General features: G+C 42.9%; 1 protein-coding gene and 1 long non-coding RNA gene across 11 annotated transcripts; one reads left to right on the top strand and one right to left on the bottom strand.

Moving 5' to 3' along the window:
- The first annotated feature begins 17,071 nt into the window (after positions 1-17,071).
- On the top strand, positions 17,072-19,774 carry LOC138802864 (uncharacterized). The gene is made up of 2 exons (XR_011364821.1): positions 17,072-17,277; positions 19,530-19,774. It is a non-coding gene; the product is annotated as an uncharacterized lncRNA (long non-coding RNA).
- Positions 19,775-35,699: 15,925 nt separating this feature from the next.
- Positions 35,700-137,541, bottom strand: KIAA1210 (KIAA1210 ortholog). Of its 10 annotated transcripts, none has more exons than XM_069942887.1 (15): positions 137,370-137,541; positions 85,613-85,664; positions 77,733-77,771; positions 72,473-72,549; positions 63,886-64,054; positions 60,224-60,347; positions 59,758-59,916; positions 58,485-58,550; positions 52,007-52,219; positions 50,460-50,519; positions 44,480-44,570; positions 42,168-43,622; positions 39,524-39,624; positions 38,260-38,347; positions 35,700-37,417 (listed from the first exon to the last, which is right to left on the bottom strand). In XM_069942887.1, the coding sequence occupies exons 2-15, from the start codon at positions 85,654-85,656 to the stop codon at positions 37,275-37,277; spliced, it is 2,829 nt and encodes a 942-aa protein (XP_069798988.1). In that variant the 5' UTR covers positions 85,657-85,664; positions 137,370-137,541; the 3' UTR covers positions 35,700-37,274. The 10 variants fall into 10 exon arrangements, with proteins under 10 accessions (XP_069798988.1, XP_069798986.1, XP_069798985.1 ...); XM_069942885.1 differs by lacking the exon at positions 137,370-137,541 and adding an exon at positions 96,703-96,899; XM_069942884.1 differs by lacking the exon at positions 137,370-137,541 and adding an exon at positions 96,710-96,899.
- Between the last annotated feature and the right edge of the window lie 6,638 nt (positions 137,542-144,179).

The raw sequence follows: 144,179 nt of genomic DNA, 5'->3' as shown, positions 1-144,179 counted from the left end.
ATTGATGTGCAGGGGGGCTTTTACTACTATATTGGGGTACAAATGGGGACCTAACTATTCTACGGGGACACAAAGATGACCCGAATCCTACATACGGACACAGAGGGACCTAACTACTATATGTGGGCTCAGGAGGGCCTAACTACTATATGGGGCACAAAGGAGGCCTAATACTAAAGAAGCTGAAGTAAGGAATCTAATATGTTTCTCTGGCAGATTCTTCGAAGAACTCATGACCCTGTCCATGTGGAAAGAAAAAAAGAAGAGTAAACAACTGCAATCAGGGAAGCCGCCCCCTGCAGTCATTGGATATAAATGCACTTGCATTATACGGTTTGTGGAACCTGTGTAGAAGTAGTATCTTCCACTATACGATCATTGTATAGGGGACATTTGTCTTAGTATGGTATACGATTTTTTTCGGTAACAGTGGTGGTAATGGCAGAGGTCATGGTGTGATGGCACTCTATCCCCATATTTGCAGCATGGCGGCGTTTGCTGTCAGCTGCTCTTATCCATGTCTCCCACAGTTCCTCACTCCCTTCTGGTTACATAGCACAGGAGCTGGCCTGTTAGAGTTGTGGATAAGAGCATCTTATACGTATTTTTTTGCGGTTTTTGTGTGTGAGGAGAGACAAAGGCCAATTAAATAATCAGTGGAACGTTCTATATGCCCCATAAAGAACCATTTGGAAGTACTTCCAGAAAAGAGCAATGGCCTAGTAGTTTCCATGACCCAAAACATCAAGGCATCACTATACAAGAGGTTGGTGTAACCCTGTGGCAGAGTACCACATTGTAGCTTCCCAAAGGCCAATAACAGGACTATTGGATCAGACAAGAGCTGTCAGTTATCTTGACAACTTAACAATATGTTGCATATGGCCCTCTAAGGCCAACTAGAAGATAACTTTCTGTGAAAAAAAAAACATCATCTGTACTGCTTCTCTTCAAGAGATTGTAACCATTAATGTTTGTATACCATTTAAAGGGACAGAACCTCTAAGGCTGCATCCATGTTTTCTAGGACTTCCTATGGCTGCATCCAACTTCTTCAACCACCAGTAATCAAATGCAGAGAGCAGAAATCTCATTCTACATAACAACCAGAGCAACGTAAATGTTACATTACTTCTCCCTTTATATAGTTAAAGGAGAAGTCCATCGAAAATTTTTATTAAAGTATTGTATTTCCCCCCAAAAGTTATACAAATCACCAATATACAATTATTACGGGAAATGTTTATAAAGTACTTTTTCCCCTGCACTTACTACTGCATCAAGGCTTCACTTCCTGGATAACATGGTGATGTCACGACCCAACTCCCAAAGCTGTGCAGGCTGTGGCTGCTGGAGAGGATGATGGCAGCCACAGCCTGCACAGCTCTGGGAGTTGGGTCGTGACATCACCAATTTATCCAGAAAGCGAAGCCTTGATGCAGTAGTAAGCGCAGGGAAAAAAGCACTTTATGTGCATTTCCCGTAATAAGTGTATACTGGTGATTTGTATAACTTTTAGGAGGCAATGCAATACTTTAATAAAAACTTTCGCCAGACTTCTCCTTTAAACCCTAGCTATAGTAGATAGAGCCCTCCGACTCTAATTTGTCACCCAGCTACGATGAACAAATATATCACTTGACATTTCCTTGTACTAAACATTTTTCTATAATAGGAAGTAGGTCACAGATGTTTCAGGAAGGCAACTAGAGAGAATGATTCATAATTAGGTTACACAACTAGTGAGTCACATTTATACTTTTACTTCACACAAAGAAATATCAGTTCTGTAACATAAAACAGAACTTTATAGATACACAAGTTTATTGTTATGTAAGGCATATGTCTATCCCTGGGCTGCACTGACTCACTAAAATATTAGAGAATTCTTCGGTTAGCTCATGTTTTGGCCTCCTCAGAACAGGCTTCATAGTCCAGAGAAAGACAATCCAGCCTTAAAGAGGTTGTTCAGGCAAAATTAACATGTCCCCTATCCCAAAACGGAAATCGCACCCCTGCCGATTTCCGTATTGGGCCCCCGGCTTTTTTGTTATGAATACAGCCTCGGGTACGGCACGTGACCCGCTGCTCTATTCACTTTATGGAGCGCCTTAATGAGCCGAGTAAGCCAGAAAGTGCTTACTCTGCTCTTTTCCTTGGCTCTATTCATTCCAGTGGAGCCATTGGAAAGAGTAGAGTAAACCGTAAAGTGCTCACTCGGCTCTTTAAATGCCGTACCCACAACTGTACTCATAACAATCAGTGGGGGGTATGGTGGTCGGAAACACCCCCCCTCTGTCTTTTACTTGTCACTTATCCTGTGGATAGGGGACAAGTTAATTTTTCCTAGACAACCTCTTTCAGGGTGGGTTCACACATACCAGATCGCAACAGACTTTAGACTGCGAGTTCCAAGCGAAATCCGCTGTCATTCCCGGTACTGTAATTTTATAGAGGTTTACATTTTCATCCGCTGCTAGTATGTAAATCCCCATCCTCCTCAACCTGCCGCGGCCTGGTAAATACTTTACCCATCCGCACTTCACCCTGCTTCTGTGGCTCCCTGACGTCAAGGAGCTGAGTGGGACGCCAAGGAGCCGAGAGCCACAGAAGCAAGCAGGAGTGCGGACCGGTAAAGTATTCGCTGAGCCGTGGCGGGTTAAGGGGGATGAGGCATTACATACACGAGTATGTAAACCAATACAAAATGACAGTATTGCGAATAACCATGGATTTCGCTGGCAAACTCGCAGCGTGAAATCTGCTGCGATCCGGTACTTGTGAACCCACCCTTAGGCCCCGTTCCCACTGAGCAAAACTAGCGGAATTCCGCCACGGACAATTCCATGTTCATTCTTCAGCGCGGACAGGGCAGGAGCTCGCACCTCCCATAGACGCCCATTATGAGCGGGAGGCTAACGGCATTCCGCGGCGGACAATTCCGCTAGTTTTGCTCAGTGGGAACGGGGCCTTAAGCTTAAAGCAGGTCACTTGCCACTAAGATCTCTATCATTGTTAAGTACAAACCTACATTCCAATATGACAAATGAGAATGGTAACAATTTACAACCAAATAGAAGAACAAATAAGACAAATGAAAATGTGAACAACACCAGGTAACAGTGATTGTGTACTTACATAAGGACCAATTTAACTTGATACCTTTCTGCCAAGTATCTGGGAAATGACCCTGTCCCAGAGCCCAAGCTACAATGATGCCAGTTATGTAATGACTGATATACTTAGCTGGCATCAGTTTGGCCCTGGCTTCTTGCCTCAAATACAGTCAGCTGCCAAACCAAACATCACTCTGGAGAGGCATAAAGAGTTCACAGTGGCTGCCATATAGTGTACCTCCCCAGTATCAGTCTATTAGCAGGATGCAAGAAGCTACAAGCAGCTGGTATATATCTCATCATAATGTCTATGGTAACGTTGCCTGCACCCACAAAGGAGGAGATCCTGCTCTTAATCTCTATGCACAGCCTAAAAAGCAGCAGCCGCAGCAGCATGGGAGGCATGATAAAGCTGTAGTCAGCAGCCTTAGCTGTGTATAAAACCCAAGGGTTTTATACACAGATCTCTTAGGGTCCTATTACACGGAGTGATTTTTAACAATTAATGACTAACGATTAACAATCGCAAACAAGATTGTTTATCGCTAACCTGAAATCATTCACTATATTAGACAGAACGATTGTCGTTAGTTACGATTGTTACTACGATCGTTATTGCGATTGTTACTATGATCGTTTACTCCTTCTGATCCCAGCAAAACAATGAACAATGTGCAATTCCACCGAACGATTAGTGAAAAAATTCGGAATTTGAGCCAACAAATGTGGAATTACAGTGAACGATTAGCAACGATTAACAATAATTTTAGGTTCAGATCTAAATCAACGATCAACGACATACGAACGATTTTTCGATCATTGCGTGCAATTACACAGAACTATTATCGTTTAAGTTTAAATGATATACGATTTTTTGCCCCATGTATTAGGGCTCTTACTCACAGTGCTGTCTCTTAGCTGTGTCTGTCTGTCTACCTGTGTCCCCAGGAACTCCCCTCCCATCTCTTGTTATTGGTGATGGCGGGTGTGTCAGGACTTCCACGAGGCTATGTAAAATCAGGGGTGTTCTAGTTATTTTGCCCAACCCCTGTACCTCTGTACTGTTGCTGGAATAAAATAGCATATACGTATCAAAATTACCAACTTACTGTAAGCAAATATTACCACCATACTAAGACTGAATGAAGTGACCATATAGTGGTCAGATAATACACAGGCAATATGCATGTCCTGGCTATTCAGGAGGCAGAAGTGTATCATAAAGAGAGAAAGATCCTGTTTAGCAGCTAAAAATACAATATTGGCGGCCTACTATCATCTAAACTATATATATTACAAGTCTTTACTGAAGGCCCAACTGCTTCATTCTTCCGGCGTACGGGGGAATCTGCCTGACCATAGAATGGAGTCTATGGCACAGACGGAGATGTGCACTTAAAGGGTTATTCCAACCAAAAGCTATATTTAATTATCGCCCCACAAAAGTTATACAAATGCTCAACAGACACTAAGCACAGCTTCTTCATCTATAGTGCTTTTTTCCTGCACTTACTGCTACCAGAAGTCTTGTGGTCCTTGCTAAAACAATGTGGTCACGTCACTCTGCCTATGTGGGAGTACCATCTTGGGGCCGTGACGTGTTCTGTGTAATGTTATCTCTGTAGGGCTGGGCCTGAACCTTGACGTGTGTAGTAGCTCCCTGTCCACTTCCCCTGTCACTGCAATATTGGCCTCCAGCGCAGAGACTGGGGAAAGGGACGTCACGTAACAGCCCCGCTCTCTTATGCCCGACAGACATGGAAGCACCTTGGTGGCCACCTGGAGCATGGCCCACCCAACTCCTATAGGCACTTTGCTATTCTATTCTCTGGCATGAGCAGAGGGAGGATAAGTCACCGGGACTATGATTATTCACGTAACATCATCCTGGTGCTCTCGCCCCGGAGGTGCGGGCTGTGTGGTGGCTACTGTGTGTGGTACTGCACACATGATGACAGAGCTCCGGTGAGAGCAGAGCCGAGGACAAGTCACCGGGAGGATGCAACAGAACATGGGAATCACTGCACTGTACAGGACAAAGAAGGGCCCCACCATGATGCCAGTCCTGCACACACCAAGGCTCTGCTGCACCTACAAAGGAGCCACTACTGATTCCTCAATGGGCGAGTACTTTTTATTTTTCAGGCGAGTGGGTGGAATTCTTTTTTAATTATTATTATTAGAATAGTGTGTGTATTTTCTGAAGCCATTTCCCGCCAATCGTGTTCAAAGAACATAACTAATCTGCGGGACTGGTAAGTACCTGCTTCAGTGACTAAAACCCCCCAAAAAGTCTGCCACAAAATAATACGTTTGCAATTCAAATATTAAATATCAACCAAAGAAAAAATTGCAGAACTAATACGTGAATAAAACATATTTCTTTATTTAAATCAATAATAAATTACATAATCACCATGAGATACACAGAAGTACAAAACTGGAGAGGGGAATAGTTGTCAGTTGGGTATATGTGACTAAGGACAAATAACAAGTAAACAGTATATATAGCTGAGCCTTACACGGGGTGTTCCCCTTTACACTGTTTACTTGTTATTTGTCCTTAGTCACATATACCCCACTGACATCTATTCCCCTCTTCAGTTTTGTACTTCTGTGTATCTCATGGTGATAATTATGTAATTTATTATTGATTTAAATAAAGAAATATGTTTTATTCACGTATTAGTTCTGCAATTTTTTCTTTGGTTGATGCTTCAGTGACTAGTGTACAAATTATTTACTATTGCAGTCTGTTTATATTTAGGACAGTAAAAAATGCATGCTTTTTTTTCAATGCAAAGCCTAATGCAACTAAAAAATGGTGCTGTTTGCTTCCTCCTCTGTTTAATGTTCATGTCGTATGAGACCGGCCGTTCCGTGACCACGGTCGGGTCACGGAACGGCCGGTCTCTGGCCGGATAATCTCGCCCGCATCAGAACTTCCCATGGCACACAGTGAAACAAGCGGCCGGAGCCGCTCGCTTCACTGTGTGAACTGACAGGGCTTTCTGCGGCGGGAATTGACTGAATTCCGGCCGCAGAAAACTGACATGTCAGTTATTTGCGGCCCGTATGGGATCCCGGCCGGAGCGTATACGATGTGTATATGCTCCGGCCGAGATTCCCATAAAGAAACAGGCATTGTTCCACTGCGTCAAAAGTACGGCCGTTGTTGCCATCGGCAACAACGGCCGTACTTTTACGTAGTGTGAATCGGCAACAACGGCCGTACTTTTACGTAGTGTGAACATAGCCTAATAGTGTATTATAGTGTCACAGGTCAAGCAACCAGCCGATTGGCTATATTAGCTGTCTGTCTCTGCAATCTGATACTGATGACCTTTTTTAGAATAAGTCATCTTATTAATAAGTCAGACCTGCTGACTGTCCAATGTGTATGGGGATCCTCCTTCTCTCTCCAGATGATGTCAGAGGGGGCTCAGGTATTTTTGATCTACCAGACCCTTTTGTTCTCTAACATAAGCCCCTATCAGTGCTGCTGCTAGCTGTCTTCCACTCCTCTCTCCACTAACTACACCAGGATTTGCTCTGTACTAAATGCTCATATGTGTATGGGAGACTGGGAGAGAGAGTCAAGAGCTGAAAGAACTTAAGGCTGACAGCTTCTGTACTGTAGGTGCCTGGCCACCTTTAGGGGACATTTACATGTCAGCAATAAACAGCTTAAATAGTCATGCTACTGTACTGACACGCAGTGTCAGTACAGTAATTTGAAGATTGCAAGCATTTCTGAGTTCATCATTATGAATTATGATGCCGGGTGTTATCTGGTCTGGTCCACAGTATACAGTCCATGCACACACCATATATTGCAGATGTATGAAAGGCCCCTAGAGCTGATCAGCATCAGTGTGAGCTTAAGGGGCCTATTTAGACTATCGCTCCGTGGAATAGAGACAACGATCAGCCGATGATCGTGTCATCGGCTGATCGTTTATTTAGGTTCAAACTAGGGCTGGGCGATATGGGCCAAAATTAATATCGCGGTTAACCGCACATGTAGCCGCGGTAACGATAACTGAACGATAATTTTGACACGCCCTTTTTTGCAAACCACACCCACTTGCTATGAAAAACTGGCAATATCAAAAAAGTAAAAAAGAACTCACTGAGCATGACTATACGGGGGGGGGGGGTGTATGACTATACAGAAGGGGCAGATAGGGGTGTATGACTATACGGGGGGGGGTGTATGACTATACAGGGGGGGCAGATAGGGGTTTATGACTATACGGGGGGGGGGCAGATTAGTGTTGCACGATGCACCGAAATATCGATACTACTATCGATATTCCGGGCCGAAAAACAGTTCGATACCAGGATTTCCTGGTATCGAAACTTTATGTTAAACTGCGCTATTATGCAGTTTAACATAAAGTATAGCGCAGAGAACACGGCCGGCAGCTATATGAGCGCCGGCCGTGTTCTCTGTGTGCCGCCCCCTGCTCCCACCTGTCACCTCCTCAGCGCGCACCCTCTTTCCCCGTCTGCGCCAAATTCAAATAGCCGACACATAGCTATTGCTAGTGCCGGCTATGTAACTATATAGATGCCGCTGTCACACTGACAGCGGCATTACCCCCCTCCTGAGCCTGCTCCATATACAGCGGGGGTCGGCTACTGTGTGTAGCAGACCCCGGCTGCTAATGACTGCGGGCAGAGCAGGGTCACGGGCTGGAGAGGGAGAGCGGTGTCCGGGAGAGGAGAAGGCTGGAGCAGGGGTCGGCAGGAGATGCAGCCACTACATCTGCACCGGACTATGAGGTGGTGGGGGCGGCAGAAGTGTGAGGAGGCGGGAGGCCGGGGCCGGCAGGAGACTCCGGAGCAGACACAATGTGGGGGGTTTACAGTCGGCCTGACTCTGACTGGGAGGGGGGCTGTAACCTGCAGATCACAGACAAATCCAGGTCATCGGTAAGCATGCCCTGACACCAGGAATAGTAAGACTACAGCCCCCATCATCCCCCCTGCTGGCTGGTGTGTGTTATATGGCTACAACCCCCATCATCCCCCCTGCTGGCTGGTGTCTGTTATATGGCTACAACCCCCATCATCCCCCCTGCTGGCTGGTGTGTGTTATATGGCTACAGCCCCCATCATCCCCCCTGCTGGCTGGTGTGTGTTATATGGCTACAACCCCCATCATCCCCCCTGCTGGCTGGTGTGTGTTATATGGCTACAGCCCCCATCATCTCCCCTGCTGGCTGGTGTGTGTTATATGGCTACAACCCCCATCATCCCCCCTGCTGGCTGGTGTGTGTTAAATGGCTACAACCCCCATCATCCCCCCTGCTGGCTGGTGTGTGTTATATGGCTACAACCCCCATCATCCCCCCTGCTGGCTGGTGTCTGTTATATGGCTACAACCCCCATCATCCCCCCTGCTGGCTGGTGTGTGTTATATGGCTACAGCCCCCATCAGCCCCCCTGCTGGCTGGTGTGTGTTATATGGCTACAGCCCCCATCATCCCCCCTGCTGGCTGGTGTGTGTTATATGGCTACAGCCCCCATCATCCCCCCTGCTGGCTGGTGTGTGTTATATGGCTACAGCCCCCATCATCCCCCCTTCTGGCTGGTGTGTTATATGGCTACAACCCCCATCATCCCCCCTGCTGGCTGGTGTCTGTTATATGGCTACAACCCCCATCACCCTCTGATTGTTAAAGTGTTACATGACTACAACCCCCATCCTCCCCGATAGCAGTTGTGTGTTACATGACTACAACCCCCATCCTCCCACCTGATAGCAGTTGTGTGTTACATGACTACAATCCCCATCCCTGGCAGCTGAAGTGTTATTGTCCATACTACCTGTCACTTTCCTGATCACGCACGGTAAACCGAGCAAGTGCAGAAACCACCCAGTTCAGTACCCCATAAAAAGATGGTACTAAATAAAACTACAGATCACAGCGCAAAAAATGCCCCTCACCCCCCCAGCCAGACAGGCGGAGAGATAAAAAAAGTGAGTCAGAGTTGGGCAAGTTTTTATTTATTTTAAATAATGGGGACTTTATTTTTAAAGTAATAAAATTAGGGAACATAAATTGGTTCGTACTGACCTGAACCTGGAGGAGGGGGGGGGGGGGGTCAGTTCTATTCTTATGTTTTTTTTCCTTAAATATAATTTTTTAAGTATCGAATTGGTATCGAGCATTGAAAAAAAAAAGTTGGTATCGGTATCGAACTCAAAATTCTGGTATCGTGACATCACTAGGGCAGATAGGGGTGTATGACTGTACGGGGGGATAGGGGTGTATGACTATACAGGGGGGGGCAGATAGGGGTTTATGACTATAGGGGGGGGGGGGTAGATAGGGGTGTATGACTATACAAGGGGGACGGATAGGGGTGTATGACTATACGGGAGGAATAGGGGTGTATGACTATACAGGGGGGCAGATAGGGGTTTATGACTATACGGGGGGGCGGACAGGGGTGTATGACTATACGGGGGAGGATAGGGGTGTATGACTATACGGGGGGGCGATAGGGGTGTATGACTATACAGGGGGGGGGCAGATAGGGGTGTATGACTATACAGGGGGGATAGGGGTGTATGACTATACAGGGGGGGACAGGGGTGTATGACTATACAGGGGGGACGGATAGGGGTGTATGACTATACGGGAGGGATAGGGGTGTATGACTATACGGGGGGGCGGACAGGGGTGTATGACTATACGGGGGGGGGGATAGGGGTGTATGACTATACGGGGGGGCAGATAGGGGTGTATGACTATACGGGGGGGATAGGGGTGTATGACTATACGGGGGGGCAGATAGGGGTTTATGACTATACAGGGGGGACGGATAGGGGTGTATGACTATACGGGGGGGATAGGGGTGTATGACTATACAGGGGGGGGCAGATAGGGGTTTATGACTATACGGGGGGCGGAAAGGGGTGTATGACTATACGGGGGGGATAGGGGTGTATGACTATACAGGGGGGGTATAGGGGTGTATGACTATACAGGGGGGATAGGGGTGTATGACTATACGGGGGGGCGGACAGGGGTGTATGACTATACGGAGGGGGGGCGGATAGGGGTGTATGACTATACGGGGGGGGGCGGACAGGGGTGTATGACTATACGGGGGGGGGCGGACAGGGGTGTATGACTATACGGGGGGCGGACAGGGGTGTATGACTATACGGGGGGCGGATAGGGGTGTATTACTATGCAGGGAGGTGCATGCTGGGACCTGTAGTTCCCTCAGTAACAGTACAGGGCTGTAACATAGGAGGAATGAATGGGCTGCAGCAGGCAGGATGCCACACACAGCAAACTTATCCTGCCTGCTGCAGCCCATTCATTCCTCCTATGTTACAGCCCTGTACTGTTACTTAGGGAAGTACAGGACAGTTGCCCCCAAATGCTGCTCCTCCAGCTCTGACACTCCGGCGTCCCTGCACACAGGAAAACATGTGCAGTGTTCGCCAACCGGGTGTTTGTGGGGGAGCCTCGGACGGGAGAAGGGGGGGGGCCCCTCGGACTGGACGGGATGGGGCCGGTGGGGTGGGGGGCCTCAGACGGGACCGGACCGGTTGGGGGCATCGGACAGAAGAGGTGAGGAGCCGCAGACGGGACCGGACCGGTGGGGGGGCATCGGACAGGTGAGGTGAGGAGCTGCAGACGGGACCGGACAGGTGGAGGGCGGGCGCTTGGACGGGACTTGCGCGGGGCGGGGCATTCTTACACTGCTACTTCTCCACCACCTCCCGCTCTGATATTAGCACCCCACACAGGACATTAGCGCTCTTACAGGATGGGCACAGGGAGGGGGCACTGACAGGGAGATAGAAAAACAAAAATACCGCAGATACCGTCCTGGCTAAGTTGAGGTCGGTTAACCTACGCCAGTGACGGTATCGGTATTTTTGCGGTATTCCCGGTCCTGCGCACAGCAGCGTCAGTGCGTCCGGTTTGAGCTGACAGACCGCTGAGCCAATCACTGGCCAGGACTGCCGTGGCCAGTGATTGGCTGAGCGGTCTGTCAGCTCAGACAGGCCGCACCGAAGTTGCTGCTGCGCGCGGGACCGGGAGGAAGAAGGAGCTCAGGAGAAGACCTGCAACATGCTTAGGTAAAGTATGGTGACTAAACAAGGGCTGCAAGGACATCGGTAACGATGTTCCTGCAGCCCTCGCTAAACGATTATCGGGCCGTGCAATAGGCCCAGTAAACTAGCGCCGATCTAGCATAATTGATCGGGCCCCCATCGGCCCGTGGAATAGGACCCTAAGGGTAGTTTACACAGAGAGATTTATCTGACAGATCTTTAAAGCCAAAGCCAGGGACAGACTATAAACAGAGAACAGGTCAAAGGAAAGACTCATATTTCTCTTCTTTTCAAATCCATTCCTGGCTTTGGCTTCAATATCTCTGTGTAAACACACCATAAAAAAGCAAATGAAGAGAGCAGTGGGCTGAATGTGGAATATGTGGGCCCACTTTTCACTGACCCCAAGTGTAGTAATGCCACAACTGCATCATTTGTCACAAATATAAGATTTATTTACAATGTCGTACATAGGTAAAGTTCCTACATGTTATCAGAAACATAAAGGATGGCATCAATAAGATCCCCAGTCTTCCTCAGAGCTTTAACAGCCACATTCCTCTCCACCGATAACTGGTTCATCAACACCTCAATGTCTCTGGCATCCAAACCAGATTCATCTTCAGCTTCTTCCCCAAACGCCTGAAAAACTGCTCCATTGTTAATAAAAGAGGACATGTTGTCCTTCGTCACTATCTTTCCTCTACAGACCAATCTTATCCTTTCTGGGGGAATCCTTAAATGGTCACACAAGAACAAGAAGGCTTCTTCCCCACTTTGACTTTTCGGTATCTTGAGTTCAGATCTTCCATATCTGTTTTTTAATTTTATTGAATAGCATTCTGACTGTTCTAGGTCATTGTGAGGATCAGCTCCTTCCATTGATACAGTGGAGGTTACAGTCAAGCCAGTGGTTTTCTTGGCATTCCTTGGGGCTGTGTGCAGATATAAAAGAATAGTGATGGGAGAAAACAGTCAGGGAAACATCACACTGGACATTCAGCAAGAAACATTTTATACACTCATTTCTCATCATCTTTATGTTGCACTTGGACTGTGGAGCACATCATAATGATGTCTGTAGCTATAATATAAGGTTATGTACACTCAGTATTTTGGACCTTATTTAGGCTATGTTCACACAACGTAAGTGTCATGTTAATCACAGCCGTTGCTGTCGATTTGCAACAACAGCCATGATTAATGACACTTACTTTGTGCTGCCCTCTATGGAATCCCGGCCGGAGTGTATACACATAGTATACACTCCGTCCGGGATGGCAAGCGGCGCCGCAAAAAACTGACATGTCAGTTTTCTGTGGCCGCTATTTATTGAATAGCGGCCGCAGAGAGCCTGTCAGTTCACACAATGGAGTGTCCGGCTCCGTCCGCACGCTCCATTATGAGCAGCAGGGAATTCGGATGCGGGCGCATGCTGAGGCTGACGAATTCAGCAGCACGGAAGATCATCCAGACGGTACTGCAGAACTGGCCGGGATGATCTTCTCTAACAAAGCACCGGCCATTCAGTGACCCGGCCGAGTCACAGAACGGCCGGTGTCTTACGCCATGTGAACATGGCCTTAGTCTGTATTTTTACCAAAACCAGGAATGGGTGCAAAACACAGAAAATGGCACAAGTGTTTCCATCAGAGTTTTTCTCTATGTCGGTTTTTACTGCTGAAGTTGGTAAAAATACTGTGTACACATGGCCCAAAACTCGTATGCCCCCACATATAATGCTTTGTGAAAAAATATTGTTTAAGGGTGACATCCTGCTGCGAGTATGTCGGGAGATCGCCCTATTAACCCCCCGCCGGCCAGAGCATATAATTACCTGCTACCCGAACCGGCTTGCTTTGGGGGTTCCCAGCTAGACGTCCCTCTCAGCCAATCAGTGTGCTGCCCCGCCGCGAGTATGTCTGCCCATAGCCATTACAGGGCAGGGATCCACAGCGGATCTAGCTGCGAATTCGCAGAGAGAAATCCATTGTGTGTGTTTGTACCCTTAATGATATATCCAGTTTATATAAATTGCAACAGCAGAGAAATTACAATCAAGAATATGTGAACTCTGTAATGCAGGGGTGGGAAACATAAAACCTGCAGATGATCTATTGTAACCTGTGGCCAGCTCAAATCAGGCCTGAACGTTAGGGTGCATGCACAATACGGAATTCCCGTGTATTACCCGTCGGCGGATTCCGTCGCTCGTACCCACACGCGGCTGTGCGCATCTCCCCCTGGGTCATAGACACTATTCTATGCACGGGCGGATTCCGCCGTAAGAATTGACACGTCAGTTCTTTCGGTTTAAATGCGGAATCCGCGCCGCGCGCGGCTACGAGTGACAGTATCCGCCGTGGGTCAAACGCGGGAATTCCGTAGTGTGCATGCACCCTTACACAGCACATATGGTATTCTAGGCCCAATAGTTTGAGTCTACCCACCCCATTATCATGACATCTGCACGGCCAGTTAACAGTATGGTATACTGTGTCCTAGTAATAAAATCAGGAATAGATCACAACTCCAACAATGCTGTATGATATTTTATTGCTGAGACTAAAAGTTACATAAGTGATGGGTGTTGGCTGTATATTAAGAGACTTCAGTCTCAGACACAGGTCTTCTGAGGACCTATTCCTATGACTCACAGCACAGGTCATCACACTTAACACCAATGCAAGTTTCACAGTGCAAACACCACGTGAGCAAAGTCTTAGTGTACCTAGTGTACAGTGGTGTGAGGTAGGATGGTTAGTACCAGGAGAACAGCTGAGTTACTAGGTAGCAACTGTACAAAGCCCTGCAAGCTAATTTGGGCTCATGCACAGAGCTCACTGGAGGTCATGTAACCTGACCACCCCGTGTGGATCTGCGTCTCTCCCACATCTAACATGAAGAACACTTGAAAGTTAGACTTTACAGGTACTCTTTAAAGGGAAAATATAATCAGGTTAGATGTTTCTTACATTCATCCTCTGCACCTTTTTAATGTACTTTGTAGGTGAATCCATATGCTAATGAGGTGGTTTGGTGCACTGGGGGGGGGGGGGGAGATATCACCCCCAGTACACATATTCATTAGAAGGGGCAGAGCGCCGGATGAATATTCATTAGAAGGGGAAGAGCGCCGGATGAATATTCATTAGAAGGGGAAGAGCACCGGATGAATATTCATTAGAAGGGGAAGAGCAGCGGATGAATATTAATTAGAAGGGGCAGAATGCAGGATGAATATTCATTAGAAGGGGAAGAGCACCGAATGAATATTAATTAGAAGGGGCAGAACGCAGGATGAATATTTATTAGAAGGGGAAAAGCACCGGATGAATATTCATTAGAAGGGGAAGAGCGCTGGATGAATATTTATTAGAAGGGGAAAAGCGACGGATAAATATTCATTAGAAGGGACAGAACGCAGGATGAATATTTATTAGAAGGGGAAAAGCGCCGGATTAATATTTATTAGAAGGGGAAGAGCGGCGGATGAATATTCATTAGAAGGGAAAGAGCAGCGGATGAATATTAATTAGAAGGGGCAGAATGCAGGATGAATATTCATTAGAAGGGGAAGAGCACCGAATGAATATTAATTAGAAGGGGCAGAACGCAGGATGAATATTTATTAGAAGGGGAAGAGCGGCGGATGAATATTCATTAGAAGGGAAAGAGCAGCGGATGAATATTAATTAGAAGGGGCAGAATGCAGGATGAATATTCATTAGAAGGGGAAGAGCACCGAATGAATATTAATTAGAAGGGGCAGAACGCAGGATGAATATTTATTAGAAGGGGAAGAGCACCGAATGAATATTAATTAGAAGGAGAAAAAAAAACAAAAAAAACTTTGGGAGCGGTAAAGTCTTCCGTGTGAACTAGTCCTTAGAAATAGTGAACTTACCTTTTAACTTTAACTTTAGGTGAAAACCTAAAAAGATTAGTGGAAGAGGGCAAAAAAATGGGAGCCCTCACAAAAGAAGAACAAGAGTATATATTGGTAAAAAATCTGTCTGTTCCTTATTTTTATTTTCTTCCAAAGCTGCAGAAAGACCAGAAATGTCCCCCGGGAAGACCCATTATTGCGGGGGTCGAATCCCTCAGCAGTCACTTGGGTGAGTACATTGATAGATTGCTACAAAAATATGTAATTACTTTGCCTTCATATTTAAAGGACTCAGGACATCTTTTATCCCAACTGGAAAATGTGAATTGGAAGGAAGGAGACCTGCTTGTTACATTAGATGTAGCATCGTTATATTCAAATATACCACACGATAAAGGAATTGCAGCAGTAAGCCAGGTTTTGAAAGAAGATATTTTAATGCCAGATAATCAGAAACAATTTATTTTAAATGGTTTAAAAGTTCATTTTAGAAAATAATTATTTTGTTTTTGAAAACGAATTTTTTATTCAACACCTCGGGACCGCAATGGGCGCGAAATGCGCGCCAGTTTTCGCGAATCTATATATGGGAGCGTTCAGAACAGGAATTTGTATACAACAGTAATTTTATGAAATATATTAATTTTTATGGAAGATTTATAGATTATCTTTTAATATTTTGGAACGGTACTAAAGATGAATTGATGGATTTTATGAGTTTTTTAAATAATAATCAATGGGGCCTGAGGTTCACAGAAAATTGTAGCTATACTGAAATTTCATTTTTGGATCTGAATATCTATATTAAGGATGGTAAAATTAATACAAAAACATATTTTAAACCTATTGACGCGAACGAATATTTACACTATCACAGTGAACATAAAAAAGGACTGGAAAACTAATATTCCGTTCGGTCAAATGTTAAGGATAAAGCTGAACTGCACAGAAAAGGAAGTATTTGAAGAACAAACCAAAGTACTGGAAGAAAGATTTAAACAAAAAAACTATCCCAAAAAAATTATTGAAGGAGCAAAGAAAAGAGCAGAGGGTTTGGATAGAAAGCTACAGGTAATGAATACAGGAAGGGAAAAGGAGGAAAAAGAAGGTGAAAGAGAGAAAAAAGAAGTCTCATTTATTACTAAGTTCACAAGTAACCATAGAAGTATTGAAAAAATTCTGAAAAAAAAACTGGAAAATTCTACTTAGAGATCCATTTTTATCAGAAGCAGTGACCCAGGGCCCACGTATGATTTTTAGAAGATCTCAAACTTTAGGACAACTGATAGCTCCATCTTATCCCAATTTAAAACCCAAAAAATCTAAAAATGGGAGTTTTTTAAAAAATTCAGGGATCTACAAATGTGGAAAAATAGTGTGTAAAACCTGTCCGAATATTGCTAACAAAACAAAAATGCTAAAAAGTAAGGTGTCAGGAGAGGAAATAGCAATTTCACAGTTCTTATCATGTAGCAGTGACTTTGTTATATACGTACTGGAGTGCCCTTGTGGCCTACAGTACGTAGGTAGGACGTGTCAGACTCTGAGGAAGCGAGTAAATACACACAGATTTAACATAGTACACAAATTTGCCAAGCATAGTGTATCACGGCATTTTGCTCAGTTCCACAATGCCGACGCCAGCCTGCTAAAAGTGTATCCAGTAGAAAGAATAGAAAACCAGTTACATAGATTTGCAAAGTTATGCAAACGAGAGTTATTGGATTTTTAGGCTTAACACACTAACACCAAATGGTCTAAATGAAATGTTGGAAAGAGTGTAACCACATTGATAAGAATAAAGATTTTTATTGTTTTTATGTATTTATACTTTTTTAACAATGTGGGTTTTTTTTGTTTTTGTTTTGTAAAATGGTTCCAGTATGAGGTCATGAGAGGAAGGAGCAAAGGGAGGGCTTTTTAAGCTTGCATGTGTGTTTGTTGAACATTGTCCTTGAGAAAGAGATTTGATATCTCGATACGCGTTGGGCTATGAATAAAACCTAGTAAAGTGTATACAGAACCCTAATTTACTTGAGAAATCGATACAGGAATCCCAGTGTTTCTCTCCAGATGCTGAAAGGCAGCTACAAGAAACAAAGACTGATCTAGATGCCTGCTGAGATCTTTCTGAAGGGGAACCTGGAGGTGGAGGGGAGGGTTCCAAAACTCCCCTCCTCAGCGTGAGTAACATCTGTGCTCCCTTTTTAACGACACATATTTATGATTTTATCAGATGTAAAGTTCGCTCTCCTATTTTTTTATATTTTTTTGTTTGGTATTAATTAGAAGGGGAAGAGCGGCGGATGAATATTCATTAGAAGGGAAATAGCGGCGGATGAATATTAATTAGAAGGGGCAGAATGCAGGATTAATATTCATTAGAAGGGGGAAGAGCACCGAATGAATATTAATTAGAGGGGGCAGAGCGCCGGATGAATATTTATTAGAGGGGGAAGAGCACCGAATGAATATTAATTAGAGGGGGCAGAGCGCCGGATGAATATTTATTAGAGGGGGAAGAGCACCGAATGAATATTAATTAGAAGGGGCAGAACGCAGGATGAATATTTATTAGAGGGGGAAGAGCGCCGGATGAATATTTATTAGAGGGGGAAGAGCACCGAATGAATATTAATTAGAAGGGGCAGAACGCAGGATGAATATTTATTAGAAGGGGCAGAACGCAGGATGAATATTTATTAGAAGGGGCAGAACGCAGGATGAATATTTATTAGAAGGGGCAGAATGCAGGATGAATATTTATTAGAAGGGTGGGGCGGAAAAACTGCATCATTAGCATGTGTATTAAATTACTAAGTACATGGAAAAAGCACCAAGGATGAATGTAAGGGTCCATTTACACTGAAAGATTATTTGACAGATTATCTGCCAAAGATTTGAAGCCAAAGCCAGAAACAGACCATAAGCAGAGATCAGGTCATAAAGGAAAAAAATGAGATTTCTCCTCTTTTCAAATCCATTCCTGGCTTTGGCTTCAAATCTTTGGCAGATAATATGTCTATGTAAATGAACCCAAAGAAACTTCATCCTCAGTGTGCCTGTGTGCTATAGGGACATATCAGCAGATTAGATGCTTCCAACCTGCTGATAGTTTCCATTTAAGGGTATATTCACACGGGCGGGCTCGCAGCGAGATTCTCGCTGCGAGCCCGGCAGGTCCTGTCAGTTCCCATAAACTACATACTTGCTGCGGTCTAAACGACCGCAGCGAGTATGTAATTATACCGCCCTTAACCCCTTCTGCTCCCGCCGGCTCCCCCGCTGTAAGCAGCATACATTACCTGTCCTTGCTGCACGGGTCCGGCGTCCTGCTCTACCGTCCAGCCAATTAGTGTGTTGCCCAGCCGCAGCCACTGATTGGCCGGGCGGGAGAGCAGGACGCCGGACCCGTGTAGCAAGGACAGGTAATGTATGCTTACAGCGGGGGAGCCGGGCGGGAGTAAAAGGGGTTAAGCGCGGTATAATTACATACTCGCTGCGGTCGTTTAGACCGCAGCAAGTATGTAGTGTATGGGAACTGACAGGACCTGCCGGGCTCGCAGCGAGAATCTCGCTGCGAGCCCGCCCGTGTGAATATACCCTAAGACTGTGTTCACAGTAAGCTGCAAACAGTGTTCACAGTAAGCTGCTAACTGTACATCTATTTTTGTGGTGGGTTACCGCAAATGGTTGCACAGTTACGCCTGTGGATGAAATGGGTAAAGAAGTCAGGCCCCCGCCGCAACTATCGGACTGGAGTTGTGTTCCGATTCCAATGGTTAACTCTTTAGATGCTGCAGTCCACAGCATCTATAGGGGGAACAGAGGGACAAATCTCCCTCTGCTCAGCATTGGGACTCTGTAAAACGATATCAGAATCCCGATAGTAGCTATCCCACAGCTATATAGAGCAGGGGTAGGGAACCTTGGCTCTCCAGCTGTTGCAAAACTACAACTCTCATAATGTCTGGACAGCCAAGGTCCACGCATGATGGGAGTTGTAGCTTTGCAACAGCTGGAGAGCCAAGGTTCCCTACCCCTGACATAGAGGGAGACAGGTCAGATTTAAAAAATAGGCTCTGGTTTGGACGGATCCTAAATGGGTTAACATTGCATTTGCATTTTTTTTGGTTGGTAACCTGGTCTATCAATAATGAGATCACCAAAACAAAAAAGTGCATGTTATAAACACAACAATATGCAGTGTGAACACAGCCTATAGCTGCTTCTATAACCAGGTGGTATCACATTAGGTTTCATTCATTGCACAGCTGTCATAGGTTGCTGTCATTTCTCCCAGCACATTACTGACTATTGTATGGACTACTTGTATTCAGACCCAGACCACCAACAATCACCTCATGACATCATATAATGTACAGTATATACAAGAAAGGTATTAGATTTCCTCTATCTCCCTAACAACATGCAGGAATGTCGCAGTAATAACCAACCAGCAGTGATCTCCCTCGTCTCCAGCCTCTTCCTGCTCCAGGTCACAGCTCCTACCCAGCCACCGTCTCTACAGCAACCGCATACAGGAAGCTCCCGCACTTTCATCACTCTCTACTCCTCAGTTTTGTAGGTGATATAAGAAGCGTGTAAATTTGTAGTGTTTTTTGTTTTCTCTTTAATTCCTATTATTCTTAATTATTAAATAGAATTAATCACAAATAATGACGAATCTGCTGCACTCATTTCACAGACGTGTTATAGAAATTTTGCTGAGGGTTTAGAGACATCTAGTGGTTGGTATAGCTCATTACATGAAAATAAGTCACTGCACACTACAGCATTACTTTGTGGTGGTACGGGTTTGAGTATGGGGTGCAGAGACTCTGACCTGGCAGAGAGAAAAAATAAATCCTATGGGATTTATATCTATGGAAAAAGTCAAAACCATATTCACTATCATTTAGGTAGGTGAAATAGACTCCTGCTCCTTGCTGCTACAGATGCAACACTTTTAATAAGAGGCATGTGACTCTTGGGGCTTTATAACAAGGGGCTGATTATCAGCTGAACAGGCTGGTATGTAATAGGGCTAGCAATCAGCCAATGAACAAGCAAGCTTTTCACTGGTCAAAAATCTTATTGGCAGCAGATCTCCTCCCCTCCTCCAGGCTGTGCTGTTATGCTTTGTGGTGATTCTGTCCATAAGATGGCTGAGCATAGAGGAGCATGTGACCATGCCCCGCCCTCTGTGTCCTTCATAGATATCAGGGGCAGGCTGCCCATCTGGCAATCCGGGCAAATGCCAGATTGGCCATTCTGCTAAGTGGGCCAGTCCATGAACGCTTTACAGCTGGCTTTTTCCTAGCACAGCAGCCTTCCTGCACTTAACCCCTTAACGACCGCGGACGTATATTTACGCCCTGCGGTCGGTAAGGGAGTTCAGAGCGGGGCCGCGCTCTCATCTGCCGCGCTCTGTAGCCGATCCGATCGCCGTGCCCACTAATCAAGTAATCAGATGTAGCTGTCAAAGTTACTTGCTGCAGCCAATCCCTGGTGTCTAGTGGCGGAGATCGCCCCCCGCCCCCGGGACTTATTTTTTTTCTGGTTTTCCAGTGTATTTTATGAAAAGATTCAGCCTGTCATTGCAAAAAATAACGGCTCATGTGGGTTTCTAGGTGGAAAAATGCAAGTGCTATGGCCTTTTAAGCACAACGAGAAAAAAAAGAAAACGCTAAAAATCGAAATTGGCCCGGTCCATAATAAATCACAGGTTAAAGAAAGCTGTATAGTTCAGACAGCACGGTGCAGAAGAGTCGTCGGCCATCAGATTGGAGTACTGTAGCCAGCCAGCCCCATACCCTTCCTCTACAAGTTCCAATCTCCTCATGGTTGCTACAGGTCTGACTTTGGAGGAAAAGAAGACTCCTTATCAGCAATGGTCCAGGCAGGGGTGACAATCAGGAGTAATTTTGTTCAAAACACAAGTGCTTAAAGGGAATCTGGCAACACCTGGAGCCAGAAAGGGGAGGAGGAAGGAGTGGTGAGGGCCAGAGTGCGGCATAAGCACCTCACCACAACTCCTCTTTGACACTTCATTACAGTGGATGATATGAAATTGTGCAGCAGCCCCTCCCCTGAGATCTACGGCAATGGTACCCTTCTCATTAGTATGCTGTCACTGAACGCACATTGTGAGCACCACGTGCTGACAGATTCCCTTTAATGCAAGGGAGGCTTAACAAAGGGGTGAAGCTTAGCAGGAATGCAGACAGAGCTTATCAGTGGACAGAAATCTTAGATGCAGGGGTCCTGCCATCTTCTGTTTGCTTTTTACAAGGTTCAGCAGTCAACAACAACAAAAACAGATGAGAATAGCAGTGTGTGTGATGTGTCCTGCTGACTGATATGTGTAGTGAGAGTGATAGATGTATTGTTGATAGTAAATGTCCATTGTATTTTAAATACTTTTATATTTATAAAATACCATCCCTTTCTTCGGGGTTCCTTGCTTAGTCTGGGCTCTCCCCATTGACCTGTCTGGCACGAGTGACCCTGCAAGGAGTATTACTCCCGCCAGCTTAGCTCATTGGGTCACCAAGGCACTCAAGCTCCCTCACCGGGTCAAGGTGAAGGCACCATGAGGGAGGCCCTTCACCCTAACCCGATTACCCACCTGAACCCTTAAATTACCTTTTCTTCACTAAACCTACCTAGAACTCCATGAAGCTGTAAGCCCCAGCCCTTCCTGGTGGCCTTCCCAGCCCCCTAACACGGACCCTCCCAACACCCTTCCAGCCCTGGCCACCCCAGCTCCCTAACCGCCCCCCCCAATGGTGCCTCCACGATGACTACATATTTCCACTGAATGCCAAAAAGTGGCATAGCAGCAGCACCACCATGTCTGCCCACTATTGGGCAGAATCATATCCCCATAGTTAGAACTTTCTCTGTTCTATTCCCATAAATCACCTGACCCTACCTACAAATGTAGTGGTCACCCAGATAGGGGCAGCCAGCCCACTTCTTGGTGACTCCCCCTGGCTAATACCTGGTATGTATCCGCATTAAATCAAATTAAATATTTATTTAGGCCCAATAAATCAAATTAAATATTTATTTAGGCCCAATGGTTCCTTTTTTTCCCACTGACAGAGTTGTATGGGGGCTTATTGGTTGTGGCAGCTAACCAGTAAAATGACTGTCAACAGAGTGATCTTCAATGTTGGTAATTACTAACTGGTTAGAAGCCAACACCTGACTAGTATGACTCAGGTCTAGCTTCTGAGGCTGAGTTATACTGCCGCACTAAACCTATGCTGCCTCAACCCAACTCATAAAGGAGTTGACCACTTTATAGTAAAATTGTTCAGTATACTCTATTAGTAAGTGCACTCACTGATAATAGCTCCCAGTGTGCCTTGTAGTGCTGACATCAAAAGCCCTTCTACCGTACTGTGCCATCCTGTATGCTAAACTGCAATCCTGTCCACAAAACGGCGACGCTGCGCTCTCAGTTTTCTCCACTGAGCCTGTATATACCTGTGGAGCAGCGTAGCTAATGTCTCTTGGGCTCTGGTGCAAGAGGTCAACTTGGGCCCCCCCCCTTCCTTGACCAAGTCATGCTATTGATTATATATATATATATATATATATATATATATATATATATATATGCGCACAAAAAAATCACAGCACATTCACATTCTTCAATGTGAACTGGGGCCAGTAGCTACACCAGGATCCACTGGTGTAAACATATAAATGTCCAAAAATTAATGAATGAATGAAGAATTTAAAGAGAACCTTTCACGCCGACGTCGGGTAGAGCCCCGGATACTTACCCCATCCTGCAAGTCCTGCTCCAGAAGCCAGACCTCTAGCGGAGAAATCACCGTCTGGCGGTCTGATTGTGATATAGGAGGCCTAACTACTGTATGGAGGCACAGAGTGGTCAAACTACTGTATGGGGGCAAAGAGTAACTTATCTACTATATGGGGGCAAAGAGGGGTATAACTACTATATAGGTGACAGAGAGGGGCTATTCACTATAGGGGTGCATACATGGGGGTTGTTTTCTACTACATGAAGACACAAAGGAGACCTGTCTAGTATATTAGCACACAGAGTGGGCACTGTTCTGTTATTTTTTTGAGCAATACAGATGGGGATTTGTATAGAGGTAAGGATGGTGCTGGAATAGAGAGTCTAAAATGTTTATCTGGCAGATTCTTTAGACATAAGTAGTTTTCATGATGGCTCAGCCAGATGTAGAAGAAAAGGAAAAGAGAGAGACTCCAATCAGAGAAGACGCCCCCTGTTAAGCCCCTATTCCACTGGCCGAATGAGAGGAACAAACGAGCAGTGTCAGCGCTCGCTTTCTCCTCGTTCCCTGTTCGCTGTCACCGCTATTACACGTGGCAGCAGAAAAAGGGTGAGTGTGGGAGGGGCCGCTGGTAGCTGCGGGGGGGGGGGGGGGGCGGGTTGATCGCTAGATCGTCTGGGCAGCCCATAGAGGATAGTGGCAGTCTGCTGCTGCTGCTCCTATTCCACGGGGGCAACGGCAGCAGATCACTGCTATATCAGTTACTTGATTTTCAACATGACTGTAATGATCTTTGCCTTCTATTCCACGGGTCGATTATCAGCTGTAACGGCCGATAATCGTTCCGTAGAATAGGGCCATTAGTCACGGGATGTAAATGCACTGAATCACTTATATGGTATGCAGAGCCTGTGTACCATTGATGTCTACTCTATGGGTTATGGGCAATCACAGCTCATTAGTAGGTATCAAAGAAAATGTTACCGTTTTTTACCCAAAAGTGCAACGTTTTAGCCATCCATGTTTTTTTTCAAGCCTTTACTATATGTCAAGGATTTATCTGCTTTAAAAAAGCCTTAAAGCGACTCTGTACCCACAATGTGACCCCCCCCCCCCCTCAAACCACTTGTACCTTTGGATAGCTGCTTTTAATCCAAGATCTGTCCTGGGGTCCGTTCGGCAGGTGATGCAGCTATTGTCCTAAAAACAAAGTTTAAACTTGCAGCCCCGTGCCCAACGGCCGTGGCTTGGAGTATGTGTGCCCTAACTTTGCACCACCCCTCCGTCCCTCCTCCCCACCCTCTTTATCATTAGGAATGCCACTGGAAAATTTTCTCCTGTCTGAACAATGCACAGGTGCCTTAACAATCCAGCCCATGTGCTGTGCTAACACAGCTGAGGAATAGGAGACAATCTGCCTGGAGCATTCGTAATGATGAGGAGGGCGGGGAGGAGAGGCAGAGAGGTTGTGCCAGCCTAATGCATACACAATCTAAGCCCCAGCTGTTGGGCATGGGGCTGCCAGTTTATAAGTTGTTTTTTAGGACAATAGCTGCATCACCTTCCGAACGGACCCCAGGACGGATCTTGGATTAAAAGCAGCTATCCAAAGGTACAAGCGGTTTGGGGGGGTCGGATTGTGGGTACAGAGTTGCTTTAAAAGAAGGCTGAAATGTTGCAGTCTTGGGTGAATACACATCTGCTATGATATCTACTGCAGTTGCATTTTTTATATACATTGAGCAACTTGGGCACAAAGGTGCATAACACTTAGCACCATATTAGTGCTATTCTGGAGTCACGTCCACACACTGAGCCCCCACAGAATTATGGGGGAGATTTATCCCCATGCAGTCTACCAGATTTATTAAGAGGCACACAGCAGTTACAAAATCTACATCCAGGCTCAGACTGGCCTACAGGGGAACAGGGGAATCCCCCGGTGGGCCCTACCCCTTGGTGGGCCCCTGGCAGGAGGTGGGCCTCCCTGTCTGACTCTTTCTACCAGAGAATAAAAACAATTTCTATGCTATAGAAGCACAGACAAATATATGTAAGGTACCATGTGTCTTCTTGACCTAACAGCATCAGCAGTTTGGGACGCGAATTACAGCTGACAGAAGTCTCGTAACAAATGATAGTCAGGCAGAGGAGTGTGAGAAGATAATAAAAAACTATACTCACCAGTCCCTGTGCCCCTGGACCGCGCTCTCTCCCACAGCTGCTGGAAGTTTTTTAGTCATTTTCGACCAGGTTCTGTGTATGTCACGGCCCCAGCTCAATGTCACATACTCGCCTGATGGATTGCCTGCTCAGCCAGTCAATAACTGCAGCGGTGTCCATCCCCAGTCAGTGATTGGCTGAGCGGGCACATTAAGGAAGAGCTTTGGGGGCACAGGGATGGGTAAATATACTTTCTTTATTATGTTCCTGCACCCCCCTGCCTACCTGAGGTTTGTTAGTTTCATGGGACTTCTTTCAAGAAACTTAAGTGGCACGTTATGCTGTTCGCATAGACTGACTGAAGAGTTACTAGTAGTGAGCCAGCATCGCTGGTCACATACACCGCTCTGTGCAAAGTCGCTATAGTAATGTGAAAGGTTTGGTGCTTATTATATCTGGTGTAAGGTATGGTGGGCCCCAAGAATCAAATTCCCAGGTGGGCCCAAGGTGGTGCTCCCCCTAAAATCCATAGGATAGGGGATGTCAAGCTAGGAAAAAAAATCTTTCAAATCAACTGGTGTCACAAAGTTATATAGATTTTTAATTTATTTCTACTAAAAATCCTCAAGCCTTCCAGTACTTATCATCTGCTGAATGTCCTGCAGGAAGTGGTGTATTCTTTCCAGTCTTACACATTGCTCTCTGCTTCCACCATTGTCCATGCCAGGAACTTACTTTGGACAGTTACTTTGGCAGCAGATATAAATGTGTCAGACTGGAAAGAATAACAACTTCCTGCTGAACATACAGCAGCTAATAAGTACTGGAAGACTGGAGATTTTTTTGATAGTAAAGTAAAGTACAAATTTCTGGCACCAGTTTATTTTAAAAATTTTTTTGCTGCAGTACCCCTTTAATACTGTGGATTATTTTACTTTTAAACAACTTGACAACCCCTTTTGTACAGTCAGTGCGGTTTCTCCATTGATCAACTAATCGGGTGATCACCGATTTCCTATGACAGCCTGGGAAATGTAGTAATACTCTTTGGCTGCCCTTTCCACATACAACGAAAACAGATTGTCAGCCGTCTCATTCATGTTAACAAATCCGCCGTATATAACTGTATACCAGTGGTTTTCTAAACTGTGTATAGAAATGTCTGTGAAGCACAAGTGTCCCTCCAAAAAGTTGGGAGGTATGGAGGAAGGGCTGACTGCAAAGCATTATGGGGAAGCTTGATGTCATGTGTTTTCAGTCATCATTATCATCACAAGATTTTCCAGCAATGGAGCAGCTTATCACCCTGACAGAGACAAAACACAATCTGATTCGCCTATAGCAACCAATCACAGATCACCTTTCATATATTAACAAGCTCTTATAAAATTAAAGCTGAGCTCTGATTGGTTGCTATGGGCAGATTACACTGTCTAAATTGTGCATGGCAACCAATCACAGTTCAGCTTTTATTTTACCAGAGTAATTTGAGAAACTAAAGCTGAGCTGTGATTGGTTGCTATGGGCCACATCTAACCATATTATTTAGTGTTCTTAGTGTGGCCTAACCATAAGCTGTTTGCTTGGTCACAAGTGTGTTTAGTGGCCTCTGCAGTAAAGTGCATCACCAGTCATTAATGGGTTAATGCTTCAGATGTGTTTACCTGCAGTAACCATGGCAACCGTGCACTGTGATGACAAGCGCTTATGTCATAAAGAAGGTTCCATAAAGCAATGCACCGCGCCCTGATCAGTGCCATCTTGGATGCGCCAGAGGACCTTGAGCTTATAGACTTTACTGCCCCCTACCCTTGATGAAATTTGGAGGTTCTAGCAGGACACCTGGATCTGTGAAGGAGAAGAGATACATCCACCTAGCCATCAGTAAGGTTACAGACATTGCAGCCAGATCTCTCTTCCATCCAGTTTAATATATTTATAGTATGGTATTACCCTCTAAGCCCAGGGGAGGGGCATCTCTCCAGCCATGGCTCCCACGAGGTTTCCCCCACAGGGGGTTTTTCCTCGCCTGAGTGCTGGAGGGTGACTCTTCGTGAGTCAGGGGTCTGCCATTTTCAGTGTCATGTAATTTTAAATAAAATTGGGACCCTTTGACACCTGATTACAATGTGTTGTGTCTTTATTTCGCGTTCTTTGTTTTAACTTGGGGGAGTTGGGGGTCCATCACATATTGCAGAGTCATAAAGTTGGACATCTGCCTGCTACACAGATCTATCACCTTCGCACAATGCGCAAAAGAAGTATAGAGCGGTGGCTGGTGGAACTCCTGCTTGTATGTGCATATCCCTGGATTAAAGGAACACTCACATCTTGAAGAAAAAACATGTATCACAAGGCTTATACCTACATCTACAAGGCTTGGAAAAAGGTTTTATCAAGTGACAGGGTCACACCAATCATAGCAACACGGACACCACCATAAATATACATCATATATACATAACCCAGTGGCTTGTGTGTGTGTGGGGGCAGGATCAGGGGCAAAATCCACAGGATAGGGAATATCAAGCGGATTGGTTGGGGTCCCAGTGGTTATGAGAATGTGGGAAACCTATCCCCCTCAAATAAACAGTGGGGACAGTGCTCCATTAATTCTCTATAGGTCTTGTTTTCCCTTATCCTGTGAATAACTAGGAGAGCGGTATGTTCTCATGTACTATATGGCTGGTGTTTTTTCGTAAATATGTCATATGGCATTTTTGGGGTTAAAAAACGCAGAGACCAGATGTTAGTCAGTGGGGAAAATTGAAACACAGCACCCATAGGACATTTTTCTGCTATGGTGGGTTTTTTGGGTTTTGCCACAAACCTCTATAAGGTGGAATATTGTTGTGTCTATATGGAAGTTTTCCTCAGTTCTTCAACATAAAACCTGGAATCACATGATAAAGAATCACATGATTTGTACCGAAACAGCCCCACAGGGGATAAAATGAGAACATGGCAGAAAAAGTGCCAGAAAAAACACCAAAAAGCAGGAAGATGTGCAACAGTCTTAATCTTGGTTTACATTTGTAGTGAATTCAGTAGAATTAAATTGGTACTTTTTTTTTCGTTCTAACCAACTGGTGTATAAAGATTTGTATTTAACTTTTATAAAAAAAAAAAAAACAAACAAACAAAAAAAAAAACAGTACTTATCAGCTGCTGTATGTCCTGCAGGAAGTGGTGTATTCTCTCCAGTCTGACTAAGTGTTCTCTGCTGCTACCTCTGTTCATGACACAAACTGTCCAGAGTAGAAGAGGTTTTCTATGGGGATTTGCTACTGCTCTGGAGATTACCTGTCATGGACAGAGGTGGCAGCAGAGACTGTGCACTGTGTCAGCCTGGAAAGAACACAGCACTTCCTGCAGGACATTCAGCAGCTGATAAGTACTGAAAGACTTTTAAATAGAAGTAATTTACAAATCTATATAACTTTCAGACACCAGTTGGTTTGAGAAGAATTTTTTTTTTCCAGAGTACCTCTTTAAATTAAATAAAAAAAGTCAATTAGCTTGACAGTGGAAACTTACTAGACAGTGTAAAAATGCACCATATTAAGGTCTCATTCACACCACGTTTTTATTCTTTTTGCTCCATGACCTCCATACCTTCCCATATAGTTATGATGGCGGCCACTCCCAAAATTCATACTGAAATGCCTCCCATTCTTGCCTTTTTTTAAATCACCCCCTTTTCCTATTTTATGAATACAAATAAATAAATAAACATATTTGGTATAATCGCTTGCATATTGTCCAGAACTATTAAACAATCACATTCCTGATCATGCACAGTAAACAGCCTAAGTCAAAAAAATACGAGGGCACGGGTACAGGTAAGTATACTTTCGTTATTATGTTCTTGCCTGCCTGAGATTTGTCAGTTTAAAGGGGAACTCTGGATAAGAAAAACTTGTTTTCTATTAAAAATACATTAAAAGTTATATATATATATGTGTCTATACAATGTATTACCGTATCTGTACGGTTCTGCCACACTGGTAGCTGATAGAAATCCAGGAAGTGAAAAAAAAATGGACCCTGTGCAAATCCACATTGTCTCCTGCTCCTTCTGCTCTCCTCCCTTAGGAGACAAATCTTCCATGCCTCTGTCTCACATTGTGTGTGTTTGCTGAGATCAGGCTGATGATGCAGACAGGGGGCAGGGCGTGATGTCCCAGGAGGCTTGGCTGCATCCCCCAATCCTCTGAGTGATTCACCATCTCTGACCGGCCAGAAGCAGGTGTTGCACTGATATCTCTAATTATGCTGAAGTGTGCAGTGAAATTAGAGCTGTGTGCACACATGTTGGAGTGTCATTGCAGTACTGCAGCGTATTCACAAAAATGATGCAGTAACACATGTAAAAGATGCTAAATGGCAGAGAGGATCAGAGCCTTATTGTGGAGCTCAACTTCAAAGTTAAAAGATGCTTGATCATAATATGTGCGTGGAAATGAAAAGAAAACAAAAATTCAAAAAGTTCTTTACTTTATTCCAATATTGTTACAGGTAGAGAATACAGCATGCTGGGTGGTGTTACAGGTAGAGAATACAGTGTGCTGTGTGGTGTTACAGGTAGAGAAAACAGTGTGCTGGGTGGTGTTACAGGTAGAGAATACAGTGTGCTATGGTGTTACAGGTAGAGAATACAGTGTGCTGTGTGGTGTTACAGGTAGTAACTGTGTGCTCTGTAGTGTTACAGGTAGAGAATACAGTATGCTGTGTGATGTTACAGGTAGAGAATACAGTGTGCTGTGTGGTGTTACAGGTAGAGAATACAGCGTGCTGTGTGATGTTACAGGTAGAGAATACAGCGTGCTGTGTGGTGTTACAGGTAGAGAATACAGTGTGCTGTGTGGCGTTACAGGTAGAGAATACAGTGTTCTGTGTGATGTTACAGGTAGAGAGTACAGTGTGCTGTGTGGTGTTACAGGTAGAGAATACAGTGTGCTATGTGGTGTTACAGGTAGAGAATACAGTGTGCTGTGTGCTGTTACAGGTAGAGAATACAGTGTGCTGTGTGGTGTTACAGGTAGTAACTGTGTGCTCTGTAGTGTTACAGGTAGAGAATACAGTATGCTGTGTGGTGTTACAGGTAGAGAATACAGCGTGCTGTGTGATGTTACAGGTAGAGAATACAGCGTGCTGTGTGGTGTTACAGGTAGAGAATACAGTGTGCTGTGTGGCGTTACAGGTAGAGAATACAGTGTGCTGCGTGGTGTTACAGGTAGAGAATACAGCGTGCTGTGTGGTGTTACAGGTAGAGAATACAGTGTGCTGTGTGGCGTTACAGATAGAGAATACAGCGTGATGTGTGGTGTTACAGGTAGAGAATACAGCGTGCTGTGTGGTGTTACAGGTAGAGAATACAGTGTGCTGTGTGGCGTTACAGATAGAGAATACAGCGTGCTGTGTGGTGTTACAGGTAGAGAATACAGCGTGCTGTGTGGTGTTACAGGTAGAGAATACAGCGTGCTGTGTGGTGTTACAGGTAGAGAATACAGCGTGCTGTGTGGTGTTACAGGTAGAGAATACAGCGTGCTGTGTGGTGTTACAGGTAGAGAATACAGTGTGCTGTGTGGCGTTACAGGTAGAGAATATAGTGTGCTGTGTGGTGTTACAGGTAGAGAATACAGTGTTCTGTGTGGTGTTACAGGTAGAGAATACAGCGTGCTGTGTGGTGTTACAGGTAGAGAATACAGCGTTGTGTGGTGTTACAGGTAGAGAATACAGTGTGCTGTGTGGTGTTACAGACAGAGAATACAGTGTTCTGTGTGGTGTTACAGGTAAGGATCCAGTGTACCTAGACCCTCTAAGTACAACATCTGGAAACACTACAACCCCCAGCATTTACTGACAGTCTGCAGACCTCAGAATATGCTGTAAGTTGTAGTACATATGAAAAGACAATCCTCTAATAACCGCTGACACTGTAAAATACTTTATTAATCGACCTTTAGGGCTGATGGTTGTGACCCACAGATTGCGACCACCAGGAGCCTGTACACCAATGTTTCTCAACTCCAGTCCTGAGGTTCCCGCAACAGGTCATGTTTTGAGGATGTGTATCAGGTATCACCACAGCTACTCTTTGTATGCAATATCCTTAAATGGCCCCCTACAAGAAATATGGGGAAAAGATCTTCCAGGTAAAACCCCCCAAAAGACAAGGTGGCACTATCTCCGTCTAGAGAAAAAAAGGACCACATCTGGTGACAGCAAAAATGGGGGCGGGGGGGGGGGGGGGCACCACAGGGTTTGCTCATCTCTAGTTATTGCCATTTATTAAAGGGTTGTTTTCTCAGAAACTACAACCCCCAGCATACCCTTAGAAGATTTATAAGTTTAGGGAATTCTGAGAGTTATAGTGATGGCCAATTGCCAGTAAGGGCCATATGACTTATCAAGCCTTGTGAAGGCTCTGTGAATGTGCACCGATCATTAAGATTGGTGCTTGTTTACAGAAGGCCTTGAGCCACCTAATAGAGCCATTAGGGGCTGTATCCCCCTGTAACTGGCCTTAATAAGTCAGGCCTAGTTACAGAGGAAAACATTACAAATAAAGAAGTAAACGTCTGCTTCAAAATGCCTCCTGGAGAAATGGGTCCCCCATATATGTGATTGGTGGGGCTCCCATTAATCTAACATTTATGTGGAGTTAGTAGTAAAAACACTTTAAAATGCCAAAAAAAAATCTTTTGTTTGCTGAAATTGTTTTCTTGACCCGATTATCTTGTGGTCAAATTAAAGATGATAATATGCCCACAATCCGCTGTGTAAGTAAAAATAAATAAATATATCTTGCCACAAATGTAAAACAGCAACATTTTTCGCATAGTTGTGAATGTTATATAGATATTTTATAAAAGAGGAAATCTGGTTGAGATTAAAAAGTGCTTACAGTCAGCAAGTTCAGACCTCTCGAGTTAACAAAACTTGTTTTTTTCAGACTCGGATGCTTTGTATAGATTTGGCTTCACCTCACATGATTTCTGAAGATCACACTGTAAAGTTTCTCAATAACATTTTTTTCTTACTATCTTATTAGGAATATTAATTAAAGACTAAATACTAAAGCCCTAGGCATGACATGCACAAATAAATCACCAATTCCCTTTTCATCCTTGGGAAATTAAAAAGTGTGTAGCAACACAAAATAACAAAATGTAGCAGTTGTCTTCAGACAGGGTGAAAAGTCAATTTGGGGGTGGGCCTTTTCCAGACCCCCAAAACCTTCAGGTCCAATGAGAAAAATTTTCCAGATCCAACCCTAGTTGCTAGTCTGTGCCTTCCGGCACGGTCGCTGTATCTTGCTTTAATATAGCTTGCAAGTAAAGCAAGTACTATTAAAATTCTACTTATCGATGACAATAGGCATGACCTCATGATAGAAAACTGTAGGGCTATATAAGCAGACTTACAGCCACTTGCCTTCAATTCTACTTAAGACACACGAGTCTGTGCTGGGGGAAGCTGAGGCAGAAATGGATAGTGTTCCCCACCTGCTCTCTTTATAGGTGGGGGTGCAACATGTTTTTTGGGGGGAAGAAGGGAATGTAGCAACCCCCTCCATAAAGAGGGCAGGTGGGGAAGATTCAGTCTTGTGTGTTTGGAGAAGGAGTTATGGAAGGTGTCAATAAGGCTGCCTATATAGCCCTGCAGTGTTCTTTTATCATGTCATCCTTATTGTGATCTCTTTGTGTCTTTGACAAGTGGAAACATTATATAGCATGGAATTGCAGCCATACAATTTCAATGCAAAGCTGTATACAATTAAATAACATTTATGCAACTCCCTATCAGTGTGTGTGTGTGTGTGTGTGTGTGTGTGTGTGTGTGTGTGTGTGTGTGTTAAAACATGATAGTATTTATTTGGGCACTCTAAGGTTGTATGCTTACACAATTATGGAAGAGAAATGGGCAGCATGAATAATAAATTGGATCATTTAATAAGCACTTGTGAACAATTGATATAAACAATGTCTTTCCAATAAAGACTACAAAAATACTTTAGGACAACACATGAAAAAGAACACATTTTCAAGCTTGGTACATATATACAGACCATGCAGGAAAAGCACTTAAGCATGCATCACATTTATATACCATATACACAAGTGCAATATCCAGTAGAGATGAGCAAACTTACAGTAATAAAAAAGCCAAGAGATTTGTTATCTCTGCAATCCACTCATCAGCCGGCTGCCTATTAACTCACTGCCGCTCCTTCCCCGTTGCTGGGTGAAGCTGGATCCAGTTCTTGCAAACTAGGATCGATGATCAGATCTCATAATCCATGTGAAGCCACAGTTGCACATATTTAGATGCTTTATATCTTTAAGTCTGCAGTTCATTCCATTAGATATGCTAATAGCACAAACTGTCAGCTGGGCAGTCTCTACCACTCAGATCTCAGTGCCAGCATTCATTTTTCACTGAAAAATATAGCAATGGTCACCTCCCCTTGCCAATTCATAGACTGCCACAGGGGTGGTCACAACTACTCAGTTGTAAACAGGTCATAAACCCAAGGCTCTCCCAGTAGGAACTGAGTGGTGATGACTGGAGATGAGCGAATTTCCCGATTTCGGGTTCGTATTCGGGTTCGGCTTCTGATTCCCGCTGTCTGCAGCCTCCGTGAACAGGGTTGATACAGCCTTACGGACCGCCTGCAAAACTGGGATACAGACATTGGTATAGACTGTGTCCCAGTTTTTCAGGTGGGCCTTACACTGTATCCACCCTGTTTACGGAGGCTGCAGACAGCGGGAATCAGAAGCCGATAGTTCAGGTTCATACGAATCCGAACTTCGGCAAATTCGCTCATCTCTAGTGATGACTACCCAGATAACAGTCTAGGTATCATTAGCATATTGGGTGCTGAAGCTAACAGCACTGATAGCTAGGGAAGTGGCGGCAAGAATCTGCAAGAATGAAGAATCTGCACGTGCAAGAATCTGTGGAGTGGCAGTACCATATGGATTATGCAAGTTGACATCTTTTGTAGAGGCCACAGGTTGTCTTTACATTTAACAAGGCTGTTCAGGTCTAGAAAAATGGTCCGATTTTGAAAAAAAATCACCGCTCCTGTTTTGTGTTTAGTATTGCACCACTCACTTAACACCCATGGACAAAACTTGGCTCTTCATTTTGGGGAAAAAAAAAAAAAAAGGAAACCTTTTTCTTATCTCATACAACCCTTTATCTGTCAGGATCCATTCAAGGTGTTCTCAGAAGTCTTATTGCAAGTCCTTGCGAGTCCTCAAAACTTTGGGGGAGATTTATCAAAGGGTGTACAATTTAGACTGGTGCAAACTGGGCTGAGCAACTAATCACAGCTCTTCTATCATGTTACCAGAGCTGAAGGCTGAGCTGAGATTGGTGGCTGTGGGCAGTTTGCACCAGTCTAAATTTTACACCCTTTGCCCCTATATGTTCACAGTCTAATTGACCCTGGCTGTCAAATATTAACCTTTCCTTTAAGAAAGGATGATGATGGAAGTTTCAGCATCCAATGTAATATTACCATTATTATAATATTCTATATGTACATATCGAGAATGCTGAAGGGCAGCTAAGGCGGTAACTGCATGTACAATTTAGCCAAGTTAACAAATACAGGGACCAAGATTTATCTGCCTGAAATTGAAACCATCTGGTTTTTACCCCAAGCAACCAATCACAACACAACTAAGATATGAGTTCTGAGCTGTGATTGGTTGTTGTGGACAGAACCAGAACGTTTTAACTTCAGACAGACTAATCATAATAGAACATAATGGTCCAGATTTATCAAGGGTGCCTTCACACCTACCGGATCCACAGCGGATCTCACTTTAGCGGATTTGAAGCGAGAACCACTGCGGATCCAGTATCAATTCACCCCTATGATAGCACATATTCGCAGCGGGATTAAGATCCCGCTGTGAATATGTGCTTTAACTCCCTGGTGCCCGCAGCCCCGCCGTCGCATCCCCCCCATCTCGGCCACATCCCCCCATCAGCCCACCCCCAGCCCGCCGCCACCGAGAGCATACAGTACCTGCTCGGCGGCGCGGCTGCAGTGAGGCTGCCGGCTCCGGTCCCGCTCAGATCAGCTGAGCGGGATCGGAGCCGGGAGCCTCACTGTAGCCGCGCCGCCGAGCAGGTAATGTATGCTCGTGGCGGGCCGGACATGGGCTGATGGGGGGATGTGGCCGGGATGGGGGGTATGTGCCGCCGCCGGGGATGGGGGATGCGACGGCGGGGCTGCGGGCACCAGGGAGTTAAAGCACATATTCACAGCGGGATGTCAATCTCGCTGCGAATATGTGCTATCATAGGGGTGAATTGATACCGGATCCGCAGCGGTTCTCGCTTCGAATCCGCAGAAGTGAGATCCGCTGTGGATCTGGTAGGTGTGAAGGCACCCTAAAAGCAATTTCTGTAGATTCTGTGGAGCCACCAAAACACTAATTTTGCCTTTTAGTCATGGCACTCTGTCTGTCAGCGCACTCTGCGGGGATGATTGACAGGCGAAATAAAAACACTTTTTTCCCTGGTATACCCCAGCAGGCGCTGCTCATATGCTAGATCTGTAGAATGTAGCTGGGAGCCATATCAGTACAATCATGCTGATTGGTTCCCTTTAAATATGTAACCAGAAAACAACCTTTATTTTGTAACAGCTTTTATTCAGTTTCAACACTAAGGTGATTGAACCAATTCATAAGAAATAATTTTGTGAACAAAATTGGTTAAAAACATAGTCAAGTATCCCCTACCTAGAAGGTTTTATTTATTTTTCTGTTCCATTAATTTGACTGAAAAAAGTGACAAAATTCTGAAATATCAGTTCAAGGTATAATACAAATGCAAGGAATCATCTTCCTACATGCAAAAACTGATGCCTGACGATGAAAATAACAATTTTTCCCCCAGGACTTGCCCTTTGCTGATGCCAGCCCTGAGGTGATTTATTTAGAACACTAAGAATTTTAGACAAGATACCAAGCAGCAATGAAAAAATCTATAGATTGCCAAAGAATGACCTCAAGCGAACTTAAAGGGGTAGTCCGGAGAAGAAGAAAAAATATTTGTCAAATAGATATACGGATTTGTAAAAGTCTAGTCTGGTAGTTATCAGCTACTGTATGTCCTGCAGGAAGTGGTGTTTTCTTTCCAGTCTGACACAGTGCTCTCTGCTGCCACCTCTGTCTGTAACAGGAACGGTCCAGAGCAAGAGATGTTTTCTATAGGAATTTGCTACTGCTTTGGACAGTTCCTGTTACAGACAGAGATGGCAGCGAGAGCACTGTGTCAGACTGGAAAAAAATACACCACTTTCTGCTGGATATATAGCAGTACTAGAAGGCTTGATATTTTTAAATGGAAGTCATTTACAAATCTGTATAACTTTCTGACACCAGTTGATCTGAAAACTATTATTTTCCCCCAGGGCACACTTTAAACTTTTGACTTATCTATATAACCTATTATTAAAAATAATAATAATAATAATAATAGTAATAATAATGATTATCAAATGGAGATATCCTTTACGAAAATTATACAAAAAATGTACAACATATACTTAATGCACCAAACCATGGGTCCCCAAACTGCGGCCCTTCAGCTGTTGCAAAACCACAATTCCCATCATGACCGGACAGCTAAAGCTTTGGATTTAGCTGTCCAGGCAAGATGGGAAATGTAGTATTGTAACAGCTGGAGGGCCGCAGTTTGGAGACCCATGCACGAAACTGTCCAAAAAGTGTCCCTGAAGAGCCTTATCTAAGCCTCATTTAGACTTCTGACATTAACAATCTAGTCCAGGTGCCCAAGCCGGCATAAGCTCCATTCTAGGAGACACTACTTCTACATGTCAGCAGTGAGAATAACCATTCAGATCCTGCACAGCTCCTGATAAATGTGTTTGCACAAAGTTGTAGCCTACAATATGCCGCCCATTGTTGTTTTTATTGACAAGTTATGAAAAATATTAAATTTAGAACAAAGAAAAATCATACAATATAGAACATTTGCTAGAATGAAAATATATCTTTCTCTAAGCCCTTCTGAAGTATAAAAAAAAAAAAAAAAAAAAGATTTTTATTAAGATGCTTAAAAAATAAGAAATACTGGTCTCCTTATGTCAAGACAGAAGACATAAATACATACAGAATATGGTCTGCTCATTGGCTGATGCTTGCTCACAGTTAATAAAGACCCAGAAATTAGATGCGAGATTACTGCTGCACAATCTGGGGCATCTCGCTCCAAGCCTTGGCTTTCTTCTTGGCAAGTGAAAACCATGGTGGTTCATCTGGGTTTGGTGGTTGTGCAGAGTGGTTGCTCTTCTCAGAATCTGCCTGTGCCTCCTCTGGTGCAGCTAGAAGCAAACAAGAGTTCAGTATTTAAAGGGGTTATCCAGCACTACAAAAACATGGACACTTTTCTCCCTCTCTTGTCTCCAGGTAAGGTGTGGTTTGCAATTAAGCTCCATTCACTTCAATGGAACTGAGTCCCAAACCCCACCCCATCTGGAGACAAGAGAGGGGAAAAAGGGGCCATGTTTTTGTATCGCTGGATGACCCCTTTAAATAGATGTTTATATACTTTTATTATATTATTATTTAATTATATTATATTAATTATTAGGGAACATCAGCAGGTTAGACGAATTTGATACCTTCCTATTGCACACAGAGACGTTAGGATGAATGAATGTCTGGCCTGCTCCAATGATTATCATTAGAAGGGACGGGCCGATCGGTGGTGGATTAGCATTCTGGAGGTGGGGCTGTACTCAAAACGGCCATATCGGACAGAGCACTACATTAAAACTGCACAGGATTGGCACCAAGGACCTTTGTTTTCATCGCCCCACGTGCAATAGGGAGCTATCAGCAGGTCAGTTTTGTTCCCCTTTAAGATGTCATGTTATAACTACCCTTACAAGAAATAATAAGCATATAACATAATAATAATAATTTATCATTGTTGTTAACTTGTACCAAGGGAAAACTTTATTTTCAGCACATGATAATCTTTTGGCTGATGAACAGGCTTCTCCAGACATTGATAGAAATTAATCGGTCTGCCACTAGATAAAGTTAGACTTCCATACAATTTGTTAATAAGTTATTTACTGGCATTTGAGTCACTAAGTCCTATTGTGGTCCAGTTATATACGAAACAAGGCAATATGCGAAATTCAATGTAATACTGTACCTGGACAGCTAGCGACTGCTTGCTCACACCTATTTTCTTCTGCTTCTTGTGGATTGGCAACATTTTTTTTCTGGACACATTCCATTCCCTGTTAGGGATAACAAGTTCAGAGGGTTGCTCCTGTGCATTTTAAACTTTTGTACAACTAATAATATAAACGGCCTTAAAGGGGTATTCCACTCAACCATAACTTTTTATATGTCGCTGCCCATAGGGAGACTAACAATTCCTTCCATTGTCAAACAACTGATGTAAACAAGTCCCTGGCAGGCTTCATCTGCAACTTTGTAGCTTCTTTGTAATGTCAGGAGGGTTAATCTGAGGTCAAGATGCTGATAAAATTACTGTTATTCATCCTCAGCATTACAAATTTGTTACAAAGTTGTAGATAGAACTTATTTATATCATCCGCCTTGGAAGGGGGGGGGGGGGGAGAGAGACAGGGAAAAGTTCACACACAGATTTTTGTGTCTTCAGCAGAAAGCAGCAGCTTAGAACTGGGGGTAGGGGACTGAATAAATAATAACAAGAATGGATGGAATTGTTAGTCTCGCCATGGACAGCAAAATAAGAAATGTTTTGTATTGTACTTCTAAAGTTCCGACAGAGCACAGTACTACATTGGGTTGGGACTCTCACAACATCCTCCTCTCTACTCTAGTCTATTGTCAAGTGAAAAGTCTATTGTATATCACTGTATCAAGTAGTCCTGAAGTAAAGAAGAGTTTATTTATGGTAACAGGACTTATCGATTATTACTTATGCACTGACACAGTAGTTGCACCTTCCTTGGGTCATTTCCCCTTTCTGTGGGTGGCGGTTCCAATAGTCCGGGAGGGCCACAACTCCACTCCAGACAACCGTGATAAGCGCCCAAGGGACCCTCTCACAGCCGGGTAGGTCACCGATCACAGGGGAAAGGGTATAGCTCGCCACTCTAAAATAGAAGCAGGTGTGCCTCCATACCTATGTGCCTACCTGGCGTCACAACATTACAACATCTGGCTGAGCTATACTTCGACCAACCACCACAGTAGTGGCGTCACACAGTCCCACCTAGCAAGTGACCGGTCGAGCCTCACAGCAGTGCACCACACTAGCACCTGGCAGTGTTATCTTTGGCTGGTCTCCCTGAGATCAGTGATATGTTTCTCTTATAATAAATCATAGTGAGGCTTCGTCTTCTTTTTCTCCAGAGAAGTGCAATGCATTCTGTAAGGGATTACACCCAAATGTTTTATTCACAAACTATAGCATTCAGTACCTCTGTTTTCTCATGTTCAGTTGTGCTGCTCTGCTCTTTAGCAAGTGGATGCTCCTGAAACCCTTTCTGTTTCAGTTTTGCCATTGTAATCCATGCAGGCTCTATAAAAAAGTTATATTATTAATTTATCATTTGCATTTACCATATGGTCACTCCTTTAGACATGGCAACACTTGCTACTGTTTAATCCCTACTAATGTATGGAAGTATAGACCCATGCAATGCACCGTTACCAACACCCCAGCTAAACATGTTCTTTACTTTGGCAGCAAGGTTGGAATGATTAAACATGGGGGGGATGGTATGAAAGCTGTATAACAGTTATCTAGCATTTAATAGTGACAATTTGTTGTACAAGACCCAATTTGTGTGCGGAAATTACCAACATTTTGCATTTCTGCATTACCAATGTCACTTTTAAAAAAGTCTTTTTTATTTTGAGGCCATAGGCCAAAAATACCCTACTTGCCCAAAAGGTAAAACTTAGCTTTTATTGGTATGTTTATAAAAGAAAAAAAGAGAAGTGGTTGTGTATATACAGTGTTAGTTTAAGATAGGCATACGCTGATATATCATAATTGTTTGTTTGGCAAAGAGTGTTTGCGATTTTTTGACTTTCAGGTCCCAAGACTTCTCCCAAAAGAGAATGTGAATTCTGGAGTCTTGCAACTAGGAGGTATTGTAATGCCACAGTGACCTTGTGGTTATATTTGCTACTTGTATAATGATCCAATCGAAGGTGTATGTCTTATTCGATTAATGAATAATATGTGAGGGTTTGTGTATCTGGTATTGTAATATCGCGGGCCCGCGACAGCTTTATCGAGAAAAGATAAAACCTCTCACATATAATAGGAGTATTGGAGTATTGGCACACCCTCGATATATAGGATCAATAGCCTGCTAGTGCATCGCACAACACAATTAGTGCATATACTGTACGGTATGGATATGTTTGTTCAGAAGCAGCAACTGCCGTTATGGCATGGAACTGTTGTCTGCTATGGTATCACTGTTGTCTGCTATGGTACCGCTGCCACCTAGTTTATGGGCTGGCAATGGTATACAGACTCAGTGTAGATACCGGTACAGTAGTCACTTCGGAGGATACACTGTTGCGGGATAGTCCGGGTATATTTTGATCGCCGCTGACTGCGTGCGATCACTGCTCACAGCGACGAACTATAGGTATCGCCCATACATGGGCTGTGCAGTTTAAATTTGTGCTAGCCGCTATCAAAGGAGCAGTGGGGTCAGAGTCCGACTGGAGTTGATTGCCGCTTGATGTGTGCGATCACAATTCCCAGAGGCGGACTATTGACAGTGGACTGTGCGGTCTGAATTAGTGCTAACCGCTGTCAAAGGGATAGTGGAGTCAGAGTCCGACTGGAATTGATCGCTACCTGATGTGTGCGATCACAATTCTCAGAAGCGGACTATTGACAGTACCCTATTGCGGGTCATGTGACCTCGTATGATGCTGACCGCTCACAACGGCGGGTTGGTGAATTAGAGTCTAACTCCAAAACCCCGACTCCCTTTAGTGTCACCTCTATCTGCCTATTGTATCATCCCGATTACTTTCGGCTATAACATGATGTCTATGCAGCGTATGACTAATTAAAAATTGCCATTGCCATCTTTCTAACTAGTTTCATCGGTCATAACCGACTTTCTCAAAGTATTGGCGGACTATCCCGCAACAGTGTATCCTCCGAAGTGACTACTGTACTGGTATCTACACTGAGGCTGTATACCATTGCCAGCCCATAAATTAGGTGGCAGCGGTACCATAGCAGACAACAGTGATACCATAGCAGACAACAGTCCTATGCCATAACGGCAGTTGCTGCTTCTGAACAAATATATCCATACCGTACAGTATATGCACTAATTGTGTTGTGCAATGCACTAGCAGGCTATTGATCCTATATATCGAGGGTGTGCCAATACTCCTATTATATGTGAGAGGTTTTATCTTTTCTCGATAAAGCTGTCGCGGGCCCGCGATATTACAATACCAGATACACAAACCCTCACATATTAATCATTAATCGAATAAGACATACACCTTCGATTGGATCATTATACAAGTAGCAAATATAACCACAAGGTCACTGTGGCATTACAATACCTCCTAGTTGCAAGACTCAAGAGTCCACATTCTCTTTTGGGAGAAGTCTTGGGACCTAAAAGTCAAAAAATCGCAAACACTCTTTGCCAAACAAACAATTATGATATATCAGCGTATGCCTATCTTAAACTAACACTGTATATACACAACCACTTCTTCTTTTTTTCTTTTATAAACATACCAATAAAAGCTAAGTTTTACCTTTTGGGCAAGTAGGGTATTTTTGGCCTATGGCCTCAAAATAAAATTGTAACGAATACCTCCCTCAAGGTTGGGATCAACCACCCCACTTTTAAAAAAGTCAGCAGAATTTTTTATCATAATTTACACCAGAAATTAGCATAAGTAGTGTGAGAAATCTCCCCCAGCTCAGAGCCAGCCCTCCAGAGTCTATAGAGAGTAATCAGGTTTATGTTACCCTTTTTTCTAGTCTAGTTCAAAGGTTGCTACAGCCAACACTTTATTTGTGTAGCCACTGTAATACATACTGGAAAGAATGGTTAAAAGTACCTGAGTTTTCTTGTGGTGAAAGATCGTCTGCTCTTGGTTTTGGCTGATTTCGGTTTTCTGGAGTAGATTTTTCCTCAGCAGAAGACATTTTGGACATTTTTGCACAGTCTGTGTTCCCCTTTGTGCTTTTAGGCGTTTGTAGGTTTCTCCCTGGAGATGAGGATGACGTTTCCACAGGAGGAAAGCCTTGTCTGGAAACCTCATCTTGATGTTCTTCACTATATTTTATAGATGACGAAGTCCTCCTTAGCCTGACACCAAAATGTCCACAAGATTCCTCTTTGGTTTTTTTAACACTATCTTTTTTACTACTACTATGTACTACAGACTCTTCTGCACCATCAGCAGACTCCGATCTAATATTACCCACCACGTTCTTGATGAAGGGGCTGTCTTTGATACTAGATCCACTTGAAATGGCTCTCTGCCAAGCTGGGGCTACGGTAAACCTTACCGGCTTGTTAGATGCTTTAATGTTACTGTCAGGGTTTGGCTCTGCCGGTTTCATTTCTTTAACTATTTCTGTGGAAGTTTCACTATTTGAAAGAATGCCAGTATCATGGGCAGAGGTGGTGACTTTTGTGTAGCTGGCATCTTTAGCTCTTGCTGTTACAGCAGGAACCTTGCTATCCGGTCCAGTATCAAAATCAGGTTTCTCATCGTCACTCTCAGGACTCCGGTCATAGGTTTCTGCCTTTTGTTCTAAAGGGGAGTGCCTGTCTTTTACCTCATCACTTGCAACCAATTGATCAGACACATCTAAGATGACGGCTGTGTTTTGTATTACATCTATTGTACCTAGATGTTCATTACCACTTTCAGGAGCCTGAACCTCTTGATCATCCTCATCACCATTTATCGTAGCAGTGACTGGTTCTTCAGACAACATGCCTTTTTGTAAGGTCTCACTTGCAACTAAGTCACTTTCTGTCACATTTAATAAATCACGTTGTATATCCGAGCTGACTTTCTCATGTCCACCGTATTCTTCTTCTTTCATTTCAGTCTCTGCAGGAGATTCTGCTTCGTCCAGGTTTGGCTCGTACATTCCTAATGCACCACAAACCAGGCCTTGGCTGGTGTCTGAATTAGGATGTTCTATATGAGAAGTGTTGATTTCAGAAGACTCATGGCTATCGGTTTCCGCTGGTTTAACCATAGCTGTAATATCATTATTTTCACATGTAGGTTGTAAATCACAGATTTGAGGCAATGCAGCAATGTCCTCCATTTTTGAGTCCTCCTCAGTTGTGTCCATCTGATCTCCTATAGATAACCGACTACCATGGAAATCCACATCACTTTCACTACTCACAGCTTCATTCTGAAATGACACTATCTGGTTTTCAAGTTGAGAGGCTTCCAAAAAGAAAGGAGGATTGGTATTTTTGGATTGTGACTCTTGTTCACAAACATACAAATTTATATTTTCCTCTAGTTCCTGTACCACGACATCTAAAAGAACAAATAAAATGATTAGGCTAGTTGTTTTCTATTATGTCCTGTGGCAAAGAAGAAATCTGCAATGGTTAGAGCCCTAACAGGAAGTTTAGGGGACATACGCTCCAATTGCTGTAGCTCCTCAGTCCCCATAAAAACAATGGTTTGGCAAAAATATGATAAACATTATTTTGATTTGATAACTTTACAACCAGATAACAAGCAATGATTCCAAAGCCAAATAGCTCCAAACTGTAGATTTTTTGTTGCATCACCTGAAAAAAGTAGTTAAAAAAATGACCAAATAGTGGCAAATAAAAACTACATATCATGGCACTCAAAAACCAGCCCTCACAGCCCTCCTCCATAGGTGGAAAAATAAAGTTGTTATCAAATGTATTTACTGTAGTAAAACAAAATAAAAAAAATTAAAATGGTATCGTTGGAATCATAGTGCCCTGTAGAATAAATGTATCAACTCCATTTTACTATATGGTATATTTAAAAAATACTGTCCCCCTCCAAAAAAAAAAAAATTCTGCAACTGCAATGTTTTTTTTTTCTCTGGCTTCATTGGTTTCACAGAAGGCTTCAGCTGTCTTTTGCTTGCCGGACAACCCCTTTAACGTGTCATCAGATACGTAAAAAGATATTGATCACAAGTTATTTGTAGTGACTGACTTCATTTTCATTTCATTCTTTTCCCTACACAATACACCAAATGGTTCTCCACCTTTGTAATTTCAATATTCTACACCACTGAGATTTTTAGGGGTGATTTTCTTGGATGATGGATTATAGGATGCCATAAACAATATTTTTACTATAAAACCATATAAAAATTAAAAAAAATGATCCACATTGCAGAATACCTGCTGAGTGTTTGACTTCTTCACTTGATGCTTCATGCTCTAAAGAACTCTTTTCTGAGTCTGGTGTCTTGACTGGTTGCTGCTCTTCAATCTTTAACAAGAAAGATATATTAACATAAGCAGATTAGCGAATACAATTTAATTGATGGGCTCCTGGCCTGCACGGGCTGTCACTGGCATTCTATAAGTGATTCATGTGACAATTACAACCCCCCATTAGATTCTATTGTACTTCATTACTCCAGGGCACAAATATGGCAATAAAATTTTATGACGCTCTAATAACACATAACAAAGATGCATCTTCTCACTACCAAAAATTATAGCTCTATATCCTTGCTGAACATGGATCTTAAAGTGTCACTGTTGTTTCATTTGGGGGGAGGAGGAAGGAGGGAGATTAGTCGGCAGCAGAGAACAAAGAATTACACAGCGGGAACTGTGTGAAAGCTGCTATTCAGAGGTCAGTGCTGACCTTAGAGGAGATAGTCTGGTGATGTAGCTGTAACTTAACTCTTTGTTGACTTGTTTTTGGTGCCTCACCTCCCTTCACCCCTCTCCTTTTCATAGAGAACAATGAAGACAGGGGGGAAGAGCTTCAAATGGCTTTTTCATGATAAAAATGCATTTTTTTGGCAAATAAACCCAATTACAACGTTTTTTAAAATCGCCTGTACTAAAAAAAAATTAAACGACAGTGACACTAAGTATTTACTTCCATAGCTTCTAGACTACGCGCACTACTCTAACATCTAATCCATGCTATGAGCAGATTACACCATTTTTTTGTTTTACACAGATTGATACATCTGGTTTAAAAAGGGAGTCCAGGCAAAATGTAAAAATTCGGGAGGACAGGGGATGGTGGGAACATAACAAGCAAGTGATACTTAAACGCCCCAGTGGCCCCAGAGCACCAAAGCTTGTGGTCACCCACTGATCTCCTGTATTTTCTGGTCCTGTGATGTCATGGCCCTGTGCAGATAATCAGTGACTCCTCTGTGGGATGCTTCTGCAGTCACTGACTGAGTAGGTAGTTACTGAACAGGAGCCAGGGAGACCAACAACCACAAGTGGTGGTACTGTGGCTGTGGGGGTCACCGGGGCGGTTAAGTATAATTTGATTGCTACGTTCCCACCAATCCCAGCCCTAATTGATATTTTAAGTTTGCCTGGAGTACCCCTTCAGGGTAGCTTCACACACACCACATCGCAGCAGATTTGATCTAAATAACTGAACACAGCATCAAATCTGCACCATCAAATGTACTGCAGATCTGCTGCAGATCCTGTACATGTGAACGCACCCTCAAGTCTACATGCAGCAGACCTAGACAGAGATGTCCATTCTTACCAGCCTTATCTGCTTTAGCAATATAGTCTTTGGCTAATGCTATTTGTTCTAAACCACTTGTGCATGGTTTTGCACTATATGACTTTTTAGACAAGTTCTCTTACTAGCTAAAAATTAGAGCTGGGCGAGCTGGGCTGAGGTTTGGGTTTATATGGGCTGTCTCCACCTTCCCCACAGACCAGGAAGACAGCAGGATTCAAATGTTGATGGTTCGGGTTCGTACGAACCCGAATCTGAGCCCAACTCGCTCATCACTACTGAAAATCCTTTACTATTTACACAGCCAATCATATTGTTTATTTGATTTCAATCATTAAAGTTTATCCAGTATTAGCACACTTTTGCTGTATGGCTGCAGTCTCTGCTCTCCCCTGGTGTCCTGTGGTGGCATCTCTGTCCCACGCTGACTGCAGCCCCTCCACTTCAGAGATGGATTTGTCTCCAATGTGACAGCCCACTCAACCTATCACTAACTGAGACAGGACAGCGACACAGTCAGTGATTGGTTGAGCAGGCTGTCACACCAGAGAGATGACTCGGAAGTGGCGGGGCTGCTGCCAGTGGGCAACACCGGAGATCCCATTTTAAGACACTGGGGGGACGGCAGAGAGGTAAGCATAGGCTTTTTATTATTTTTTATATGACTGCAGCCATATAGCAAAAGTTTGCCAAAGTTGGACAACCCCTTTAAATTTAAAATTAATGTTAAGGGATCTAAGGCCCTATTTTTCATGACTTATGGGTCAGACCAATTTAAATTTACTGTGAGGAAGCATAATATCACCTCTTAACATATTACCTCTTAATGATGTAAAATAATGGTCTCTAATTCTATTGTATAATTGGAATTACTCCCCCTGAGACTATATAAAGCAGACTTTAAATGCACGGTCACTTTAAAATACTTAAGGGGAAATAAAAAAAAGGCTTGTCCTGAGCTAGAATTTATAAATTTACATAAGAAATAGTCCTATGGCAGTCTTTCAGTACTGCATTACTTACACTTCTCTAGAGCCACTCGGATAGTACAGCTTTCTACAATAAGGGTATATGCACACGTCGTAATTATAGTGGAAAACTCCATGCCGAATCCGCCGCTCATCCCCACACGCTCCTGCTTCTCTCTCTCCGCCGACTCCATAGACTCCATTCTATGGTTTGGTTGATTCCGCTGTCCACCCAAAGAATTGACATGTCATTTCTTTGGGCGGATGATGGAATCCGCCCGAAAATATAATGGAGCCTATGTGACGGGTGGAACTTCAAGTTGGAGCACGGGGGGAGCGAGCAGCAGATTCCGCATAGAGTTTTCCGCTATAATTACTCTGTGTGCATATACCCTTAGTTCTACAACTCTTGCTCCAAGATAACTGACTGTTGAGTTGCCCCTTCTATCAACATAGACCCTGGTGGGCTACAGGTTTTCTTCCTATGACACGTTTAGGGTCAATGTCATAATGTTATGTGCTCTCCACAGTTCGCCATGGGAAGACGCCATTCATGCTGGGAGATCAGGTTACTGAGGCAACCATAACGCACCCTGCATCCATGCCCATGCTATTCTAATAATAAACATTGTGCATGAAACTTGCCATGCATGTTATGGTTCTTTGACATGAGCTGCATCTCTACATGGAGCTGTGGAGAGCACATGGCATGGCTCATTCCTTACACATATTTAGGAGTCAAAATGTAGTATTTGTACTTGCAAACTTCCTTGGTAGTCTACATCTATCTATCTAATTTGATAGAATACCCATTTTCATTTATTTCAATGTGCTGAACATAATTTAAAAAGGGAATATGTCACTAGGTTTATGCCGCCTTAAATGAGAGCAGCATAGATTAGTGACAGAAATACTGAACCGATCGGTGTATTCTCTACATCATTCTGTCCCGCTGTTCTCCTAATATGCAGGAGAATAGGATTCTTTTCTCCTAATATGCAGGAGAATAGGATTCTTGCCACACCCCTCCCCCCGCCCTCAAGCTGCTGATTGACAGCTGACTCCCTATACACAGCATGGATCCATGACTGCCAATAAGCAGCTCATGGGCAGAGTTTTCTGCTTCTCCTGAATAATGAGGACTACTGGACTTATGCACATAATGGAGATGACTACTTATTGCATTGTCCATGTTATTCAGGAGAAAATCTTCCTATCAGCTGCACACAGTAATGTAAGAGATACATGATTCTGTTCAATTTCCCTGTCACAAGCTTATGCTGCTGTTTTTATTGGAGAATTCAAAATCAAGGCCATCCATGATTATGAACAGGCCAGTTTCCTGATGTAGATTACAAGCAGGAGTCTATTTTCTAGCATGAACCTTGTTACATACACACACACAGATCTGATTGGGCTGATTGGTTCCCTTTACACTGCTGCAAAAGGTATTTTACTTTCCTACCTATCTTAACAGAATATATAATGCAGTCTTTCCAAACTGTTTTAGAAATTTAATGGAATAGGAGACATATCCAGTGTGCTAATGCGCCATGTGTCTGGTTGCTGTGGCTTGGTCTACCCATACTACTAGAAAATAGTATTCTCTCTCGGTGATCAGCTTTTTGGTCCCTGCACTACCTACACCCCTCAAAAGAAGCTGAAGGAGTACCTATCATTGCAGTCACTACACAGGGAACAAAGCCAACTGCTTCCCGCTCCATTCTCACTATAGGGCGGGCACCAAACAGCTGTTTGACAGGGGAGCGGAGTGCTGGCAAATATTTTTTAAAAAGTCTATACTGTGGATGAGCCTTATTGCTCTTGCAACTGGGATCTATGTTTCTGCTAAACAGCAAACCCAATCACGTGGTCATAGAAAGGATAAATAATAAAAAGTTATGTCACTGACAGTCTATGTCCTCAGGCAGCTCTGAATCCTTCTTACTAAAATAGCTTTTTTTCAAGTCTAGACAAAAATGCTTCTAAAACTCAAGTGGGCCTTACCAGTTATGGAAACAAATGAAAGGTACACTAAGGCTAGGTTCACATCACAATTTTGCAATCTGTCTCACTGTATCCATTTTGCAAAATGTATAGAAAAGCCTCATTTTTGTGTAAGCTGCAAAATGTTAAAAAAAAAAAAAAAAATCTGGATGGTATCCAACAGCATCAGTTTTTTTCCCCATAGAACAGATACATTAAACGGACAGCAAAATCATGATGTGAACTTAGCCTAAGTAAGGCATCCAGCATAGATGGTTAGGCCCAGGAATCCCATTGGTCTGTTTTGTGAGGCCCAGGCATCTATTTTATCTTTTGGGTGAGGTTCCCAATAGGATAGGTTTGAGAAGTCTTGCTTTAGACTATAAAGCAGTCATGAGCCCTATATTTGTACTTTGAACGATATCTGGTGCATCTTTACAGGGAATCTGTCAGCTCTGTTTGCTACTAAAGGCTATGTACACACACACACACACACACACACACACACACACACTATTTTTGCTCAGTATTTTGGATACACACCCACACTGTTGAAATTGAGTCTATGGCCTCCATTTAACGTCAAATAATGGCAGCTGTTTTAAAATAACGGCAATTACTTGCCATTAAATGACAGCCATTCAATTTTTACAGTGTGTGAACATAGCCTGTGTTTTCAATCCACTCCTGGTTTTGGTTGAAAAATAATGACCAAAATACTGAGCAAAAATACTGTGTGAACATATTCAAAAGCTGCTGACACTATTGGACAGCTGTTAGTTCCATAGAAGTTTCAGTTTTCTTTTATACCCAGATAGTGGTTGCCAAATATAATAAAACTGCCTTTTAATTTATTTTAGACCAGTGTCAAGGAGGTGGGTCTAAACTGCTCAAGAGTCACAGCCTAGCAGAACTTTCAGCTTGCCCTCCCCTACTAGCTTCTCCATGACCTATTTACAATCGAGGAAAGGGCTAAGAGGTGAGGGCAAGTCAGAAAGAGTGCCAGGCTGTGGCACTTGAGCAGTTTGGCCCCTCCTCTCTGACACTTGACAGCCACCATTGGCTCCAGAAAAGGTACAACATGCTTTTAAACCTTAACAGCTATCAAATGGTGTCTGCAGCTCTTAAGAGTCCTTTTACATGGGTCACAACCGATAATCAGCCAGTGTTAATGGGCCAGGGATTAGCCAATGAATGAGAAATTGCAGCCTCTCGCATCTTGTGTGGTCAGTTAAATCATCAGCCAATCGGTTGCAAGATCAACGTCAGCGAGACTGGCGCTCATTTGCGGCACACATCGGGTCATGTGTTCTTAGCAGCAGATACAGCTGATAGGTTTACATATAAAATTCTGATCTAGGTTCACATTAAACTGTTTAAAAGCATAAAACAGAAGCTCATAGTACATTTAGCCATTTACTGTTTTTTATTGCCCCCTGAGAAAATAAAACTGACATGCATTGACAAACTTTGTACAACATTTATTTGTAACTTCAGTAAAATTTTTGCAACTAAAAATATGCATTTTAATAATTTACATAAAACTTGTGTAAAAAGACAGCACATGTGGCTGACACATTCAGAGAATACATTTTAAGTGCCATGATGAATATTTTTGCACCAAGCATCACTTCAGAAGCCCATGGAGATGCCACTATTTTGCACGCTAAAGTAGTATGTCACAGTTGTTTACCATATCATGGTTTTCTTCTCCCTTTGTCTCTTGTTCCGGCTTATTAATTTCTTCAATATCCTGGAAAAACAAGGGCATTAGTTATAACATGTCAGTTGCTGTACATCTTTTGTGCCCATCAGTAGTGTAGCTATAAGGCTTGGAGAGGTTGCAGCTGTTGCCGGCCGATAAATGGGGGGCCTAGAGCCCCCTTCACCTCTTTAAGGTTAGACTGCTAAAGTTCTGCTCCAATGCTCAGCAGTACATGGAGGTCTGTGCAGTAGCACTGACAGGAGCAGAGGTGTCAAGCAGGTTAGATTAGAGAAGTCATAAAATAGGCTGCACTGACAGGAGGAGAGGAGATAAGAACTGTGTTAAACCTTTTCTCTTAATTTGGTATCTGCCTTTGCCGTTCACCAACCAATATTGTTTTTACTAATTACAGCTATGCCCAGGGCATGATTACCCACATACGTACAAAAGTGTATAGCTTATCTCGCATAAACAAGAAGATATATGTGTACATATGTGTGTGTATTTATTGGAGACAGTAGGTCTCTAAGGGTTCACTTACACTGAAAGATTATCTGACAGATTATCTGCCAAAGATTTGAAGCCAAAGCCAGGAATGGATTTGAAAAGAGGAGAGATCACAGTCTTTCCTTTATGCCCTGATCTCTGTTTATAGTCTGTTTCTGGCTTTGGCTTCAAATCTTTGGCAGATAATCTGTCTGTGTAAACGGACCCTGAGACTATAGATGGGCAGGGGGAGGGGCAAGCCCAACGTTTACATTGGTGCCCATGAATTTTTAGCTATGCCCCTGGTGCAGGCAGCCATTGTTTAAAATAGTGTGTCCAACTTGCAGACGCCCTGTTATAGAAGAGGTGCTGCTGAGCATACTAATGACTTTTGTGGCAACTTGTCATTTGTTTATGGAAAGGCTTACTCATTCTGGGCCATGTAGTCAAATAGGCAGTCCTACTCAGTGATTGACAGCTCTCTAAACACTTACATACATTTCTGTCAATAACTGATTAGGACTGCCAGCATAATAGATCAGCTGCTCCTGCTCTATTAACATGGATCTGGTAGACTGGATTGCAGTTTTATTGCCATAGGTCCCTTTAATGACTTTATCTCAGTAACACGGTTGGTACCTTTCAAAATAACCACCACTCCTGTCTATGGGTTGGGTTTATCATTGTAGCTCAGGTACATCAAGGTGAGCGGCACTAAACAGAACCAGTGAAATGTGTGTTAGTGTTTGGGGAAGGCAGCAACCATGTTTTTCTATTCTCATACAATCCATTTAACCTGGAGAAAATTTGGAGCTCTACATGTAAAAATGAAGCTCCTACACCTGAAAAGAAAGTCTACTGAAAAGTTATGCTTTGAACTTGTACAACAGCAACCTCCATAAAATAGTGCAGACACACTACACATGGTGAAAACTGGGTGAGCACTGCTTTATGGTTTGGATGACTCTGTACATTTAGTGCGTGGACATACACATAGTTTTGCCCCTATATTGTATTAGTTGTGTCCATAAGTGATTTTGGTCTCCTACCTGTTCTGATTTAGCAACATTCATGGTTGGTGCTCTCCGATTCTTTGGCTTTATTAAAATCCTGTGCTTTGCTGCAGAGTTATCCAGACAGGTCACAGAACTTGGTGGAGATATAAAATCTGCCTGAGGGAAATCGCTGACTGGAGAGGTAAGACACAAATGGACATTGGGAGGCAATGGACTGGTAGGACGTGAAGACAGTTCAGAGGATTCCTACATAAAGAATAGAAGAATCTCCTAAATGTGTATACTCGTAATATTGGCAATAAGTAACATTTTGATATCAAGAGAATTAACTTTGTGTAAATGTAAACAATACAAGGAACATTGTATACAACAACCATAACTTTGCAGCCATATGGAGTTGCATAGGCCAGTGTCTACATAGGCATGGAAGGCTATCCGAAGGACTTGATCAGATCCTGATCTCAATATTTTGCAACCATGTGACTACATTATTTATGAGAACACAATACAAATATAGAAAACCTAAATGCCGTAACATATTTAATTCTGCAAAACTGAAATCCATGTGATTAAATGATGACTCGCTGGATAATGGAGTACTCTGATTAATCCAAAATAGCTGGCTACACTAAGGATAATACGTAGTGACATCATAAAATTGGCCAAATTAAAAATAAATTTATGTTGACAGACACTGCGGTATTAACCCAGGTGTATAACAGGATAACTCACACAGCCTACTTCAACCAAAGGAAAACACCTAACCGCTAGAAATATGTACATCCAGAAAACTAAAGGCAGGACAGAGTGTGGAGGACAGAGGGGGGGGGGGGGGGGGATACCTGTGCATCAGGGCACTGGATAATGGCAAAGATCTCGGCAACTAGGCGGCAGATTGAAAAAAGGACAGCTTCAGCTGATTCAGGGAAGCTGCGTCTATAAAAAGGTCCTATGTGAAGCTAACTATTTTAATTCAGGTGGTACATTCACTTTAAAATTTATCATTTCACAAAACTGGTTGTTTTGAAACTGTTGCCGAAAAATTCCGCTGCATGCTCCTTTAAATTTTATCGGAACATTGGGCAACCTTTAAATTTTATCGGAACATTGGGCAAACTAATATATTTAGACGTCTACACTGGCACTTTCTAGGTTTTCAACTGGACATATTTGACAGCAGTGCTGTTCTTGTCATCAAAAATACCGGAGAGCCAAAAATACTGCAAACTTCAGAAACCCCAGTTAAGCTAGGTTCACACTGTGTATAGGTTAAAAAGTAAAATTAAGGATGGTAAAAACAGATGCTGCTACAAAAAAATGAATTGAAACAGAACAATTTAGTTTTTTTTTCTTTACATGGTAGATTACGGAAACAAATCAGAAAAAGGCGGTGTGACATAGCCTAAATGGGGTCTGCCGGTATTATTTAGGACCTGAGTACTTATCCAGCATAGCAGTCATCCACAAAAGCCATAGTAATGATGTAAACCGAGTCTTCTAGTTAACCAGATTACCCCTTAAGGACCAAGTAAATTTTCCTGCCTCGGACAGAGGTGGCAGCAGAGAGCACTATGTCAAACTGAAAAAAACATTTCCTGCAGGGCATACAGCAGCCGATAAGTATAAAAGTAATATATATAACTATATAACTTTCTTAAACCAGTTGATTTGAAAGAAAAAGATATTCGCCGGAATACCCCTTTAGGGTGCGTTCACACCTACAGGATCTGCAGAAGATCTGCAGCAGATTTGATGCTGTGTTCAGTTATTTAAATGAAATCTGCTGCAGAAAATCAGCTGCAGATCCTGTAGGTGTGAACGCACCATTAATATTGTAACTTGAGGGGCCGCTTTATAGGATTCATCATCTACTGCATAATGGTTCAGGTCCTGTAAGCCAAGACAAGACCACACTATTTTCGGACAAAGTCATGTGACAATCCAGCCAGAACAAGGACATTTAATTACTTGTCAAGAAGTGAGCGCAACATAAAAGTGATTATTAGTGTTTTACATTTTGTAAGAATCAACATAATCTGCACTGAACATCTGTCGCCAATGTTCAACATTTGTGCTGAGTTACTACATGCCATTAATCTTCCGCCTTTCCAGAATTATCCACACGACACACTCCGCATGCACCATCTGCCTGATAATGGTGTCTAAATGATTCCTAATCAGAAGCTGGGCATCCACTTATTATTTTTAACTTCATAAACTGGAATTCCGAGTCCGGGCCAAGAGACATATATAAAACCCCATCATCAGCCACAATTACAGAGCAGAGTTGTATTATAAGTCACTATGCTATATAGTTTATTCGTCTATAATTACACGTGTGGTTTGTAGGCAGACCAAAACTGTAAATGGTGACTTTAGATATACTCATTCTAAACCATAGGACTAAAATAGATCTGTAATATACATTGTGGCTTAATAATACCCGGCTTGTGTATCTCATGTTTCCAGCTATGGTTTCTGTGCTCAGCACAACCACGACAAGAGACAACAACCTATAACTCGACAAATACTGACTCACCATGCCAGAGTGCAGCAAACATGTCTTTCTGGAATAGCAAATTGCAAATGTTTATTCACAATACTGTAGATCTAATAGGGACCTTGTTCACACTTCAAATAACTTCAGATTTTTAAAGCGTTCTCTTACCTCAGACAACCCCTTTTAATAAAGGACCTGCAACAGAGACCTGTCAACCATCATGGCTCCAGCTCCTAAGGCTGGACTATTACTTTTTTCCCTGCACTAGCAGGAGGAGAAGGTGGAGCAGAGCATTATCATCAGTCAGCTCTGTGCGGATTATACTGAAGATGTAGCTAGTGTTTGGTAGTATAGTGTGTATAAAAGGGCATCTGATTTTCTGGTTAGCTTAAGTGACTCGGTCCGATAACCAAATATTAACGTCAATTCACAAAAACTAAATCAGAACTAAACCAAAATCACAAAAACTTGATCATAAATGATCCCACTAATTAATTAATTCCATTGAGTAAGAACAAATGTTCGGCTTGCAGATGTTTCACAGTTTAAAGGAGTAGTGCGGTGTTTAACATTTATTCACTAAATAACACATATTACTAAGTTATACAACTTTGTAATGTGTGTTATTTAAGTGAATGGCCCCCAGTAATGTGTGTTATTTAAGTGAATGGCCCCCAGCATAACTATGCTCAGCCAATCGGGGCTGAGCAGCTGATGACGCAGCAGAGGAAGGCCGGCATGAGGGATGACTGGAGCCGTCCAAGATGGCGGCCGGGGTCGACAGAAATTAAGTATACTGCACCACACTTCCGGGGTGGGGGAGAACACGGGGAAGGGGGCCATTCACTTAAACACATTACAAAAATTGTATAACTTTGTAATGCGTGTTATTTAATGAATAAATGTTAAACGCCGCATTACCCCTTTAAGTACTCCCAGACTTCTTTTTTAAGCATTACGTTCATTCTATTACCCGCACCATGAGAAAAATGTACCATTAGCATTGCTTTTAATCCGGAAATAGAAATAAACTATTTTTAACATTAACTGCATGTCAAGTGAATAACAAAATGTCATTCAAATCTCATACAATACGCATGTTCTTATATCAAAATGATACACCCAGCCAGGAACTTTGCATCAGCAAATCACTGTTCTCACAAATCTTGGCAGCATTTGTCAATTCCTGTAACATCTTTTGACCTTTTGTCATTTTCATCGATTTGAGTCACATGAAATATTAGCAAATATATTTACAAAGTACCATTGTAACAATGACAACTGCTTACAAGATGGCAAATCTGCATCCCAGATCCTAACAGTGCCTAAGTCTCAGACTCACATACCCTGAGGACTAACTCCCCTGATACCCTGAGGACTAAGAGTTGGACTAAAATTTCTAAGAACAGATGTAAAATCATGTATTAATGCTAGCAGGTAAAAGATAAAAAACAGGAATAGATGACAGAAACTGAATGATGATAGAACACATGATGATACAAATGGAGATAGATGAACAGAAAAATAGTAATAAAGACAGGATCCAAACAACCATACAAGTTCTCTATTAGACATCTGATATAAGGGTACAGTATACACTATGCAACGAGACTATGGATATAAGGGTACAGTGCACGCTAAACAGCTAGACTGTGGATATAAGGGTACAGTATACACTATACAGCCAGACTATGGATATAAGGGTACAGTATACACTATACAGCCAGACTATGGATATAAGGGTACAGTGCACACTATACAGCCAGACTATGGATATAAGGGTACAGTATACACTATACAGCCAGACTATGGATATAAGGGTACAGTGCACACTATACAACCAGACTATGGATATAAGGGTACAGTATACACTATACAGCCAGACTATGGATATAAGGGTACAGTGCACACTATACAGCCAGACTATGGATATAAGGGTACAGTGCACACTATACAGCCAGACTATGGATACAATTGTACAGTGCATACTATACAGCCAGACTATGGATATAAGGGTACAGTATACACTATACAGCCAGACTATGGATATAAGGGTACAGTGCACACTATACAACCAGACTATGGATATAAGGGTACAGTATACACTATACAGCCAGACTATGGATATAAGGGTACAGTGCACACTTTACAGCCAGACTATGGATACAATTGTACAGTGCATACTATACAGCCAGACTATGGATATAATGGTACAGTGCACGCTATACAGCCAGACTATGGATATAATGGTACAGTGCACGCTATACAGCCAGACTATGGATATAAGGGTACAGTGCACACTATACAGCCAGACTATGGATATAAGGGTACAGTGCACACTATACAGCCAGACTATGGATATAAGGGTACAGTGCATGCTATACAGCCAGACTATGGATATAAGGGTACAGTGCACACTATACAATCAGACTATGGATATAAGGGTACAGTATACACTATACAATCAAACTATGGATATAAGGGTACAGTGCACGCTATACAACCAGACTATGGACAAGGGGTTCCGTTACCTTAAAATAAACCTTCACTTTAAAAATGTCATTTTCAAAAGTTTTTACATTGTACCTGTCAAAATTAGAATGCCCTCAACGTAAATAGGCACTGAATCTGTTAACACCCACATAGACAACTAAAGACTCGGCCAGTAAACAGCCCTCAAGGAATCAGGTTGCACAATCCTGTTTCAATATTCCCCTTTAAACAAATCATGATGTTTAAAAACATAACCATAAAATGTTTCCATTATAAAAATAAGATCTCCGGCCTTCTCACCACTTCAACGTTTACATGGAAATTGTTTATTTTCATGACTGATACTGTAGAATAGCCGCAAAATATTTTGCTATGAAGCAACATCATTTATGTCAGTATAAGAAAACAAGCTTAAGAAAATAAAATAACGGAGAGGAAATGCTCAGCTAATTCCCTGTCCAAGGGAAAGGGCATATTAAATAATAGCAAAGTCTACATAAACAGAGGGGTATGTTAAAAGTAGTACTCCAGAGGGGAAAAAAAAATATATATATATTTTTTAAATCAACTGGTGACAGAAAGTTATACAGATTTGTAAATGACTTCTATTTGAAAATATCACGTCTTCCACTACTTAGCTGCTATATGCCTTGCAGGAAATGGTGTATTCTTTCTAGTCGTACACATTGTTCTCTGCTGCCAACTTAAAAACAAAAACTGGCCAGAGCAGTAGCAAATCCAGAGTCAGAGTACACCACTTCCTGCAGGACATACAGCAGCTGATACATACTGGAAGACTTCATATTTTTAAATAGAAGTTATATAAAAATCTGTATAATTTTGATAATTCAAAATTACTGTCAATGGGACAACTCTTTCTTACGTTGGCAGTCCCACTGCCAACATTTATTTTCTGCTAGAAGTCATTACAATCAGATGGTAAAAAAAAAAAAAATTACAAATATTACTATAACTATTTCTGAAGGGAACCAAGGTATCAGGTAAAATCCCTGGTTTTTAAAAGAAACAGATTAGAAGTGCCATAAGCCAGACTGCAGCTCTTCTTTAGCTAGGAGAGAGGTCAAACTCACCCCTAGTTTATCATAATACCCTAGTAGGGAATATAGGGAGCACAGGTATAGCTATAGTGGGTGTAGCAGCCGGAATGCTCATAAGCACATGTTAGGTGGAGGCCTTGTTACAGATTTTAAATTGATGCCACAAGCATCAGGTTATTCCAATTATAACATTGTGCAGTCTAAATTAAAAAAAAGTCCCTTCTGACACTCCCGGCAGCCATGCAAAGTGGTCAGCTGAGCTAATATTTGGCTAAAAGCCATCTTATATGTATGGCCAGCTTAACCATCAAATAGATTTCTACAATTCCATGCGAAAACATCACAGGTGAATTAAATCCATCCTTTAACAAATATAATTAAATATTTAGTCAATGTATCAAATAGGTCACATTCTAATATTTTTGTAAAATTATAGTACAGTATAGAGTAGAATACACACCGGTTCGTCTTCACTGTCTGTTCCTCCTAAACTTATAGAACTGCGTCTCAGTGCACTGACGGAAGGCTGAAAAGAGGAAAATAGACAAAAATTAAGGTTTTCTTGTCCAGTTTCCATACCAATTACGTTTGTTCAAGTAGATAAGGAAACCTCAGTAATGTTAACTGAACCTCAACAAGATATAATAGAACAAATGTTATAACCTCTATACTTTTTTGATGTAAAGGGTTATACAGGTTATCAAACGTTGTGTAATGACTACACTGGAGCGTAGATCAGTACACTGGAGTGTGTTAGGATACCATAGACCATGGTTTTGTTAGGTTTAGAAAGAGAATACTTTATTTTGTAATTTGTTCATGTTTTGATACTATAGATCGCATATATGATGCTTTCTGTATGCTGTCTCATGTGCAAACATTTTCTACTGATTTGTGGTTTTTGACTATGTGGTCTCGGAACCTGTGTTTTTATTTCTGCGATTTTGCTGTAAACAAAACCAAAAAAGTTAATAAAAATGATCTGATTAAAAAAAACAAACAAAAAAAAAAAAAAAACCCCACCTCTATACAACCCTAGGTTTAGGGTTATACACGAGTGAGGTGACTTAAGCATAGGAGACGGATAGTTAGTTTTTGCATTGTTAAATATGATCCCACTACCCTAAGTATCCATCTCCTATGCTTAAGTCATCTCACTCGTGTATAACCCTAAACCTAGGGTTGTATAGTGTTTTTTTTTTTTTTTTTTTAACACTGGGAACTATGGAAAATCTAAGCAATACTGTACATTTGCATACATTAACTGTATAGAAAAGATAGAAGGAAACATTTTACAATTGAGCATGAAGCATGGCTCCAAACACCTTTTACTGTATGTGTACAGAGTCTACCATTTTATTAGCAAAAATGTAGTTTAAAAAAAATAAAAAAAATCTCTCAAACGCAGAAGTAAAAAAGATCCTTTAAAAAATGCGTAACAAATAAATAAAAAAAAGCATAATGTTTTCACATTTATAGAAACGTGTACATTTACCACATACCACATCTGATGTATGCAAAAAAAAAAAAAAAGGCATGTGAAAAGGGCACAATAAAAGATATACCTAGTCTAGCCTTGGAGGCGGTCATCATCTATATTGGACTGAAGGAATATCACTAATAAAGCCCAAGTAACTAAGGTAAACATTCTCACAAAGCAGATGGACAATCATGGATACCCCCATTGATATGATGCAAAATAATATATATTCAGTGAATGCTCAGAAACTTACTTTCCCCAATGACTGGGCAAGAATCTCATGCAATGAGGTTATCTCTGGCGGACTCCTTGGCAATCCATCATCTTCTGAAAGTGCCCCAGAGTCCTCAAGTTTCTTGGGGACAATACCTTGCGGTGGAGAGCCTATCCGTATGTTCTGTTGGAGTTGCAGCTAACAAATAACACAGCACATTGTCAGTTTCAGCTGGGACACAACAGGCGGATGATTAGTTTCTGCTGTCTGGGTGAAGAGCGGCTTAGTGACATAAGAGACCAGATAATTTGTAAATAATTGACCTGCACATTTGATGAAAGTCGTAATTATTTATTTAGCAACTACTATTATTTCTAAAATAGTATCAATAGACATGACTATGCTTTGGGAATGCTATGAAGCCACTGTGTTTAAAGGAAGTGAAATGTGTCCTTCAGATAAAAGAAGAGGATTAAAGGCATAGAGTAACTCTTTATGCGTGTACCTGGAGGGCTTTGACTTTCCCGGGGGTACAATCCTGAGAGACATCTTCCTTTACAGTGCTCTCCATCTCAGAAACAAATACACTGTCGTGAGATACTGCCTTGTTCCCCATATTTCCTTTGGCCCTTTGAAAATAAACAGATAAAAAAGAAATACTAAGAAATTCTCTGTAATTACAAAATGAAAAAACTTTTGACATGTTCTAAAGACATGTCAAAAGTTTTGATTAGTTTTGGACCCCCACTTATGAAGTGTGCAGTTTACCCAGAGAGATGTGCGGCCCATATCGATAAATCTGTGTGAACTGCTAAGGATTGAGGGTCTTCCTACACATCAGATAATTGCTGCCATTTTTACCTGGCCACTTATCGGCCAAATGAGTTTTCTAGGAACACTCGGCCCATGTAAATAGGGCCTATATACTACATTGCCCAGCTCCCTAAAATCTCAATATTGTTAATAGTCTCGTGCAGGGAGATGGAAATTGCAGCAAGCCAAACAGCTGCGCACTTGTTCTATCTAGAGATCTTGGAGATCTGAACACTCGAACCATAAATGAGCAAAACTGTCTCTCCGTCAAGTTTATAAATTTCCCCCAATAAATTTAAAGGGGAACTATCAACAGGTTAGAGGAATTTAACCTGCTGATATGTCCCTACTGCACAGGAGATGCCAAGGAGGAAGATATGTCTCTTACCTTCCTCCTCGGCGCAGGTGCAGTTAGTCATTCTCTCCTCTGGTGAGACTATTAGGAGCACTGAGCCACCCGTTAGGAGCACTGTCTGCCCCCATAGCGCCAATCTGCCCTCAGCCGGCCTCCACCATTGATTATAATTGGAAGGGGAGGGGGCTGCTGGCTGGGGGCTGATGCCCAGTGCTTCGAATACTCTCCACAGAGAAGCAAATGACTAACATACAATCCTCCTTGGCACCTCCTGTGCAGTAGGGACATATCAGCAGGTTAGATCGCCCCTTTAAGTACTTTGATCTCCCATACTAATAATGTATACACCACCTCAGTTTAATGAGGTTAGTAATAGAGATGAGCGAATCTCAAGCATGCTTTGTTCCATCCAAACCAGAGTGTGCAGCATTTGACTACCGGTGGCTGCAGAAGTTGCATCTCTAAAGCTGCCATAGGCTGTATCCATGTTTTCCTGGACTCCCAAGTGCCGCATGCTCTGGTTCGTATAGCCCCGATTCTCTAATCTCTAGTGAGGATGAGTGGTGCATACAGTGCAGATTATCTATACAGTATTCACTGCATTTTTAGAAGCACCAAAATGGATATTTTTTTTTAAAAACCAACCACATGCTGCAGAGAATCTGGAACTTAAAGGAGAAGTCCGGCCAAAATTAATTTTTGATATGTTGTTACTTATGAAAAGTTATACAAATTTCTAATGTACATTAATTATGGGAAATGCACATATAGAGCTATTTCCCTTAATTAAGTAGATCAGGAAGTGTTAGAAATATCTCTGAAGTGACGTCACGACCCAGGGTGTAATTCCTATGGAGTGTCCAGCAGGGGGCGCTCTCTATATAGAAGTCTATGGGACTTTATTGTTTCTATGGGTTTCTATGTAATGTAATGTAATGTAGTGTACAGTGCTTTATTGAATGAATACATCTATGGAATACTTTGGGGAGCAAGTGTCCTTGCTCCCCAAAGTATTGCATAAATGTATTCATTCAATACACAGTAAGCCCGCCGATCCGCCGCATTTCCGCCGAATTTCCGCCGATCCGCCACACGCTGATCCGCCGCATTTCCGCCGATCCGGACCATATACATTGAACTACAGCTCCCATCATCTGCTTCTAGTATGAACAGGTGATGGGAGCCGTAGTTGGGTAAGGGATATCACATGCCGCCGGGCGCAGGGGGGAGCCGCTCAGTACACAGGAGCGCTCCCCCCTCCTCCTCCTCCTTCCGGGATAACTTCCGCCTATACCAATGCTGAGTCCCTGCCTGGCCGCCGCTCTCCACTCTCCCCCCTCCCCCCATACATACCGGCTCCCGATGCATCCTGGTGTCCGCGCTGATGCCGGGAGCCGGTATATGTGAGCGGAGAGCATTGGCATAGGCGGAAGTTATCACGGAAGGAGGAGGAGAAGGGGGGAGAGCTGCTGTGTACTGAGCGGCTCCCCCCTGCGCCCGGCGGCATGTGATATCCCTTACCCAACTACGGCTCCCATCACCTGTTCATACTATAAGCAGATGATGGGAGCTGTAGTTCAATGTATATGGTCCGGATCGGCGGGAATGCGGCGGATCAGCGTGTGGCGGATCGGCGGATCGGCGGGCTTAGGCTAGGTTCACACTGCGTTTTCAGCATCCGTTTAACGCATCCGTTTTTTGAAAAAAACGCATAAAAAACGGATTGCAAAAAACGGATTCATTTGTGTGCATCCGTTTTTCCATTGACTTCCATTATAAAAAAAAAACGGATCCGTTTTTTTTGACGGACCAAAACGGACAAAAAAACGTTGCTGACCCTATTTTTCTGGACGTTAAAAAAAACGGATCCGTTAAACGGATGCTGAAAACGCAGTGTGAACCTAGCCTTACTGTGTATTGAATGAATACATTTATGCAATACTTTGGGGAGCAAGGACACTTGCTCCCCAAAGTATTCCATAGATGTATTCATTCAATAAAGCACTGTACACTACATTACATTACATTGAAACCCATAGAAACAATAAAGTCCCATAGACTTCTATATAGAGAGCGCCCCCTGCTGGACACTCCATAGGAATTACACCCTGGGTCGTGACGTCACTTCTTCAGAGATATTTCTAACACTTCCTGATCTACTAAATTAAGGGAAATAGCAGTATATGTGCATTTCCCATAATTAATGTACATTAGAAATTTGTATAACTTTTCATAAGTAACAACATATCAAAAATTAATTTTGGCCGGACTTCTCCTTTAACCATGTAATCGGTATTTTACTTAAAATACACAGTGCGCCAACTTATATTGCAGATATGTTGCAAATTTTCAAAAGAATTTGGCAAACGCACACCACAATTACACCAAAATCTACCAGATCGTTGTAGAGTTTCCACTGTGGATTATGGCATAGAAAATCTACAAAAATGCAAAGGAAAATCCGCCATGTGTGGCTGTACCCTTTCTACAAGGAATAAGAAGACATTGGGGCAGATTTATTATGGTAGCCAGGCTGCAGGTTGGGTGCATAATATTATTTATTATTATTATTAGAGCACATTTCTTTTTATGTGCTTGGTCTTGGGCACACCTATTTACGCCACTATTGGCTGGTTGAGGTTTTGAGGCTAATGGTTTATGGAGGGACATTACAGTACTTTTGGTTATTTATTTTTTATTTTTTTTTTATTATTTTATATGCATGTTCATCTTTAAATATGGTTGTTTACGGGATGGTCTATTGTTAAGGCCATGGAAAGATTGAAACAAATGTAAAATGTCTGAACTATCCATTTTTGGTAAGATAATTTTACAGGCTTTACAGGAAAACTGATCCAATCATAATACTCTGATCTTTTTGCATTTTATTACATATAGAAAACATTGCTAAGATGAATTACCTTTGTTAAAATTTCGATGTGTAACTCTGAACAAGGCATTAACAACATGACCACAAAACATACAAAAATATTTCTTACACTGGTTCATGATCAACCTGAAAAGCTACTGTGTTGGCTGCAGACGCACTGATATCGCTACTGGACTGGCAGGGTTTTAGGTTACTTTCTCTGCTAGGAGTTGCACATTCCTTCCTCTTCTTTTTGACAAATAATTTCTTGAAGGCCTGAAATTTGGATTTCTTTTTTCCTGTTGGAGAAAAAAAATAATAAAGATTTTTTATTATAATGATGAAATATAATCTCCAATTTATAAATTACATTTCTCAAGAAGAAAGGAGTGACGACGAGGAAAAAAAATATATAAATTTTGGTAGATCCATACATGTTTAGTCTGTAAAGACACTAGTGTTCCTACCTCTAAAATATTTATGGCTCTCTCCCAAAAACACTCGATTGCATTTCCCTATTGGGAGGACTTGTAGACTTACAATGTGTGATTTACACCAATTAATATGAGTCATTGCAGGTTTCATAAAATCTACTGCTTTAACCCCTTAAAAACAGAGCAATTTCAATTTTGTTTTCATTTTTTCCTCCTTGTGCTTAAAAGGCCATAGCAGTTACATTTTTCCACCTAGAGACCCACATGAGCCCTTATTTTTTGCGTCACTAATTGTACTTTGCAATGACAGGCTGAATTTTTTCATAAATTACACAGCGAAAGCAGAAAAAATAAATGTGTGGTGAAACTGAAAAAAAAAACCCCCAAAAAACGCATTTTGTTTGTTTGGGGGGTATTTGTTTTTACGCCATTCCCCTGGGGTAAAACTTACATGTTATATATGTTCCTCAAGTTGTTACGATTAAAACGATATATAACATGTATAACTTTTCTTGTATCTGATGGCCTGTAAAAAATTCAAACCATTGTTAACAAATATATGTTCCTTAAAATCGCTACATTCCCAGGCTTATAACGCTTTTATCCTTTGGTCTATGGGGCTGTGTCAGGTGTCGTTTTTTGCGCCATGATGTGTTCATTCTATCGGTACCTTGATTGTTCATATGCGACTTTATGATCTTTTATTACAATTTTGACTTTTATTACAATTTTTCTGGATTTGATGCGACCAAAAATGGGATCCCACCTGGGGATTTTTTTTGCGCTTGCGCCGCTTAATGTGTGAGAGCAGGAATGTGATTAATAGTTCGGGCGATTACGCGATAGCAAACATATTTATTTATTTTTTAATTTTTATTTACAACCTGGGAAAAGGGGGGTGATTCAGACTTTTATTAGGGGAGGGGGCTTTTTACTAATAACAATACTTTTTTTTTTTTACACATATACTAGAAGCCCCCCTGGGGGACTTCTAGTATATACACTCTGATCTCTCATTGAGATCTTTGCTGTATAGATATACAGCAAAGATCAATGAGATCGGCACTTGTTTGCTTCCAGCTGCTGCAGCCGAAAACAAAACGAGTGCCGAGCCAGGGACGGCGCCATCTTGGAGTGGTCCCCGGCCGGCATCAGGTACAGAGATAGCTCCTCCGGGACAACGTCCCAGGGGAGCGATCTCACCCACTAGACACCAGGGAAGTGCTGTAGCCGGTAATCGGAGGCAGCTGTCAGCTTTGACAGCTGCCTCAGATTACCTGATTAGCGGGTACGGCGATAGCCGCGGCCCCGGGCTATATGTGGCACCCGGGATCGCAGCGGTCCAGAGCGGGGTCGTCCCGCGACCCCATTCTGAAGCCCCTTACCGGCACAGGGCGTAAATATACACCCTTTGTCATTAAGGGGTTAAAGTGACTCTGTAGCCACAATCTGCCCACCCCAAACCACTTGTACTGTCAGATAGCTGCTTTTAATCCAAGCTCTGTCTTGGGGTCCGTTTGGCAGGTGATGCAGTTATTGTCCTAAAAAACAACTTTTAAACTTTAAACTACTTTTAAACCCTGTGTCAAATTGGCGTGGCCTAGAATGTCTATGTCCTAGGCTTGCACCGGCTCTCCTCTCCGGCCATCCCTCCTCTCCGCCCTCCTTATCATTAGGAATGCCTCAGGGCAGGATTTTTTCTATTCATCATATGTCTGAACACTGCACAGGATTCTTAACGATCCAGCACATATTCAGTGTTCACACAGGTGATGAAGAGAAATTGTAGGGGCATTCCTACTGATGAAGAGGGGGGAGAGGAGGGATGGAGAGGCGTCACAATGTTAGGGCATGGATACTCTAGGCCATGGCAATTTGACACAGGGCTACAAGTTTAAAAGTTGTTTTTTGGGACAATAACTGCATCACCTGCCAAATGGACCCCAGGACAGATCTTGGAATAAAAGCAGATATCTAAAAAGGTACAAGTGGTTGGGGGGGGGCAGATTGTGGGTACAGAGTCGCTTAAAAGGGGTTATCCAGCGCTATAAAAACATGGCCACTTGTCTCCAGATTGGGTGGGGTTTGAAACTATTTTCAGACTACGTTTACACGAAACGATCGGGCGAATTTTCGCGATAACAATCGAATTCAAACGATAATCGTATGTGTATACGCGGCAAACGATCGAAAAATTGTTCATTTTGATCTTTTAACATGTTTATAAATCGTCGTTCGCCGATCGCAAAAATTCGCCGATTGTTCCGTGTAAACAGTCGTCGCGCGATAGTCCGGGGGGGGGGGGGGCGATCGGAGCGGCGCAGGGGGCTGCGCTTGAGCGGGGGGGGGGGGGCCAGGCTGCGGGTGCACGATCGCAGAACGATTTTTCCGTACAATGTATCGTACCGTCTAAACGCTGATCGTTATAAAAAAAAAAAAATCGTTACTTCAAAATTTTTAATCGTACAATCGGGCCACAGAAAGATTATCTGACAGATTATCTCCCAAAGATTTGAAGCCAAAGCCAGGAACATGCTATAAACTATGTCAGATCAGGTCATAAAAGAAAGCCTGAGATTTTTCCTGTTTTCAAATCCATTCCAGGCTTTGGCTTCAAATCTTGGGCAGATAATCTTTCAGATAACCTTTCTGTGTAAATGGACCATAAGTTCTATTGAAGTAAATAGAGCTTAAATTGCAAAGCACACCTGAACTGGAGACAAGAGTGGGGCAAAAGTGGCCATGTTTTTGTAGCACTGAATAACTCCTTTGGGGCTGCATTCAGGCCATGTTTTGGTTTAACCGCCTTTTTTTTGTTTTGTTTTTTAATCCTGCCCAGAAAATGCATATATTTAGAAAAAAGGACTGAACCTAGTCACAATTAGACATGCCTATGGGCCTGTTGACAACATGCCAGGCTGTATGGCATTCATCCCCTTTTGATATTTTGCCAACAGATAGTATGATATTGAAGTCTCCAGGACTTTACCCGGGCTGCACCAGTTCTCTGGAATGTATTAGGCTGGATTCACACTGCATTTTTGCAGCCCATTTCTGGAGTCTTTTTTTTTTTAAGGAAAAAAACTGATTTCTGTGCATCCATTTTGATCTTTTTTAGTGGTTGACCGTGCTTTTGTGTACATGGAAAACAATTTTTTTTTTTCATTTTCTTTATCTTTTTTTATTTTTATTTTTTTATAAGGGAAGTCAAAAGAAAAAAAAAAAAAACGGACTGCAAAAATGCAGTGTAAACTCAGCTCTACCTCAGAAAGACTAATTTCTAATACACAAAGCTTTAAACATGCCCTCAAAATACATGTCCATACATTCTCTGTGGGGCTGCCAAACACTCCATTCATTGCAAGGCGACTTTTTCTCTGTCTTATGGATAGGGGATAACAAGCCCAGATGGGAACACCCCTTTATTTCAATAGAAAATCTCTCGGGAGATGCCCTCGCAAGAGTGGGCACCAGGGGTGGATTAACTTTACCATAGGCCCCGGGCTGTTCACCAAGCCTGCTCCCCCCCCACCTCACTGTAACTATGGCAGCACTAGCCTGGTGTTCATAGTACAGGACAGATAATGTCATGATGTCCTGATTTGTGCAAAATTGCCGTAAAAAAACCCAGTGATTTTTTGCAAATCATGGCAGAACTGTAGCCAGGAGACAGTACACCACTGAAAGTATAAGTCTTTTTGGGTGGTCATGGGCCCCCCAGGAGCTCAGGGCCCCAGCCTGCCGCCCGAAACGCCCCTATTATAATCCACTACTGGTGGGCACAGATTGACTAGATGCGCCCGGCTGATGCAGTTATAAATTCAAAAGGATACTTTAACAAAGTATTTGCTTTGTTAATCACATTATTTTACTATAAGCACAAGCCTTTGAGTAAGAAAATAGAAGCCAGCAGCACTCACCGGATTTCTGCAGATGTAGTTTATTTTCAAGATGCCATCATGTAGGTACGTTCAGGGTAGGGAGAGACAAGTCCCAGGGTGCTGTGCACCGTGGCTACAGCCGTTTCGTGGGCTATCTTTCTTGCTTCATCAGGGCCTGATAAGGTGGGAAAGTTAGCCTGCAAAACGGCTGTAGCCACAATCTGCAGAGTGCCGCTGGCTCCTATTTTCTTACTTAAATGCTTGTGCTCTTTGAATAAACTGTATTCTCACACATGCTGGGCACCACCACTGTGCAGACACCACACCGAGGATACTCATTGTATGGAGATCATAACACTCCCAGTCACATCAGTTCACTCAGCCTATACAACACTCAAGATTATTATTATTTTTTATTTTTATTTTTTATTTATTTATTATTTTTTATTTATTATTATTTATTTATTATTTTTATTATTATGCGCCCTTAATTCCAGAGCGCTATACAATAGATAGGGGTAACAAGCAGGAACAATACAAGATCAGAACACATTACATGAAGGCAAATGGCAGACTGATACATGGGGAGGGGGGGAGAGGATAGTGTCCGCGAGGGCTTACAATCTAAGCTTGTGAACATCATTTTATTAAACTTTTACTTTCCACCACCCAAAATTAGTTTGTTTTTTAATTGAATTAGACTGTTAGAATTAGATGATTATAGGAGACAAAGTTCTGAAATTATTCTTGCTGGACAAATTTTTTTTTCTTTTTTTCATGACAAAAACCATAACTATGTGTGGACGTCTCCACTGCATGTTTAAGGTTACTATTTAACATGGCTCATGGCACTGTGCGGCTGTTGTCTCCACTGCAGCCAATGGTGAGATGTTCTGGTGTGTTGCCAGAATAGGCTTTAAAAAAAAATTTATACTCACCTGCCCAAAATCCTCTACCACGTTGTGCCCTGTCCCAGCTGACTAGCAAATCTTTTTTTTGTTTGGAGAAATCAGAGGCCCCCAATCAGTCTATCATTGGCTGTAGCAGTGACCTTCATTAGCCAGTGATTGGCTGAACAGGGCCCTTGTGCGTCAGGATGTGCTGCTCAGGCACCGGACAGTGAAAATGGTTAGGCATCAAGGTAGGGGAGTAAAATGCTTGGTTTTCTGTTATATTCTATTCTATTTTCTGACTTCCAATAGAAAAAAGGAGATGTCCACAAATATACTTTTGCCCATTTTTCTTACATTTAAAACCCATTGTGAAAAAACTAATAGTCCCTGCCTTATGTTTGGTCTGTATAAGCAGCCAATAGTAATTTTTAGTCTCTCTTACCATAGCACAGCTGAACAAAATGACTTTACAACAGGGAAAAGAAAGAGCAAAGGCTTCCCAGAAGTAAGATTTCCCAAGCTGACCATGTGTCAAAAAAACGCATAGGCTAGTGCTGCTATAGGGGAGTTGTTTATTTATAGAGCAACAGCCCAAACCAACATCTGTATAGCTGGGATATGTTGAAGGTTCTAAAATTCCCATGTATCACATTCAGTGAAACTGCATACATAGGGAATATCACGTAAACAGCACACTACACCACTGCCCTAACCTTATAGGACATAGGAACAGTACACTGTTATCTCTATATAAACTAACTATTAAAGTAGCATCAATGCATACAGCACCCGCACGATTCAAATGTTAGAGAAGGTTAAATCACTACATCTGGCAAGTGTGAGTACATCAACTGTAAAAGTGAATAAAGTGATGTGACTAATACGGGAGATGTCTAGGAATCTTGTAAATGTTGACCTAATGGCTGTGTGTAACAATGTAGTCTAGTAGTGCTGATCTGTCGCATAGTGTAAAGGAACCTTTTATATACAATAAACTGAAAGGGGGACAAAGACCATCTCTAGCCACAATGGAATGGTTCCTTTCAGATATTTGGAACAGCAACAACATAAATCAAGATACAAGGATCACTGTACAGGACTTTGTTAGGAATAAAAAGAGTAAATCTCGGAATGCAGTAGAGAGCTCTGAGGCTTTTGGGTTTACAGAAATGACAGAATTCTTGTGTAAGCCATGCAACAAAATGCAGAGGATTTTACCTCTAATGTAAGTTGTCAATTTTTGATTTTTTTCTTTTCTTTACAGCTTATTTCATAAAGCTTGTTCAGGGTCTCCATGGTTACAGACTACAAAATATGTGTAGTCTGATCTTGCAGCCATACTCCTTTTTACATGTCCTTTCATTGCTGCCAACTTAGAAATTAAAATGCAGAGATGATCCTTGGGACCATCACTGCCAATATAAGTACTAAGCATTCTTATTGAAAATGGACCATTCCTTATGATTCTCTATTTTTAGCTTCTTTCTTCTAAATATATACCCAATTCCACAGCTCCGGCTTGTAGTTCTATTTAGTACAACAATGCACAGGCAGGAAGTAGGCCTGCATAGGAGCGGGAAGTAAGAGGGTGAAAGGGTCAATATTTGAAACATTTAAATTATTCCAATATATAATGGCTAATAACATTTATGCTCATTGATTCCTTCCTGTTGTACTGAGTCCAGACATCGTCCAGCATCAGGACAGAATACCATCCGTGTTAAAACTCGGTGTTTGTTTGTGTGTGGTGAGGTCTATACATACTTTAGTGTGTGGTCTGGGGTCTGAACTTATCCTATGGTATAGTCTGGGGTCTGAATTTAATTTGGGTCTGAATCTGTTTTTGTAGTAGTCTGAATTAATGTAGGGGTGTGATCTGGGGTCTGAATTCAAGTCAGGTTAAGATTAACTGAGTGATCTGGTCTTGGCTCTAAACATGGTTAGAGAATTGGGGTCTTTATAGACTTGAAAGGATGTCCGGAACAGAGATATTGATCTGTTAATCCGTTACAAGATTGCTCGTGAACTACATCACATGCACACACTAACAGGAAGGATTGATGAAGGCTCAGCTTGGGCTTGTCTTCCATCCACTACAAATCTGTTCTACAGACACAGTCCCATGTGGTTTTTTAGCCTTCTGGCAGGGTGACATAGAAGAATGAAATATAGGAATATACTGGGGAGTAACACATGGACATTTATTAGGCAGCTGCAGCATTTGAAGAGAGTTTATATCTCTGCATTCCTCTAAGTTCAGGACTTGGAATAAACAAGAATAAGTAAATAACATAGCTGACAGATGACAGTAGAACAGTACTCTTGTCCTGTTGGACCATTTTCAAGGATTGTGCTGTTTGTGTGGTAAAGTAGACTGTGGTTCTGGTATCTATCATCTGTGTCAGAAAACTCTGCACTAAAAAAGGTAGCAAAGCAAACTCAACAACTGTTTACATGAGGCCATGAAACCTTTCACTATGCATGGCGCCAATATCTGAGCCCTTTAGGTGGCCACACATCTAACACTACGGTGGGCCAGAATGTGGTCCACCAATTGTAAGTTGGAATATTTACTATCCCACTGAACTATCCCACCATCAGACTAGCACAAAAAGTGTGATATGATTGTGTAACGTAGTCAATGATCAGGCCACTAAATGTAGGTTTCAGCAAATATCAACATGACAAATCAATATGAATAGAGGAGCAGCACATGCGCACATCCAGTGCTCCAATGATTCTCTATGGAGTTTCTGAACACCGCCACTGTTAATCACTTGGGGAACCCTAAGCAATTATCCATTGTACCTTCAAGTTAACCTGGCACCTGACACAAGGTACCTCTGGCATCAACTGAGAGAACTGTGAGAAAAAAAGTTCAGCATGGAGAAATCCACTATGCCCAAACCTTATTCCGCCCCAACATCTGACTAGTCAAGCAGAAACTTTCAGTGGGTACAGCCAATGTTCATCTAACGCATTTAGTCAATTATTGTAAAATAATTGTACCACCAGGCCCAGGCTGAAGCACTGGAGGCGGGCTGACCCACCCTTAGTGGGAGGAAACCCTCGCCCCTCCATGATAGGGTTCCATTGATTCTAATGGAGTGACATCATGGAGGGGCTGGGGTTTCTTTCCACTAAGGGTGGGTCGGCCCGCCTCCAGTGCTTCAGCCTGGGCCTGGTGGTACAGTCACTTTAAAGTGAATGTACCAGCAGCACATTCGTTTTAAGATTTACACATGGACCTAACAGAGACAGCGTTGGGAAGCTGGTGCCGTGGTCCTTTTTTTGAACATTCTATTCCCGGGCAGCGGCCGCGGCTAAGGCACTGGAGACGGGCCGGCCTGCCCCCAGTGGGAGGAATCCCCCGCCCTTCTATGATGCGGCTCCATTGATTCCGCAGGGGTTTCCTCCCACTGGGGGCAGGCCGGCCCGCCTCCAGAGCTTCAACAAATGAAAATGTGGTCAATCCTTCAAACAGCCACAGATGCATACAGGTCACTTACCAGAACATTCTTCATGGGTTTCTTCTGGCTCTACAGTCCTTGTTCCTTCTGAAGTGTTTGCAGCCATAACTGCATCACTAATAGGATAAAAAAAAATCCAAAAAAAAAATCTATGTATTAGGAAACCTCTCCATCAGAAGTTAAATTCAGAGCAGTATTTACAAACATCATATATGTGTGTTATTATTTTACAACTGGCACCGTTCTATGGCCTCTGTTTTCTAAGTATATTGCATTAGTTTACTACACCAGGCTATGATTAAACTTCCACTGAGCCCTGGAAAAAAAAAAAAAAACATAAGCATGACTGGAAAATTTAAAACTTTTTCTGTTCTTTCCTTCTTGTTTTTCAAATACTTTAACTCTTATTTTCTATCAATGAAGACTTGTTTTTGCGGGAAGAACTGTTCTTTTAATAGCATGAATGAATGAAAAAAAAAGAAAAGAAAAAAAGCTAAAAAAAAACACGAATTTTTAAAGGTTTTGTTTTTACGTTCACGTTGTGTGTGGTAAAACATTATCTGTATTCTGGTCAGTTAATAATACCACATTGTATATTTAAAAACACACAAATAAAATAAATCAAAAATACACACACACACACACACACACTCCATATTATATACATATATATATATATATATATATATATATATATATATATATATATACACACACACACACACACATATACACACACACACACACACACACACACACACACAGAGTGAAGGAAATAATTATTTGATCCCTTGCTGATTTTTTAAGTTTGCCCACTAACAAAGGCATTAACAGTCTATAATTTTAAGGGTAGGTCAATTTTAACAGTGAGAGATAGAATATCAAAAATAAAATCAAGAAAATCACATTGTATAAATTTGCATTTTGCAGAGAGAAACAAGTATTTACCAACCATTAAGAGTTCTGGCTCCTACAGACCCGCTAGACGCTCCTAGCCAACTTATTACCTGCAGTATAGATAGCAGTCTTACATTGTCACCTGTATAAAAGACTCCTGTCCTCAGAATCAGTAAGACTCTGTCAGACTCTAACCTCTACAAAATAACTTTCTAAGGATGTTAGGGACAAAATCAAAGACCTGCACAAGTCTGGAATAGGCTACAAAACCATAAGTAAGATTCTGGGTGAGAAGGAGACTGTTAGTGTAATAAGAAAAAGGAAGATGTACAAAATTACTATCAATGACATAGATCTGGGGCTCCTTGCAAAAGCTCACTTCGTGGATCATAAAGGTGATGAGAGATCAGCGTAAAATTACACAGGGGGAACTTGTTAATGATCTCAGGGGGTTGTTAATGGGTGGTGGCTAGGTCTTCCAGCATGACAATGACCCAAACCATACAGCCAAGGCAACAAAGTTGTGGTTCAAAAAGCAGCACATTAAAGATCATGTAGTGGCCTAGCCTGTCTCCAGACCCAGTGGCGGATTAAATGTACCCTGGGCCCCGGGCTGTCCACCCAACCTGGGCCCCCCCCCCCCCAGTCAATTCGCCCACATTATAATTTGCTACTGCGTTCCCCCCCCCCCCACACACACACTGTCCCCAATAAACACTGCCTGCCTGCCTCCCCTCCCTGCTGGCCCCAATAAACATAATGTTTGGTCCCTTGCTGCTACCCCCAGTAAGCATTGCCCACCCCACCTCCACTGCCCCCAATAAACATATCGCCACCTCACCTGGTCCCCTGATGTTGCCCCCCCCAAGGTCACAGCAGCACAGAGGATGTCAGGAGAAGAGGGTGCTGATCTTATAGGAGAGGTCCAAGCAGCACAGAGGATGTCAGGAGAGGAGGGTGCTAATCCTATAGGAGATAGTCCCCCTTTATAGATGGTCTCCCTCTTTCCCCCTCTATAGATGGTCCCCCTCTTCCCCCCTTATAGATGGTCCCCCTCTTTCCCCCCTTATAGCTGGTCCCCCTCTTTCCTGTCCCCCCTTATAGCTGGTCCTCCTTTCCCCCCTTATAGCTGGTCCCCCTCTTCCCTCTCCCCCCTTATAGCTGGTCCTCCTTTTCCCCCTTATAGATGGTCCCCCTCTCCCCCTTCCCTCATAGATGGTCCCCCTCTCCCCCCTCCCTTATAGCTGGTCCCCCTCTCCCCCCTCCCTTATAGATGGTCCCCCTCTCCCCCCCTTATAGATGGTCCCCCTCTTCCCCCCCTTATAGATGGTCCCCCTCTCCCCCCTCCCTTATAGATGGTCCCCCTCTCCCCCCTCCCTTATAGATGGTCCCCCTCTTTCCCCCCCTCCCCTTATAGATGCCCCCCAGTGAGTAAATAACACAAAAATAACAAAATATAACTCACCTACCCTGCATTCCCCCGTCAATCCTCTCTCCGGCTGCCTCCGTCTGATGCGCGGCTGCCGGGGGTGTCCGGTCCTCTCCCCGGCAGCGCGCGCGTCACACAGCTCCTAGTGCCGCCTGGGCCCTGACTTCCGGTACGTGCGCTCCCAGTACCGGAAGTCAGGGCCCCAGGCGGCACTAGGAGCTGTGTGATGCGCGCGCTGCCGGGGAGAGGACCGGACACCCCCGGCAGCCGCGCATCAGACGGAGGCAGCCGGAGACTCTTGTGACCGCAAGCGAAACAATGCTTGCGGTCACAAGAGTGCAGTGGCGGGCCTTGCCTCCCGGGCGGCATTATAATGTGGGCGGCAAGGCATGGGCCCCCCCGGAGCCTCGGGCGGCCGCCCAAACCGCCTACATTATAATCCGCCATTGTCCAGACCGTAATCCCATAGAAAACCTATTGAGAGAGCTGAAAGAGACTCTGTACCCACAATCTGACAGCCCACCCCTCCCCCCCCTCCAACCACTTGTACCTTCGGATCTGTCCTGGGGTCCATTCGGCAGGTGATGCAGTTATTGTGCTAAAAATCAACTTTTAAACTGGCAGCCCCGTGCCCAACGGCTATGGTCTGGATTGTGTATGCATTAGACTGGCACACCCTCTCTGTCCCTCCTCCCCACCCTCTTCATCATTAGGAATGCTCCAGGCAGATTGTTACCTATTCCTCACCTGTTTAGCCCGGCACATGGACTGGATCGTTAAAGGGGTTGTCCGGCGATAAAAAATTATTCACAGAATAACACACATTACAAAGTTATACAACTTTGTAATGTATGTTATGTCTGTGAATGGCCCCCTTCCCCGTGTCCCCCCACCCCCCACCCGTGTACCCAGAAGTGTGGTGCGCTATACATTACCTGTCACGTGCCGACCACGGTCTCCGATCCTCAGCAGTGACGTCTTCTTCGGGAGGCCGCGGCCACGTCATCAGCTGCTCAGCCGCGATTGGCTGAGCACAGTTATGCTCAGCCAATCGCGGCTGAGCTTCGGATGACGCTGCAGAGGGCGGCCGGCACTCGGGAAGATCCGCCGGCCTCCCGAAGAAGACGTCACTGCTGACGATCGGAGACCGTGGACGACACGAAATGCGGTGAGTATAATGCACCACACTTCCGGGTCTAGCGTGGGTGGGGGGAAACACGGGGAAGGGGGCCATTCACAGACATAACATACATTACAAAGTTGTGTGTTATTCTGTGAATAATTTTTTATCGCCGGACAACCCCTTTAAGGCACCTGTGCAACGTTCAGCATGTAGAAAATGTTCCAGTGGCATTCCTAATGATCAAGAGGGTGGGGTGGAGGGATGGAGGGGTGGTGCAAGGTTAGGGCACAGATATTCTAAGCCACACCCATAGGGCACTGGGCTGCAAGGTTAAAAGTTGTTTTTTAGGACAATAACTGCATCACCTGCCAAACAGACCCCAAGACAGATCTTGAATTAAAAGCAGCTATGGGGGGGGACAGATTGTGGGTACAGAGTCGCTAGAAACTCAGAGTTGCCAAGTGCCAGCTTCAAAATCTCAATGATTAGAGATGACCTGCAAAGAGGAGTGGACCACTATTACTCCTGACATGTGCACAAACCTCATTATCATCATCATCAATTACAAAAAAACGTCTGACTGCTGCGCTTGCCAACAAGGGTTTGGCACAAAGTAGAAGGTTTTGTTTGCCAGAGGGATCAAATACTTATTACTCTATGGAAAATGCAAATAAATTTATATAATATTTACAGTGTGATTTTCTGGATTTTATTGTTGATATTCTGTCACTGTTAAAATTAACCTCACCTTTACATTATAGAGTGTTCAGGGGAAATTTATCAAGGCTACAGCAGGGGTGAACAACGGGGAGAAGGCACAGATTTGTCCTTTCTCCCTGGCGTATACCTGCCATATGCCCCACTCGCTTGAGGGGCAGGCAGGGCGGGCTTGGCAAGGCGGGGAGGAGGCGTGGCCTCCTCCCGTGCCTCATTTATCATGATTTACACCTGCATTCTGGAAGCTATGTGTAGATTTGCTGTGCAGGGTTGGGCGCTCAGCCGGTTGGATTCACTAAGAGGCGTTAAGACCGTTGCATGCGTACAAGCCCATTGAGGGCCTGTAAGCTGAAATTTACAGATATCAATACACTCAAGTTGTAGAAAATCGGTGCACATCCTCTGGCACATCTGTAAGTATACAGTATTATCAGCACATTCCTATAGCTAAAAGAATGTTCTAGATAAAATATCAGAGAACTATTTCTGCCATTTCCTTGCACAGATTTCAAAGTGGCCCAAGCTTTATATAACCTATAAAGGACTGATGTAATCCACCAATTACAAACAACTGAGGAGGGGACAGAAAGTAGTATGAATAATGGGTGGTAACCCTATGTATAGACATACCACCCTACAAATAGGATAACCAGCTATTATAGCAGGGAATGCTGAGACGGCAACTCCTTAGCGGAATACATGTGGGCAGTTACGGCCCTGTCACTATGCTCTCAGAACAGATGTGACAGATCAGCTAGACAATAAATAGCAACAGTCCAGTATTGTAGGTGTTCTACGATGACTTGCAAAGGGTCAGACATAAAACAGGAGGTATTCTATGTTTTAAAGTAGGCAAATTCATAATACTGTTTCCAGATAATATTCTTAATTTAGTCAATGAACATTAACTTTGCTCCATATTGCTTATTCTAGGTCATTAAGTGTCCAGACAATTGTTTATAAGGGTGTCTGACACATTTTTAGCTATTGTCTAGTGTACCAAAACAGACTGCTAAAGCTGCATAATTATTATATCTATGGATAGCCTCAAGGAATCCTCTAAAAAAGACAACTGTTAGATATTACTAATAGTACTAAGTTGTGTAATAGTTTGCTATAGAGTCATACTGTACCTCCAGGGCATCAGATTATACAGAAGCACGTGTATGGATCTGGAAAAAAAAAACTTGTGTCATGCTCCATTGTGTCATATTACAGTTACACATGAGGTACCTCAATTTCCCCAATCGTGTGAACACTGTATCCCAAAATACATAGGTATGTTCACACATGATAAATTTCTGCAACTGTACTATTCACCTGGATGGACCGTAGAGAAATCCATGCACAAGCTGCAAGCCCAAGGGCATTCATATTTTCTTGTCAGAATTCTATGCAACAAATCTGCTGCATATGAACATACCATTAGACTACGTCTACACAGGTCAACAAACTGTATGCTACATCAAAGATGTATTTACACAGCTTGTACCTAACATAGCATTGCTTGAGATGCTGTGTTGCCATACAGGCCCTTCTGCCATGTACATCATGTCCAGTTTCAGATCTCAACCACTGGTATACATAGATGGACACTTGAGGTAGCCTTCTCTGAAACAGTTTATATATTTCAGGAGCATGGCATACACATACTATTTTAAAAATTTGACAACTGTGCTTAAATTGCTCTGTAGCTATAAAAGGGATATCCCTTTCTGAAGACATCCGGAGGATAGTGGATAATAAGATGGTCAGTGGGAGGTCTGACCGTTAGGACCCTTCTGATTCTAGGAACAGCAACAAACTTGGTATGAACTACATGTGTCTGCTAGTGCTTCATTCATTACCTATGAGCCTACTACATTTCCAAGCATGGAAATTTGCCCCTTAAAGAGACTCTGTACCCACAATCTGACCCCCCCCCCTAAACTTCTTGCACCTTTGGATAGCTGCTTTTAATCCTAGATCTGTCCTGGGGTTCGTTTGGCTGGTGATGCAGTTATTGTGCTAAAAAACAACTTGCAGCCCTGTGACAAATTGGTGTGGCCTAGAATATCCATGCCTTAGGTTTGCCACAACCCTCCGTCCCTCCTCCCCGCCCTCATTATTAGGAATGCCCCTGGAATATTTTCTCCTCTTCGTCACCTGTGTGAACACTGCACATGAGCTGGATCGTTAAGGCACCTGTGCAGTGTTCTGACAGGTGAGGAATAGGAAAAATGGTGAAGAGGGCATTCCTAATAATGAGGGCAGGGAGGAGGGACGGATGGGCGTCGCAATCGTAGGGCATGGGCACTCTAGGCCATGCCAATTTGACACAGGGCTGCAAGTTTAATAGTTGTTTCTTAGGACAATAACTGCATCACCAGCCGGACAAACCCCAGGACAGATCTTGTATTAAAAGCAGCTGACAGTACAAGCGGTTTGGAAGAGTAAGATTGTGAGTACAGAGTCGCTTTAAAGAAATGAGTGTTGCTCATGCACAGACACCATTGTGCACCAATCATTCCAAAGACAAATCTGTCCCCATTGTTAAGATTGGTAAGGGTCTGACAACTGGGACCCCCACCTATCGGCTTGTATCCCCTACAGGGGATAGCCCTTTAATGTCACCATAAAAAATGTGAAATTCCCCACTAATTATTCTTCTATCTATCCACTGCCCCTCTTATAAACACATACTAAAATCCCAAACCACCATCTCGCTGGGACCAACAGTGCATGTGTCACCAAAAGTCATTCTGACAGTATGCCAGATTTCTAGGTAATTGCAGTGACCTGGCATTGTCACCCAATGTTCAAATCCTGTTTAGAGACTAGTGTAAGACAATTCCTAAAGAATATTCACAATGGAAAATCTCTTTCCCTTTCCAGGTTAGTAATGGTGATGAATAAAGCTCACTTTTTTTTTTTTTTTTTTTTTTTTTTTAAGAAACAGATATCACAAGGGTGGATGTTCACTTTTTACTATACTGAAATGGTTTGTCCAATTCTACAAGTTACATGTGCTGGAAAGTGTTAAAAATCTACAATAGTTTCTCAAGCTCCTCTGTCTGGTTGTAATGCAGAGCAGCTGGCTGGGATGAGTTGTTTTTCTAACATGTAACAAGAGGAAATGCCTTTGGTGCAAAGGGTCACGTTCAGTCTGTAATTACACAGAAAAATAGAAAAGAAAAAAGACCAGGACATGGTTTATAAACAGGCCATGCTAGTGACTCAGATAATATAGAAAACTCTACGTCATAAACACTGACGCACTTTACTGCATTATGGGCCTATTACACCGGTCGTTTAGAGGAGCAAACGAGCGCTCTCGGGGCTCGTTTGCTCCTCGTTCCCCGCTCGCTGCCGCTGCTATTCAACGCGGCTGCAGCCAGCGGGTGAGTGCGGGAGGGGGCGGCGGGGAGCTGCGGGGGGGGGGGGGCTGCTCGGGGGATCGCTGATCGTCCTGGCAGCCCATAGGATATAGCAGCATCTGCTGCTGACGCTCCTATTCAACGGAGCGACGGCAGCAGATCGCTGCTATATCAGTCGCTTGTTTTTCAACATGTTGAAAAACAAGCGACTGCAACGATCAGCCGACATGAACGATGTCGGCTGATTGTTGCACTCTATTCCACGGGACGATTATCGTCCGTAGCGGCCGATATCGGCCGAATACGAACGATAATCGTTCCATGGAATAGGGCCTTTAGAAAACAGATCCTATAGTACAACAATAGAGCTGACCTAGTTGACAAGCCACACATACCTTTCATTTCAACTAGCACAAGAGAAGCTTTGATGCGACAGGAGCATCAGGTAGAGGCAGCATCGTGCAGGGTTATAGCATCACAGCTATCAGGGATCTACTCTTTAACATGATACATATAGCTCCTATGACAGTGCATGAATACTGTAGGGGCTTGTCTTTAGAATGTAACTGCTGAGGTCTTTAATGCCTTCTCGCTCCCCCTGCCATATCTGACCTGATCTGAGTCCTAAGCATGCTCAGGTATGGGAGGAAAGAGCGAGGAGGCATTCGAGTCCTCAGCCGTTTAGGACCTTGGGAACACCTCTGACACTTCATACAGGAGAATAAAAGCATCTTTTATGTTATGGAAGCACAAACAGATATATGAAAGGTATCACGTGTCTCTTTGATACTTTAAAGAGTCACTTTAAAGTGTCACTGTCATTTCACAAAACTTTTGACATGTCAGAGATATGTCAAAAGTTTTGATAAGACCGAGTCTGAGTGTTAAGACCTGTACCGATAGGGAGATCGATCCTCTTCCAGTTCAGTGTCACGTGATCAGTCAGACATATCAGTCCCGTACAAATCAAGAGATATCAGAACTGTACAGATCAGGTAGCACGGTCCTCTCCCTGCTCTATCTCCTGATCAGTTCAGGTCTGAACCCTCTGGCCCAGACTGATCAAAATTTTTGACGTGTCTCTATGACATGTCAAAGTCTTGTGAAACGACGGATACACTTTAAAGTGCCTTGAAACATGACAACCATGCTCCCCTGTAACACAGGATTGGGTTCTAGATGGCTGTTTGAAATGTTGTGCACTAATTTGCATACTTTTTCTTAAAAAGCACCGTCCTAACCATTCCCTTCTTACAGATAATTACCTTCCCATGGGCAATTCTAATGGGACCAAAGTCATGTTTCAACACCTATTTATCTTTAATGTAAAGACACTGGGTTTACAGATATCCATCTACAGATTTCTGTAGAGTTGTTGTAATGTCCCCGAACAAGTGTCCCATTGCTGTTCTGTTATACGTAGTTCAGCACAAAACGTATTTGCTATTAAAATGTTCTAGATTGGAAAGGTGTATTCTGCACTCCCACCACTAGATGTCTCACTGTATCTTATGTACAGTATGGCACAGCTGAAGGAGGTTCTTTACAAAGGGTTAACTGTTTATTTCTTGGATTGTTTGTTTTATCCAGTCATACGTCGTGGTTTGTCGAGGATATCTCATACAAAGCCCACAGGCAGGGCCGATTCTAGGTTTTCTGCTGCCTGAAATGGTGCCCCTCCCCCACCGTCACACCTTCTCCTTGGTTCCTCCTCCTTTTGAAAAATTATTTCATCTTGGCCTTCAGTTTCCGCACCACTGATTATGCCTGTGTCCTGCGTCCAAAACTTACACCCATTGACAGAAGTAAGCTTCACTGCACAGCACGCATGCGCCACTTTTCCTGTCGCTTGAATGAGATCAGGACGCGCACGTCATCAGCGGCGCGGGAACTGAAGGCCAATATGATATTATTTAAAAAGGAGGAGGAACCATGGAGGAGGCGGCATGACAGAGCGGAGCACGGCCAGAGCCGCAACTGCTCTTTGACACTTGGTCACACTTAAGGCCCTATTCCACCAACAGATCTGACGAAAGATTATCTGCCAAAGATTTGAAGCCAAACCCAGGAGTGGATTTGAAAAGAGGAGAAATCCAGTCTTTCCTTTATGACCTGTTCTCTCATTATAGTCTGCTCCTTGGTTTGGCTTCAAATCTTTGGCAGATAATCTGTCGTCAGATCTGTTGGTGGAATAGGGCCTTAAGATTACACATTTTCTGCTACATGGATGGATAAGCTACAGGTATCATGTTGAATAGGGTGCTGTAACCTATGTAACTCGAGTCCGAGTGCTGAGAAATTCCCTTTAAACAGCAGGAACAAGCCAATGTTAGCATAAAAATTACGACAATGGATAATGTGCTCTTTGAAGAATACAACAGACATAAAAACCATGATGCAGTAAAGTTAAGTATCAGAGAGGACAAAAAAAGACAGCAAAAGTAAAGCTGCTAAGCACAGGAAACATATGTACGTTTCTGACTCAGCAGGTAGCAGTCAATCTTGTGGATCCAACATCAAAAGACTGAAGACATCTTTTGGTGTAATAGGGCCCTTAAAAGTAATGCAGAACTTTATCACATCCTTTCCCTTGACCAACCCGTGCCTATAAAAATCTGCATGTTTCTGCTTTATGCTGCTGACCCATGTGAACTAGCTAGAGATGAGCGAACCGGGTTTGGGTTTGAGTCCATCCAAACCCGAACGTTCGGCATTTGATTATTGGTGGCTGCTGAACTTGAATAAAGCTCTAAGGTTGTCTGGAAAACATGGATACAGCCAATGACTATATCCATGATTTCCACATAGCCTTAGGGCTTTATCCAAGTTCAGCAGCCACCGCTAATCAAATGCCGAAAGTTCGGGTTCGGATGGACTCGAGCATGCTCGAGGTTTGCTCATCTCTAGAACTAGCATATCCAGAAAAAATACCTGACAAAGTTCCAAAATGGGCAACCTAGATTGGGCTTATAAGATTAGGGGTTTACAAAAGCACACTGAAATGGACATCCACATGTGCATACTAGCACTGCTGGAACATAAAGGGGGGGGGGGGGAATCACAGCTGCTGACTTATTTACCAGAAACATCGCCACTCTTACCCTCAGTTCCTGTGTAAGGGCCAGTTCACACTGAGCAAGATCGTCGGAATTCCGCCGTGCTCAGTGTGCTGCTGTAAGTGAATGGAGAGGGTGCGCGCTCGTCCGCTGCCGCCGCTCTCGGCTCGAAGAACTGACATGTTCATTCTTTGAGAGGAGAGGAAGCGGACGAGCACACTCTCCTATTCACTCAAAGCAGGACACTAAGCGCGGCGGAAAGCTCCGCCGCAGAATTACGCCGTGTTTCCTCAGTGTGAACTGGCCCTAATACTGCAGCTCAGTTATACTGGAGTAAAGCCAAGTTGTTATACCATACTCAAGGACAAGTGTAGTGTAGTGAACTTTTTGAAAGAAAATCAGCTATGTTTTTGTTTTTTGTTTTTTTATTATAAACAACCTTTAAAAAGAAAAAATTAGACAAATCTAACCTGCTGATATCTTCCTTTTGTGCATGGAACGCAGAGGATTATGGTATGTCTCTCCTCAGCACTATTTTCGTGTATTTAGTAGTTCCATCCACAGGCTAATTGTGTGGTTTGGAGCACTGTGTTGCTATCCATCAGGAGGAGAGGGCTGGCCAGGGGTAGGTCGGTGCTCTCTGGGCAGTAGTACAGCCCCCAGTGCTCCAAAAAGCCTGGATTTAACTACTAAGTACATGTAAATGGCAGCGAGGATGTAGGTAAGAGACAAAGCTTCATCCTCAGCACAGTGCGCACAATAGGGACATATCAGCAGGTAACCTGCTGATCATTTCCCTATAATAGGTGGTTACTACGTAACAGTACTGCAGAATTACTACTACTGAAGTGAATATGAATTAGTTTACAAAAAAATGTTTGTAAGTCTTTGGAAAGCTACATTATAATAGAAACCAAGACCATGTATAAATATACTGAATTGTGCTGACACAAAAATACATCATCATAATCGATTTACATATATAATTGGACATCTGTGTAAAACTACTGAATTAGTAATGTAGAGAAAAATTAAATAGAGGAGAAAAGCAAATGTACAGAGTATTATTAGTCCCAAAATGTTCCATTCCAGACCATTTTTCATGCAAAGTATGCAAATATTAGTAAAAGAGAATACAAGTGATAAAATCTCACATATGCAGATTTCCCCCTGGCTAGAATTGCTGCCAGTGTTAAACGTGCCCCCTGGTAGCTTCATAAACAAGCAGTCATTTTCAGTACAAGTAGAGCTGGCCAGATTTCCTGGATCAAGCTCCCTTTTCTGGAATGAAACATACCACTGAATAACAAAGAACAGCATTACCAAGTGTATTCCACTATTTCCATAGGAAATTTGTAAAAAATGTGGACCGCACCAAATGTCTGCATCTAGCTCCAAGATACGGATGTTTTCAGGGGTATAATGGAAGCCACATATAATCTATAAGGAAGACTATCTTCTGCAGCAAAAAATCTGGCACAATGATTTTTACATTCTAAACCAACAAGTTAAAATTACATAGAGAATTGATCAACCAAATTTATGTGCAAACCTCTGTGTTGGACAAGTGGGTGGGGCTTACTAAGGATCGTTTGGGCAGCCCCTCTGACTCCTCCTGCTTGGCATCTGTGTGTGTAATAGCACAGGCAGTGTGCAGGGGACAATTTCCCTCCTATATATACTTTTTTCCCCTACCATAACAACGCAAGGGTATTTGATTCGACTGTAGGGACGACTATTTCTAAACAGTGGGACATATTGCAACTCCTGCTGATCGGTACCTAGTGGAGAGCTTCAATTATTAGACAATGCAAATACCAGATTGAGGCCATGTTCACACAACGTAAGTAAAAGTATTAATTACGGCCGTTGTTACCGATTTGCAAAAAGGCCGTGACTTACATTGTGCTGCAGCTAAAGGGAATCCCTTACGGAGTGTATACACACAGTATACACTTCGGCTGGGATCGCTAGCGGCCACGCAAAAACCTGAAATGTCAGCTTACAAAATGGGGGGTTAGGTTCCGGCGGTGCACGCTCCATTGTGTGCAGCGGGGAATTCGGATGCGAGCGCACACGGGTGCGCCCGAATCTGAATTCAGCATAAGTGAAGATCATCTGGTCGGCTGTTCTGTGATCAGTCTGGGTCGAAGAACAGCCAGTGTCTTATGCCATGTAAACATGGCCTGAAAATAGATGTTAGATAGTACAAAAGACAGTCTGACAGATCCACTAGATGTAACTAAATAAAATAATCACCAAAATAACACAAGTAACTTAAGAAGACCCCCCTCCACCACCAGGGATTACGATAACTCACATGAAAAAACAAACCAAAAAAAAAAAAAAAAAAAAACACTATCACACCTACCTAGACCTGGGCCAGACTAGTGAGCAGAGGACCACATGATCCCCAAGCTGGCACACTAACAAAATAAGATTCTAAAATTCTAAAGTCCACAATGGTTAAGCGGACAACAAAGGTTGATTCAGGAATATCCTATTAGGCCTTACAGAGTATATGTCCTTCATACATTACAGCAATTAAAATTCTGCAATGTAGTTTGGAATTTGAATAATTTATTTTAATCTCAGCATCACCTGGCTGGAAGTCCTTTCTCATGTAACTGTATTTTTATTGGCATGTTCGTAGCTAAAAAATAAAGAAAAATACAGATGTAAATATACAGTCAATGTGACTTCAGAGTAATTCATGACCCTATGGAGAGGCAGACGGAAAGCATATCTAGAAGGACAACGGAATATTCTAATTATGTGAAACATCTGTACATGTCAGAGTTATTAGTAAAATCTTCTATTATATAGTCCAAGTACATATGTATTACCTTGTATAACAGAGGTAAGGGTAACTGGCCATTATGACTCCTAAAGGAAATGAGTCATCAGAATATGACTTTAAATCAAAATTTTTAAGTTACACGTGTTTAAAAAAAACAAAAAAACACCTGTCACGAAAAATAACTTTCGATAGGTTATTGATAACATTTTGTCTCACTGCTGACACTCTCTTTGATTAGAAGATATAGCCAAGTCTGATTATATTTCAAAAGTTAATTTTCTTGACAGGTACACTAAGATTTTTTTTTCTAATTTCTATTTTACTATCTATCCTTTGAAGTAACCCCAGCCAGTAAGCCTAATGATAAGCTGACACTTGCTCTTTTGCACCATTGTTCCTCATCATCACAGACAGAATTACAGAGAGGGGTAATGCTATAATTAAATATATATATACACAAAATAGGTGACTGTCACAGCTCTCCTTCCAGCACAGTGACACTTGCACAGGTCACAAAGTATGCCAAGAACACTCTCTCCTAGAAACATTGAGGATTATTGGCAGAAAACGACCACTTGGTCCATCTAGTCTGCCCTTTAAGTATTTCCATTCTTAGGATAGATATATGGTTATCCCAGGCATGTTTAAACTCTGTTATTGTAGATTTACAAACCACATCTGCTGGAAGTTTGTTATAAGCATCTACTACTCCTACTCCAGGGGCATAACTACCACTGTAGCAACCATAAACACATCAGGAGGCCCATCCCTGCAGTACAATGAGCCTCCTGAGCTGTCATCATACTACCAAGTTAGATGCCTACCATGGAAAACGCTATGGGTGTTAGGATAATAGGGGAGATGCAGTGGAGCTCTGGAGCCCCCAGGGAGCTCTGTGTGCGGCGCGGGGGGGGTGGGGGGGGGGGGGGAAGTACTTCCAGCGCAGGGAGTATCGCGTTAAGAAAAAAAACAGGTCCCGCGAAGCTCCGCCCCCTCCGCGCTAAGCCCCGCCTCCCGCCGGGGGAAGCCCGCCAGCGCGTGTGACCTGGGGGCTACAGAAATCATGCAGGTGAGTATAGATTTTTTTGTTTGTGTAGTGGTATGATGATGATGATGATGGAACAAGAGAATGATGTGGGGTGTAGTGGTATGATGATGATGGAACAAGAGGATGATGGGAATGTAGTGGTATGATGATGATGGAACAAGAGGATGATGGGGGTGAAGTGGTATGATGATGGAACAAGAGGATGATGAGGGGTGTAGTGGTATGATGATGGAACAAGAGGATGATGGGGGTGAAGTGGTATGATGATGGAACAAGAGGATGATGGGGGTGTAGTAGTATGATGATGATGATGGAACAAGAGGAAGATGAGGGGTGTAGTGGTATGATGATGATGATGATGATGATGATGATGATGAAGGAACAAGAGGATGATGAGGGGTGTAGTGGTATGATGATGATGATGGAACGAGGATGATGGGGATGTAGTGGTATGATGATGGAACAAGAGGAGGATGAGGGGTGTAGTGGTATGATGATGGAACAAGAGGATGATGAGGGGTGTAGTGGTATGATGATGATGGAACGAGGATGATGGGGATGTAGTGGTATGATGATGGAACAGGAGGATGATGAGGGGTGTAGTGGTATGATGATGATGAAACGAGGATGATGGGGATGTAGTGGTATGATGGAACAAGAGGATGATGGGGGTGTAGTGGTATGATGATGATGGAACAAGAGGTGTAGTGGTATGATGGAACAAGAAGATGATGAGGAGTGTAGTGGTATGATGATGATGATGATGATGGAACAAGAGGATGATGGGGGTGTAGTGGCATGATGATGGAACAAGAGGATGATGAGGGGTGTAGTGGTATGATGATGATGGAACGAGGATGATGGGGGTGTAGTGGTATGATGATGATGGGACAAGAAGTGATGAGGGGTGTAGTGGTATGATGATGATGAAGGAACAAGAGGATTATGAAGGAACAAGAGGATGATGAGGAGTGTAGTGGTATGATGATGGAACAAGAAGATGATGAGGATGTAGTGGTATGATGATGATGATGATGATGGAACAAGAGGATGATGGGGGGTGTAGTGGTATGATGATGAAACAAGAGGATGATGAGGGGTGTAGTGGTATGATGATGAAGGAACAAGAGGATGATGAGGATGTAGTGGTATGATGATGATGGAACAAGAGGATGATGAGGATGTAGTGGTATGATGATGATGGAACAAGAGGATGATGAGGGGTGAAGTGGTATGATGATGAAAGGGCAGGAGGATGAAGGGGTAGTAGTATTATGGTGGAGGTGGTTGTAGTATGATGATGGAGGGGCAGGAGGATGAAAGGGGTAGTAGTATGATGATGGAGGGGCAGGAGGAGGGGACAACATGGGGGGCATCTGTAAGGGGGATAAAATGGGGGGCATCTATATGGTTGATAACATGGGGGTAATCTATATGGGGGATAACATGGGGGGCATCTATAATAGGGACAACACAGGGGGCCATCTATAAGGGGGAAACATTGGGGGGCCATCTATAAGGTGGACTACACAGGGGGTGTATACAATAGGGGGATATGTACTATAAGGGAGTCACAGAGTCAGGCTACCCACTAAATGAGGGTGTAAAGGGGCCAATACAGATGTGCAGTTTGTAGAGAGATGAGGATGGTGTCAGTGTGAGGAGCCTAATATGTTTGTCTGGCAGATTCTGTGGATTCGTGGCTCCAAAAAGTTCTCATAATGGCCCTGGGCAGATGGAGAAGATGAAAAGGGAAGAACTCCGATCAGAGAAGACGTCCCCTGTGAGTCACCTAATATATTTGCACTGTAATGTATATGGTGTATAGAGCCTGTGTAGAGCTGGGGCCACCTCTATATGACTGGATGAGGTGATATTGGTCTATGTACAGAGGATTTTATTCAGTAGCAGCGGTTGTGTTAGTCAGTATGTGGTAAGGGGGGGGGCCCAAGTTCTTGCACCAGGGCCCAAGAGACATTAGCTACGCCCCTGGGGAGATGTCTATTTTTTGGAGGGGGGTGCATGTATTGGGGGAGGGGGGCACTAGGTGAGATGCTTACCATGGGGGACACTACGGGACATGCAGGGGGTCGGGCGGGCTCTGACCCAGATGCCAGGGTGAAAGGTTTCCCTTAAAGAATAAAAAGTAGCACAAAAGGACATTTATAAGACATTAGACAAAAAGAAGGAGTGGGTCAACAATAGACGTGCATATTACAGGTACATCAAGATCAAGGAGGATCTAGGTGGATCAAATAATTTCAAAAATACTCCAGTGGGTTTTCCAGACTGTATAGAGGCTGTAGGGTGTTCCAGTCATCAGATTTTTAGCCTCACATGGAGATAAAAGTATCAGATTTCAGAAAAATGTACGCAGGTTATACACAGGTATTAAGGAACTTCAATGATAAAATGGCATTTGATAAATAAGCCAGTAACTTGTTGCCAAAATGGTTTAATACTAATGAAGCCTCCAAAAACGTGCGTCATGAAGCCCACAGCATTTTTACACCAGAAAGTGTTAGAGGAGGAAAGGTAATTATTAGAGATGAGCGCAACTTGAGCATGCTCTAGCCTATGGCTGTATCCATGCTTTCCCAGCCCCCATTGGGCAGCATCCAACTTAGTCAGCCACAGATATTCAAAATGCCAAGTGATCCGACTCAAACTTACTCACTTATCTCTAGTAATCATACAAATACAAAAAGAAAACAGACATGTAAGATGAGAAGTAGAGGATCTATACCCACAGGAGAGGAGACTCCTGGAGAAGAAGAAAAAGAAAAAAAAAAAAAAAGAAAAAAAAAAAAGAAGAATCTGAACTTTTTCCATCTGGGAATAATTGGAGGAATAAAGAATTCTACCTCCGTCCCCCTTCCTAAAAATATAAAACAAGAACTTAATAAATGTTCATGATTGTAGAAAACTACATTCTATGGAAGATGTGAATAAGTTACACCATGACTGTTTGGGAATACATTTGGATTCCCAAACATGTGAATAAATGTAAAGTTATGCAAAAAAAAAGTAGTAAAGTTATGCACCTGGGTACTAATAACCCGCATGCATCATATGTCCTGGGGGGAGTTACTCTGGGAGAGTCGCTGATAGAGAAGGATCTGGGTGTACTTGTAGATAATAGACTACAGAACAGCACACAATGTCAGTCAGCTGCTTCAAAAGCCAGCAGGATATTGTCATGCATTAAAACAGGCATGGACTCTTGGGACAGGGATATAATATTACCGCTTTATAAAGCTTTGGTGCGGCCTCATCTGGAGTATGCTGTCCAGTTTTGGGCCCTGATTCAATGAAAGGATGCTGGAAAAGGTACAAAGACAGTAAAGTAAACTAATAAGGGGCGACATGGAGAGAAAGGAACGGCTGCACATCCCATCTATGGCTGATACTAATGCCGCTAGGCCCATTTTAAAATTCTACACCAGGGTGTCTGTATACAGTATAATTTCATCAAACCATAATGTCCCGTGTACCACGTGCAGGTCCCCGGTTCACACGGGTCCCTACGCTAACTCCACACCGTGTCGGTCAGTGACCGCCAACCCTGCAAAGCATGCACATGCAGGGAAGGGAGGCCATGGAATGTAACCCCAATGTCACAGGACCAAACCCAAACTGCCCCACCAGAACCCAGTCAGCACCACGGGCAGGGAAGGCTGCCCCCAAACAACACAAGTAAGAATAAGGTATTACACTCACCATTACTGCTCACACAGAATGGGGAAGACATAAGGTACTGACATGTGAGCACAGGCATTAGTATCAGCCATAGATGGGATGTGCAGCCGTTCCTTTCTCTCCATGTCGTGTTAAAATAATAAGGGGAATCGAGTATCTTAGGAGGAGAGATTAAAAGAATTAAACTTGTTTAGTCATGAAGAGAGACGTTTAAGGAGAGATATGATTAATTATTTAAAGTATATAAATGGACTGTAGAAAAAATATGGGGAAAACACAAGGAAGCAGAAAAAAGGTTTAGACAAGTTCTTGAAGCAAAAAAACATTAACGTATAAAAAGAAGTACAGTGTTACCTTGGTTTAAGAGTAACTTGGTTTAAGAGCGTTTTGGTTTAAGAGCTCACAGTTTTTAAAAATTGTGACTTGGTTTAAGAGCATTGCTTTGGTTTAAGAGCTCCCTGGACTGGGTGGGAGCCGAATGGGGGAGGGGCATGGTCTGCATAGTGGGGTCTACAGCACTGTACTCCGACCCAGGAAGTCTCCCTCACCTTCCAAATCATAGCAGATCCACTCCAGGCTGGGGCTTACATCAGGGGACAGGACTGTGGGGTAATCTCTTCATAGCGGTAATCCCTCTCTCTCTGGACAGAGAGTGCTGTTATACTGTGCTCGCATCTGCCCTGCTCATTCCTTCATGCTCCCTGCAGTCTCTCTCTGCCCTTGTGTTTCCCATCCTCCTCATTACTGTACAGTAACTTATAATATCACATATTCTGCTGTTTCTGTTTGTTTCATTATATTTACCTGTTATTCAGAATAATAAATAATTTTTGGGGTGTGGAACCAATTGTTTGCATTTCTATGATTTCTTATGGGAAATTTTGTTTTGGTTTAAGAGCGGATTTGCATTACAAGCATGGTCCCGGAACGAATTATGCTCGTAATCCAAGGCACCACTGTATAAAATAATATACACCCCCTCCTTCTCACTTTCTTGGTTTACTGATGGTGGTTGTCTTTTTTTAAAACCAATATACTTTTATGTAAGTGCTCAGACTTACATATGATGGACCTTCCAAGGCTGGTCTTTGTTTCTTTAGTTAAAGTGACTCTGTACCCACAATTTGACCCCCCCCCCCAAACCACTTGTACCTTCGGATAGCTGCTTTTAATCCAAGATCTGTCCTGGGGTCTGTTCGACAGGTGATGCTGTTATTGTCCTAAAAAAATACCTTTAAACTTGCAGCCCCGTGTCCAACGGGAGTATCTGTGCCCTAACTTTGCACCACCCCTCCATCCCTCCTCCCCACCCTCTTCATCATTAGGAATGCCAAATTAAAATTTCAAATCCCAGAACCTCAATGGTGTCATCACAGTACAAGTTTAAAGTTGCTTTATAGCGCTCACTTCTGCCACAAAGTCATGTAAGCAACAACGAAGAGGTAAGGTCCTCTTAGGATGTAATGTCCTGTGGTCTTTGTCCAGCTGGACGCTGTGTCTCTCTGGCTTTACCAACAGAAAGTAGCCTCCAGGGTAACATTCACATCCTGTTTGCCAGTGGCTTAAGGATGGCCCTGCCCTCACATATTATTTCAGCAAAATCCATTGTCAGGCTCATCCATCCATGTGTTGCTAGCACATCTCATACCATACCGGGGGTTGTGGGTGCCTTGGTCTTATTTCTTTGCAAAATGATCTTTAAATCAGACGTGTGGCTCAGGAAGAGAGCCGTGACTAGTCATCGGGGTAGGGTCCTAGCCACTAGTGATTAGTGAATAGTATTTGATCAAATAGCTATTCAAGCTATTTGTTTTCGTTTGAATATTCGAAATGCTGTAAAAATTTGATTCGCCCTCCCACCCCCCTGGCAGTTTTTTCCAGCCAATAAACATGCGGGGGGTGAGGCACTAGGAATAGGTAGGACTTTGAAAAAAAGCTTTAACTATGATTGGCTAAACTACGTCACCTCCTGAGTAGACGAAAAGGCGATTTCAGATTTGTGTCACTTGCTGGTTGGAGCTAGAGAGGGAGAGACTGTATACCAGGGAGAGAAAGCTTTTATATGAAGTTAGGTAGGAAGGGACCCCCAAAACCCTTGTTAGGACTAAAAGTATGGAAAACAGAGATTTAGAAGGTGTTTTGAGACAGTGGAGGGGAAATTTATCAAAGGATGTAAAATTTAGACTGGTGCAAACTGCCCATAACAACCAATTACAGCTCTTTTCTTTCAGCAGAGCTGAAAGCTGAGCTGTGATTGGTTGCTGTAGACCGTTTGCACGAATGTACATTTTACACCCTTTGCTAAATCTCCCCCAGTGTGTTCAGGGTCCTATTTTTAACATTTACCGACCAACGATTGCAAACAAGATTGTTTACCATTAACCTGAAATTGTTCACCGAACTATAGTTGTTAGTTCAGTGATCGTTTATTCCATCTGATCCCAGCAAATCAATGAACAATGTCCAATTACACTAAACAAAAAGTGAACAAATGCGGAACGAATGTGGAATTACAGCGAACGATTAGCAAACAATAGTTAGCAAACTATAATCGTTCCGTGTAATAAGGCCCTTGGGTAAGAAGGGACCCCCAAAAGTTAGATACACTCAGGAATGCTTCCCCTGGGTGTTCCAGATGCATTCCAGAGGTGTTGGCATCATTTCCTGAGGTTTCATTGTGGACTTGGTGACCTCCAAGTGGTCGAATATTGATTTCAAAGAGTTTTTTTTCTCCCATAGACTATAATGGGATTCAATATTCAATCGAATATACGACTATTGGGGGCTATTCGAATCAAATTTTGAATTTTCGATTATTTCACTATTCGTTCTTCTCTACTAGTCACAGCTCTCTTACTGAACCGCCACAAATATGCTGATTGGTTCCCTATAATATTAGAACTTAAAGTCCTCTTTGAGCGTTTGTTGAAGCAATGCTTTACATTGCTGGTGGTCAAGTCGAGGCATTGGAAGGTGGTCCATGTGGGCTAAAGCAAGTCAGAATGCCAGCCTATTTGTAAAGTAAAAGGTGAAGTCGATACTGAATGCTCTCATTTCTGATGGAGGTTAGAACTCTCACTGCTGATCATTATGCAAAAGATACTAAACTAAAGCAGTTATGTGCCTTCTGATTTATTTAAAAATAAAGTTAAGAGAAATCTGTCGCCATTACGGATTAGAACCAGATGCTTATATAGAATGATGAAAAAAATAAAACAGATCAGAAACTAATTTTCTATACATCATAATTGTACGGGTGGTTGCCAGAGACCCTGATAACTGCATACAAGAATATACTTTACAGCAAAGTAATCTGTGAACTGATGTTCATTAACCTCTATGGGAGAGTGTTCTAGGCAGGCTCTGTGACTGTGCAAAGAGAAGGCGAAGGTGATCTTTGACCATCAAGCCCTGCAAATGATGTGATCCTGTCAAGAGTGTGTAATAAATTATATATATATATATTTTTTTTTTTTTTTTTTTTTCCCTTTTTTTATTTTCTAAAGTTAGCCCATTATGAGGCTAAGGGATCAGAGTGAATAACTACAAGATTATTTTCCATACCACACAACCTACCCCCTAATACCAAATTCCAGTATAGAAGTCCAATAGATAACCTATACAAAGCAACACCTTATACTGTATAAAAATGTCTAGGTTCTTTAGGGAATCAAGGCAAAACTATTAACGTTTTCAGGTTTACTAAACAAAAGATAGGAGTGCTTAAAGTTACAAATAAAGGACATACATAGATTGTGAAAACACAATAAAAAAAAAAAAATAGGAAAAGAAACAAATATCTAATACTTAGCGGTCCTTTGGTAGAGTCCTTTGCCTGTTGTCAGGGACATGGGTAGATAATATACACAAACCCAAACGGCTTGCTTCCCAAACTTGTGTTGCCATAGTGGAAATGGACAATTATTTTTATACACTTCAGTACTGGGCTGAGTTTAAAGGAGACTCCTCCCCCTCCTGGGTCAGCCCACAGGGAGGGCACGTCATCATTCACACACAATGACACATCCTACTTTCAAACATTAATTGTAACATTTATAAAACATAACTCCAAATTCACATAGAAGTTACACTGATGAGAAGCCATTTATCCATCAATTTACATTCAGGAGACATTATTGGAGTTTATACTTAATATAATAACACTGCTTGTACCTGGTAAGCTTAATGCATGCACATCATATAATAACACTGCTTGTACCTGGTAAGCTTAATGCATGCACATCATAGTCATGGTAACTACACATGGACGAATCCTATGAAGAATCCTTCCGCCAGATTCACACGTACCGGATCCTCAGATACTGGATGTCACTAACATACGACGAATATGTATTCTTATAGAAACTAAACAGGCAAGGGATCCGCAGCGGTTTTTGTTGCGTGTGAATCTGGCCTTAAAAACATTTTATAATATTACAGTTATAAGGCCCCTGAGAAAGGGGATTATTATTAGTATTATCATCCCTAATACAGGAATAACAGAAGAGCTGCATGTATGGTCACATGGATTTTTTCCTTCTCTACCAAGACATTAGATTATAAAATATAATATAAAGACAGACATGTCAAATATTTTGATCCATTGCATTATAGACCCTATTACACAACAAAAGGGGTTAATCAATTTCCTTTAAGGTATCTGCAGTTTTGACCAAAAAAAAAAAAAAAAAAAAAAAAAATGAGCACAGTATTTTTACTGTCAAATATGATGGAATTTGTGATAGAGGCTCAGATGCAGATGAACACAGTCTGAACTGTGACTAGAAAGCAACACAGTGAAACTCTCAACTGTCCATAAAAGATGCTTTATTCTAAGATCTGACTGAATTCTAGAAGTTTGTCTGTAGTGGGCGCTTGGCATACGCTCCTCTCTACCTACTCTCAGCTTCCTTCATGTTGGCACATTTTATAAGACACCTACAGGAACCCTCCCTTCTTGCAGCAAAGTTTACATACTTTCACTTGGGCAGAAATGAATCTCCCTAACCAATCCCAGAAGACCAGGAGTGGATCTGTTCCAAATTATCAAGCCGCAGATGTTTCCTGCCAACATTTTTGGGTTAATAAGATTCAGCCTATAAGGTAAGGTGTGCAAATTATTTGAAACGTCTTTCTATCTTGTTTTACTCTGCAACTCTGTGTTCATGCCAAGAATTTCTCAAGTTCAAGCTCAGATTCTCAGCCTCCATACAACATATTACACGGAGTAATTATGAAAGACTCTAGTCGGAATACTATCTATGGATTTTAAGGAAACCTGTGGCAGCAGAATAAGGGAAAGATAGAGCCTCTTGGCTAGCACCACATGCCTGCATTAGCTTTTACTAGAGCCAAGTGTTTCTTAGTATCGAAACTCAAAAAAAGCTTTTGCAAAACTTAGTATGGCTATGCTGAGACATAGGGAGAGTGAAGGAACAAAACTCCAAGCCTGTCATCTGGGTGATAGTCATTGCATAAAATATATTCTACTTTATGCACCCATTATATTAGTTTACTATCAAGGGACAGCAATTATGTCAGGAGATAAACAATTCAAATACATCAATGACCTAAAATAATGGAAGTATACTGATATCTAAGGGGAGTTGTACTCCGCACAGTAGTCGATACAGATGTTCCTCCTATTGGAAATGGTTATATGCTTTTATCATATATAACTGATTTTTCTTTTACTTATTTTTTTTATAGAAAGTTCAGTCAACATTTAAGTTTATTAATCTCATCATAGATACATTTGGGGCCAAGAACTGTTCTCTCACATACCATATGCTTGGAGGGCAATAAATCAGTCAGCACTTCAGTCCTGTCAATCCCATAACATGAAGACCAGGACAGATACTAGAGCAGGAAACTGAAAAAACTACTCTATAAAAAGGTAAGCATGCCGACACTAAAGGTAATTGCCAAAAATCTGCTGAGATGTGATGTCGCTCTCTGGCGATACATAGTACAACATACATACATATCTCATATCAAATAGCAATCTAAATTTTGCCACTTGATCCTACTGTTTAAAGGGAATCAGCTGAAAGGAAACCTGCTTTTCTTCTTCGAGTCTGTTTGTGGAAGGCAGCATCTAAAGACAGAAGCAACAAAGGAACAAAGAATGCAGGACAGACTTACTTTTTACCTTTCAGACAACTATACAATGCAGACATTGTCGGACTGCTACAATCCACCTATTGCATGGTCTTCCCTGCGGTGTCCTGAGCTCTGGCTGGAAGAAACAGTAGAAGTCCTCACAATCCAATTCTGTAAATCCCCACACATAGAACACCTAGAATGTGCGGAGACACCAGTCCCAGCTAACAGGCAGAGCATGATCTCCGGCTGGGAGTAAGGAGGCTGTGCTTATTCCATACATGGATGATCCAAGTAGCCTCCCCTTCCCCATTCTCATTCCCTCTCACTCTGCTGGGAAAACAGTATCCCAAGTGCACAACCCCAGAAACAGCTTGACAGCTTTGCCTCAAGGCAAGTATCCCTAAGGTAATCTGAAGGAGAGGTTGTTCTGCCACAAAGCTATTAGAATTTAGGCCAATTTCAACAGATGGATTTTAATGAAGATTTCTCTGGATTGCAAACACATGATTTCAACTAAGCATTTGCACAGCAATACCGATGGTGGGAAAGTGCCTTTGTTTAAGAAAGAAAGAAATCTCATTGTTTGCAATACTCTAACATTCCACACAATCCCAGGACGTAGGAGGGATAACTTATTCACCAAAGGATATTAATATTTTATTTTAGGTCACTAATAAGTAAAAAAAAAAAATACAGACATATCTGCTCTTGTTAAAAAGTGCAGAAATTATGGGACCTGATCTGAGGCTTAGTGGGCCAATTTGTCAGCTCCTTCCTGCTTCCTAGCTGAAAAAGTGAGCAAACAGGACAGGACTTCTGGTTGCATCCCATCTCTTAGAATAGGTTCATGTTACATGTCTACATCCTGTTGTGATCCTCTTCCTACTTTTCTTCAGACTTTAAAAAAGTTACATTTTTAACTTGAAACAATTGGAAATTAGAAGCTTTTTAAGAATTTTTTTCCTGATGTTCTTTTGTGTAAGGGCCCTATTCCACCGGACGATTATCGTTCAGATTATCGTTAAATCGTTCGAATCTAAACGATAATCGTTCGGTTGAAATGCAGTTAACGATTAACGACCGAACGAGAAATCGTTGATCGCTTTATAAGACCTGGACCTATTTTTATCGTTGCTCGTTCGCAAATCGTTCGCATTAAATAAGACATCGTTCGGTCGTTCGCAATAGATACGAACGCAATAGCGAATAAATACGGAAAAAGAAACGATCGCAATTACGATCATAAGTAACGATTATCGTTCCATGGAAATGAGTGAACGTTTTCAGGTCTTTCGCAATAGCGGTCGTTTGAGATCGTTAATCGTTAACAATTATGCTAACGATTATCGTCCGGTGGAATAGGGCCCTAAGTTTGCATCGGCTTGTACCAGTTGCAGAACAGATTTTTTTTAATGCTTAGTTTATGGAAATGGCTCAAAGAGTCGCCCCCTCTGTGATCTGACTTATCCACTAGCCAGTGGATTGGGAACATTTAACCCTTTTGGGCTATGTTCCAACACAGTATTTTTGCTCAGTATTTTGCAACCAAAACCAAGACCTGGTTTGGTTGCAAAATACTGACCAAAAATACTATGTGGGAACATAGCCTAGAAGTAAAATGTTTTACACACCCTATCCGTATGTGTTTGGCAAACTTCTGCCAAAACATTTATCCATAGACCCCAATCATCTGCCGGAGGTGATCGAGGTGTCATTTTGAATGATCTCTGATCTCTACCAAGTTTGGTGCACAAACATCTTAGAGGGCATTCACACGTTCTGTGATAAAGGTCTGTGCATGGAACAGATTAATGGAGCTCCTGGTATCGCAATTCATTATGATGCCAGGAGCTCCAAATCAGTTTAAGGGTGCCTTCACACCTACCGACTCGCAGCGTTAATAACGCTGCGAGTCGGCTAGGTCCTGGCAGATCACTGTCAGTACATACACGCAGCGGTCTGAACGACCGCTGCGTGTATGTAAATCTGCCGGCCGCTTAACCCCTTGCCGGCCGTCTGCCTCCTGCTCCGCTCTGTATACATTACCTCCTCGCTCCACGGGGTCTCGGCGTCCTGCTCTTGCGCCCGGCCAATCAGTGTGTTGCCCTGCCGCAGCCACTGATTGGCCGGGCGGGAGAGCAGGACGCCGGGACCCGTGGAGCGAGGAGGTAATGTATACAGAGCGGAGCGGGAGGCGGCCGGCATCACAAGGGGTTAAGCGGCCGGCAGATTTACATACACGCAGCGGTCATTCAGACCGCTGCGTGTATGTACTGACAGTGATCTGCCAGGACCTAGCCGACTCGCAGCGTTATTAACGCTGCGAGTCGGTAGGTGTGAAGGCACCCTAAGGGTAGCTATACACCTATACACGTAGTCTTTCTTCTGTGGCGCTCAGAGCCTGAAAGTTCCGCCACGTGGCTGTGTCAGTACATATCTAATGTTAATACAAACAAAAAAAAAAAAAAAAAAAAAACTTTGATAATTGTTGAATCACACAATATATAAAACTACACAGAATGGAGTTTAAAATATTCCACACACAGGACCAAAATATCACAGCAAGATGGAGTACTCCAAAATGAAGATATACAGAGCATAAAGATCCTAAATTATTCCAAGTCCATAGTTCTAGTGAGCATATAGCCACAAGTCTAATGGACTAACCAAAAACTCAATACAATAGCGATACCAAGGCACTGAACTCAGGGCTGTATTACCAGCTGCTGCCCTAGGCACTAAACCTGAAGACGCCCCATCTTCATTTACCAATTAGCATCATGATTTTATTGGGCGTATTGCTAATAATCCTGGTAATCAATGATTAGAGCAGTCTGCATATTGTCAGAAGGAATTCTCACCACAGGATTGGTAGGTTATAGCTCCAGCTACTGGAACTGGATGACACCAGCATACCAGACCTGACCAATACCACCATAAGCACACCCCTCCTCCCCCTCCCTTCGAAAAGACACCAGATTTACTGGTAAGTCTGAAAGTGATGTGAGAGACTAAAAAAAAAAAAAAAAAAAAAAAGTTGTTTTCTTCCCACTGCAAGGTGCTGCCCTAGGCACCGGACCACAGGTGCCTAGTGGTAAATGCGGCCGTGACTGCATTTCCCTTTATTAGCCTGGTATCCTAGATCCCATATTTTACTATTGTACAGTAAAGTTGCCCATCCAAGGATATTATCAGGAAATGTTGAGACATTATATTACCTGTGTCAGTACAGTAGCATGAAGATTTTAACTGATTTGAAGCTCCCAGCATCATAATGAATCATGATGCATTCTTTTCCGCAGCACATCTTCCGTATATATGAACTATGCTGTACAAGGAACATTTAAATGCCCCCTTCGGCTCACCAGATTTCCAGTACCTTTACCTCCTATATATAAAGTCCATATTCATAGTATTAATGACACCCCCCCCCCCTTTGTACCCCAGACAATAAGAGTGGGTGGGTATAAAAGTAGGTGCCCTCCAGTTGGTAGCTAGATCCCTCAGCATGTAAGTGGGCCTCCGTAGTGGTTAAAGGGGTTATCGGACATTTAAGAACTCTTTGTGCGTTTCTTTCCTTATATACAGTAAAACAAAAACATCCTATCCATATCTCTCTACATTCCCCTGATGTCCTCCTGTGGTGTCTCCAGGTCCCACAGTCGTTGCCATTTTCGAGACAGACTTGCCTTAGCCCCTGCTTTAGAGCACAACACTTTACAGTTCATTGTTGTGGTGGCGCTACTCCCAACTCACCACTGTCTGGTAGGAAACAGTCTGAGTCTTAGGGTACTATTACATGGAACGATAATCGGCCGAAACGGCCGTTTATCACTCAGTGTAATAAAGACAACGATCAGCCGATGATCGTTGTCATTGGCTGATCGTTGATATAGGTTAGAACCTATAATTGTCAGGCGTCGACGTGCATCGCTACGTGTAATAGCGGTGCACGGCCGGCGACTTGACGATCTACATTACCTATCCACATTCCAGGGCTGCTGCTGCGGTCTGCTTCTCTACGGGTCCCGCACACTCTAGCTTCAGAGCGGCCTGTCTCTGAAGCTAGAGTGCTCGGGACCCGGGGAGAAGCGGACCACAGCAGCAGCCCTGGAGCGTGGATTGGTAAGGTATACCATCTAAGCAAGATGTTTCCCATCCTCTCCATTCCATTATAATGTGCCTGCACTTACATTCAGCTATACAGACTGCTGGTATAATCTGCATGCACTCACGCTCCGCCATTCACACGGCTGTGGTAAGTTTCTGTCACTGTCCTTCTGCACAGCTGTGTGATTCTCACTTCCTGGTCCATGCTGAAACACACAGAACTCTGAAAGCAGCCCTGCTGCTCTATTCTAACTTGTTGTACTACGCTACAGCATTATGGGGATCTGCAGCTGTGTCTTCATTCTTATGCAGTTACTATACATTATACTCCACATGCTGATTGCTATACTGTCAGGAACTTATAATATGACGCATTCAGCTGTTTTTCATTGTCATTGGCATTTTCATCTGTTCTACATGTAATAATAAAATGTAGAATATAAAAAAAAATCATTTTTGGGATGTGGAAGCAATTGTCTACATTTCTGTGATTTCTTATGGGAAAATTTGCTTTGGTTAAAGAGTGTATTTGGATTACAAGCGCAGCCCCGGAACGAATTATGCTCGTAATCCAAGGCACCACTGTATTTATTACATGTAAATAAAAATACCATGAGCATGTTCAGATATATGTACTGAACTACCAGAACCAATAAATACCCAGGAATTAATTATAAGAAAGCCAGGGATACACAAAGTACACAAAGCACAAGTAAAAACACATGTACTGGTCAATAACAAGCCAATAAAAATACATAGAAATGTGTATGTCTTAATCACTTATATGAATAATCCCTTCATATGAACAATGACAATAGGAAACCATTCATTATAAAGAAGTTATAATAATATGTGCAAGTATAATAAAAATGACCATTCACCTCTAGACAATTATAATGTGACCATTCATACCAAATCCATGGCAGCCAGGGCTGAATAAATCTAAGCCTACAGTAACTTCTCACTGCGCTCAACAGACATTATAATTATAGATTGCGAAACGTGAAGTGTGAAATACGTGTAACGTTCATGCTGCACATAATGAATATGTACATAACATAACAGACAACGACAATATGTGTCCGCATAATAATCCAGCAGAATACAGTAAAATAATAATCCCTCTGGCATTTGCTTCACCGCCAGCTACAAAAAAGTGACAATAGTACAAGGGATTTATGACAAGTCAGGAGTCTAATAAACTATTTCTCAATATGTATACACCGTACAACAATCCTGCGTGAAATGCTAAACACACTACCAGCAATGGGTTTTATTTTTGACTTGGTGTGTTCTATGGGTCCATTGTGTTTTTTGTTTTGTTTTTTTTCAAAACAATTATCTAGGTAGTGGGTTTTTTTTTTTTTGCTTTTCTTTAAAAGGCTTCTCCAGGATACAATAAACACATGTAATAAATAGAGGAAACACAAAAATGTAACGGAAAAAATACGTGAAACTCAAAAGAAAAAAAAAAAAAGAAAAAAAAAAATGGTGTGCACAAGAGAGACCCTGAAAAACCGCATCTAAACTTATGTATATTATCGTTCTATAGGATGTATGATGGGTTTGTTTATATAAATCATGTTGACTGCACTTAGATTGCACAGTTAATACTGTGGTCCGCCAGATTGTAATGGCCTCATTATGCGTCCTGGATATAGTATGGCCCACCTTCCTTCCCATCTCCATTTATCTATTTCAGCTTGACACCTTGGGGGCTTTGGAACCAATTACAGGTTCTTAAAAAAACATTGTTATACATTGATCATCTATTGCTTTTGAGCAGACTTTACAAAACTAACATGAGGTAGTAAGTACAGATCTTGATCAAAATTGTAAAAGCCCACTTGCCAACGTCATAGCTACTTATTTTAAAAAGGAGTCCCTAAAAGGGTAAATTCTCCTGCAGTGGATTTACTGCAATAAGATTTTTGCAGCAAATTCATGGAAAGCTGCAGGGAAATCCACCAGACAACACATCATCCATTGGATTTCCTTCAGTAGATCTGCTGGTCATCCGGGGAAAAAAAAAAAAAGCTGAGTATTAACTTTACTAATCCCATGCTGGTGTTTCCATGGTCTCTATTCCTCCAGCTCCAGTTTAAACATCTACGACTGCTGCAGACAAGCAACATCAGGCTATTTGAGCCTGGTAAACAGTAGATGCCCTGTGGTCCTACAAGCCCAGTACCGTGATAATCACAGATTCCAGTCTTATCACAAAGAGTGTTTCATGAAGGAACCAATGAAATTAGCTCAATATACTCTAAGTTACAGGTGTGACTAAACAGTCTGGTGAGGTATGTTCTCCCAGTGCTGGAGATATATATATATATATATATGGAAAAAAAAGCACCAACAAGCCGCTTTGCCTTGGCCATCATATTCACAGACACCACTAAGACAGACAGATGAATGTTTACGAGGGGTCAGGCAATATTGCAAGGCCATGGCCTCTCTGAAAACATGCACATGGTATTAGGTGCATAAAATTCAATACACACTGTAGTTTATCTACAATAATCTACAGTGCGTATATTTTTAGGCCCATATTTCAAATTTGGACAAACAAGCAAATTTGATGGACATTCACTTTTTTTAAACCATACTACAGTATGTTCTGTAAGGCTAGGTTCACAGTGCTTTTTTCCCTATCTGTTTAACGTATACATTTTATGGAAAAAAATGGATGCAAAAACGGATGCATCTGTGTACCATCCGTTTGGCTCTGTTTTCCATTGACTTCCATTATTTAAATAAAAAAAAAAAAAAAACACACACAAATCAAAAACTGATCCTTTTATTTAAACCTACAGAAAAATAGCATTGACTACTTTTTCTACAGCTGTATGTGGATGATACCTGGCCTTGGTTTTTCCCTTGTCTTAACATTGACTTATAGTGTCACTTAATATGGTGGTTTCCTTACAGGAGCCACCCCTTGTCTGGGTCCTTCCCGGAGGGATATCTGGCTAGTCCTATGTTTCGAGACTCTTCGATGAGGCTCCACGGGCTCTTAGGATTTCACTGCATTGAGCGCTTTTTTACTAGCAGCCGGCAGTGTTATTGTTTGGCTGGTCTCCCTGGGATCAGCGATCTGTTTCTCTTATGGCTCTACTAGGCATTGCTCCCACCTAGCCAGAATCCTGCTCCACACTGATGAGGGACAACACCCCAAAACAGCTGTATGTGGATGGTTACCTGATCTTTGTTTTTCCCTTGTTATTACATTGACTTATAGGGTCACTTAATATGGTGGTTTCCTTAACGAGCCACCCCTTGGTTGAGTCCTTCCCAGAGGGATATCTGGCTAGTCCTGTGTCTCGAGACTCTTCGATGAGGCTCCATGGGCTCTTCTTTTGACTACATTTTTCTGTCTGTTAAAAGTAACCAATTAACAACGGATATGTTGAACGCATATGAAAGACACAGTGTGAACCCAGCTTAACTCAATCAAATCCACTGGGGCTAATCTACATCCAAAACTGACAAGATACATAGTGAAAATGACTAAAAAGTGGCAGGAATCTGAGGCTGCCCTTGGCATTTCCACCACATACTTTTCAGAGTATTTTTCAAAAAGTAAAGATACTCAGTGTGAACCTGGCCTTACATGACTGTATTTTGTCATATAGGAAATGTTTATCTGAATCAGACAACCCTTTAATTTTAGAGGATTCCCTGGCTTTCATAACATACTAGAGATTCCTATGAATCCATTTTCCCTGTCTGTCTGGGCTGCTTTGTTGTCACTGTAATGTGATACAAGTGATGTTCTGCGGCTTATATCATAAAAAATATGGCGCAAAGAAACAGCATGCCTATAAAGATGAAGAGCACTGACTAAAGATTTTAGGAAGTCATGAAAACACTTTAAAATCATCAGACGATACAAAGAACCCCCTTTAAATGTACACCAATAAAGTGTCACTCATTTCACTGCAAAGTCCATGTAATATTCCCTTCTGATCAGTTAGAAGAACCAAGACACTAGAAATTTTAGCGCTCATAAAACATCCCTTCTAAAAATGTAAAAGTAACACTGCAAACTTATGGTGGAAACCAGCAACCAGAAAGACAGTGTATATTTTATTCTAACACCTTACCATTTCCTCCCCAAACTAGGAATGTGCAGTGACTGATAGACTGGAGTTTACACAGCCTCTGTTTACTTTAGGAAGGCCGTCAAGACTACCTTCACTTCACTTTAAAAGGGGAAATTAAATTTAGAGGAAATATTTTTCATTCCACCCAACATACTCTAGACAGCTAACTGCTTTAAAGGCCAGAGGAAGTGGGAAGGTAGAATATCCAGTATGTGGTAGGAATACACAAAGTCCTATGTATCCTACCTAGCCAATAGACATGCTAAAAGTACACAAACAGTAAGTGTGGCCTAAGGCTGGGTTCACACTGCATTAAAGGGGTTGTCCAGCGAAAAGCTCTTTCAAATCAAGTGATATGAGAAAGTTATATAGATTTGTAATTTTTTCTATTAAAAAATCTCAGGTCTTCCCATACTTTTTAGCTGCTGTATGTCATGCAGGAAATGTTTTATTTTCAGTCTGACACAGTGCTCTCTGCTGACATCTCTGGCCGAGACAGGAACTCTGTCTTAGTTTTATATGAATCCCCGTAGAAAACCTCCTGGACAATTCCTGTCTCAGCCAGAGATGCATGTAAATTACAAATCTATATAACTTTCTGACATCAGTTGATTTGAAAGAAAAAGATTTTCGCTGGACAACCCCTTTAAGCAGTGTCCCGCAAGGTCCATTTAACAAAAGTGCTAAAAAAGATCCTGGCACATGCATTAAATGGACCCACAGACCCCCACTTAACCTACAAGACCATAAGTGTGTTATTTTGGACCCTGGTTGGGATGTGTGCATCAGGGTTTTCTGGATAAAATAGTGCCTCTGTACTACTCTATTCTTGCAGCAAAAAATACTATACTTCATTATACATTTCTGTAACATGGGGCTCAATAGGACTATATTGGATATATTAGGGACTTCACCTATTGTATGGATCTGATGGACACTGCTATCCTAACAGATGAGACAGATCATGTGACTTTGATCTCAGAAGGGAGGGGGAGGAGAGAGGAGCCAAGACAGAGTGGACCAGGAAGTGAGGACTTTCTGCAGCTTAAGGGTAGGTTCACACTATGGAATCCGTACGGAGAAGTTCCGGTGGATTCCGCCGCTCGTACCTGTTCACAGCGGCGCGCACATCCACCCATGTCATAGACACTATTCTATGGTCGGCCTGTTCCACGTTCCAAAAGAACTGACATGTCTATTCTTTCGGCGGATGACGGAATCAGCCTGGCCATAGAATGGAGTCTATGGCATGAGCGGATATGCGCGCCGCTGCAAATGGGTACGACCAACGGAATTCAACCGAACTTATCCGCGCAGAATCCGTAGTGTGAACCTACCCTCAGGATGTAATTAAAGATGTGCTGCAGACAAACAGCCCAATTCATGTAATAGAAACCCAATAAAACAAGCTTAGAGTATTGGTGGAGATTTTTTTTTTTTAAGTGGAGTACCCCTTTAAAAAACTGCATATTTTTAAAAAATTTTTCCTGGTGTCCAGACGTAACATGCCACAAGTAACAAAAAAAATAAATAAATTAAATTATATATATTATATATAATATATATATACACACACACACACACACGGTGGTACCTTGGTTTAAGAGCATTTTGGTTTAAGAGCTCACAGTTTTTCAAAATTGTGACTTGGTTTAAGAGCATTGCTTTGGTTTAAGAGCTCCCTGTACTGGGTGGGAGCGCGAGTGGAGGAGAAGCATGGCCTTCACAGGGTGGTCTACAGCACTGTCCTCTGACCCAGGAAGTCTCCCTCACGTTCCAAATCATAGCAGATGCACTTCAGGCTGGGGCTTACATCAGGGGACAGGACTGTGGGGGTAATCTCTCCATAGCTGTAACCTCTCTCTCACCGGACAGAGAGCGCTGCATGTATGTGCCCACATCTGCCCTGATCATTCCTTCATGCTCCCTGCAGTCTCTGTCCGCCCTTGTGTTTCCTATCCTCTCCATTACTGTACAGTAACTTATAATATCACATATTCTGCTGTTTCTGAATGTTTGTTTCATTTGTTCTACATGTTATTCAGAATAATAAATTATTATTTTTGGGGTGTGGAACCAATTGTCTGCATTTCTATGATTTCTTATGGGAAAATTTGCTTTGGTTTAAGAGTGCATTTGGATTACAAGCACGGTCCGGAACGAATTATGCTCGTAATCCAAGACGTACGTACGTGTATATATATATATATATATATATATATATATATATATATATATAATTTTGTACCGCGTTTCTTTATTTGCGCTTTGGTTCTCTATTATTAATTATTTTTTGTTTGTAAGAACTTATCATGCTCTACATATAGTCTTTTTTGTGGCATTTTCCCTTAGGGTTCTCTATTGAACAAAAAAAAAATCCTACAAGATTTTTTTTTTTTTTTTTTTTTTAAAGTATATGAATAAATATTAACAGTGTGGGTTTTTTTGTTTTGTTTTTTTTTGCAACAAAGAAAACCCTAAGTGTGGAGGAGGCGTGATGAGGATCATAAAGGAAACTTATTAATAGAAGCTCTGCACAGCTGGAAGGTGTACCATGTGAACAGTCACTGTATATAAAAGACCTTCCAATGACAATATGTATGTAAACATTCCTAGAAATAATTAGAACAGGGAGATTTTGCTGGAAGAAAGTTTCCTACACATACCAGACCTACTCCTCCAAACTTATATTATTAAGCATATATTGTAGCAGGGGGGAAAAAAGCAAATATTCCCATAACACTTTTGTCGAGGAATATTGACGACCAAAGTATATAACTGACTCATAGTTAGGAGTCAACTGTTTCAAGAAGGGTCTTGTCTCCTCTGCCACTCAGCAGTGATGGAATACTACAGAGTATCTGCATGTACCGATGATTCACTGGTGAGGGGAAAAGCAAGAGTCATGGAGGGAGTAGGGGAGCACTCCTCTAATGAACATGATAGACTACTATATTTTTTATCACTGCTAGCATTAAAGAGGATGTCCCGTTTTGGAATTTTTTTAATATATTGCTGCTAGTGCATATAAAATAATAAACATGTTATACTCATCTGTCCGCGCTCCCTCAGTGTACTCCTCTGGAGTAATCAGTCTCCACCACTGACTGCAGACCCTCTACTTCAGAGACAAACCCATTTTGGGAGTGACAGTCTGCTCACCCAATCACTGGCCGCGGCTGTCCTGACTAGTCAGTGCTTGGATTAGCAAGCTGTCATTCCGAAGACCTGTGAGAAGTGGCGGCGGCTGTAGTCAGCAGAGGACATCAGCGACACCACAACAGAACACCGAGGGAGCGCAGAGAGGTAAGCATACAACGTTTATTGTCTTATATACACAAGTAACAATATGTTAAAAATGCCGAAAGCCAGACAACCACTTTAAAAGAAACATGAAAGTGATGACAAAGAATTTTCTGGTACAAAGAATGTTTTAAGCGATCATATACTCTAAAGCAACTCTGTACCCACAATCTGACCCCCACAAACCACTTGTACCTTCAGATAGCTGCTTTTAATCCAAGATCTGTCCTGGGGTCTGTTTGGCAGGTGATGCCGTTATTGTCCTAAAAAACTAACTTTTAAACTGGCAGCCCTGTGCCCAACGGCCGGGGCTTAGATTGTGTATGCATTAGGCTGGCACAACCTCTGTCTCTCCTCCTCGCTCTCCTCATCATTAGGAATGCTCCAGGCAGATTGTCTCCTATTCATCAGCTGTGTGAATACTGAACATGGGCTGGATCGTTAAGACACCTGTGCAGTGTTCAGACAGAAGAAAATGTTCCAATGGCATTCTTAATGATGAAGAGGGTGGGGAGGAGGGACGGTGGGGTGGTGCAAAGTTTGGGCACAGATACTGTAAGCCAGGGCCGTTGGGCACGGGGCTGCAAGTTTAACCCCTTAAGGACAGAGCCAACTTGCATTTTTTCACTTCCGCTTTTTTCCTCCTTGTGCTTACGAGGCCATAGCACTTGCATTTTTTCTGAATTTGATGTGACCAAAAAATGTGCAAATTTGGACTTTGGGATTGTTTGGCGCGTACGCCGTTTACTGTGCGAGATCAGGAATGTGATAAATTAATAGTTCTATGATTATGCTGTATATAGTTATACAGCATAGATCGATGAGATAGGCACTAGATTGCTTTCAGCTGCTGCAACTGAGTGCAGAGCCGGGATCAGCGCCAATCCGGCGCAGACCCCGGTCGGCAGCAGACACGGACCCACATGAGCCCTTATGTTTTGCGCCACTAATCGTACTTTGCAATGACAGACTGAATTTTTTCATAAAGTACACTGAAAAACAACAAAAAAAAAATAAATTCAAATGTGTAGTGAATTTGAAAAAAACAAACAAACAAAAGAACGCATTTTGTTTATTTAGGGGGTATGTGTTTATGCGCCATTTGCTCTGGGGTAAAACTGATTTTTTTGATCGCTTTTTATTACAATTTTTCTGGATTTGAAGCAACCATAAAATGCGCAAATTTGCACTTTGGAATTTTTTTTCGTTTGCCGTGCAAGATACATTAATAGTTCGGGAGATTACGCACGCGGCGATACCAAACATGTTTGTTTATTTATTTATTTTTATTTATAACATGGGAAAAGGGGGGTGATTCAAACTTATTAGGGGAGTTTTTTTTTTATTAATAACACTTTTTTTTTTCCTTTTACACTTATACTAGAAGCCCCCCTATAAGCACTCTGATCTCTCATTGATCTATGCTGCATACAGTAATACAGCATAGATCGATGAGATAGGCACTCTATTGCTTTCGGCTGCTTTCACTCCGCCACTAGACCACCAGCGATCGGGCTGCATAAGTAATCAGATGCAGCTGTCAACTTTGACAGCTGCATCTGATTACTTTATTAGCGGGCACAGCGATCGGGCTACTTGCGGCACCCGGGACTGCGGTGGTTCAGCCCCCCTCTGAACTCCCCGAGGCGGCCACAGGCCGTAAATATGTGCCCTGTGTCATTAAGGGGTTAAAAGTTGTCTTTTAGGACAATAACTGCATCACCTGCCGAACGGACCCCAGGACAGATCTTGGATTAAAAGCAGCTATCTGAAGGTACAAGTGGTTTTGAGGGGGTAGATTGTGGGTACAGAGTCGCTCTTAAAGTTAAAAAAAAAAAAAAAAAAAAAAAAAAAATTTATACTTCCCTGCCTGATCCCCTGCATGAACATATAACTGAGAAGCATTAAGAAGAGGAATGGCGGGGAGGGGGGGGAGAGAGAATCAGGTAAGTTATTTATAATTTTTATTTTTAATGCATCTGAATCCCTTAAAAATATATATATATTTTTCCCTGCTAGAACACTTATAAGAAAGCAAATGTAATGAGCATTGACAATCTAGCAAGAACAACTTACAACCAAGTAACACTGACAGCTGGGACACAGTTATGCTCAGCCAATCGAGGCTGAGCAGCCGATGATGCTGAAGAGGGCGGCCGGCACTCAGGACGCTCGGAGGGATTCGGCCCGGCCGCCCGAAGAAGACATCGCAGACTGAAGATCGGAGACGAGTCGGCACGTGACATGTATAGCGCACCACACCTCCGGGTACACGGGTGGGGGTGGTGGGCCATTCACAGACATAACATACATAACAAAGTTGTATAACTTTGTAATGTGTGTTATTCTGTCAATAATTCTTTACCGCCGCACTACCCCTTTAATGCAATAGATTCCCAATTCCATCAAAATATTCTGCATAGAGGTTTTTTTGTTGTTGTTTTTTTTATAACTATAACTGAAAGCAATTGCTTCAGAAATACAGCAATACATGAGGCATACCGTACAGTAATTGTATATGTAATGTTATCATTGTCTCACCAACAAAGCAGACAGTAAGAAAAGGACTGTAGTCGTAAGTGGAGTCTTAGGGTCCTAATAGACAAAGCAATTTTTCATTTGCACCAATAATAACCAATTGCAAATGATTTTATGGTCAACTCAAAAGATGTGATCAGCCACATACGAACAAATTCTTGTTATTCGTTTGATCATTGCCTGCATACACACGGAAACATTATCGCCAAAATTCTAATGATAAAGATTTTTTTCGCACGATAATCTTTCCGTGTAATAGGGCTCTTACCCAAGCACTTAATCTGTGATGTAGTTCAGAGTGTTCACCATAAAATGCGACTGAAGGGGATACATTTTCAGAACTATTAAAAAATTAATTCTACGAGCATGGTCTGCAGTATGACAAAATCCACATGGCCATAGTGACCTGGGTTTCATCTTTGAATGAGTGCACATGGGAGGGGTTCCAAGTACATCCACTGGAGACAGATTTCCATTTTTCTCATGTTAAAAGTAATTTTAATCATTAACAAAAAAATAAATAGAGTTGAGGATGCCCAGATGTAATGTGTGCTTGGTTTCTTCTAGAGAGTCTAAGCACTAAGAGAAAACTTTGACCTTAACTTCAAATGCAAGGAGAAAAAGGTCATTCCCTTCCACCAGATCAGTAAAGACCACCAAAACATATGACAAGACTTTGACATATCAGTCATGTGGATTCTTCTGAGCAGCTACAGTTTATGGTTTTAAAGCTTTTTTATATATATATATTATATATATATATACACACACACACACAATTACTAATGTTTAGGTTATATTTTGGGAACCATGAGCAAACTATGTTCTGCACATAATTTTTGTTAAACTAAAAACTTGAAAAAATATTGAAACAGAAAGAGAAAATCAACCATGCTGCAAGGGGAAGGGAGCACAGTTATTGGCAAAGAAAAGCATAAACTTACAATAAAACTTATAGCATGGAGGGGTAGGGGGAAGGGTGCTTTCTCTCAGTCCACCCTCTATCTTTCAACTTCCAGCAGCCTGACAGACACACTGACAATAATCACTAACTGTCAGAGCTGCTGCTGCTGCTCCTCTTCACAGTCCTGTCTCTGGCAGCCATAACCCTACAGGATCCCTTCAGCCCCTGTCATAACATCCTCTCTCTCCTACTCACACAAGGTATGCCGGACAGTGGAGTACAGAAGGGGGAGGGGGCTGTCAGCAGCAGCAAGGAGGAGAGAGAAGAGGAGAACTAGCCCCGGACGGCCACGGCATCCAGTGACTAAGTGGGCCCCCCAGGAGCAGGGGGCCCGCACTTCCCAGGTGCTGAAGTTGCCCGGGAGGCTCACTACAGACATGTGCCATGCTGAGCTGACACTGAGTCTGAGCTTGGCAGGCCCCTCTATGGGCCTGGGCCCTTGTGCAGCTGATAAGGCTGAACAAGTGATATGTCCGCCACTGGACTGAATTCAATGGGCCAAACATAGTCCACTAGTCTACAGACAAATATGCAATGGTATGGATGTGAAGATAGCGTTACACTACATTGGTAACTAATATAAAACAGTTGTAAAGGAGAAGTCCCACCAAATTTAAAAAAGGAATGGCAAGGGGTACAGGAAAATAATAAACAACCTAAACTCAACCATCCTCGTGCCTCTGCTGTGCCACTCCCGGGTCCCTCTGACCACCACCGAAAGTCATTTTTGTCTGGAAACTGCATACCAAACTCTTCCAGCTGCAACGTTGCGGCCCTGCTGAGTGATTGTCCACGCAGCCAGTCAGCCCAAGTCACTGATTGGCTGAGCAGGCAAATGCTCAGTCAGGTACTTGACATATCAGCTGGAAGAGTCAGGCTGCAGGACACAGGCAGCTGTCAATGGCACCCAGGAATGCGCTACAGGGCATGAGGATAGGTAAGTTACTTTATTACTTTCCTGCAGCCCCTTTTTTTAATTTGGTGGGACTTCTTTAAATATTCAGCAATATTTCCAACCGGTACCCAGGTAAGGTATGTTACTACATATGTCTCAATTATGTATAGACAGGTATAAGGGTTTTGGGGAAGGGGATGCTTTTTTTTTTTTTAAACAAAAACTTTTGTTTTTCTTTTTGAAGTTTTTCCCTGTTCTATTTAGTTATTACCATAATTCTACACAAACTGATTTTAACATATTTGACGTTCGAGGCATTGCTTATGACGTTCGAGGCATTGCTTATATTTCTGGAACCTAATGCAAGGTCTGTCAAAAGACCAAACCATCCACCATTTGCAAAGGTGTGGGTACGGATACTACCTATTAACCCATTATACTTACACTCCTAATGCTAAATCTGTAAAAAGAAAGTGGATATCATTGCTTGACATGTTACAGATACAGCAAAGCCGCTTTTCTGTCCAGTCCCTAGCTTCTATCCATCCATCTAGTAATGGATGTAGCATAACAAAGGCTGAAATCTACATTGGAATGTAATGCAAGACAGGACTTTTGCAATGAACCAGATTTTATAAGCTCAGCTCAAGAACACTGTTGGAGGATTCTTGTAGTATCTTCAGCAGAGAAAGCATTCACAGGATTTACAAGATCATATATAAAGGATAATTAGGCTTTTGCTTTTCATGTCAACATTGCTATTAAGGAATTGGATATAGGTCTGTTCCACTCTGTGTGCTATCTTGGAGTCTTAAGAGATACAAAGACAGGAAAGAGGTAGGGAAAGATTACATCAGGAACAAACAACAAAGCATGGAGGTATTGTCTTTTTGGGATTTCCAACTATTTTTCATGTTTTTTTGTTTTTTTTTACATTAGTATTGAGGCCAACAACAAGCCTAAATACTGCTGAGGGGAGGGAACTGCGGATTATTGATCTTTCCTCTATTCAATTTGTTTGACTGGGTAACAGGAAAAGGTGCCTGGAGCTTGGAATTCCACAGGAGGAATGACGTGGAGTAAATTACAGTAACTCCAAGACTTGATGCGGAAGGGAAGAGGTCTGAAGGTATGGGCCTCCTTTGCTACCACAGGAAGACATCACATACAGCTGTTTTCTTGCCTGATGGCAAGGGAATCAGAGAATGTAGTGGAGACTTACCATCATTACACATCATTGAAGAGATTGAGAAGTCCATAGTAATCAAGCCCTCCAACCAGGACTCTGATCAATATTTTAAGATGTCCCGAGACATCCTTGACAATCATGACTGTTAAGCTCTTACCGTTACTGACCCAGGGTCACTGGGCTTATTTAGTATACTGAAGATACACTGAAGAAAATAATGGATAGGGCTAAACAACCCCAGTTGATTAGTCCTGAATATATCACATATTCCTGAAGGTCTGTAATGGTTGTGTGCCCCTTAAAAATAGACCTATTGTCTCTGGGGTAGGAAGGTTATCCCATAACCTGGGGGTTACTTTCATAAAGTCTTGATTCCCGCTTGTACCAGGGACTTTTCTAGAGGTGGGCGGTCCGAGCAACTGTATGAGGAGCCGACAGCTAGGGGGCGCTGGTGGCATCCGGCCGCCCCATCATATATAGTTCACATATCATATATAGTTCTAATGTCCACCCAGTCTGGCATGCACTGATGCTGTTCCTGTGATATAAAGGAGAAGTAATTCAGATTATTTCTAATTTGGTGGGCTACTGAGGATGTGAGGGGTGGTCCCTAGAAGATAATGGAGAGTTTTAAGGATGGACTGAGGTCTGTGCTACTGGCACTTTTTCTGTGGTGCAACATGCCAATATGCAGGTACCTCTGAAAGGGTCATTGTGGTCAGTTGCAGATATGCAGCTATTTGCCTTGTCTACCAGTCTATGGCCGATATCACATGAGATTACTACATGCACATTTCTGTACTTATATTACAGACACAAATCCCAGACTAACCACGGGGTGTGATGATCTGAACTAACAGCCATCAGTTTGGGTCATCAGACTGGGATGCATTAATACTACGAATGCAAAAAATGCCCATATAATATGCCTGTGTAAAACTAGCCTGAGGGTGGGTTCACACATGGTTTTTTGTTAAGTATTTGGTATTTATTATGGTCAGTATTTTCAGCCAGAATCAGGAGTGGAACCAACGAAGAAGAAATACAACACAAAACAACAAAAAAACACTATAAATGAAAAGATTTGCTCTTTTTTCTATATTGGACCCAATCCTGGTTTTGACTTATACTACAAGTAAACCAAGCCTTAAAGACACAGATTATATTCATTGCTAAGAAGTTCAAGTCAAAAGCTTCTCCAGCCTGTTACAGATAAAGTTAGTACAGCAATAGTAAAAACCCAGCAGAAAGTAACATACTGGATGACATGTGAGAAAGCACAGGCTGCAATAGTCGGTGTCAGACTCTGGGGTACTTTAATTTACAAACCAAATGTGGAGGAGCTGGAGATTTTTGTGGGTTGAAGTGGGATGTAAATGAATATTGGACAGTGTTAGGTTTGGTATTTCCTGTGGAGTAGGAGCAGCGGCCAAACATTAAATATATCATTGAACTATGGCTCCCTTGTTAGAATATACAGGGAACAGCGTAGATAAAGATAGCATTCATATGACAACTAGAAAATCTCCAGTGTTATGACATGTGAGGTCTCTAGTTTACCGACCTTTAGAGGCTTCAGAATAACTCATTCCTTCTTTCTGACTCTGGGCTGCATTTACACTGAGTTTATATTTCACAGCTTCTGTTACTTTACACTTAATATTGCTGTCTTTAAAAATAAACTATGCTTTTGTGTCCAGCAAAAAAAACCCTCCTCCATTGCAATATGAAACTATGGCATAAAGCAGAATCCGTTTTTAGTATCTATTAACATATGCATTTTTATTAGAGATGAGCACAACCCGTGCATGTGAGCCAAATCATTCGGCATTTGATAAACTGTGGCTGAAAAAAAAAAAAAAAAAAAAAAAAAAAAAAAAGGGGGAGTGTAGCCCTATGGCTGTATCCATGTTTTTCAGGACTCCCTAGGGTGGCATCCAACTTCTTCAGCCACTAGTATTCAAATACTGAATGATTTAGGGCCCTATTACACGGGGCAATTATTGTGCAAAAAATTGTTATATCGTTCGAATTTAACTCCTAGACGACCTTGGGCGTACTCGTACATCCAGGATAGTCTATGGGTGTTCAGAGCCAGGCCGCGCGGCTCAGCACTCAATTGCTTTTGGCTGCAGCAGTATAACTATACTGCATAGATCTCAAGGAGAGATCAGTGTGCTTATACTAGAAGTCCCCCAGGGGGGCTTCTAGTATAAGTGTAAAAAAACAAAAACAAAACAGAAAAAAAAGTGTTGTTAATAAAAAATAAAAAAAATAAAAACTCCCTCCCCTAATAAAAAGTTTGAATTACCCCCCTTTTCAAAAGGTTATAAAATAAAAAACAAACAATGTTTGGTATCGCCGCGTGCATAATCGCCCAAAATAGTAATTTCATTCCTGATCTCGCACGGTAAACGGCACGAGCGCACAAAAAGTGCAAAATTCCGCTTTTTTTGGTCGCATCAAATCCAGAAAAATTGTAATAAAAAGCGATAAAAAGGCGCATATTTGCAATCAAGGTACCGATAGAAAGAACACATCATGGCGCAAAAAAATTACACTTCAAACCCATGACCAAAGGATAAAAGCGCTGTAAGCCTAGGAATAGAGCGATTTTAAGGAAAATATATTTGTTAATAATGGTTTGAATTTTTTACAAGCCATCAGATAAAATAAAAGTTATACATGTTACATATCGTTGTAATCGTAACGACTTGAGGAACATATATTAGAAGTCAGTTTTACCCCAGACCAAAACGGTGTAAAAGCAAATACCCCCCAAATAAAAGCAATGTGGTTTTTTTTTTCAATTTCACCACACTTTTGAATTTTTTTCTGGTTTCGCAGTGTACTTTATGAAAAAATACAGCTTGTCATTGCAAAGTACAATTAGTGGCGCAAAAAATAAGGGCTCATGTGGGTTTCTAGGTGAAAAAAATGCAAGTGATATGGCCTTTTAAGCACGAGGGAAAAAACGGAAACGCAAAAATTTAAATTGGCCCGGTCCTCTAAAGGTTAAAAAAGTCGTTTTGTGCATGCGACAATCGAAAAATCCTTCCTGTGTCATTGATCGTGTCTTTTGAGCTAAACCTAAAGTCATTGTTAATAGTTTGCTAATCGTTCGCTGTAATTCCACATTCAATCACTAATCGTTTAGTGAAATTCCACGTTGCTTGTATATTTGCTGGGATCAGATGGAGTAAACAATCGTATTAATGATCGTAACTAACGACGGTGTGATATGGTGAACGATTTCAGGTAGCTCTTGTTTGTGATCATTAATCGTTAAAAATTGCTTCTTCTAATAGGAACCTCAAAGGGGTTATTCAGTGCTACAAAAACATGGCCACTTTTCCCCTACTGTTGTCTCCAGATTGGGTGGGGTTTTGAAACTCAGTTCCATTGAAGTAAATAGAGCTTAAGTGCAAACCACACCTGAACTGGAGACAACAGTAGGGGGAAAGTGGCCATGTTTTTGTAGCGCTGGATAACCCCTTTAAGTTGCACTCTTCCTATAATTTTCTTTTTTAGACCTAGCCTTACCCATTATGTACGTCCTATATGTGGTCAATATTTTCCACCCATGAGCATACAGGCCGAATAAAAAACACTAGTAAAACAGTTTGCATGCTAAATTAACCGGAAGGACCAGTAGCCATTTACACTCCAGCCAGCTGTGAATAAACCACTGTCATCTGACTTTATGGATGATACAACAATTAAATTAAAATATGATGCAGATTAAAGTTATTTGCCAAAATTTTAGAATAGGAAAGCAGAAAGGAAATTGTTAAAATAAAAGCGCCCCCTGGATTTAAATTAATCTAAGAATTTCTCAATCAGAAAATTCAAGATAACTACTACCTTGCAGCACAATTATCATATTCAATCCAAGCTGAGTAACACCCAAGGCATTCACACTTGCATTGGAGCTTTATTAGGGGAGCTCGAGCACGGATTCCATTTATTTCGCTTGATTTGATCGGACAGCAAATTCCTTCAAGCAGAGTTTTTTCTCTGGTCAAATCCTGGTATATTTAGACAACAGAAAAAAATTCAATGGAGCCCTTGAAGTCAACGGGATCAGTCCGAATACTTGTGTACATTGTGCAAAAGACCATTTGGCTCACTTTGCTGGCCTTGAGCAGAATCTGCGAAGGAGCCCCCAAGTGTGAAGCCTTGTCTGTAAAAGAAGATGAGAGTATGGCCATCATGAAAATACAAATCTACTGCAAAAGTCACTGGAGATTAAAAAAAAAAAAAAAAAAAAACACAGACACATGTCAACCAGCTGACCACCAGAAATAACCGTTTAAGTAACCCTAGTGATCAGCTGATCACGGTGCAGAACTCCCAACCCCTGGCAATAAGGACAAACCTCCATTTGGACACTTGTTTCCTTTAAGAGCTTCTGCAGGGGAGATAACATGTATAACATGTGCCTATTAGACTGAATGAGCAACCATGTAGTTCTAATTATAGCAGTTAAATTAAAGTACATGTAAACTGACAAATGTGCTCCAGATGAATTCAATGTAATTCTACGGGGGAATGGAGGGGGGTGTAACACGAGATTCACAATAATGAGTGTAAACATATCCTCTGTAGGTTTTGTAAGTTTTTTGGTGTGAAAAAGCTGATTTTACACAAACAAAATATTAGATGCACATTGTTTTACCACAGTGCATCCTGATACCATATTTTCCCCAGGTATGCCAGAAACACACTAAGCAATCTACATAATGTAAAACCAAGTTTGATTTATCAGTCAAGACCGCCTTCTTCCATTGCTCCTCCTCTTAACCCCTTGCCTCTAAAGCCTGTTTTGGCCTTAATGACCAGGCTCATTTTTCAAAATCTGACCTGTCTCACTTTATGCACTTATAGCTCAGAGATTTCGTCACATATGGCACTTTATATTAGTGGCAAAATCTGGTCACTACTTTGTGTGTTTTTTGTGAAAAACATCAAAATATCATGAAAAATTTTAAAATTTAGCATTTTATGAACTTCTGAAATTCTCTGCTTCTAAAAAAGGAAGTCATAGCACATAAATTAGTTACTAAATCACATTACCAATATGTCTTCTTTATTCTGGCATAACTTGGGAAACATATTTTACTTTTTTAGGGTGTTATGGGGCTTAAAAATTTATTAGCAAATTATCACATTTTGTGAAAGTTTCCAAAACTGATTTTTTTTAGGGACCAGTTATTTTTTTAAATGGATCTAGAAGGCTTGTATACTGGAAAGGATCAGATCAAAAATATGTTAGTTTAGTTTGAAAATTTCTCAATTTCACTAGGAACAGGGGAGAAGCTGCATGCCAAAATCTGTAACGCAGGTTCTCCTGAGTAGAACGGTACCCCATATGTGGGTATAAACCACTGTATGGGCACACAGCCGGGCTCAGAAGGGAAGGAGCGCCAATTAGCATTTTCAGTGCAGTTTTTTCCGAAGTTTCTGAGCGCCAGGTGCGTTTGCAGCGCCCCTGTAGTGTCAGCAGAATAGAACCCCCCCAAAAGTCACCCCATTTAGGAAAGTACACCCCTCAAAGAACTTATCTTGTGGTGCAGTGAGCGGTTTGACCTCACAGGTATTAGAGGAAAGTATTCAAAGTAAGACAGTAAAAATGAAAAACTCTTTTTCCAATAATATGTTTGTTTAGTTTAAAATTTCTTAATTTCACAAGGAATGGGAGAAAAAAAAAATACCCCAAAATTTGTAAAGCAGGTTCTCCTGAGTACAACAGTACCCCATATGTGGGCATAAACCACTGTATGGGCACACAGCGGGGCTCAGAAGGAAGGGAGCGCCAATTTGCTGGAGCAAAACCGCAGCTAGTAATAGTTATTAGAATAGCGCAGTTACTAAAATACAATAAAAAAATGAGATTACAGGTAATGTGGGGTGGTTACGGGCAACCTGGGGTGGTTATGGGCAACCTGGGGTGGTAACAGGCAACGTGGGGTGGTTACGGATAAAGTGAAGTGCTTATAGGTAATCTGGGATGGGTACCTGTAATCTGGGATCATTACGGGCAATCTGGAGAGGGTCGGAGGCAACGTGCGGTGGTCGGAGGCAATCTGAGGGGAAATTACGTGTGATTAGGGGCAACATGGGGTGGTTACAGACAATCTGCGGTGGTTACGGGCAACATGGGGGGGTTACCTATAAGCACTTCAGTTTATCCGTAATCAGGGGTGGGTACATGTAATTTTGGGTGGTTACGGCAATCTGGAGGGGGTCAGAGGCAATGTGCGGTGGTTATGGGCAACATGCGGTGGTTACGGGCAATCTGGCGTGATTACGGGCAACCTGCGGTGGTTACGGGCAACCTGGGGCAGATATGGGCAACCTGGGGGGGTTAAGGGTAATTTGGGAGTAAACGGCAATTATTACTATATTAAAAAGTGTGTGTTTTATTTTTTTGTATGTAAAAACATTCATTTTCACTGTATTACTATGATTACTGTGATATTTTCTATCACAGTAATCATAGTTCAGCGACAGAGACTAAATTGGTCTCTGTCACTTTAAAGTTTCCGAGATAACTGATTCTGGAGCGCATGCGCACTTCAGAATCAGCCTGGACGCCGAGGAGGATGGACCTCCCTGGATCAGGTAATGTATATGGGGAAGGGGGGGGGGGGGCGACAAACTGACCCTTTTTATCCCCGTCACCAATGATTTATGGTGACAGGGGATAAAAAGTGCATCTTTGCACTGGGAACAGGCGATCAGCGGTATATAGTATATACCGCCGATCGCCTGCTCCGGGACCACACGGAGGGGGGGTCCACGATCACTGCCCCATGCTCTCCGATACCTCCGGTGGGGGAGAGCATGGGGCTTTGATCATTTATTCATTTCCATCCCTGCGAACAAACATCGTTTGTTCGCAGGGATAGGGGCGGCCATCTTGGATGTGATGGCTGCCCGGGGAGGGGAGCGGGTTAGTGATCGCCCACTAGGGGGGCTGATCTGGGGTCTGGGGGATACATTTTCATCCACGGTGGGGGGAGATGAAAGCTGTCGGCGGCGCCAGTAATGCCCGGTACCGGCGGATCACCGCTATAATGGTAATAGCGGTGATCCGCCGATATCAGGGGACGTGGGGAGGGGGCCGGGGGACATACTGGTAGTGGCGGTGGGGGGAGGCAACGTTCCGCAGCCTCCCCCCGCCGCCCGATCGGCGGGAGGCCATGAATCTCCCCATAGACGCTGCGGTCGCATAGACCGCAGCGTTTATGGGGTTAACTGCCCGGGGGGAGCGCGGCTCCCCTCCGGGCAGAGGCAGCAGGAGGATGCTGTGTGACACAGCCTCCTCCCGCTGCCCGATCACCGTTAGGGACAGCGGGGGGAGGCAGGGAAGCCATGACGTCTGGGAAACGTCATGTTGCGGGAACTACCTGCTTTACATGACGTTTCCCAAACATCATTTTGCGGCAAGGGGTTAAAGGGAACCTGTCAGCCGGGATGCTGTGGCGGAGCCCGCGGCCCCCTGTGGTCAAGCCCGGCATACTTAACCCTCCCTGGAAGTCTTGCTCCTGGACCCGATCCCTAGGCGGAGAAATCACGTCCCGAAGCTGAGGGTGTGCGTTATGCAAAGCAGTAGAGATGAGTCTGATGTCCATAGAAAAGGACTGCTGCAGCCCAAAGCTCCTGTTCCACGGAGCGACAGCAGCAGATCGTTGCTATATTATTCGTTTGTCTTTCAACATTTTGAAAGACAAGCGACTGCAACAATCAGCCGACATCGTTCATGTCAGCTGATCGTCGTCTTCTATTACACAAGACTATTATCGGACTAGATGATTAGTGTTAATTGTTCAACTGGTTTTAATGACATGGTTGTTCAGCATGTATAAACAGAAGCCACCCTTCTAGCGCCACTTCTTAAGAGTACGACATACGGAACATGCTGAGAAATTTCAAGCAGAAACAACGCGCCCTCCACTTGAAATTTCTGGGTGTATATAGTAGTGTGAACATACCCTCAGGGAATAAATATAAAATTGTCTAGAAAAATACTGCCAATAGAAAACAGTTACAAATGGCTTTTATTTCTTAAAGTGCTTTGGGAAAATGAAAGCTCTTAGTATGGGCAACAAATACAGTTTTCATTTACTGTATTCTCCCCATTGTTGTTCTTGGATTTACAAAGGCATAACATTGCCTGTACCTAAACCTCTACACTTGTATACACAAACATACAATTGGCCAGCTGTATCCACTCACAAAATCACCAGGTGCACGGATCACTAGAAGCAAAAAAGTCTAATATCCAAGAAGCAAATTTCCAGCACCAATGTCTTTATTTTACTAAATATAGGCTTTAAATCCATATTGGTGCTGGAAAGTTTCTTCTTGGATATAAGCCTTTACACTGGGAGTAATAGCTGTATCCAGAATAAGTGAGCTAGTGCTGCCACCCAATGATTTAAAGCATATTATTCTATATGTCCTCTATGACAGGTAAATAAAATAACTAAGGCTACTAGCAAACTCTGATTGTATTAAAGCGACTTTACCCATAATTTACCCCCCCCCCCCCCCCCCCAACCACTTGTACCTTCGGATGGCTGCTTTTAATCCAAGATCTGTCCTGGGGTCTGTTTTGCAGGTGATGCAGTTATTGTCCTAAAAAACTGCTTTTAAACTTGCAGCCCCGTGCCCAACAGGAGTATCTGTGCCCTGACTTTGCCCCACCCCTCCGTCCCTCCTCCCCACCCTCTTAATCATTAGGAATGATCCAAGGGGTTATTGGGCGATGTGAAAGGAAATAAAAACAAACAATTACAGCAAAGAGGTGTAAAGCCCACTTACTGTTGCCCTCTTTCGTTTCATGACCAACAGTTCTGTAGCCGCTGCACGAGTGCTCTAGTCTGCCCACTCTTCATCTAAAGACAAGCAGCACAGAAACTACATTTTCCAGCAATCACTGCTGTTCCTGTCAGATTGTCAGACACACTCTCCCTCTGTATAACCACTCCTAGCGGCCTGGCTTGCTAGAAACACAGGAAAGTTGCTCGAAATGCTCCTGCGGCCTAAAATCAGCCCATGTTAAAGTGACACTGACACTGACACTGCTCAATAACGAGAAAAAAAAAAAAAAACAACAACACACACACACGACAGCCTACATATGTATAGATATGCAGTTCAGGGAAGAAACAGAGTGCTGCACCTCACACCTATGGCTGATACTAGTGCCGCTAGGCTAAATAAAAAACACATCAGAATTTTGTGTATGAATTGATCAAGCCATACTGCCCCATGTACCATCGTGCCGGTATCTGATACACATGGGTCCCTACACTAAGTCCACACCGTGCCAGTCAGTGGCCACCAACCCCACAGGCGTGCACAGTCAGGGAACGGGGGCCATGGGACGGCCCTGCGACCCCCATGCCACAGGACCAGACCCAAAAACACCACACCAGAACCCGGCCAGCACCACCGGCGGAGAAGGTCGCCCCCAAGCAGCACAAGTCTGGATAAGGAATTACACTCACCATAGCTGCAGCAAACAGAATGGGAAAAAACAGGAGGGATTAAAACCATGTGCACTCAGGTGTCTCCTGCTAATTGCGGTCATGTGGGTCTCACCAGGAGGAGTGCAAAACACGGAGAAAAGAGAGAAACAAAATGCGGCTCAGGGAAGAAACAGAGTGCTGCACCTCACACCTATGGCTGATACTAGTGCCGCTAGGCTAAATAAAAAAACATCAGAATTTTGTGTATGAATTGATCAAGCCATACTGCCCCATGTAGCGGCATTAGTATCAGCCATAGATGGGATGTGCAGTCGTTCCACTCTCTCCAGTTCGTGTTTCACAGTTCTCCCTCTCTGAACAGCTAGCACTCCTTTATAAGACCCACATGACCAAAATTAGCAGGATATGTCTGTGCTCACATGTCTGGACCCTATGTCTTCCCCATTCTGTGAGAGCAGCAATGGTAAGTGTAATACCATATCCATACTTGTGTCGTTTGGGGGCAGCCTTCCCCGCCGGTGGTGCTGGCTGGGTTTTGGTGGGGCTTTTTGGGTCTGGTCCTGTGACATTGGGGTTGCAGGGCCGTTCCATGGCCTCCCTTCCCTGCATGTGCACGCTTTGCGGAGTTGGCGGTCGCTGACCGACACGGTGTGGAGTCAGCGTAGGGACCCGTGTGGACCAGAGGACCTGCGCGGTGGTACACGGGGCAATATGGCTTGATCAATTCATATACAGACACTCTGGTGTTGATTTTTAATATAGGCCTAGCGGCATTAGTATCAGCCATAGATGGGATGTGCAGCCGTTCCACTCTCTCCAGTTCATATGTATAGATATGTGCTGTCAGTTTAAATGGGGAACTATAAGCAAGTTAGACAAATCTAACCTACTGATGGTCCTCTGGCAACGCCGAGTAGGAAGGTATATGTCTTACCTTTCTCCTCTGCGCTGGTCCCGCACTGTTAGTCGGGGTAAACTCCACTCTGGAGCACCCTTAGGATGACTGCCGCTTCATCCAGAACGTCCCTTCTAATGATATTGAATGGAAGGGGAGGGCTGGATGACATGGCAGTACTCCTAACAGTGCTCCAGAGCGGAGTTTACCCCAACTAACAGTGCGGGACCAGCACAGAGGAGAAGGTAAGACACATACCATCCCCCTCAGTGTCCTTGGCGTTATAGGGGGCTATCAGCAGGTTAGATTTGTCTTACCTGCTGATAGTTTCCCTTTAAACTGACAGCACAGATCTATACATATGTTGGCAGCCAGTTATCTGACAGCACACATATGTAGGCAGCCAGTTATCTTTTATCGTTATTGAGCATACATAACCCCTGTTCACACAGGAAGATGTGCGGCTGATGACTATAAATTTTAAAGCAGGTTCAAGCTACAAGATTAATCTAACCTGCAGATCACAAGCAGCAGTGTATACTTACAGCCGGCTGCTGAAAGACTGGAGACCTGGATACCGGATCACAAGCAGCGTGGATGTATCTTCAGGCCCCCAGAATGATTCCGGCCGCAAATGGCATCTCAGCACATGTGGCACCATCTCTTATGCCTTCTACCAACCACCAATGTATACAGGTTGAGAAAGGTCAATAAATGATGGAAAGTTTCCAACTTCAATGGTATACTATGCAATTATGAAAGTTACATAAACCATTTGTGCCAACTCTATCAGGAGGGAAATTTTCTCTGTACATACATATGATAAAATAAACCAAAGAAAGAAACTGTTGTGGAGTGCAATTGGTATTAGGGGGAGGGGCTGATGATACAGGTGGTGGACAGTAGTTGGGAGAACTGGATGCCAGATCACAAGCAGGGCGGATGTTAGTATACACTGCTGCCTGTGATCTTTAACCCCATAAAGACACAGTAGATTTTGGCCCTAATGATTCATAATTCATTTTTGCTTTTTCCTCCTTGTCTTCTAAGAGCTGGTTGGGGCGTCATTTTTTGCACAATTGTTGTTTTTTTTTTCTAATAAATAACGCGAGGGGAAAAAAAATAAAATAAATCGCAGGTACGCATGCTACAATATGAAATATGTTTATTTTTATGTGTTTTATATATAAAATGGTGAAGGGGGAAGTTTTAGTGATTACATATAGTTCTAGGGGACTTTTACATGCAATCTTTAGATTGCATCCACTTGTCAATGCTATGCCATTGCATACCATAGCATAGATCAGTGTTATTGAAGATCTTCACATAGAGATCTTCACATAGAGATCTTCACATAGAGCCTGCCAAGGTTATGCACCAGACCATTTTTTTTTACATTATGTATGATGAAATGTCTAAAAAACCCTAACTCCAGCAAAGTCATGCCCTTAATATTTGTCAGCAAGCAAAACTGGTGGGCTAGGCACATAAGTTTGAAAATGCAGAATATGCAAATGTTCACACAATGTAGTAATGACAGCTGTTCTTTAGTGAACAACGGCCATTATTAGTGACAATAGAGAATGGAACTATGGCCAAACAAGGAAGCAGTATCTTTATAGGCATGAGAGGGTGGTGACAGCTTTAAGGTTTTTTGTAATAGCCTTCTATGACATGAGTTGGGCCGTTTGTCTGCAGCCCCTTCTGACACCTCCTGAAAATCCTCATTTCCTGCTCCACTCGGTCTCTACTCCTCCATCCTCCCCCCTACCTTCTGAGACATGAGACACATGTCACATAATCTGTATCTTCTGTTGGCAGACAAGCCGTTACACCTCATCTGTAGTTCCACCTACCACTGACATCACACCTATCCATGAGCAGGGAAACAACAGCAACTCTTGAGTAGTATAGGGGAAAGGAAACACTGTTCTTTCATCTCTCTTGCTCAAATCTATCTAAGAAGATGAATAGATACTGTGTAAAGCAGAAGCAGATTCGAGCAAATTTAAAATCAGGTACTGCATTTTTTATTTTTACATTCCCCCGTCAGCGGCCACACAGTGATCCCAGTCCTTTTTTCAAAACACTGCCTTGTTTCCGGTGCTTGACACCGTTTTGGTCTTGTGCACTGGCCTGGCTCTATGCACTGGAATCTGCCTCCATTGGAATCAACAGGGCCGCATCAAAGAGGGGAGGGGATACGGTCACACTGGGGACACCAGGCCCAGCTCTATTGCATAGAGATGGCCCAGCAGATACTACAAGACAAGGGTAAGTACCCGGCAGTTGGCTCTGAAAAGCGATGCATGCTGGGAGCTACCTGGGCAGATGCCATGATGTAAAACTAGGATCATCTGTAAAAGTTCTGGGGTGGTGGGGGATTGCCAAGTGGACGTATATGCTTTTTTTTTTTTTTTTTAAGATCTTAGGCAAAGGAGACAAAATTGCCCTTTAGCCGTCCTTGATTGCAATCTGTAAAAGAAATTAAATAAAAGTAGTATGACATAATACTGAGTAAAACCATGACAGAGCTTTGGTTGAATTCTTATGTCCATTCAGTCCTTGCAACAGAATTCTTCTAACAGCACAACCATCTTCCAATAAAACCAGGGCCAGACTGGCCATAGGGCAATTCTGGCAAATGCCAGAGGGGTCGGCCCCTCCTTGGGCCAGTCCTGGCCCCCTCAGTGCCCGCTGCCCGGCTACATCCTCCGAGTATGTGAACGCTTCACCGCACACTCTGTTGTGCAGCTTAGTTACCAGGCAGCCGGTGGTCTTGTGTCTGGCCCGCCCACTGTGACGTCACGTGCCTACGTCTCCTCCTCGCTTCCCTCACATCCCCAGCGCTGCCCTTACTTCCTAAACGCCGCCCTCACGTTCCCCCGCTGCTGCCCTCCTCTTCTCCCCAGCGCCGCCCCTCCCCTGATCCTGTTCCCGGCGGCTGCCATTAGCTGATTCCCGCCTGGCCTGTGAGAAGGAGCAGTACTAGTGAGGAGCGAGCAGAGCTTGTACCGAGAGGCAGCCAGCAGGTAGTAAAAATGAGCAAGTATAAATGAAAAAAAAAACTGTAATGTGGAAGCTGGGCCCCTACCCCTAGGATTAAAAAAAAATATTATAATAAAAGTTGTGAACTACACCTCCCAGCATGTCCTGACACTGTCAGTTATATACCTTCAGTAACTGCTGGGAGTTGTAGTTCTCCCAACAAAATAAAAAGAAGTGTATTTTGTTGGGAGAACTATAACTCCCAGCCGTTACTGAAGGTATATACCTGTCAGGGCATGCTAGGCGTTGTAGTTGACAATCTATGGGGTTGGGTGTTACATTTTTTAATCATGTAAAATTAATTTTCCAGAACTATACAACACCCAACCCCATAGATCTGGAAAATTCATTTTATATGATTAAAAAATTTAACACCCAACCCCATAGATTGGGAACTACAACTCCCTTCATGCCCTAGCAGCTAGAAACCTTCAGTAACTGCTGGGAGTTGTAGTTCCCGCAACAAAATGAAAAAAAAAAAAAAAAAAGTATTTTGTAGGGAGAACTATAACTCCCAGCAGTTACTAAAGGTATATAGCTGTCAGGGCATGCTAGGAGTTGTAGTTTACAATCTATGGCAGGGGTACTCACAACTTTTAGTGAAGGTCCACTTACCAGGGTCTATTGTCAGGTGAAAGTCCGAGCTGAACACCAGTAGTAAACGTGTTGCTCTTCCACAGTGGTATATAGCCCCCCTGTTGGATCCCCAGTAGTATATAGACCCCCGCTTTGTGCTCCCCAGTAGTATATAGACCCCCGCTTTGTGCTCCCCAGTAGTATATAGACCCCCGCTTTGTGCTCCCCAGTAGTATATGGCCCCCCTGTACTCCCCCTCAGATATAGCATATAACATAAGAAAAAACATAAGAAAAAACAAACACTTATACTCACCTCGGTCTGGGCATCTCCTCTTTTCTTCGCTCTTGTGGCCGCACTCCGCTTGTCCTGGTGCCGGCGCTTTAGTGATGTCACTCGAGCGCCGAAACCAGAGACAGGACAGAGCAGCCTCTTGTGACCGTTGCAGTGCGGCTAAAAGAGGGACTGACGGAGGGAGCTCCTGCACCGTAACTATGAGTGGCTCGTCATGAGTGCTCATAGTTACTGTGCAGAGGGGAGCAGCGCAGCTCAGTATACAGGTATATTGAGCTGCATCAGGGGTCTGGACTGCTGGTCCGCCAGTTGAGGGCCCCTGATCTATGGGGTTGGGTGTTCATTTTTTTTTTTATTCATGTAAAATGAATTCTCCAGAACTATGCAACACCCAACCCCATAGATTGGGAACTACAACTCCCTTCATGCCCTGGCAGCTATAAGCTTTCAGGAACTGCTGGGAGTTGTAGTTCTCCCAACAAAATGAGAAAAAAATAAATAAAGGATTTTGTAGGGAGAACTATAACTCCCAGCAGTTACTAAAGGTCTATAGCTGCCAGGGCATGAGGGTAGTTGTAGTTCCCAATCTATAGGGTTGGGTGTTCCATATTTCTGGGGTATTCATTTTACATGATGAGAAGAAAAAAAAAAAAAAAAGTAAACCCCAACCCCATAGATTACAAAATACAACTCCCAGTATGCCCTGACAGCTATATACCTTCAGGAACACACTACACTGGCAGGGGTTGTGCGTAGATTTAAAAATGACTGGATTTTCCCCAAATGCCGCACGGTAAGTGGGCCTGTGTACTTTGAAATGCCAGGGCCGATTTTCAGTCCCAGTCTGGCCCTGAATAAAACACAAGATGAGTTGTTGATGCATTGGCCATACGGGGTATAGATGTGGCTCATGTAGATGAAGAATGCTATTAACAGACATAATTGCATTGTTGCAGACTTGCATCCACCATGAACAGCTACTGCAGAGGACACAATCTGGCATCAAACATATGATATAACAACAACTTAGTACACTGAATAAAACCAGCATTTGTAATGAGAAACAATCCTGGTAATAAATAATAATGCACAAGTGGACTGGAGTTCATTGACAAGTCCCAATGGTTATGGTCCCACTAGGACAAGGTAATTTATACATATGGGGGGGGGGGGGGGGGAACTACCTAAATTGCTGGGTGGACCAATCCTTTAAAACCTCACATGCAATCGCCATGCCATGCAATAAAGACAAGCCGCGTGTGTTGGTAACCGTATCCCTATAAATACTGGCAGTGACCAAAGGCAGTTCAGAAAGTCAGATAATAAAAGTTAGGGAGTGCACAGTCTGCACCTTCTGATCACCCTTCCTATAAAACCATTTACAGATATGCATTTAGCCACCCCTATTGACACAGTAATAAGATCTCAGGAGTTTCTTTATTCTTGAGGAGACCTTTAACCTAGTCGAGACTGCAAATCAGGAAATGGATGTTATGGTCATGTGGTGTGACTTCTGAGGCTAAAAGCTCGGTGTATGCCCTTTTCACCAGTGTGAGCCATGTAGAGAGGATCATGCTGAAAACTAGGCAGTAAATGTTACTACAAACAACCCTGTTCACACCACTGAGATGATTATCCACCCTAAGGGTCACATAGAGACCACCCAGACTGCGGTATATATTCCAGTATTGTATAGCATAACCTATTCCCCTCAAGATACAGATATTTGCCTTTTCATAAAAACCAATACACATTTATGTTCAAGAATACTGAACTTTTTAGGTGTAATTGCACCTCAGGGGCCCCAACACTGTTTAAAGTCAAAAATACATATGGAAGTCATACTTTCCTCCAGTTACACATCTATCCCAGGACACCTTGACGATCAGAGGGCTCCCAAAATATAAATCCAATGTAAAAAGTGGCTTTGCAAAAAAAAAAAAAAAAAAAAAAAAAAAAAAAAAAAAATCACTAACACTGATGTCTTGTTTCTCATGCATTTCTAAGAAAAAATTGTGATATATTACATCATACTGGATGATGTGCTTCACAACTGTTCTTCTCCAGAAGTGCTGTCTATTAGGAGGAACTTCATGGCAACATTGCTTTATTCAGGAGTGATACAATTGCTATATCAGTGCAAGGCCACAAGCATAATATGGTTACTTTCCGTGTCTGAATTATAGGGGTGTTTCAGCTTATGTTAAAAAAAAAAAAAATCAAGATGCTGCTAATGTAATTTAAAAACAAAAACTATACTTACCTACCCCAGTCCCCTGCAGCTCCCATTCTTCTCCCTCTGACCAAAATCATCTTTCTTATTCCAAGACAAGCTCTTAGATCAGGACTTTTCCACTCATTCAATGACTGGCCAAGACAGCCACAGTCTTGGAGGCTAGAAAGAGATTGGGGGACTGGAAGGGGAAGAATGGTAGATCCAGGAGAGCAGCAGGGGACTGGGGCTAGGCAAGTATAAGGTTTTTATTGCTGGATCTGCAGCGAGTCTCCTTGCTGCGTTTTTGCAGCGAGACTCGCTGCAGATCCTGGCCCTATACTTTCAATAGCAGAGAAACTCGCAGCAGGGATGTACATCCCTGCTGCGATTTTGTCTGCAGCCCGCCCCATTAACCCCCTGGCCATTATACATTACCGGGTCCCCGTTCCCGCTTGCTTCGGGGCTCCCGGTGTCTTCACGGACCGCCCGGCCAATCAGTGCGCTGCGGCGGGGCAGCGCACTGATTGGCCGGGCGGAACGTGCCGGGAGCCGCTGAAGCAAGCAGGAGCCGGGACCAGGTAATGTATGTCGCCCCCAGCCCCCGGCCGCACGATCGCCCCCAGCCCCTGACCGCACCATCGCCCGCAGCCCCACGATCGCCCCCAGCCCTGCAGCCCCCGACCTCACGATCGCCCCCAGCATCGCAGCCCCCGGCCGGGCAATCGTGCAGCCGGGGGCTGCGGGCGATCATGCGGCCGGGGGCTGCGGAGCTGCGGGCGATCGTGCGGCCGGGAGCTGGGGGGCTGCAGGCGATCGTGCGGCCTGGAGCTGCGGGGCTGGGGGGGGCGATCGTGCGGCCGGGGGCGATCGGGGCGGGCAGGATATACATTACCAGGTCCCCGCTCCTGCTTGCTTCGGCGGCTCCCGGCACATTCCGCCCAGCCAATCAGTGCGCTGCCCCGCCGCAGCGCACTGATTGGCCGGGCGGGCCGTGAAGACACCGGGAGCCCCGAAGCAAGCAGGAACGGGGACCCGGTAATGTATAATGTCCGGCGGCCGGGGGGTTAATGGGGCGGGCTGCAGACAAAATCGCAGCAGGGATGTACATCCCTGCTGCGAGTTTCTCTGCTATTGAAAGTATAGGGCCAGGATCTGCAGCGAGTCTCGCTGCAAAAACGCAGCAAGGAGACTCGCTGCAGATCCGGCAAGTGGGTTTGTAACCTTAAAAAACATTTTCTGGCCAGAATAGACTATAGCTCATCAGCAGTCATCTGCGTGGAGACAGCATCTCTCTTCGCCCATCTCTACCCAGCACCCAGGCCATTTGGCTGTACGGTGCCTGCATGACAGTGAATGGGGCCGGGGGCAGTTTATTTTCCTTTACTGTGTAGCACTAGTGACCTGTAACTGCATCTCAGCCATCATTCCCTTGAACAGGAGCTGAGCTGTTGTTACAGGTTGCCACTGTTGCACAGTGAACGAAGACAAACTGCTTTTGACTCCATTCACTGTGTAGCGCGGGCACCGAACATCTGAATGGTGAATGTGCCAGGCGTCAGCACCTTGTTTATCAGTGACTGATGAGCTGTGTGTTTTTACCAGAACGCATCTTAAAGGAATTGCGACATAGCGTGATATGGACATGAAAGTCACAAGAAAAAATAATCTCTCTTTAATGTTTTCTTGGTCAGAAGTAAAACGCGACTTTGCTTTTGTGGGTGCCACACTGACTTGCTTGCGACTTGCTATCAAACTGAGGTTAAGTAGAATTGTCTTAGTTGCCCCTAGCAACCAATCAGATTCCACCTTTTATCCCTCACAGACTGTTTGGAAAATGAAAGGTGGAATCTGATTGGTTGCTAGGGGCAACTGAGCCAGCTCTACTTTACACCATGTTTGATAAATCTCCCCTATAGTGTGTTATACATACAGTATCAGTACTGTACCTCAGCTAAGGCTGGGTTCACACTACGTTTTTGCAACTAGTTTTCTTTATCAGTTTTTTTGCAAAAAAAACGGATGGAAAAAACAAATGCATGTGTGTGCATTTTTTTTAATAATGGAACTCAAAAAAAAAAAAACGATCCATTTTTTTTCATTATCGACTCAAAAATGAGGTCAACCACGTTTTTGTGTACGTTAAAGAGTCACTGTTGTATTTTTGTTTAGTTTTTTTGCAGAAATCAATAGCCCAGGCGATTTTAATAAACTTTGTAATTGGGTTTATTAGCCAAATATGCCATTATCTGCATTTAAAAAGCCTTTTCCCAGGCCCCCCCCCCCATCCCTCCTCTTTTCCATCCACTGCAAAAAATCTGAAAATTGTGACTTGTTGCATGAGTCACACACTGTCTGTTCTAGGGAGAGGGGAGGGGGGAGGAGAAAGGAGGGAGTTAGCAGATAACAGAGGATTAGGCACGGAGCTGGGTGACAGCTGTAATCAGTGCTCACAGAGGTCAGTGGTGACTGTCAGAGGAGATAACGGGTGAGGTATTTGTAGATTAACTCTTGTTTTGGTCTTTTCTTTAGCTCTCTCCATAGGAAAACAATGAAGACAGGGGGGAGAGCTTCAAACTGCTTTTTCATGATAAAAATGCATTTTTCGGCTAATAAACCCAAATACAAAGTTTCTTAAAATCGCCTGGACTATTGATTTCTGCCAAAAAAAAATTTCACAACAGTGACACTTTTAGAAAAAAAAAAAAGGATCATTTTTTTTCTTAATGGAATTCAATGGAAAAACGGATGCACACACGCATGCATCTGTTTTTTTCCATACGTTTTTTGCAAAACTGAAGGGGAAAAAAAAAAAATTGCAAAAACCTAGTGTGAACCCAGCCTAACATATTGCAACAGCAAGAGACGACCTGTTTACGTTTTTCACTACTCAGTGGAAGTTTTGTCAATGTTCTAGCTTTACATAGTACTACAATTATTAACCATTCACATTCTAGGATCAAAAACTGCAACATTAGAAAATTACAAAAAATGCAAGTACAACAACTAGCATGTTAATATCCAGTCTTTGCACTGAAATCTCCACACAATGCCAGCACATGTGGTCACTATTTTGCTTTTTAAGTTCAAGGAGAAGAGAACAAGAGAAAACTATGTTGCAAACATGTGTAAACCCGGTCTTACCAGATCTGTTCAACTACAGTAAATATGTGCACTAAGCCGCAACAGTAAAGACAATAGATAACTGGATGAATGGTATACATCAGATACACTTAAAAGCAATGTCAATAAACTTGCCTGCAAATTTTCAGGCAACATCAACTATTGGTCACATTATTTAAACACGTTCATTCTCCTTTGGGAGGATCGTGTGATGCAGAAAACAATACTTTATTTTATGAGACATGAAAGGGTATCTCATAATGATATGTAACAAAAGGGAGCACACCCAAGGCAAAGCCTGGAAATGCAACACTTGATACTTGGCCATGCAACTGAAGGAATAGGAGGCTTAGAATGTGTCTTAAACAATAAGAGAAATGAGGCCGGCAAAATAGTCATAGCATTTCTTGTTACCAGATACTATAAAATCTAAGTTCACACTTTTTTAGGGTACGTTCACACTTACCGGATCCACAGCGTATTTTCTGCTGCGGATCCGCAGCAGATTTCATTTAAACAACTAGACACAGTATCAAATCTGCACCATCAAATCTGCTGTAGGTGTGAACGCACCCTAACTGCAAATTTTCGACCTGAATACATAGGGGGGAAGTCAACAGGAACACAGTAGTAACAATGTGGGTGGGATTTTATCAGATCTCGTCATGTGGAAATTGGCCTGTGGAACAGATTTTTATATTCTCAGTGCATGAATTTCTGATGCGGAACGAGCAGAGATTTGTTGCAAACTTTTCCCTATTGGTCAATAAATGGTTAAACAGACCAGAAAGATTTTAGGTTGCAACAATATTCTCTGGAGAAACCTATTTCAGATATTTGTGCCCACACAAAAATGGAAAAGCCCCTTAGGTGTTTTTTAAACTACTACGATTTGACGCAGCTTACTCAATAACCCACCTCAGTCAGTGATGGGCTGCACAGGCATTTCCTATACAAGCATGACATCATTGAAAGCAAGAGAAAGTGGAGAGCAATAGTGTGGGATCAAGAGCATGTGAGTATGGCTCTTGTTTTTACAGCATCCAGGGGCACTTAAAAAGAATCTTTTATACCCGCCCAGTTAGAGAAAATGGACACGCTTCTTACTGCTTATTGGCCAGCTAAGTCTTTCCACTACTGTCCTCTTCATCAGACATGTCTGTGGCACCATGGCTCGGTCACTTCTACAGCTGGCACTGTGCCTGCCACCTGAAACTTGAGGATGGCATTGATAACAGTCTGGAAGCTGAGACATTCACAACATGCCTATATGGACAAACATTGGCTTTCCCCTCCTCCAGTGAGGCCAGCAATTAGATGAAAGAAATATAAAGAAAAGCCTCCATAAAAACAATTCAAAGATTCAAATCACCCCTTTTATAATTTAAATTTAATATAAAAAAAAAAAAAGTTATATACTTGCTATAACTACATATGGAAATATCCAAAGTATTTAAACATACAAGAGTTGTCCTGCATGGTGAGCTGTGTAAATACTCAAACAGTAGGCGAATGCCAATATTCCAGAATTGCTACTTTTTTATTGCATCACATAAAAACATAGATCAAGAGCAAGTCCTATCAAAAGAGTCTCATCTGATCCAAAATGGTGCCAATAAATCCTACAGATACGTATATTCTATTTTCTGAAGCCGTTATTTTTAATATATCTATAATATTTGTTTGGATGTGTATGTGTAGGGGGGATTGGTTGCATGTTGCTTTAGGGCCCCATGACTTCTATGTATGCTGCTGGTTTGGGAATATTTTGGAGACTACAAATATCTGTCTCTGACAATTACGCATCTGCCATACTACAGCAAATCCCTTATACTATTAAATGCAGAAAAAATGGTAAATCTCTGTGGCAATCATAAAAGTGTGTGTGGTCTTCAGTAAAACAATATATTTTTCATGTGACTGCTCCACTAAGTAGATCCAGATCACAGATTTCCAAAAGAGTCTTTACAATGTATGAGCACATGATGGGAAAGCATCTGTAAGAGACAACAACGACACCTACTGGACGCAGCAAGAATAATGAGAACATGCTTGTAACTTTTCCTGTACCTCATGACTGAAACTTTAGCATGAAAAACAAACTGTTTGTAATATATAGTATTCAGTCAAAAAGGAGCCATTCACATATCTGTAGATAAAAGCATGTTTCTCTGTTATGTTACACGGATGAATGGCAACATTGGTACGTTAAAGCTCACATTCACTTGTCCTATACTGTAGAGCGCTGGGATTAGTTTGGTGGGGCTAAACAGATTCTGACGGTGCTGATCCAAAACAAAAGGGCACAGCGCTCAGTCAAGGGCTTCTGCCCCTAATTTTAGCCATTGGTGGGGATGTTTGTACTGTAAACCCCATCAATTATTACATCTAATGTGTCACAAGCGGAGATGAATGACTCCAAATCTCAAGCAGCGGTGATCAATTATTTTATTTTTTGGAAAACAAAATGTAGTTCTCCTTTGCATAAGTTCTGATTCCCTAGAAGAGCCATACCAGACTTTTCTAGGCAAAAAAAGTTGAACCACCTTTAGGGTACAAACACACACCGTATACACAGCGTATTTACTGCTGCGATCTAAATAACTGAACACAGCATCAAATCTGCTGCGTATACGGTGTGTGTGTTTGTACCCTAAGGGTACAAACCCACACACCGTATACACAGCAGATACGCAACAAATACGCAGCAAATACGCAGCAGATTTGTTGGTACAGATTTGATGCTGTGTTCAGTTATTTAGATATAATCTGCTGCGTTTTTGCTGCGTATTTGCTGCGTGTTTGCTGCGTATTTGCTGCGTATCGCAGCAGTAAATACGCTGCTTATACGGTGTGTGGGTTTATACCCTAAGTGTATAAACCCACACACCGTATACGCAGTGTATTTACTGCTGTGATACGCAGCAGATTAGATCTAAATAACTGAACACAGCATCAAATCTGCACCACCAAATCTGCTGCAGATCTGCTGTGTATACTGTGTGTGGGTTTGTACCCTAATAGACAAAACAAATCGACCACTGCTGCTTGAGATTTGTATTTGATAATTAACATAGCATATTTGTTCACCTCTATCAATAGCTAAGCACTCTATAAACTTTCAGGAGAATAACAGAACTTCTGGGTATTGCACCAAAAACAGTATCCTTGAGGGTGGCTTTTTGGTGTTTTTCAAGCTTATAAGAAAAAACACCAGAAAAAAAAAAAAAAAAACAGAAACTAAAATGCCCAAAAAAATGCTTGTTACAAAAAATGCCAAAAAAAAAAAAAAAATTAAAAATCTAAAAAACATTTTTACAAAGGCTAAACAAAAAAAGGTTGCAGAGAAAACCTAATGTAGACTTCCTGTTTAAAAAGCTAGCACCAGGAGCTTGCATGCAAGTCTATTTCTAACCAAAATGTGGCTAAATGAAGGTAAATATTCAAGAGACTTTTCATACCACAAACCATAAAATTTATATACACATCCCCACAAAAAATTTACTTAAAAAAAAAAAAAGATATTGAATATAAATACTAATTGCACACATGGGTACATCTGCATTGCATTTTGCTAGCCCTTTGGTACAGCAGTATGATGGTATTTTACATCAGTAAAACAACACTAGGAGTGGAACCTACACAGAGAAAACCTATAGCAGAAAGCTTTGTACCCATACAGGAGGATGCACAGTCATGGCCAAACACTGCTGTGTGAAAGCTGCCATAATACTCTGAGCACATAATTATAGGCAGAAGAAGTCAATTATAATTAACAACATGTTTAGGCAGATTCCCTTTGTTCTATGAAGTTCCCACAGAAGCTTGGGCTGCCTTCCCTGGATATAACATGATACAAATCAATAAATGGTTAATACCCCCCTTTCAGTCACCACTATCCCCCAAAGATCAGGAGTAACCAGATAGTTGTGGCATGGCTGATGGTTACTTACAAGCTGCAGCTCAGATCTCCTTGCTTTCCCTCCAGCTGACGTGCTGCAACTCCATCCACATAGTTTCCTCTCCAGCCCAATAAAGTCTCCAGCCAGCAGCTCCAGCCACTGTCACCGCCCAGTCAGAGCAGCACAGAGGCCTGGGATGTGGAGCTACTCTGTGCAGTCCTGCAGCAGCTCACACATCATCCAATAAAGTGGGTGGAAGTCCTGTGTGCACTCAAATACACCCATCCACCTCCCTGCAATGTACATATTATACACTTTATAGGGACTAACCCTTTCACTGCCCAGTTGTATGCATTTACTATTTATTTGTTTTACTTTTGCATTGTTTGCAATGTATATCTTGTTTTTGCTCTTTGTTAAACATAATTGATCATGTCAACTATATACTTTATTTGTAAGGCGAGGTTCACAGGTTTTTATCTTGTATGTGCATGTTTATAACATCACAAGGCTGGATTTGCACAGTCTTATAGCAGGTTTACTTGTTTTTACAGTTTTTATTTGGTTAAAAATGATGTGACCAGGTTTCTACCGAGAAGTCACGCTTTTTAGTTTTTAGGGGATGGTTAAATATTTTTCTTAAACGCCACAAGTTCAGTGTATGGGTTTTTTTTTTTTTTAGTTATTCTTACCCCCTGCCCCAAAGTTTTTTAGGCTGTTTTCCCATATGATTTGAAGTGTGTGCGTGTGAAGGAACCCTAACAAACAAGTGACCATGAATTTATCAGAATGGCCTGCAATATAAATAGTATAGGTGGGCTACACTACCTCCAAAGTGAGTAGCACTGATAAAGAAGGTGCTTGCTAATGGGTATAAACACACACACCGTATACGCACTGTTTACTGCTGCAATACGCAGCAGATTAGATCTAAATAACTGAACACAGCATCAAATCTGCTGCGCATACGGTGTGTGTTTGTACCCTAAGGGTACAAACACACACAGCAGATACGCAGCAGATTTGATACTGTGTTCAGTTATTTAGATCTAATCTGCTGCGTATCGCAGCAGTAAATACGCAGCGTATAAGCCGTGTGTGTTTGTACCTTCAATCTGTATAGCCTACACACCAGTGTTTAGCGGCTCTGTCAAAGTGTTTGAGCCCAAACGATCATCGTTTGATTCTCCCCAGCTGCAGAAGTTGGATACAGCCCTTTTGGTCCATTTACACAGAAAGATTATCTAACAGATTATCTGCCAAATATTTGAAGCCAAAGCCAGAAACAGACTATTAACAGAGATTAGGTCATAAATAGGGATGGTCCGAACCTGCCGAGGTTCGGGTTTGTATGAACCTGCACGCTTGGCAGCAGATTCCCGCTGTCTGCCTGCTCCGTGGAGCCGGCGGATCCAGCGGGAGTTACGCCTGGAAAACTGGGATACATCCCTAGTCATAAAGAAAAGACTGAGATGTCTCCTTTTTCCAAATCCATTTCTGGCTTTGGCTTCAAATCTTTGGCACATAATCTGCCAGATAATCTTTCTGTGTAAATGGACCCTAGGGCCTAAGAAGTCATTGAAAACATGCAACCTGAACACTTTGGGGGAGATTTATCAAAGGGTGTAAATATACACCTGGTGTAAACTGCCCAGAGCAACCAACCACAGCTCCTCTTATATTCTGCCTAGGCTGAAAGCTGTGCTGTGATTGGTTGCTGTGGGCAGTTTACACCAGGTGTATATTTTCACCCTTTCATAAATCTCCCCCTTTGACACATCCACAACACTACTAGGCAGCATACCAAAACATGCATGCAACTAACACACTTGACCTGTGCTGTACAATGCTCTCGGCAATGGACAGGGGTCAGCATGAGCGCTCTGACACCTGCAGCTACACAGCTCTGTGTGCAGCAAACTTCAATGCCATGTGTGACTGTTCTGTCATAGCCATCACTAAGATTATTAGCAATTTGTGCAAACGTAGCTTCTGTGGGGTTCAATCCCATGAGATACACTTTGGTCCCCATGCACATCAATGAGCCTTGCAGGTCCATGACCCAGTTGCAAAGTCAGCAGGTGTTGTTCCTTGGACCACTTTTGATACATATAGTTGTTATATATTGGGAATACCCCATAAGACCTCATGTCACTTAGGCCCCATTCACACATCCATAGTCCCGTAGTACTCACCTGAACCATTGCCTTTCCATCTGTGTTCTTTCTGGCTTCTCTGTACTTTTAGATCTCAGAAGAAAAAGGAGCAGGCTTGGACTGGTCCACGGGGGAGTAGGGAAATCCCCCAGTGGGCCCTTACCCTTGGTGAGCCCTCATGCATGAGGTGGGCCTCCCTGTTTAGCAGCTCTAGGACAACATATAATCCCCAGCACTGCTCTACACACCTGTCACTCACTGCCTCTATATAGTAACCTGGGGTTTCCTCTTATTATATAGAGTCAGGTAGTGACTGGGGGTGACAGGCAACAGCATGTAGTGTGCAGAATCAGTGCAGCCCCTCTCCTCTCCCCTGGGACCCTCCCCCACCCCTACTCTTAGACTGCCAACTACCTACATGGGGGATAATTCCTACATGGGGGAATATTACCTACTGGAGGGAGTTACTACTAGTGGGGATTATTACCTACAGGGGATGGGTACATGAGAGATACTACTTATAGGGGGCCTACATGCACAGAGATGCCTAAGTATTACATGGATGCACAGAGAGGGGGTAACTACTATATGGGGTCACAGAAATGCCTAATTACTAATGGATGCACAGAGGGGCACCTAACTAGCACAGAATATATATACATATATATATATATATATATATATATATATATATATATATATATGTGTGTGTATATATATATATATATATATATATATATACATTTGTTTTATCCCCTATTAGGTTCCGTTGACACGGAGCAAAACTGGAGGAATTCCGCGGCAGAGAATCCCGCCAGCCTCTGTGTCATAATGACACTCTATGGGAAGCTCATGTGCCTCCTTTCTCCGCGCTGTAGAATGGACATGTCCATCCTTCAGCGCGGAGAGACGCAGAGAGAGGAGTTGCGCAAGCCTCCCATAGAGTGTCATTGTGACACCGACGCTGGCGGGATTCTGCCAGTTTGCTGCCTTAGGGCCAGTTCACACTGAGCAAGATCGTCGGAATTCGGCAGCGGAAATCCCGCCGTGCTCAGTGTGCTGCTGTAAATGAATAGAGAGGGCGCACGCTCGACCGCTCCCTCTCCGCTCAAAGAACTAACATGTTCATTCTTTGAGCGAAGAGGAGAGGAAGCGGACGAGCGTGCGCTCTCCCATTCGCTCAAAGCAGGACACTGAGCGCAGCGGGATTCCACGGCTCTCCGCCGCGGAATTACGCCGTGTTTCCTCAGTGTGAACTGGCCCTTAGTGTTGTTTTGGTGTCAGTTTCACTCATTGATCCCCCACAAAACTATGTATGTTGATCTCCCACAAAGCATCCAGTTACAATGCACTTTGGACCCTCCAACTGCTACAGCTGCAAACACTACAACTCCCAGCATTTCCTGGCAATGTGTAGCTCTCTGGTAATGCTTGAAATTGTAGTACATGTTAACATGCAATCCTGATATCCACTGTGGCTATAGAAGGATTTAGTGCTGTACCTTTAGGGTTGATGGTTGTGACCCACAGGTTGTAGCCAACATTTATTAAAGGGTTATCCTCTCAGAGACTACATTCCCCAGCACACCCTGCGAGCTTCTCAGAATGTCCTCTTGTATTTTGACTGAAACCTTATTTACAAGGCAGAATAGGACCTTGTCAGCATGTCACTTCTCACTTGTTCTTCATTGGTGGGCCCCAAGGATCAGTTCTTAGGCACCCCAGTCCAACACTGAGGGGGAGATTTATCAAACTGGTGTAAAGTACCAATCAGATTCCACCTTTCATTTTTCAAAGAGTCTGTGAAGAATGAAAGGTGGAATCTGATTGGTTGCTAGGGGCAACTGAGCCAGTTTCACTTTACACCATGTTTGATAAAAGAGGAGCCTGCTAAGGCTCTGTCGTCCAAGGGTCCACAAAAACCTGGAGCCGGCCCTGCACTGTACCCTGAATACAATGCTGCGACACACTGTACCCTCTGAATATAGTACTGCCACACATGTGCTTCTTAAAGGGAACCTGTCACCCCCGTGCCGGAATGAAGGCCACCTCATCCCTTGCTAGAGCCCCGGATACTTACCCAATCTTGCCAAGTCCCGCTCCTGGAGCCGGGACGGAGATACCCTTGTCGGAAACCCGGTGTGCGCGCTTCATAGATGAGTCCGATGCCCATAGAGAATGAATGGAGCCGTCATTCTCTATGGGCATCGGACTCATCTCTGCAGCGCGCGTGCCGGGCTTCCGACAAGGATATCTCCGTCCCGGTACCAGCTCCAGGAGCGGGACTTGGCGAGGGGGGTGACAGGTTCCCTTTAAAATGTATTCTAATACACACTGCACCCCATTTATAAATGTGATAATTTGCCCCTTTAAGAGCGGCCATTGTAGGGGTACCATGGATAAATACAATATTTTCACTGTCAAAATGTGCATGAGGCCCTGTACTAGAAAGCGACTTTCATTAAACTCCTCGAGCAGCAGAAACCCTGCAACTATAATACATTCTCGCTCATTTCCTCGTCTGTGAACACTGTCGTTTTATCTAGTTGAGACCTTATAACTTGTGTGCTATTGGGTTGGGACAACTGAGATCTAGTTGGAGCTGTAGAAATGTGGTGGTAAGATCGGCTGAGAAGTCAGCAGCTCCTCTCTTTGTCCCATGCTGCTGATGGAAGATTTGCACTTGCAGTTGTTCTGTTGAAAAAAAAATGTCAAAAAATTACACAATGTCCTTTCTGTCACTGTTGCCTATACTTTGGGGCTGGGGTTTGTCCTTCATGTTGTGTCGGTATTATTTATCCCTGGTATACTGGTATTAGTAATGTAGGTCTTAGTATACTAGTATCAGGATGGGACAGGTAGAGACAAAACATGACAGTGAGCCCTAGGTCTGAACCCGCCCACTGTCCCTAGACACTGCCTCAGCTTTGTTTTATGCTGACCAAGAGCCCGGTCTGGACTCCTGCATTGCCGGAAGCTGAAAAGCAATCGGCTGATAGTATGTAAGCTCATGCATGCAAGCAGGGACCTCACTCCTCATGTATTTATAATTATATGTATATCTCTGTAATGTCTATTTTTTGTCTATGTATGTACCCCCAGAATTGTAAAGTGCTGCGGAATCTGTTGGCGCTATATAAATAAAAATGATCATTATTAAAATTATTATTATGTGGCACACAAAAGCAAACACCAGGCCCAGTTCACGCTAAGCTACTGCACATTCCTGACAACTAGGTTACTTGGTTTGCTAAGTAAAAGTATGATGGTGTCATGGCCGCTGCGGCGTCCCGTGCTCCGGGCCGCCGCCGCGACCGCCCTCTATCTGACGCAGCTGCCGGGGTCCCGGTGCAGGGTCCCGGCGCTGCGGTCTGTTCGGCCCCGGGGGGCGCCTCACCTCGTCCCGCTCCGCTCTCCGTCTGTGCCAGCCGGCGCACGCGTCCCCGCCTCCTAGGGCGCGCGCGCGCCGGCTGTCTCAGATTTAAAGGGCCAGTCCGTCCCTAATTGGTAGTTGCACCCAATCACTCCCTATAAATCCCAGCATGCCCTATCCCTCGTGTTGGAGCCTCTACATGCTTCCCATAGCGTTTGGCCCAGCTCCCTGTTGTTCCTGACCTTAGTCCTTGTCCCTGGTTCCTGTCCTTAGTCCTTGTCCCTATCCTTGCCCGCTGCCTTCCCATTGTTCCTGAGTCCTGTCCGCCACCTGCGAGCACGCCTTCTGTCCTCTGCCTGCACGATCTCCTGCCTACTGCTCCTGCCACGCCTCGCCTGCCGTCACCAGCAACCAAGCCAGGGGTAGCGACCTGGGGGTCGCCTGCCGCAGCAAGTCCATCCCGCCTTGCGGCGGGCTCTGGTGAAAACCAGCGGCCCCTTAGACTCCGCTCCCTGGTGAGGTTAGTGCCATCGCTGGTGACGGTCCAGTGGATCCACTACTCCAGGCGTTACAGTAGGCTCCAACCATGGATCACGGCGAGGTGCCTGATCTCCATGACGTCGCCAGAGTGGTCGCTCAACAGGCTCAACAGATCCAGCAACAGTCGCAGCAAATCCAGCAATTGACTGCCGCCCTACAGCAGCATACTACGGCCCAGCGCCCACCACCACCTGCAGCCACCTCGAGACTTCGATTGGCCCTCCCGAGTAAATATGGAGGCGATCCCAAGTTGTGCAGGGGATTCCTGACTCAATGCACAATGCATATTGAACTTCTAAGTAGTCAGTTTCCCACCGAGCGCTCTAAAGTGGCTTTCATCATCAGCCTATTGGAGGGTAGAGCTCTGGCCTGGGCCACGCCACTGTGGGACCGTGATGATCCTGTTGCTGCCAATCTCCGGGCCCTCCTGGCCGAGTTTCGCTGCGTCTTCGAGGAACCTGCCCGTGCTACTTCAGCTGAGACTGCTCTCCTCAACCTCTCTCAAGGGAGCTCCTCTGTTGGTGACTACGCCATCCAGTTCCGCACCCTGGCAGCTGAATTGGACTGGAACGAGGCCGCCCTATTAGCCACCTTCAAAAAGGGCCTATCCAGTCGAGTGAAAGACGTGCTCTCCGCCCGCGACCTCCCTACATCTCTGAACGATCTTATCCTACTGGCTACCAGAGTCGACAACCGATTTTCCGAGAGAGAGGAGGAGGTCCGGCAGGAACGACGACTGAGCCTGCCCCGTCGCCATCCTCGCTTGGCACCGGTGTTCCAGAGTCCCGTTGC

This window comes from Dendropsophus ebraccatus, chromosome 10 (assembly GCF_027789765.1).
Source record: "Dendropsophus ebraccatus isolate aDenEbr1 chromosome 10, aDenEbr1.pat, whole genome shotgun sequence".
NCBI lineage: Eukaryota > Metazoa > Chordata > Amphibia > Anura > Hylidae > Dendropsophus > Dendropsophus ebraccatus.
This window is presented reverse-complemented; position numbering and strand designations above follow the sequence as displayed.

Bases quoted from the DNA above. Each gene is read 5' to 3' on its own strand.
- KIAA1210 (XM_069942884.1), bottom strand. From the start codon at position 96,737: ATGTCTGCATTGTATAGTTGTCTGAAAG. The intron at 58,551-59,757 runs GTAAGTTTCTGA...TCCTCTTTTCAG, and splicing joins TTGCCCAGTCATTGGGGAAA to CCTTCCGTCAGTGCACTGAG. The intron at 37,418-38,259 runs GTACAGTATTAC...GTTTGCTTCTAG, and splicing joins AGCAGTCGCTAGCTGTCCAG to CTGCACCAGAGGAGGCACAG.